The 143,301-nt window shown below is 48.5% G+C and overlaps 2 protein-coding genes, 1 long non-coding RNA gene and 1 pseudogene across 3 annotated transcripts; 3 read left to right on the forward strand and 1 right to left on the reverse strand.

The window, feature by feature from the left end:
• Positions 1–2,337: 2,337 nt before the first annotated feature.
• Positions 2,338–64,844, forward strand: LOC123388537. The gene is made up of 6 exons (XM_045068284.1): positions 2,338–2,422; positions 3,759–4,108; positions 11,835–11,843; positions 53,144–53,325; positions 55,592–55,703; positions 64,357–64,844. Exons 1-6 carry the CDS (start codon positions 2,338–2,340, stop codon positions 64,507–64,509), a joined length of 891 nt encoding a protein of 296 aa, XP_044924219.1. The 3' UTR covers positions 64,510–64,844.
• Positions 13,451–20,784, forward strand: LOC123388526 (annotated as a pseudogene).
• A 38,451-nt stretch (positions 64,845–103,295) lies between the features above and the next one.
• LOC101673674 (basic proline-rich protein-like) lies at positions 103,296–112,059 on the forward strand. Its single transcript, XM_045068285.1, has 4 exons — positions 103,296–103,556; positions 103,915–104,447; positions 104,860–105,613; positions 111,427–112,059. The coding sequence occupies exons 1-4, from the start codon at positions 103,296–103,298 to the stop codon at positions 112,057–112,059; spliced, it is 2,181 nt and encodes a 726-aa protein (XP_044924220.1).
• Positions 112,060–125,295: 13,236 nt separating this feature from the next.
• On the reverse strand, positions 125,296–135,218 carry LOC101673480. The gene is made up of 4 exons (XR_001177109.1): positions 135,132–135,218; positions 134,930–135,036; positions 127,028–127,132; positions 125,296–125,482 (listed from the first exon to the last, which is right to left on the reverse strand). It is a non-coding gene; the product is annotated as an uncharacterized LOC101673480 (long non-coding RNA).
• Between the last annotated feature and the right edge of the window lie 8,083 nt (positions 135,219–143,301).

The following is a 143,301-nucleotide window of genomic DNA, read 5'->3' on the forward strand; positions in this document are numbered from 1 at the left end:
CAGATGTGGGCTCCATCCCAGGATGCAGGGATCATGATCTGAACCGAAGGCAGATGCTTAAGGGCTGAGCCACCCAGGTGCCCCCGAGCTGGTACTTTTTTTGTCTCTTTCATGGCTGTATTTCAAGCACTAAGAACAGTGTCTGGCCCTTTAGTAGGTTCTCAGCAAAAAATGAAAGTCATCTTTGGCCTCATGTTCATGCCTTCCCCAGAGATGACCCTGTTAACTGTGTAGTGTGTATTTTATCAGGATTTTCACATCCACCAAACAGCTTCAACAACAGTCAACTTAAACAATACTCAACATTTCGCTGGGCTTGGGGGGTGCTTTTTTTTTTTTTTTGCTTCAGTATTTTAAAACATATTGCAGATATATGATTTCACACATAAATCTTAAGCTATACAAACCATACACTCTACTGTAACAAACACTGTAACAGATAAGATTTTTAAAAGACCCAAATATCATCATTGCAACTAAGGAATTATAATTACAGTCAACACTTGACCAAAGTAAGTTTGAGCTACATGGGTCCTCTTACAAACATATATTTTTTGAAATAGCACAGTATTGTAAACGTATTTTCTCTTTCTTATGACTTTCTTAATATAATTTTCTTTTCCCTAACTTACTTTATTGTAAGAATATAGTATATAATACATATGCAAAATATGTATTTATGTTACTGGTGAGGCTTTTGATGAACAGTAGGCTACTAGTTAAGTTTTGGGGGAGTCAAAAGTTATACTCGGATTTTTGATTGTATGAGGGGGTCAGCACCCCTACCTCTCCTCATTGTTCAAGGGTCAACTGTATTCCCTAATACCACATGAAAAATCCATGTCCAATATCCATGCTTGACCTAAATATGTCTCTCAAGTGTGATTTGTTCTTACTAGGATCCAAACAAGGATCAACCACATAATTGGCCAGATTATGATGTAATCTTCTTTTCATCTATAATGTCCTCTTAACCCTTTTTGTTTGCCATTTCTTTGATGAAAATACTGGACTATTTGTCCTGTAGAATTATGCATATTCTGGATTTTTCTGGAGGCATTCTTGTCCTGAACATATTCCATTATAATCAGAATATCTTGTAGTCAGATATATAGACTTGGCAAGAATGTTTTATACTTGATGCTTCGCACTCCGATTATATCATATCAGAACACACATGATATCTGTTTCACACACTGCTGATATAAAGATTGGTCAGGAGGTTCCTGGATGGCTCAGTCAGTTAAGCGTCTGCCTTCAGCTCAGGTCATGATCCTGGAGTTCTGGGATAGAGCCCCACAGCAGGCTTCCTGCTCAGCGGAGAGTCTGCTTCTCTCTGCCCCTCCCCCTGCTCACACTCTCTCTCACTCCATCTCTCTCTCAAATAAATAACAGAAAGAAAGAAAGAAAGAAAGAAAGAAAGAAAGAAAGAAGTATTGGTCAGTGGGTCATAGTATTCTTACCTTGATTCATCCACATTATAAAATGTCCCATAGTTCTTTTACTTAAATTTTATTAAATTTGCACGGGCTTACTTTATTATTATTAATATGTAATTCACCCTCTATATAATTTATAATTTTAAAGTATACAAGTCATTGTTATTTTTAAGTATGTTCACAAAACTGTGCACCCATCAACACAATTTTAGAATATTTTCATCATCCCAAAAAGAAAGTCCATACCCATTAGCAGTCAATCCCCATTCCCCCCAACCCTCAGCCCCTGACAATTTCAAATTTACTTTTTTTCTCTATGGATTTACCTCTTCTGGACATTTTTTGTGAATAGGATCATGCAATATGTATACTTTTGTGTCTGCCTTTTAAAAAGCACTATATTTTCAAGGTTAATCCATGTGGTATCATGTATCCATTCTTCATTCCATGTAATGACTAAATAAAAATCCACAGTAGGGATATAGCACACTTAGTTAAAATGTTCCTCAGTTGATGGACATTTGGGTCATTTCCCCCCTTTTAGTTTTATGAATAATGCTGCCATGAACATTCATGTACAAGTTTTTCTTTGAATATCTGTTTCCAGTTCTCCGTTATAGACAGAGGAGTGGAATTGCTGATCACTTGCTCATTCTATGTTTAACTTTTTGTGGAATTGCCAAATGGCTCTCCCAGGTATCCACACCATTTTACATTCCCACTAGCAGGGTATGTGAGATTCAGTTCTTGACATCCTCACCGCAAATTGCTGTTTTCCTTTTTATTTTTAATATAGCCATCTTGCTAAGCAGAAGTGGTATCTCCATGCGGTTTTAAGTTGTATTTCCCCAATGACTAATGATGTTGATCATCGTGTCTTGTGTTCCTTGGCATTAGCATGGAGGGACCGATAGATTTGCAGTATGAGAGCTCCACGTGTGGGAATCCATCCTGTGCAACCCTCGCTCACAATGGCAATCCGAGTAAGTCTCTTCCTATCTCAGTTCCCCACACAATGAATAGTTACCGAGTCTGTGTCTGTCCAGGGAAGGGGGACAGAAAAAAGGCTTTGGCTTGGATCTCTGTGTTGGGAAATGACCCCTACTCCCTAAAGCGAAGGACAGGAAACACAAGGAGGAATCCAGAGGGGTTAGCTGAGATCCAGAGCCCCGGGATCAGGTCAGGTAATTCCACAAGGGAAGGTAGGGGAAGCTCTTTCACTTTCCACCCTACCTGGTAGGAAAGTTGTGGCAGAGCATTAACCCCTCTCTCCACCCCCTGCGAGTGGAAGGCAGCAGGGTTTTGTGAGATTTCCTGTGTTGACCTGAAATGCAAAAAGGCAGCTGCCAGACCAGGACAAAGCCCCTCAGGGTGCTCTTTGTCTTCCTTACCATCGCTCAAACAACTAGGGAATAGGTGAGAAAAATGGGCTGTGAGTCAGAGCTTGAGCCAGGCTGGGAGCCCCCAGACAGCAGGTGGTCTTGAGGGATTACGCAGGTGTGGGCAGGGGTGAGTTCAGTTTTCCCTTGAAATATGTCTGTATTCCTCTATTTGTGAAGATGTTTTTTAATAGTAATCACGAAAGGACTGCATTTGTCAATAAAAATAAGAAGAGTCAACAAAAATATCTTCAGTCAACTGTTTAGTAACCAAATAGCTGGAGGACCCATGAACCTAGGGAGCTCCTTAGACTGCTTAAAAAGATCTTTTATTTGCATCCATTTCTCTCTGTCCTTAGATTACAACCTCCTGGGAGGATTCACGCACCAAAGTAACAGCCCTCATCTCTGAGGGGCAGCATCACCTGTTCGGTTCCTTTTCTGCTTGTCATCTACACGCGTCCCCATTATGGGAGCATTCTTTTGCAAGAGCCACATGTTCCTCCTTCAATAGGAAGGAATGAACCAAGACATCGGTCAGGCAGGAGAAACCTTCCAGTCACTGTGATTCCTTCAGACCCAGCACATCCCCATCCACCTAGGCCGTGTGGACACCACCTGCAGCAGCCCCTACCCACGTTAAGAAGTGCTGGCTCCCTAGCAGGTCCTTGGCAAAGGGCGGGAGGGAGATGACGCGGCGGAAGGAGTGCCAGCTTTTCGGATCCCGACTCTCACCAGGGAAGGGAGCAATTAGTTTTCATAACCTCAGGCAGATGAATGATGCAAACTTGTAACAATCGTTTGGAAGTGTATTTATTTAAATTTCTTTTCTCTCTAAGCAGTTTTGCGACTGCTGAACGGTAAATTTTCGGTTTGTTGCAGCACATTCATGGTCTTGCCGGCAGGGACCCTGCAAGGGAGGCAAACTGATTTTCCCAAGCAAACAGCAAAACAACAGCTTTCCGCTCTGACTTTCCCAGGTCCACCTCTCTCCGCCCCTTCTTGCACCTGGGACCTTCTGAGGATATCCCACCCCTCCCCTGGGCGGGGCCAACACCGAGGAACCCGGATTCTCAACCCTCCCTTCAAGACCCCGTATCTCCAGCCCCCGCGGGCTCTGGGGGAATAGGAGGAGACATCGACGCTGGGGGGAGGGGTTGCGGCTTACGCGAGGCCTCTAGGACGCTGCTTTACGGCAGAGATGGGAGAGGGGCTCAGTCAGACCGCCTGCCCCCGCGTGAGCGACCGGACTTCACCTTGTCGTTCCCGCCGGCCATCGGCCTCCGCCAGGTGGGTCCCTTGGCCTTTGTCTTCTTTCCTTTCCTTTCTCGGCCGGGAGGGAACCCGGGGGTGGGGGCCGGGTTTGGGTGGCCCTTCCGGGCCCGAGGACCTTCCTTGTCCCCCAGCGTGTAGGCAGCCCGTGCCCGTTGTGCGACCTGGGCCGGCGGTGGCAGGCAGCCCAGGCGGCTTGGAAGGGCAGGGGCGGGTGGCCGAGGCGGGCCGGGGTGCGGCTTTGGGGCGAGGCTGGTCGTGCGTGAGCGCCGGGATGGTACCGCCGCCTCAGTTCTGTGCCCGGGCGCAGGGAGGAGGGCGAGCGTCGTCGCAGCGCCGCTGGGGCCTCCGCGGCCGGCGGGTGGGCCCGGGAGCGTCTCCCTGTGGCTGCGGGTGGGCCCGCGGATTCCAGGGTTCCTCCTTCCCCTCTCTTTCCTGCCCTTCCTCCCCATCTGCGTGGCCGCAGGAGGTTCCGCTTGGTTGGTTTGGATGGAGGGCTCCTCCGAATGTATCCTGAGAGCACTAAAAACGTTTCGTGTGAAGAAACGTGCTGCTTCTAGGGACGGAGGGAAAAAATAGGTGTCCTTCTTGGCCGTGTTGGTCTTAATCCTCTATTCATTTCTGACAGACTTTTTTGAAAATATTGCAAGAAACCCAGTGCCTAGGAAATTATTCCGTCCTATAAATTGTTTATTTAAATCAGAGAGGGAGACAAGCCATAAGAGACTCTTAATCATAGGAAACAAACTGAGGATTGCTGGAAGGGAGGGGAGTGGGGGGATGGGGTAACTGGGTAATGGACATTGAGGAGGGCACGTGATGTAAATTATAAAATAAAAATAAATTATTTAAGTGAAATCATTGGATTCACATAATAGGTTGCAAGAGAATATGAGGAGATGTCATTCAGATTATTTTAAATGGACTGGTGGGACTTGGGAGAGCGGGGTGATTTTCACAAGTCCTTTGTGCTCGTCCTGATTTGTAACTTAGAGGTAAAGTGACGTGAGTCAAGAAATCCAGCTTTTTTTTTTTTTTAATTTAAATTCAGTTTCTTTGACATATAGTGTATTAGCTTCAGAGGTAGAGTTTAGTGATTCATCAGTTGCATGTAACACCCAGTGCTCATTCCATCAAGTGCCCTCCTTAATGCCCAACACCCAGTTATCCCATCCCCCCACCCACCCCCCCTCCAAGCAACCCTTAATTTGTTTCCTAGAGTTAAGAGTCTCTTATGATTTGCCTTCCTCTCAATTTCCATCATATTTTTCTTTCCCTTCCCGTGTTCATCTGTTTTGTTTCATAAATTCCACATATTAGTGAAATCCTATGCTATTTGTTCTTCTCTGACTGATTTATTTTGCTTAGCATAATACCCTCTAGTGCCATTCAGGTACCTTGCAGATGGCAAGGTTTCATTCTTTTTGATGGCTGAGTAATATTCGTGTGTGTGTGTACACACATACCATATCTTTATCCATTCATCTGTTGATGGACATCTGGGCTGTTTTAATAGTTTGGCTATTGTGGACATTGCTGTTATAAACATTGGAGTGAACATGCCCCTTGGAATCACTGTATCCTTTTGGTAAACACCTAGTAGTGCAATTTCTGGGTCCTAGGGTAGTTCTATTTTTAACTTTTTGAGGAACCTCTGTGCTGTTTTCTAGAGTGGCTGTACCAGTTTGCATTCCCACCAACAGTGTAAGAGGGTCCCTTTTTTTCTGCATCCTCACCAGCATTTGTTGTTTCCTGTTTTGTTAATTTTAGCCATTCTGACAGGTGTGAGGTGGTATCTCCTTGTAGTTTTGATTTGTATTTTCCTGATGCTGAGTGATGCTAAGCATCTTTTCATGTGTCTGTTAGCCATCTGGGTGTCTTCTTTAGAAAAATATCTATTCATGCTTTCTGTCCATTTCTTAACCAGATTGGTTTTTTGGTTATTGAGTTTGATAGGTCTTTATAGATTTTGGATACTATCCCTTTATTGTATGTCATTTGCAGATACCTTCTCCCATTCTGTGGGTTGCCTTTTAATTTTGCTGATTGTTTTTTTTACTGTGCAGAAGCTTTTTATCTTGATAAAGTCCCAGTAGTTCATTTTTGCTTTTGTTTCCCTTGTCTCTGGAGACGTGTCTAGCAAGATGTTGCTGGGGCGGAGGTCAGAGAGGTTGCTGCCTGTGTTCTCCTCTAGTATTTTGATGGATTCCTGTCTCATATTTAGGTCTTTCATCCATTCTGAGTTTGTTTTTGTGTATGGTGTAGGAAAGTGGTCCAGTTTCATTCTTCTTCATGTGGCTGTCCAATTTTCTTAACACCATTTGTTGAAGAGACTGTCTTTTTTCCATTAGATGTTCTTTCTTTCTTTGTAGCAGATTATTTGATCATAGAGTTGAGGGTCCATTCCTGGGTTCTCTGTTCCATTCCATGGATCTCTGTGTCTATTTTTGTGCCAATACCATACTGTTTTGATCACTACAGCTTTGTAATACATCTTGAAGTCTGGAATTGTGTTGCCTCCAGCTTTGGTTTTCTTTTTCAACATTCCTCTGGCTGTTTGGGGTCTTTTCCGGTTCCATATAAATTTTAGGATTGTTTGTTTCAGCTCTGCGAAAAATGTTCATGGTATTTTGATAGGGATTACATTGAATTGTAGATTGCTTTGGGTAGGTAAGACATTTTAACAATATTTGTTCTTCCAATCCATGAGCATGGAATGTTTTTCCATTTCTTTGTGTCTTCTTCAATTTCTTTCATAAGTGTTCTATAGTTTTCAGAGCACAAATCCTTTTGTGCTTTGGTTAGGTTTATTCCCAAGCATCTTATGATTTTTGGTACAATTGTAAATGGGACCAATTCCTTGATTTCTCTTTCTTCTGCCTCATTGATAGTGCAAAGAAATGCAACTGACTTCTGTGCATTGATTTTATATCCTGCAACTTTGCTAAATTCCTGTATCAGTTTTAGCAATTTTTTCAGGAAATCCATTTCTGTGTGTTTAAAACTTACAAGAGCTTGCCATTAGTTCTACGACCTTACTGTATTTCACTCATTAAATGGTTCCTACTCTGTAGCATCAGAACTCCCACAAATCCATTCTGTCCACGTTTGATTATTTATGACGTATGTCACACCTTGTTCAGTCCCTAGTGAAATCTGAAAAAAAAAAAAGTAGGTTATATAATTACATTTATAGAAATGAACAAAGGACAAAGTTTACCTTATACGCATGTGTTTGTGTGTCACATGCCTATCCAGATACATGTCTTTTTGGCTGTTCATGAACAAAAAAAATATAGGTAGAAGGACTGTGCTGTTGATTGTATTTACTATGAGGGAGTGTAATTTTGATGAAACTCTTTCAGACCATATTTTAACTACATCTCTGTTCTTTTTAAGGACAAAATAAGAATTTAAATTATGATTTTTAAACACAAGTTTTTGGAAAAGTTGATGGTTATCAAACAGCACAGATATTAATAATGAATTTTTGACCTAAAATAATTGTGTTTCCACCTATACATTTAACCAAGCCCCCAAATTTTCAGGGCCTTTCCCCAAGGGATGGGGTTACTGGTGGTTTACATTTTCATCTTTTTACAGTTCTCTGTGCAATAGAAAGATCTGAAAGAAACAAACTTTCTTTTTTTAAAGATTTTGTTTATTTGAAAGACAAAGATCACAAGTAGGCAGAGAAGCAGGCAGAGAGAGAGGAAGGGAAGCAGGCTCCCTGCTGAGCAGAGAGCGGTACATGGGTCTTGATCCCAGGACCCTGGTATCATGACCTAAGCTGAAGGCAGAGGCTTTAACCCACTGAGCCACCCAGGCACCCCAGTAACAGACTTTTTAAAGAAGTAGTTTTAGGTAATCAAAGATAGTGAAGGCTAGCGTCAGTACAGGTTTCCCCTGCTATCAGAAATTAAAGAACATTCCTCTGAAACCTATCCTAAGCTGAAATGGCATAAAGCCAAGAGTATCCCACATGTTCTGAAGATTTGAAAGTTTTTATGCCACATTGCTTTTAAGAAAGTCTGAGACTAGTACCTGTTTTTGCTAACTGAAGGAAATAAGAGGATTGTCGCTTTCTGGAAGAAAGCTGTTATCATACTAATGTTGGTCTTCCATAAAAGTGAAGCGGTGTTAACTCAGGTTTTTGGGAAGCAGGGGATACTTGAAATACAAAATTATGTATGAAGTGAATAATTAGATGTAGACAAAAATGTCCAGAGTAAAGGCAGACACATTTGTGCTGGGTATTTCTGGATGATGGTGTATACTTGTGTTTCTTGTTACTGATACTGTGGCAAATGTTTGATCTTATTTCCACAGATTAACAACTCATGTTAAGTTCTGCCAAGAAGATTGGATGGCATAAGATAGCAATTGAAACGTGAGGGTTAGGGATTTTCACTTGAGGGACAGTGCCCATTTTAAGTATTCAAAGAGATTGGCTCCACACTTTGTGTGAAACCATCAGCCTGTGAAATGGCCTTTTGCTCTCTGCATGTATAGGACAAATCCTTACAATAGTAAGCAATGACTTGAGACCACTTAAGATGAGCCAGATACAGAGTGCCTAGTTGGGGTCGTGCGTTAAGCATCCTATTGGTTTCAGTTCAGGTCATGATCTCTGGGTCCTGGGATGGAGCCCCACATCAGGCTCCATGTTTAGTGGGAAGTCTGCTTGAGATTCTCTCTCCCCCTCCTGCTTTCTCTCTCTAAAGTAAATAAATCTTTAAAAAATTTTTTTTAAAGGATTTTATCTATTTGACAGAGACAGCGAGAGCAGGAACACAAGCAGGAGTAATGGGAGAGGGAGAAGCAGGCCCCCGGCAGAGCAGGGACACCGCCACTCCCTGATGCGGGGCTTCATCCCAGGACCCTGGGATCACAACCTGAGCTGAAGGCAGACACTTCATGATTGAGCCACCCAGGTGCCCCCCGCTTTTTTTTTTTTTTAAAGATGAGCCAGATTCAACGTAGGTCAAAAAATAGTTAATAAAAAGTTAATACAATAAACTGGTGGGGTGCCTGGGTGGCTCAGTGGTTTAGGCCTCTGCCTTCAGCTCAGGTCATGATCTCAGGGTCCTGGGATCGAGCCCCACATCGGGCTCTCTGTTCAGCAGGGGAGCCTGTTTCTCCCTCTCTCTCTGCCTGCCTCTCTGCCTACTTGTGATCTCTCTCTGTCTATCAAATAAATAAATAAAAATCTTAAAAAAAAAAAAAGTTAATACAATAAACTGGTATTACAGGCCCCTCAGAGAGGCAGGTCATAAGTAGAAACCCTTGATGTGTAAGAAATTGTACATCAGTGCCATTTTTGTTTAGATTTTCCTTGAGTTGGTTGGGAACCTTTTTGTATATTTAGGATACTTTTGTATTTCTTTTCCTGTGAGCTGTTAACATCTTTTAGTATTGGGTGGTACCAAAATTATTTCTAAAGCATCCTCTATGTTTTATTAAGACTAGTGTGAATTGAAAATATTTTTTCCTCTTTATCATTGCTTTTCTGACTTTGATTATGAGGGGTTTTTTAATATGCTAAATTTTGTCTCTTCATATGTATCCGTGTTTTCCTTTGATGTTTTTTTTTAATTTATTTTTTATTTATTTGTAGCATAACAGTATTCATTATTTTTGCACCACACTCAGTGCTCCATGCAATCCGTGCCCTCTATAATACCCACCTGGTATTATACCTGGTACCTCAACCTCCCACCCCCTGCCCCTTCATAACCCTCAGGTTGTTCTTCAGAGTCCATAGTCTCTCATGATTCACATCCCCTTCCATTTTCCCCCAACTCCCTTCTTCTCTCTAACTCCCCGTGTCCTCCGTGCTATTTGTTACGCTCTACAAATAAGTGAAACCATATGATAATTGACTCTCTCTGCTTGACTTATTTCACTCAGCATGATCTCTTCCAGTCCCATCCATGTTGCTGCAAAAGTTGGGTATTGACCCTTTCTGATGGAGGCGTACTACTCCATCGTGTACATGGACTACATCTTCCTTATCCATTCGTCCGTTGAAGGGCATCTTGGTTCTTTCCACAGTTTGGCGACCGTGGCCATTGCTGCTATAAACATTGGGGTACAGATGGCCCTTCTTTTCACTCCATCTGTATCTTTGGGGGAAATACCCAGTAGTGCAATTGCAGGGTCATAGGGAAGCTCTATTTTTAATTTCTTGAGGAATCTCCACACTGTTCTCCAAAGTGGCTGCACCAACTTGCATTCCCACCAACAGTGTAAGAGGGTTCACCTTTCTCCACATCCTCTCCAACACATGTTGTTTCCTGTCTTGCTAATTTTGGCCATTCTAACTGGTGTAAGGTGATATCTCAATGTGGTTTTAATTTGAATCTCCCTGAGGGCTAGTGATGATGAACATTTTTTCATGTGTCTGATAGCCATTTGTATGTCTTCCTTTGATGGGTTTTGAATCAAAGATCGAAAGGCTTTCCCTCCTGCACAGTTACCATGGAATCAGCCCATGCTTTCTTTTAGTAGTTGAATAATTCTGTTCATTGCACATTTAGTTCTTGAATCCATGTAGAGCTTTTCCTGGCTTAGTGCATGAAGTGTAGAACCAAGAACCTTTTCCAAATGAATACCACTTTGTCCCAAATATGTCTTTACCTCCACTGATTTGGGAGGCTACATTTTGTATGCTGAATTGTTTGGTTTTAAATATTTTATTTATTGGGGCACCTGGGTGGTTCAGTGGGTTAAGCCTCTGCCTTCGGCTCAGGTCATGATCTCGGGGGTCCTGGGATCGAGCCCCGCGTCCAGCTCTCTGCTCAGTGTCCCCACCCCAGCCTGCCTCTCTACGTACTTGTGATCTCTATCTGTCAAATAAATAAATAAAATCTTTTAAAAAAAATACTTATTTATTCACTAGAGAGAGAGAGTGTGCACAAGCTGGCAGGGGCGGGGGGGGGGTGCTGGGCAGAGGGACAAGCCCCCTCCCTGCCCAGTGTAGAACCTGATGCAGGCTTGATCCCAGGACCCTGAGATTATGACCTGAGTAGAAGACAGATGCTTAACTGAACCACCCAGGCGCCCTGTATGCAAAATTTTAGTCTTTGGGTTTTTTTTTTAATTGAAGTGTCATTGACATACAGTATTTAGTTTTAGGTAGGGGTGCCTTGGCTCCGTCAGAAGAGCATGGAACTCTTGATCTTAGAGTTTTGAGTTTGAGCCCACATTGAATGTAGAAATTACTAAAAATAAATACACTTAAAAAATAGTTTTCGGGGCACCTGGGTGGCTAAGTTGGTTAAGCATCTGCCTTTGACTTGGGTCCTGATCCTGGGGTCCTGCAGTTGAGGCCTGCCTTGGCCTCTAGGCTCAGTGGGGAACCTGCTTCTCCCTCTCCCTCTGCCGGCTGCCCTGCCTACTTGTGCTCTCTCTCTCTCTCAAATAAATAAATAAATAAATAAATAAAATCTTTAAAAAAAAATAGTTTCAGGTGTATAACATAGTGATTCAGTTATTTACATTATGAAATTCTCACCACAATAAGTGTAGTTACCATCTGTCACATACAAAGTTACTACAGTTATTCTTGCCTATATACCCTATGCTATACTTTTCATTCCCATAACTTATTTTATAACTGGAAGTTTGTACTTGTTAATTCCCTTCACCTTTTCACCCATTACCCCATCCACCTCCCCTCTGGCAACCACCCATTTGTCATCTGTATTTCTGAGAATGCTTGTTTTTTGTTTTGTTTTTTTAGATTCCACATGTAAGTGAAATCATATGGTATTTGTCTTTCTCTGTCTGACTTCATTTGGTTAATACACTAAGTCCATCTGTGTTGTCGTGAATGGCAAGATTTCATTCTTTTTATGGTGAGTAATATTCCATTGTGTATATGTATACCACATTTTTATCTGTTGATCTATTAGTAGACACTTGGGTTGCTTCCATATCTTGGATATTTTAAGTAATCCTGCAGTAAACATAGGGTGCATATATTTTTCTGAATTAGTGCTTTTGTTCTCCTCAGGTAAATACTCAGTAGTAGAATTATTGGATTGTATGGTATTTCTATTTTTAATTTTTTGAGGAACCTCCATATTTTCCATAGTGGCTGCACCAATTTACATTCATTCCCTTCAGGAGTGCATGAGGGTTCTTCTTTTTCCACATCCTTACCAACATTTGTTATTTCTTGTCTTTTTGGTACTAGCCATTCTGACTGATTTGAGGTGATATCTCATTGTAGTTTTGATTTGCATTTCTTTGATGGTAGATGATGTTGAGCATCTTCTCATATGTCTGTTGGCCATCTGGATGTCTTTGAAAAAATATCTGTTTGGGTCCTCTGACCATTTTTTAATAAGATTGTTTTTTTTGTTATTGCATTATATGAGTTCTTTATATATTTTGGGTATTAACCCCTTATTGGATATATGATTAGCAAATATCTTCTCCCGTTCAGTAGGTTGCTTTTTCGTCTTTTGTGGTCTCCTTTGCTGTGCAAAAGCTTTTTAGTTTGCCATTGTCCCAATTGCTTATTTTTGCTTTTGTTGCCCTTGCATTGAGATATAGATCCAGAAAAATATTGTCCAGGCTGATGTCTTAAGAGTTTACTGCATGTGTGTGTATGTGTGTGTGTATGTGTTTGGAGTTTTATGGTTTCAATTCTTACATTTAGATCTTTCATCCATTTTGAGTTTATTTTTGTGTGTTGTGTAAGAAAGTGGCCCATTTTGGGGTCTATTCTTGGTCTTTGTGTTCCATGTATATGGTAGAGCTAATCATCCTACCACATGGCTGTTCCTTATCAGAACTCTCCTGATAATCCTGCCTGTTTATTTTGTTTTCCCTTATAAATAGTGGAAAACAACAAGACCTTTTAAAGCCTTTTGGATTTTTTGTGGGATTAGAATAGATTGAGTAATTAATTGATGATGAATTAACATATTCAAGAGGTTGAATCTTTATTCAAGAATATAATACCTCTTTACTGTGGTTTAAGTATGCTATTCTGTCTTTTGGGACACTTTAAAGTTTACCTCATGTAAGTTTTTCATGCTTTTGTTAGATTATTCCTAGGCATATAATCTTTAATTGTTGGTAATATAAATCACTTTATTCTGTTTAGTAATGGGATATTTGTCTATCTAATTGGGCTGAAAAAAATTTATCGATAGAGTCCTTGACTCTTAAGAATTTTGTTGGGGTGCCTGGGTGGCTCAATGGGTTAAAGCCTCTGCCTTCTGCTCTGGTCATGATCTCAAGGTCCTGGGATTGAGCCCCGCATGGGCTCTCTGCTCAGCGGGGAGCCTGCTTCCCTTCCTCTCCCTCTGCCTGCCTCTCTGCCTATTTGTGATCTGTCTGTCAAATAAATAAATAAATAAAATCTTTTTTTTTTAAAAAAGAAGAATGTTGTTAACCCTCTAGGTGTCAGTGAAGGATATTAAATATTAAATATTTTCCATATTGGTTCTTATCAACCCTAGGAAGGTGAAAAAATTTAAAGCACAGCCTCTGGATTTTTCATCACTGGGTGGGTAAAAGTTGGGTAAAATGTTACAAATCAATTTTTCTGAAATATTTGTTTTCTCTTACCTGTAGTGTTACAAACAATTCAAATGTTATCACTATATGTGTGTGTGTGTGTGTGTATATACACGTGTATATATATATGTGTGTGTGTGTGTATATATATGTGTGTGTATCATTGGAGGGTGCTGAATCCCTTGCATTTCTCCTTCTTTAGCACATTTGCTGAAATTGTAAAGATTTTGAAAGTTAATGTTATGTGGGAAAGATGCTGACTGAGACCTCATATGCTGAGCACAGGCCAACATCCTGACCCACATAATCTCATGTGGTCTCTACCTCAATGCTGTGAGCATGGTGGTCTCTGTACCCTTTCAACAAGGGTTCACACTGACATGACCATAAAGTGAACCTCCCACTTGAGGTCCCAGGTATCTTTCCAAATAAGAGGATTTTGGTAATCTGACTGGAAGCCAAGGAGACAGGCTTGCTTGGCCACTGCAGATAAGACGTGTGGGCAATGGACACTAATCCTGTGTTAATTTGAAAAGGGCATAGACACCCTAGTGTATCTAACGAGGTGGGCTAAGTTTAGAGTACTGTGGAGCGTGTAAACCAGAATTTAAGAGGATCAAAATAAAACTCTAAATATTTATTGCCTTTTCTTTTCAAGGCGTAGTTAAACATGATACACAGTGGCTCCCTTCAAACTATGGAATACTCAATACTAGTCATGTTCTTTAGAGTCTTTTTTACCTATTTGTGTTTTGATTGTACATAGGCACTTATTTGCTGATGAGAGCCAATAAACTCTTTGAAAATTGGAGAATCTAGTTCAAAGGATGGCATGAAAAGGGGCTTTCTAAACCTGATTAAAGTCCAAGCGTCCATGAAGCTTTAGACTGATTGGTTGGATTCTGTCTCATTGTAAACCTACTTTAGCCAAGGAAACATAAGGAGTGGAGACAGGCATTTGTATAATCATCAGTATATACCCCTTTTACCTTTCATATTGAGCTCAATGAAAAAGACTAGCCAGTTTTGCTAGAATTGGGACATCTAATACTGGGCAGGATACATTTAGGTAGGAGCCTCTTGGAAAAGCTTTTGGCAACATTGATTCAAAAATTGAAAGTTCATGAGAATTTTGGTTCATTCTGTTGCTTCTCTGAAAATGCAGTGGGGAATTATATTCACATATAAATGAGCAGAAGAGGGCATCCAAGAGAGTATCTTTCACTCAGGATTTGTAGAGTTGAGAGGTAGAAAGGGACCAGAAGGACCCTCTAGAGGTAAATAATGGGATGTCCTGTTATTCAGCTGTGGGAGGGAATATACATACCTGCCATAGAAAGAATGAGATGGTGGTCCTCATGGGTCTGAATCCCTGGGAGAAGTGTGTCCTCTTTTGAGGGGAAACAAGCAGAAAGTTTCCTGAAGGGCTGAAGTTTGATGACTCTCCTTCAATATGAAACCAGAAAGAAATATCTGGGTGGATACATGTACACCTCTGTGTTAGTACACATGTAGACTGAGGTAGAAACAGACATTTTACTGTCTACCTACACAGTTGTTTGCTGTCAAGCATGGGACAATCTTTTGAGGATGAAAAGGATAACATGAGATTGTTACTTGCTTTTCTTCGGAGGCCAGTAGAGGCTCTGTAGAATTTTGCTTGATTTTCTCAATTGATTTGAAAGATTTCTAATAGCTTTCAGTCACATGGGGCCTCTGGAGCAATACATCAATGTGTAGATCAAGAGGAAAAAAAACCGAAAAAGAAAAAAAAAACAAACGAAAACGTGATTTGTCTGGATTTGTCTGGATTTGTCTCAGCCAGAACAGTGTAGGGGCAGCTGGGGAATTGGGAGGTGGATGCACCAGCAGAATGCATTTCCTTCTGATTATATTGTCTTCAGACACTTTTACCTGGCCAGTGTGTTCCTTCAGTACACGATGGAGATTATCCCCCCCTTGCATCTGCCACAGTCATGAAAAGTGGATTCTAGAGGTGTACCTGGTATCAGGTGAAGTCTTCATCATATAGCATGTGTCCATTGCTCAGAAACAGGACCAAAGGCTTGTGCCTTCATATGAAATGCTTCATGCTGAAACGCACAAATTCTCACAAGCATACAGAAATCATATGTGTTTTTCATTAAAAACCTTCTTATGGGAAGCATTGGGAAAAAGAGTATAGGCCCAGATACAAGGATAGGTGTCTTTAGAATACCATGTAGTACCATTTCTGACCAATATATAATAATCCATATCTGAAAACTATGAACAGTCACATAACATAAACCACATTAACAGGATTATTGTATTGCGAACTAGAGATTTACCTTACTGGACCTCTCTTGGTGCCTGTGGACCAACTCTCTTTGTATCAGACAACATGAGACCTCATGGTCAGGATGTTTTTGGAGGAGATGGCAGATGTGGAGTGCTAAAGAAATAACAGATAATTTTCAGATCCACTACTAGGGTGCCTAGATGGGGAGTCATTGCTTTTGTGTCCAAAGGCAGTCTGAGAAGATAATACAGAGACCAGGCATTGCAGGATGGAGCGCCAGATTTCGAGACCTTTACCCCTTTACCCTAAAGTGGCCAAGATGGTGAGCCACCTTGTGTTAGCCAGACTGAGCACAAGTTGGAGTTTTTTCCTTGGGGAAGGGGGGAAGGAGAGGACGTGGGGTAGAGAGGCATATTGGCATTTCTGGTGCAGTACTGCCACCAAGAGGAAATACTTTGCAAATCCCACCAACCATGTACCATCACTTCCTGGGGGAGGAGTAACAAGGGTGAAGTAGGAAACAAGGAAGTGTGTCCCTAGGAGGTCAGGAGACCCACTAGGCAGGGGGGTAAGTATGACCCAAGACCAAATTAGGTTGGGGAAGCTCCAGAGACTGGCACTGTGATAAGGATCATGGTCTAGGAGACCGGTGGGTCTGGCACAGGAAACCAAGGCTTGGCACCCTATTGGTGAATATGTCTGGACAGAAGTAGAGGAAACCCTCAGGAGCCGCAACCAGAAGGCTATAGGCCTTTGGCAATGTGCCCCTTCCTTTTGGAGCAAGAGCAGGTTTGGCCTAGACAGACCAGGGCTCTGAAAGCCTCTGTTGGGCTGAGTAAAGCCCAGCCAAACACTACTGTGGGGACTGGAGGGCTGCTACTATTGGCAGTCCTAGAGACAGGGCAGTGACCTTCCTCTGTCCAGCTCAGAGATGAGATGTGGAGCCTGGCTACCTTGTGCTAAAGGGTGTGATGCCCAGTGAAATCAAGCAAGCAGAGTCTAGAAGGGACCAGCCCACACCAGGAAAAAGAAGCCAGGCTGAAGGAGCCCTTTGCCTGAGTTAAAGAATCTGATCAGCAACTGTGGTGTCATTTGCTAAGGTCTCTAGGATCCAGGACTCACAGACCCATCTTTTGGCTTAGCAGAGCATTGCAGATTCCCTAGCCAGTAATTTGCAGTCTTTGGCACTCTTGGCCACCTTCCCCAAGAATCCCTGAGACTCACTTCAGTGATGAGAAGGAATGGCTTTGGCTTCCATTCGCTCTTGGATCTCTAAGGTCTCAACCCCACTCTTGCCCCCAAAGCTGGGGAATCAAGAGGTCTGAAGATGGTGCTTAAAGTCACAGCTGTTGGGTTGAGAGACACCCGCCCTTCCCTCATATCCATCGTAGATCATCGTTCCTTGAGGAACAAGGCACATACTTTTAGCATACAGCAATTCATTTTAGGCTTCAGCTGTTCTGATAGCGACTTCTAGAAGAACCTCTGGGATAGCTCATGCTCTTTGCCTATCTTTTACCTTCTGAGGAGGGTGTTCTGGGAGCAAGTTTCCAGGCTCAGCTCTTCCCTCCACACATACTCCTTGATTTCACCCCTCCTGGAAGGGTGTTGGGAAATCCACTCTCTGCCTCTTCATTTTATACCTGTGGACTTACGTAGGCGTAGCCTTTTGGGGTTGAACTTTTTCCTGAGCTCCCAGGGCCAGGTCCTGACCACATGGTCTGATTGTTCCCCGGACCAAGGTGGTCTCGGTGTATCCCTCTGGCCACCTACAGAACATGGACCCTGTACAGGAAATCCCAGGAGAGTCCCCAAACAAGAGGACCCAGGCCATATACTCATACACTGAGAGGAAAGTTGAAGAATTGGGTGCTTCTGAGCTGTGACGTTCCCAAGCAGTAGTGCAGAAAACAGACCTGGGTTCTTTGGGGTCTGCCGCAGAAACAAGATGATGAAGGAGACGTCATTGTTTGGAAAGCATTGCAATAAGAGCTGCTGTGGCTCGAAGGCGTGCCACCTTCAGAAGTCCACCTGTGCCAAATGTAGCTATCCTGCCAAGCACAAGAGAAAGTATAACTGCAGTGCCAAGGCTAAAAGAAGAAACACCACTGGGACCGGTTGAATGAGGGACTTAAAAATTGTATACCGCAGATTAAGACATGGATTCCATGAAGGAGCAATACCTAAGCCCGAGAGGGTAGCTGTTGCAGCATCCAGTTCATCTTAAGGATTTCAGCAATTAGTTTCACAATAAGCATTCTGTTTTTCTTTTTGTTTTTAAAAACAACAACAACAAAAACAACAAAGAAACCAGATCTGGGTCCCTTCATTCTGGAGGAGGATGTCCATCTCAGTATATTGATCCCATCCTGTTTCATCCTCTATCTACACCCTCTGTTGGATGAAATAAGTAGGGCTTTCTGGGATACTTTGGGGCTTGAAACCCAGATTCTCTTTATAGAGGGAGCAAAGTAAACAAAACATATTTCTAACTCAAACCTGCAGTTTACCTGCATTACTCTTTGTCTGGGTCTAGTACCAAATAATCAGGAAAATTTCCATCCTGTCTGCAAGATGCTTGCCCCCACAAGGGGTGGCACCTGAGCTTGGGAGCCTCTGGTTCTGGGTTCCTCATGGCTCTGAGACCCCAGGGACCTTGCCAGCTGAGCGTGTCATGAACCAAGGGGAAGGATCTATAGGCCAGATGTCCTGGAATGGAGCTTTAGCTCCCGGTTCCGTAATATGGCCGCTGCTTAGGCCACGCCCCCATAGCAGCGGTGGGGGGGGGGGGCAGCATCCTGGCAGCCTAATGTTGCTTGATGGTCAAGTCTGTCTCTATCCACCCTGTGTTGTTTCCCCACTGAATCTGGGGGTGTTCTGGGTCAGACCCAGAATCTTGTGGATGTACCAATCCCACCCTTTGTCCCCTCACAGGCTTTCTTCCCCAGAAGACAGGAAGGTGCTGCAGGCTTTGCTCAAAAAGTGTCCACCTGATGGCACTGTTGCTCCAGAAATGCTATGCATGCCTGCTTATGCAGTTTCTCTCTCAGCCCTTAAGGGTCAAAAAAAAAAAAAAAAAAGGTTCCTGAAGACTCAGGAGCAACGAAGTCCCCAGATGGGGTTAACTGTACTGGGATGTTGGGGGAAGTGGTATCTTAAATCTGGTTTCTTGATGGCAGTGGGAATATACCTATAATAACATCCGAAGGAATATATACATCTGTGGATTCATCCCACATCTAAGAGTTTTAAATGTGGATATCCTGGGAACTGGGACGTTGTTTTCTCTGCACGCTTTTGTATGAGTACCCATTTGGTTCTTTTTGGGGCAGAATCCTCACTTTCTGAGGACGTTGATTCCATAGCAGTAACTGTCACCAGGACCTGGATTTCCTGTCTTCTCTGGGAGTTACTGCTTCTTGTCTGCATTTATCCAGCTACTTCATCCAGCTTAAGGGCTCAGGGGTAGGCCATTGTGGAGGAAGTGATGGGGACCCTGTTAGGTATGCTCACCTCCAGGAGCCTCAGTCACTCTGCCACTGAGCGCCCCAGGCGGGTTGTATGGGTTGGGGGTATAAGGGGTGGAGTCCAGGGTCTTCATCCACACAGTCAGATGACCTGGGAGAGGGCCACTGTTTAGCAGCCCCTCCTACGAAGTCGTCCTTGGAGTGTCTCTGTATTTTACCCTCAGAATACCCATTCATTCATTCAGGATTCTTTTTCCTTCATAATAGACACATAAATATGTTTATGTGTCCTGCGTGCGTGTATATGTATAAAATTTCCCCTCTGTATTTTTCCCTGTAACTGCCTTGCAGATGCCATGTTGGATAGAAATTTTGTCAAAGAAAAGCCTTTCACATTGCCTGGTGACTGCTCCCAAGTTTCCTCTCTGCCTTCCAACTCTACCTGCAGTGGGAAACCACATGTAGTTTTTCTTCCTGTATGCTACAGGGATTGCATGCAAAAGAAATCTAACAGACACAGAGGGCATGCACATTCTGTTCTCTGACCCCACATGTCCTACATAGTACTTTATATACTTTCACATTTGGCTGCTGTCCCAGCACTTAGGTATCCTGGCTTTGTCTCATTTGTGTCAAGTAAATGTCCTGGCCTGCTCGATCCTCCCCATTTCTTTTCTCATAGCTACCCAGTGTAGGGTACCCTCATTTCTGCCAGGGGGGTAGAGCATAGGTTATTTTACTTGTCCCTTCTCTTCGGACACTGGGTTTCTCTACTTCTTGTCTCCTTCTGTCTTCAACCAGCATACTGAGTCATGGTTACTGAAGTGTGGGTGTTTGTGACCAGGATACGTTCTCTTGCGTCAATGTCCACGTAGAGGAAAGAGGCTGGTAAATTGTAACTTGCCACATCCTTAAGGGAAAATGTCCACATTCCTGGAAAGTCAGTGTGGTGGATCTCAGTACAGCCAGAGAGGAGATACCTGGTACCCCTTTGAGTCAAATGAGTTGCTGCTCAGTAGAGGAGCTGTTACTCCACTCTGGAGGAGGATGCAGGCCTGCCAAGATACCCATCAATATCCCTTCATAGTCATTCAGGTCCAGAACTGAGGGGGAAAGCTATGAGTATAAATGCAAAGGTGATGGCTTTGGCTCAGAAAAGAGATTGTGGAGGATATCTTCAGTTTTCACCTAGTGCATTGTATATGAGCTGCTTTCTGACACCCCTGAATGACAATCCATACAATTTTTGAAGGATGAGTGAAATTGATGTATACACCCTGTTCAGAAGTTTTGGCTGACCCCAGAGGTGGTAGGAATAGTAACCAGAAACACTCGGTTGCTTGAGCTGGGTGTACACAGCATCCTGTTACCCCGAACCATGGTGGTCCCATACTGAATGAGCTGTCTCTGTTGTTGCAGTGGGGACAAAGTGAAAGGAAAGAAAGAAATGAAAACGAAGAAGCTAGTGCTGGTGTACTGGGTGGGTGAGTGGTCTTTGTTTTCTTCTTTCTCCTTTTTCAAGAGAGTTTATTTAACCATAGGAAAAACACCGTGATTGTGGTATTTCAGCAATGCTTAAGGACAGGCTCCCCAGGCAGGTTCCTGACGCCAAGACACTTGTGTACTATACATACCTGAGTTTCAGCCATGGTAAAAAAGGCTCTCAAGTCAGTTCCTGGTTGTGGAGCAGGAAAAAGGAAATGCATGCGTGAGTATCTAGATCATCTCTGTATATTACTTACGGCAATCCATAGGAGGAATTCAAGCTCAGTGTCCTGCAGGACCAGGGAGAGTGGAAAGGGATTGGGCCCCAGTTCCTGTGAAGCCAGCTACTAGAGAACAGAACGTTTGGCTCCCCACTCTACTCATAGGAAGGAGCAGTCCCAGTGCCATGTGGGGAGAGGTCACTGAAGACCTTTATAGGAGAGCCAGGCCTGTAATGCCTTTTGCCATCTTTGCTTTCAGTGGATTCTTCCATACCTGTCCTTCCCATCATTTCCTGATTGCTCTTGGGTCTAGCTTGCTGCACCATGTCTTCCTGCCAGGTCAGGGAATATTTGGGAACAGATGCTTGCTAGACTATTAAGAGAGTACATGTGTTAGGGGGTGTGGGGTTTGGGGAGCATATTAGGGCAGCCAAATATAGACTTCTCTATGAGCTCTAATTTTCTCTCTTGATGAACCAAGGAACTTGAAAGCGTGAAGTCTTAAAGAGGTGTACTTCCATTCCTCCAGGTGAAAATGTTGCGTGAAGGTATGGCTAGAAACCAGACACGTTTTCTTTCTTCTTACTCATGTGCCTTTAAAAATGCCATGAGGATGACACTTCTTACTGCAGCTCAAAATAATTGAAGGCTTCTACAGGTGGGCTAGGGAACTTGTAGCACCATGCTTAGGTAGGGTTAGACACTAGTCTAATCAATGTTCCTGCCTTACTTAGCAAAGGGCAGAGGTAGGGTCCAAGCAGCAAGGGGCAAGGTGCCAATTTTGAGTGAGCTCTGCTTTGAAAAGGAACTTGTTTGGCAATCCTATGATCCTTTTACAGTACATCCTGGACAGAGCTGTGTGTTCAAGTCAAGTTCTATCTTCTAGGAGGGAAGATGCCACCTGTAGTCTGTAAAAGGAGCATTGGGCCATGACACTCCCCACCTTCCCCAGTATGACTTTCTGTACAACAGCTAAGGAACCGTGAACGATTATGCTCCCTGATAACTGCCATACGGGAAAAAGAGGAAATGAGAACCTTGGGTGTGATTCTGTGTGCAACTCCTATCGTGTTGGAAGTGACAAAAATTAGGAGTCTCAAAAGTTGAGATTCAGGGAGGAGGGGGCGATGGGTGGTGGATCAGTCAGTTGGGTGTCCGATTCATTTTTTCTTTTTTCTTTTCTTTTTTTTTTTTTTAAGGTTTTAAGTATTTGACAGAGGGAGAGACAGCCAGAAAGGGAACACAAGCAGGGGAAGTGGGAGAAGGAGAAGCAAGGAGCCCAACTCAGGGCTCTCTCCCAGGACCCCAGGATCACGATCTGAGTCAAAGGCAGATGGTTAATGAGCAAGCCACCTAGGCACCCCTGAGTGTCCAATTCTTTATATCAGCTTGGGTCATGATCTCAGGCACTCGTGGGGAGTCTGCTTAAGATTGTCTTTCTCTCTCTAACCGCCCCTCCATGCTTGCATGCGTGCATGCATTCTCTCTCTCTCTCAAATAAATAAGTGATATCTTTAAAATAAAAAGTTGAGGTTCAAGGAGTACCATGGAACATAAAGCCATGCGGAAGTGCATAGAACTCTGTGCCTGTGCATACACAGGCTGGCATGGGAATAGACAAAATGCCCCTGTGATGTGGACACGCATTTCTCTTCGATCATGGGTCTTGAAGACCTCCACTTAGTCCTGGGGGTTCCTTAAATAATGCATTTTGCAACTTACTATAAATGAAACTGTTCCAAACACCCAGAGTATGACAATTTCAGAGAGAGAAACAGTTAAGTGCAAACTCAGAAAATAAGGAAAAAGAACAGAAGACAATGTCATTGTCATTTCTTTTCAACATGGAGCATGTGGTGAAGCGCAGTGCTCCTGGAGGCAGACATGTAGTGCTCTTCAAGTCCTCTGACTCTTGTTCGTATTCACATCATTAGGAGAGATGTCCGTCACACGGTGTGTAGCTCAGAAGCGGCTGCTCTCCCTACCTCTTTGCCTAACAGCAAATGAAACACTAAGGGACCAATTACTATCACTGACATAACTCCACACATATTTCCAGATCGACCACAGTGAAACAAAAGTCATTTCTAGGAGCTAACAGAAACAATTTAAGGTGTAAACTAGGGAAGTCCCTGATAGCCTACTCACACCCAGCTGTATACCAACACCAGATAGAATGACAAAGATTCACCCAGATCCTGGCATGAGGGAAATTGCAATCTCACAGGTGGCATATAACTACTATCCACACTAACTCCTATGTGCCGTGATTCACAATGAATCGCAAGTAACCCCAGCAGTGCAAAAACTCAAAACACTCATTCTCTACTGAAAGTACATATACCTCATAATTCACATGATAGCTAATGATTACTGACTGACGCAAAACATTGTGATTGTCAGACAGATTGTCGGCCAACGCCATATGGCCATCGTTAAGGACTTAATATAGAATGCCCAAATCATGATGTGCCCCCAAGGGAAACCTAAAAAGTGGGAGTGGTGGCAACTCAAGTGAAGAAATAGCTTGCCTACCCACGCTTCCAAACACCAGCATTGGTGCTGGGTTCCAGGACATTGCCCAGAGACTCTGAGCCTCTGTGATGCTCACTGGGCCATGAGAGCCTCCGTCCTCTGGCCCTGGGAGGTGGACCTCACTATGGACCCCACGGCCCGGTGACCGCGGGCCGACGCCGACCTTGGTGCCTGAGCTCTCGGAGGCCTCGGGGTCAGGCGGAACTCCTGACCCGCAAGAGAGGCGGTGGAGAAGGTCCGGGGCCCGGGACCCCTCCGTCCTCTGGCCGCGGGAGGTTGACCACTGTTGACCCCACGGCGGGTGCCCGCGGGCGGCCGCCGACCTTGGTGCCTGGGCTCTCGGAGGCCTCGGGGTCAGGCGGACCTCTCGGTGGCGGGGGGCGGGGGGACGTCGGGGGAAAGGGTCCTGACTGAGGACCGGGCACCGGCCGTCGGGGCGTGGCCGGGCCTCCGGGCCCAGGGCCAGAACCGCGTGTGTCCCCCCCCCCCGGGTGTCCCGCCGAGCGGCGCGGGCCAAGATGGAGCCCCGGCTGGGTCCGTGGCGGGGGTCGGGAGCCTCGGCGACCCACGCCGGACCCCGTGAGCCTCACGCTTGCCTTTGGGCAGGCTACGACGAGCCAGGGGAGACGAGGTGCCCCGGTCCTCCAAACCCGAGGTGCGGGAGGTCTCCCCCAGGACAGTGGCGGCGACCTGGGAGCCGCCATGTTGCAGCCAGGGTGGACAGGCCTTGGCCTTTTTTCTTCAGCGAAGGGCGGAGGGAGAGGCCCTGGGGGAAGGGCCACTTGGCTTTCGTGGTGCAATACTGCCATCAAGCGGAACTCTCCTGCCATCCCGGGAGCCCCCCCGCTGCGGCCGGCCTGGGCGGGGAAGTGGGCGTCCCAGGCGGGACAGAAGGGGCCCTGCGATCCCAGGGTGCCTGGCCCCTTGGGGAGGCGCCTCCACACCACCGGTCCTTTGATGACCAACCCCGGAGCAAGCGTGGCATTGGGGCGCGGAGGCAGGAGCCAGCCGGCCCCGTTCTCTTGTCGTTGCCCTGCCCGCTCCGGTGGGCTGTTGGCGATGGGGGCCCAGAACGGGAAGTGTGCAAACTCCGACTGGGAGGCCCAGGGCGGACCTGGGCGGGCGGCTCTGCCTGGACATGGTTGGGGGAGCCCCGGGGCCAGACCTCCGCGGGACGTCCTAGGCGGGGAAGCCGCGGGAGATGGCACTGCAGCTGCCCAGTGTATGTCAGGCAGCGGCTTCCTGGGCCCAGATCCGTTATCTGGGCCCGGGGGGCGGGGGGGTGGGGCAGGGGCAGGGGCAGGGGTAGGAGGGGAAGGAGGCTGCTGCTGCTGCTTCCACTTTGGCTCGTACCCTTGTGGGGGGGCCTGTCCCTCCCGGACTCTGCTCCGCTGGGTCGGCGCCGCCACCATCTTCCCCGCCGCCTCCCTCTCGGGACCAGCGTGTCCTCCAGGTGCTTTGACACCGGGTGGCCTGGGGATCACACCTGATCCCCAGAAGCCGGCAAGGGGACGTCAGGGTCCCCCGCCTCCGTCCCCACCAACAATGGCAGCAGCCCTCCAGCTTTCCTGTTGGCGGGGTTTGCAGGGCCCTGGGCCCACCGGACCCATCCTGCTCCAGCTCCTTGGGGATGGGTCCCCGCGTCCCCGGATCGCCCCCGCCCCTCAATCCAGAGGCCTGGCGCCCAGGGCCCGCTGGGTTCTCCTTCCCGCTCCGGGCTGCCTCCCAGCCCTCTGGTCCCGCCCTGACATGGCGGCCACCAGGGTGCGTGCTCAGCAATGGCTTCCCGTGTGCCGGAGCCACAGGGCCCCGGGCCTGGCGCTCTGTCGCGCTGCCCATCTCCGGAACCTCCAGGGTTGCCCAGGGCGGGTACGGGTTGGGGATGCCTGCACCTCGCGTCCGCTGCGTGGACAGGCGGACGGAGGGCCCGTCGCCCGTCCCGCCTGGGACTCCCACGTCACTCCTGGGCCTCCGGACTCGGGGAAGGCGCAGCAGCATGGTGCTCCCGGGTCCGCCAAGGAGTTCCGCTTGATGGCAGTATTGCACCACGTAGGCCAACCGCCCCTTCCCCCACAGCCTCTCCCTCCGCCCTTTGCCGAAGGAAAAAGGCCACGCAGCAATCGGGCAAGAAATAAAAACCAAAACACAAGAGAGAGGCCAGGCCAGTGTCCATCCTCCCTACGTCCAGCTTGGCGGCTCCCAGGCCTCGGCCCCACTCTGGGGGGTGGTGGGGAGAATTCCGCGTTCCGAGGCTCCTGCGATTTGACCCTGGTCCCTGGGCAGCGGGCCCAGCCACGCTGTCCCAGGTGGACCCACGGTCAGTGACCGGCGTGCCACGGGCACGAGGGAGGCTCACGGTCTGCATCACTGGGACCACGCTTAGCGGAGGCCCCGGCCGTCCCAGTAGCCCACGTGCGGAAGAGGGCCCGGGATGGGTCATGCCTGCCCCGCCTCCACACGAGTCCCCAAGCATCCGCACACGTCCACCACCGGCACCCCGAGCGCGTGCTTGGAGGGGGGCTCGTGCCTCTTGTCCTCACAGGTGTCAGCTCCCAGACAGGCCCTCGGCATTTGTGGGTGGTGGTTGGGGGCGGGTGTGGTTTGGGGTAGGAGAGAGCCAGTGGCTGTCCAGGCTCACCTCCTTGGTGGCCAGAGCCCCCGGGGCAGCGGGGTGTTGACAGCCTGGATCGCCTTGTCCCCCAGCCCTTGCCCGCGAGCCCGGGGGCATCCGCGCGGTTTGGGCCGCGGCGGCCCCCGCGGTTCGTTGGGTCCCTGGAACTGTAGGCCACCCTGCTTGGGTTGCCGTCCCCTGGGGGCCTCCGCAGAGCGGAGCGAGTGGGTCACCCTGGCCCCTAGGCCGGGGAGCCGGGTCTCGCTGGCCTTGTCGTGACTGCAAATGGGGAGGGTGGGTGTCGCGGCCGTGACACCGCGGGAGGAGGTCCTTGAGGGCCAGGGCCGTCTCCGGGCACGCACGTGTAGCCTGTGCGGCGGGTGCCGACAAGGGCTCCGCGGGGGACCGTGGGGGACCGTGGGGCCCCGTGGGGCCCGTGCCCGGACTGTACTTGGCGAGCCGACCGCCAACCCAACGCAGCTGTCCCCCGACCCCGCGCCACGTGACCCTCCCTTGGCGCCACGCGGACCATCCGACCCTGCGGGCGCTGCACTGCCCTTGGAGCCAGGCCCTTCCTTCGCGGGGCGGCGCATCCCCGTTGGGGGTCTTCCCGTGGCTCTGGCCCGCGCCTTCGAGGGTGCTCAGGCCTTCACGTTGTGGGCAGGAGGGGGACCCCTGTGACGGGTGCCAGACCCCGGAGAATGGAGACTGGCGGTTTCAGCCGGGGCACGACGGAGAGGGGGGTGCCGAAGGGCAACTGTCGGTCAGCCCGCTGGGAAGGGTGACCCCTGGGACCCGAGGGCGGCCCGGGCCAGGCGCCTGTCAGGGTAGTAGCGCGGGGCCGCGGGCAACCCCTGAGAGGGGCGCCGACCGCTCTTGCTCCGTTCACCTTGGCCCTGGGACGGGCAGGCCGGCAGGCAGGCAGGCGGGCGGGCGGACGGGCGGGCGTGCGGTGTGTGCCCCGACCGGTGCCACGGGGCCACGACCTACATCGCCCGGGCCCGACCGACCTTGGGAGGACGAGTCTCTTTGTGGGGCCGCTTGGCACCAGGTTGAGAGAGCGGAGGCCGACGGGTGCGTCATCTTTCTCCCGCTAGGCCCAGAGCGGGCCTCAGGCCTCGGGGCCTGAGTCTGTCAGGGGAGCGGTGGGTGACGGGGTGGGGGGGGGTTGGGAGGGGCGTCGGTCGGGGGTGGGGGGTGTGTGTCCCACAGGGTGTTTTTCATCCGGCGGCGTTCGTAGGACCGAAGCAAGGAAAGGGAGCGGAAGGAACCCCTAGAGGTGGAGGTGGACGTGGAGGTAGGTGGCCGGGGTGTGAGGGTCAGGGTGTTGCGAGTCAGGGCTTTTGCTTACCACGGGAGGGACGGAGCGTCTGCTCCCTGACCGGACACCACCCCCCCCCCCGCCGCCCCCGGCCCCCCCCCACCCCCCCCTCCCGCGAGAAGAAGCCTCTCCCGTTTGCCGGGCGGGAAGCAAAAATGTTCCCCAAGGTTTGAAGGCAGGCGAGGCGCGTGCCATTCTCGAGGAGGCAGAGGGCTCCGCGTGCCTGAAAGGAGCACATTGAAAGGGCCTTGGGCGCAGGGACTGGGATCGATTCGGACGTCTGTCCTTGAACGCTGTCGGCGCGTGCTGTGGGGCGCGAGGGCCACCAGCTGAGGTTTGGGAAAGGGTGACATCCGGCTGTGGTCTACCACGTTTTCCGGGGTCGGCGGCCTCTGTGAGCGGGTGCGTGCATGCGTGTGTTGGAGTGAATTGGCGCGAGCGTGGGTCTGTGTGAGCACCGGTGTGTTTGGAGGGCGTACGTAGCGTGGGTGTGCGTGTGGGCATCTCCGCGAGTGCGCGCGCGCCCGTCTTCCCTTCTCTTGTGCCCCAGGACCGAGGGGTCGGTCGTCAGGGTGCAGTGGATGCGACCGGGAGGTGTCCACCCCGGGATGCGGCTCGATGGACGGGACAGAGGAGCAGCAGCGTCGTGCGTTGGCCTGGTGTCCCGGTCGGCTGGGACCGGTCGGCCCCGGCCCGGAGGTGCAGGGGCGCCCCTGGGGGTTGCCCCTCCCTGGCCTTCCCCTCCGGCTGGAGCTGTCCAGAGGTGGAGCCTGACCCGCAGGAGAGGCGGTGGAGAAGGTCCCGGGGCCCGGGACCCCTCCGTCCTCTGGCCGCGGGAGGTTGACCACTGTTGACCCCACGGCGGGTGCCCGCGCGGGCGGCCGCCGACCTTGGTGCCTGGGCTCTCGGAGGCCTCGGGGTCAGGCGGACCTCTCGGGGGCGGGGGGCGGGGGGACGTCGGGGGAAAGGGTCCTGACTGAGGACCGGGCACCGGCCGTCGGGGCGTGGCCGGGCCTCCGGGCCCAGGGCCAGAACCGCGTGTGTCCCCCCCCCCCCCCGGGTGTCCCGCCGAGCGGCGCGGGCCAAGATGGAGCCCCGGCTGGGTCCGTGGCGGGGGTCGGGAGCCTCGGCGACCCACGCCGGACCCCGTGAGCCTCACGCTTGCCTTTGGGCAGGCCACGACGAGCCAGGGGAGACGAGGTGCCCCGGTCCTCCAAACCCGAGGTGCGGGAGGTCTCCCCCAGGACAGTGGCGGCGACCTGGGAGCCGCCATGTTGCAGCCAGGGTGGACAGGCCTTGGCCTTTTTTCTTCAGCGAAGGGCGGAGGGAGAGGCCCTGGGGGAAGGGCCACTTGGCTTTCGTGGTGCAATACTGCCATCAAGCGGAACTCTCCTGCCATCCCGGGAGCCCCCCCCCCCCCCCCCCCCCCCCCCCGCTTCGGCCGGCCTGGGCGGGGAAGTGGGCGTCCCAGGCGGGACAGAAGGGGCCCTGCGATCCCAGGGTGCCTGGCCCCTTGGGGAGGCGCCTCCACACCACCGGTCCTTTGATGACCAACCCCGGAGCAAGCGTGGCATTGGGGCGCGGAGGCAGGAGCCAGCCGGCCCCGTTCTCTTGTCGTTGCCCTGCCCGCTCCGGTGGGCTGTTGGCGATGGGGGCCCAGAACGGGAAGTGTGCAAACTCCGACTGGGAGGCCCAGGGCGGACCTGGGCGGGCGGCTCTGCCTGGACATGGTTGGGGGAGCCCCGGGGCCAGACCTCCGCGGGACGTCCTAGGCGGGGAAGCCGCGGGAGATGGCACTGCAGCTGCCCAGTGTATGTCAGGCAGCGGCTTCCTGGGCCCAGATCCGTTATCTGGGGCCCCGGGGGGGGGGGGGGGGCTGGGGCAGGGGTAGGAGGGGAAGGAGGCTGCTGCTGCTGCTTCCACTTTGGCTCGTACCCTTGTGGGGGGGGCCTGTCCCTCCCGGACTCTGCTCCGCTGGGTCGGCGCCGCCACCATCTTCCCCGCCGCCTCCCTCTCGGGACCAGCGTGTCCTCCAGGTGCTTTGACACCGGGTGGCCTGGGGATCACACCTGATCCCCAGAAGCCGGCAAGGGGACGTCAGGGTCCCCCGCCTCCGTCCCCACCAACAATGGCAGCAGCCCTCCAGCTTTCCTGTTGGCGGTTGGCGGGGTTTGCAGGGCCCTGGGCCCACCGGGACCCATCCTGCTCCAGCTCCTTGGGGATGGGTCCCCGCGTCCCCGGATCGCCCCCCGCCCCTCAATCCAGAGGCCTGGCGCCCAGGGCCCGCTGGGTTCTCCTTCCCGCTCCGGGCTGCCTCCCAGCCCTCTGGTCCCGCCCCGACATGGCGGCCACCAGGGTGCGTGCTCAGCAATGGCTTCCCGTGTGCCGGAGCCACAGGGCCCCGGGCCTGGCGCTCTGTCGCGCTGCCCATCTCCGGAACCTCCAGGGTTGCCCAGGGCGGGTACGGGTTGGGGATGCCTGCACCTCGCGTCCGCTGCGTGGACAGGCGGACGGAGGGCCCGTCGCCCGTCCCGCCTGGGACTCCCACGTCACTCCTGGGCCTCCGGACTCGGGGAAGGCGCGCAGCAGCATGGTGCTCCCGGGTCCGCCAAGGAGTTCCGCTTGATGGCAGTATTGCACCACGTAGGCCAACCGCCCCTTCCCCCACAGCCTCTCCCTCCGCCCTTTGCCGAAGGAAAAAGGCCACGCAGCAATCGGGCAAGAAATAAAAACCAAAACACAAGAGAGAGGCCAGGCCAGTGTCCATCCTCCCTACGTCCAGCTTGGCGGCTCCCAGGCCTCGGCCCCACTCTGGGGGGTGGTGGGGAGCATTCCGCGTTCCGAGGCTCCTGCGATTTGACCCTGGTCCCTGGGCAGCGGGCCCAGCCACGCTGTCCCAGGTGGACCCACGGTCAGTGACCGGCGTGCCACGGGCACGAGGGAGGCTCACGGTCTGCATCACTGGGACCACGCTTAGCGGAGGCCCCGGCCGTCCCAGTAGCCCACGTGCGGAAGAGGGCCCGGGATGGGTCATGCCTGCCGCGCCTCCACACGAGTCCCCAAGCATCCGCACACGTCCACCACCGGCACCCCGAGCGCGTGCTTGGAGGGGGGCTCGTGCCTCTTGTCCTCACAGGTGTCAGCTCCCAGACAGGCCCTCGGCATTTGTGGGTGGTGGTTGGGGGCGGGTGTGGTTTGGGGTAGGAGAGAGCCAGTGGCTGTCCAGGCTCACGTCCTTGGTGGCCAGAGCCCCCGGGGCAGCGGGGTGTTGACAGCCTGGATCGCCTTGTCCCCCAGCCCTTGCCCGCGAGCCCGGGGGCACCCGCGCGGTTTGGGCCGCGGCGGCCCCCGCGGTTCGTTGGGTCCCTGGAACCGTAGGCCACCCTGCTTGGGTTGCCGTCCCCTGGGGGCCTCCGCAGAGCGGAGCGAGTGGGTCACCCTGGCCCCTAGGCCGGGGAGCCGGGTCTCGCTGGCCTTGTCGTGACTGCAAATGGGGGAGGGTGGGTGTCGCGGCCGTGACACCGCGGGAGGAGGTCCTTGAGGGCCAGGGCCGTCTCCGGGCACGCACGTGTAGCCTGTGCGGCGGCGGGTGCCGACAAGGGCTCCGCGGGGGGGACCGTGGGGGACCGTGGGGCCCCGTGGGGCCCGTGCCCGGACTGTACTTGGCGAGCCGACCGCCAACCCAACGCAGCTGTCCCCCGACCCCGCGCCACGTGACCCTCCCTTGGCGCCACGCGGACCATCCGACCCTGCGGGCGCTGCACTGCCCTTGGAGCCAGGCCCTTCCTTCGCGGGGCGGCGCATCCCCGTTGGGGGTCTTCCCGTGGCTCTGGCCCGCGCCTTCGAGGGTGCTCAGGCCTTCACGTTGTGGGCAGGAGGGGGACCCCTGTGACGGGTGCCAGACCCCGGAGAATGGAGACTGGCGGTTTCAGCCGGGGCGCGACGGAGAGGGGGGGGTGCCGAAGGGCAACTGTCGGTCAGCCCGCTGGGAAGGGTGACCCCTGGGACCCGAGGGCGGCCCGGGCCAGGCGCCTGTCAGGGTAGTAGCGCGGGGCCGCGGGCAACCCCTGAGAGGGGCGCCGACCGCTCTTGCTCCGTTCACCTTGGCCCTGGGACGGGCAGGCCGGCAGGCAGGCAGGCGGGCGGGCGGACGGGCGGGCGTGCGGTGTGTGCCCCGACCGGTGCCACGGGGGCCACGACCTACATCGCCCGGGGCCCGACCGACCTTGGGAGGACGAGTCTCTTTGTGGGGCCGCTTGGCACCAGGTTGAGAGAGCGGAGGCCGACGGGGGCGTCATCTTTCTCCCGCTAGGCCCAGAGCGGGCCTCAGGCCTCGGGGCCTGAGTCTGTCAGGGGAGCGGTGGGTGACGGGGGTGCGGGGGTTGGGAGGGGCGTCGGGGGTGGGGGGTGTGTGTCCCACAGGGTGTTTTTCATCCGGCGGCGTTCGTAGGACCGAAGCAAGGAAAGGGAGCGGAAGGAACCCCTAGAGGTGGAGGTGGACGTGGAGGTAGGTGGCCGGGGTGTGAGGGTCAGGGTGTTGCGAGTCAGGGCTTTTGCTTACCACGGGAGGGACGGAGCGTCTGCTCCCTGACCGGACACCCCCCCCCCCCCCCCCCGCCGCCCCCGGCCCCCCCCCCACCCCCCCCTCCCGCGAGAAGAAGCCTCTCCCGTTTGCCGGGCGGGAAGCAAAAATGTTCCCCAAGGTTTGAAGGCAGGCGAGGCGCGTGCCATTCTCGAGGAGGCAGAGGGCTCCGCGTGCCTGAAAGGAGCACATTGAAAGGGCCTTGGGCGCAGGGACTGGGATCGATTCGGACGTCTGTCCTTGAACGCTGTCGGCGCGTGCTGTGGGGCGCGAGGGCCACCAGCTGAGGTTTGGGAAAGGGTGACATCCGGCTGTGGTCTACCACGTTTTCCGGGGTCGGCGGCCTCTGTGAGCGGGTGCGTGCATGCGTGTGTTGGAGTGAATTGGCGCGAGCGTGGGTCTGTGTGAGCACCGGTGTGTTTGGAGGGCGTACGTAGCGTGGGTGTGCGTGTGGGCATCTCCGCGAGTGCAGCGCGCGCGCGCGCCCGTCTTCCCTTCTCTTGTGCCCCAGGACCGAGGGGTCGGTCGTCAGGGTGCAGTGGATGCGACCGGGAGGTGTCCACCCCGGGATGCGGCTCGATGGACGGGACAGAGGAGCAGCAGCGTCGTGCGTTGGCCTGGTGTCCCGGTCGGCTGGGACCGGTCGGCCCCGGCCCGGAGGTGCAGGGGCGCCCCTGGGGGTTGCCCCTCCCTGGCCTTCCCCTCCGGCTGGAGCTGTCCAGAGGTGGAGCCTGACCCGCAGGAGAGGCGGTGGAGAAGGTCCCGGGGCCCGGGACCCCTCCGTCCTCTGGCCGCGGGAGGTTGACCACTGTTGACCCCACGGCGGGTGCCCGCGGGCGGCCGCCGACCTTGGTGCCTGGGCTCTCGGAGGCCTCGGGGTCAGGCGGACCTCTCGGTGGCGGGGGGCGGGGGGACGTCGGGGGAAAGGGTCCTGACTGAGGACCGGGCACCGGCCGTCGGGGCGTGGCCGGGCCTCCGGGCCCAGGGCCAGAACCGCGTGTGTCCCCCCCCCCCCGGGTGTCCCGCCGAGCGGCGCGGGCCAAGATGGAGCCCCGGCTGGGTCCGTGGCGGGGGTCGGGAGCCTCGGCGACCCACGCCGGACCCCGTGAGCCTCACGCTTGCCTTTGGGCAGGCCACGACGAGCCAGGGGAGACGAGGTGCCCCGGTCCTCCAAACCCGAGGTGCGGCGGGAGGTCTCCCCCAGGACAGTGGCGGCGACCTGGGAGCCGCCATGTTGCAGCCAGGGTGGACAGGCCTTGGCCTTTTTTCTTCAGCGAAGGGCGGAGGGAGAGGCCCTGGGGGAAGGGCCACTTGGCTTTCGTGGTGCAATACTGCCATCAAGCGGAACTCTCCTGCCATCCCGGGAGCCCCCCCCCCGCGGCGGCCGGCCTGGGCGGGGGGAAGTGGGCGTCCCAGGCGGGACAGAAGGGGCCCTGCGATCCCAGGGTGCCTGGCCCCTTGGGGAGGCGCCTCCACACCACCGGTCCTTTGATGACCAACCCCGGAGCAAGCGTGGCATTGGGGCGCGGAGGCAGGAGCCAGCCGGCCCCGTTCTCTTGTCGTTGCCCTGCCCGCTCCGGTGGGCTGTTGGCGATGGGGGGCCCAGAACGGGAAGTGTGCAAACTCCGACTGGGAGGCCCAGGGCGGACCTGGGCGGGGCGGGCTCTGCCTGGACATGGTTGGGGGAGCCCCGGGGCCAGACCTCCGCGGGGACGTCCTAGGCGGGGGGAAGCCGCGGGAGATGGCACTGCAGCTGCCCAGTGTATGTCAGGCAGCGGCTTCCTGGGCCCAGATCCGTTATCTGGGCCCGGGGCGGGGGGGGTGGGGCAGGGGCAGGGGTAGGAGGGGAAGGAGGGCTGCTGCTGCTGCTTCCACTTTGGCTCGTACCCTTGTGGGGGGGGCCTGTCCCTCCCGGACTCTGCTCCGCTGGGTCGGCGCCGCCACCATCTTCCCCGCCGCCTCCCTCTCGGGACCAGCGTGTCCTCCAGGTGCTTTGACACCGGGTGGCCTGGGGATCACACCTGATCCCCAGAAGCCGGCAAGGGGGACGTCAGGGTCCCCCCGCCTCCGTCCCCACCAACAATGGCAGCAGCCCTCCAGCTTTCCTGTTGGCGGTTGGGCGGGGTTTGCAGGGCCCTGGGCCCACCGGACCCATCCTGCTCCAGCTCCTTGGGGATGGGTCCCCGCGTCCCCGGATCGCCCCCCCGCCCCTCAATCCAGAGGCCTGGCGCCCAGGGCCCGCTGGGTTCTCCTTCCCGCTCCGGGCTGCCTCCCAGCCCTCTGGTCCCGCCCCGACATGGCGGCCACCAGGGTGCGTGCTCAGCAATGGCTTCCCGTGTGCCGGAGCCACAGGGCCCCGGGCCTGGCGCTCTGTCGCGCTGCCCATCTCCGGAACCTCCAGGGTTGCCCAGGGCGGGTACGGGTTGGGGATGCCTGCACCTCGCGTCCGCTGCGTGGACAGGCGGACGGAGGGCCCGTCGCCCGTCCCGCCTGGGACTCCCACGTCACTCCTGGGCCTCCGGACTCGGGGAAGGCGCGCAGCAGCATGGTGCTCCCGGGGTCCGCCAAGGAGTTCCGCTTGATGGCAGTATTGCACCACGTAGGCCAACCGCCCCTTCCCCCACAGCCTCTCCCTCCGCCCTTTGCCGAAGGAAAAAGGCCACGCAGCAATCGGGCAAGAAATAAAAACCAAAACACAAGAGAGAGGCCAGGCCAGTGTCCATCCTCCCTACGTCCAGCTTGGCGGCTCCCAGGCCTCGGCCCCACTCTGGGGGGTGGTGGGGCGAGCATTCCGCGTTTCCGAGGCTCCTGCGATTTGACCCTGGTCCCTGGGCAGCGGGCCCAGCCACGCTGTCCCAGGTGGACCCACGGTCAGTGACCGGCGTGCCACGGGCACGAGGGAGGCTCACGGTCTGCATCACTGGGACCACGCTTAGCGGAGGCCCCGGCCGTCCCAGTAGCCCACGTGCGGAAGAGGGGCCGGGGATGGGGTCATGCCTGCTCCGCCTCCACACGAGTCCCCCAGCATCCGCACAGGTCCACCACCGGCACCCCGAGCGCGTGCTTGGAGGGGGGCTCGTGCCTCTTGTCCTCACAGGTGTCAGCTCCCAGACAGGCCCTCGGCATTTGTGGGTGGTGGTTGGGGGCGGGTGTGGTTTGGGGTAGGGAGAGAGCCAGTGGCTGTCCAGGCTCACGTCCTTGGTGGCCAGAGCCCCCGGGGGGGCAGCGGGGTGTTGACAGCCTGGATCGCCTTGTCCCCCAGCCCTTGCCCGCGAGCCCGGGGGCATCCGCGCGGTTTGGGCCGCGGCGGCCCCCGCGGTTCGTTGGGTCCCTGGAACCGTAGGCCACCCTGCTTGGGTTGCCGTCCCCTGGGGGCCTCCGCAGAGCGGAGCGAGTGGGTCACCCTGGCCCCTAGGCCGGCCGGGGAGCCGGGTCTCGCTGGCCTTGTCGTGACTGCAAATGGGGAGGGTGGGTGTCGCGGCCGTGACACCGCGGGAGGAGGTCCTTGAGGGCCAGGGCCGTCTCCGGGCACGCACGTGTAGCCTGTGCGGCGGGTGCCGACAAGGGCTCCGCGGGGGACCGTGGGGGACCGTGGGGCCCCGTGGGGCCCGTGCCCGGACTGTACTTGGCGAGCCGACCGCCAACCCAACGCAGCTGTCCCCCGACCCCGCGCCACGTGACCCTCCCTTGGCGCCACGCGGACCATCCGACCCTGCGGGCGCTGCACTGCCCTTGGAGCCAGGCCCTTCCTTCGCGGGGGCGGCGCATCCCCGTTGGGGGGTCTTCCCGTGGCTCTGGCCCGCGCCTTCGAGGGTGCTCAGGCCTTCACGTTGTGGGCAGGAGGGGGACCCCTGTGACGGGTGCCAGACCCCGGAGAATGGAGACTGGCGGTTTCAGCCGGGGCGCGACGGAGAGGGGGGTGTGCGAAGGGCAACTGTCGGTCAGCCCGCTGGGAAGGGTGACCCCTGGGACCCCGAGGGCGGCCCGGGCCAGGCGCCTGTCAGGGTAGTAGCGCGGGGCCGCGGGCAACCCCTGAGAGGGGCGCCGACCGCTCTTTGCTCCGTTCACCTTGGCCCTGGGACGGGCAGGCCGGCAGGCAGGCAGGCGGGCGGGCGGACGGACGGGCGGGCGTGCGGTGTGTGCCCCGACCGGTGCCACGGGGCCACGACCTACATCGCCCGGGGCCCGACCGACCTTGGGAGGACGAGTCTCTTTGTGGGGCCGCTTGGCACCAGGTTGAGAGAGCGGAGGCCGACGGGGGGCGTCATCTTTCTCCCGCTAGGCCCAGAGCGGGCCTCAGGCCTCGGGGCCTGAGTCTGTCAGGGGAGCGGTGGGTGACGGGGGTGCGGGGGTTGGGAGGGGTGTCGGGGGTGGGGGGTGTGTGTCCCACAGGGTGTTTTTCATCCGGCGGCGTTCGTAGGACCGAAGCAAGGAAAGGGGAGCGGAAGGAACCCTAGAGGTGGAGGTGGACGTGGAGGTAGGTGGCCGGGGTGTGAGGGTCAGGGGTGTTGCGAGTCAGGGCTTTTGCTTACCACGGGAGGGACGGAGCGTCTGCTCCCTGACGGACACGACACCCCCCCCCCCCCCCCCCGCCGCCCCCGGCCCCCCCCCACCCCCCCCTCCCGTGAGAAGAAGCCTCTCCCGTTTGCCGGGCGGGAAGCAAAAATGTTCCCCAAGGTTTGAAGGCAGGCGAGGCGCGTGCCATTCTCGAGGAGGCAGAGGGCTCCGCGTGCCTGAAAGGAGCACATTGAAAGGGCCTTGGGCGCAGGGACTGGGATCGATTCGGACGTCTGTCCTTGAACGCTGTCGGCGCGTGCTGTGGGGCGCGAGGGCCACCAGCTGAGGTTTGGGAAAGGGTGACATCCGGCTGTGTGGTCTACCACGTTTTCCGGGGTCGGCGGCGCCTCTGTGAGCGGGTGCGTGCATGCGTGTGTGTTGGAGTGAATTGGCGCGAGCGTGGGTCTGTGTGAGCACCGGTTGTGTTTGGAGGGCGTACGTAGCGTGGGTGTGTGCGTGTGGGCATCTCCGCGAGTGCGCGCGCGCGCGCGCCCGTCTTCCCTTCTCTTGTGCCCCAGGACCGAGGGGGTCGGTCGTCAGGGTGCAGTGGATGCGACCGGGAGGTGTCCACCCCGGGATGCGGCTCGATGGACGGGACAGAGGAGCAGCAGCGTCGTGCGTTGGCCTGGTGTCCCGGTCGGCTGGGACCGGTCGGCCCCGGCCCGGAGGTGCAGGGGCGCCCCTGGGGGTTGCCCCTCCCTGGCCTTCCCCTCCGGCTGGAGCTGTCCAGAGGTGGAGCCTGACCCGCAGGAGAGGCGGTGGAGAAGGTCCCGGGGCCCGGGACCCCTCCGTCCTCTGGCCGCGGGAGGTTGACCACTGTTGACCCCACGGCGGGTGCCCGCGGGCGGCCGCCGACCTTGGTGCCTGGGCTCTCGGAGGCCTCGGGGTCAGGCGGACCTCTCGGTGGCGGGGGGCGGGGGGACGTCGGGGGAAAGGGTCCTGACTGAGGACCGGGCACCGGCCGTCGGGGCGTGGCCGGGCCTCCGGGCCCAGGGCCAGAACCGCGTGTGTCCCCCCCCCCCCCCGGGTGTCCCGCCGAGCGGCGCGGGCCAAGATGGAGCCCCGGCTGGGTCCGTGGCGGGGGTCGGGAGCCTCGGCGACCCACGCCGGACCCCGTGAGCCTCACGCTTGCCTTTGGGCAGGCCACGACGAGCCAGGGGAGACGAGGTGCCCCGGTCCTCCAAACCCGAGGTGCGGGAGGTCTCCCCCAGGACAGTGGCGGCGACCTGGGAGCCGCCATGTTGCAGCCAGGGTGGACAGGCCTTGGCCTTTTTTCTTCAGCGAAGGGCGGAGGGAGAGGCCCTGGGGGAAGGGCCACTTGGCTTTCGTGGTGGCAATACTGCCATCAAGCGGAACTCTCCTCCTTGCCATCCCGGGAGCCCCCCCGCTGCGGCCGGCCTGGGCGGGGAAGTGGGCGTCCCAGGCGGGACAGAAGGGGCCCTGCGATCCCAGGGTGCCTGGCCCCTTGGGGAGGCGCCTCCACACCACCGGTCCTTTGATGACCAACCCCGGAGCAAGCGTGGCATTGGGGCGCGGAGGCAGGAGCCAGCCGGCCCCCGTTCTCTTGTCGTTGCCCTGCCCGCTCCGGTGGGCTGTTGGCGATGGGGGGGCCCAGAACGGGAAGTGTGCAAACTCCGACTGGGAGGCCCAGGGCGGACCTGGGCGGGCGGCTCTGCCTGGACATGGTTGGGGGAGCCCCGGGGCCAGACCTCCGCGGGACGTCCTAGGCGGGGGGGAAGCCGCGGGAGATGGCACTGCAGCTGCCCAGTGTATGTCAGGCAGCGGCTTCCTGGGCCCAGATCCGTTATCTGGGCCCGGGGGGGGGGGGGGGTGGGGCAGGGGCAGGGGTAGGAGGGGAAGGAGGCTGCTGCTGCTGCTTCCACTTTGGCTCGTACCCTTGTGGGGGGGCCTGTCCCTCCCGGACTCTGCTCCGCTGGGTCGGCGCCGCCACCATCTTCCCCGCCGCCTCCCTCTCGGGACCAGCGTGTCCTCCAGGTGCTTTGACACCGGGTGGCCTGGGGATCACACCTGATCCCCAGAAGCCGGCAAGGGGACGTCAGGGTCCCCCGCCTCCGTCCCCACCAACAATGGCAGCAGCCCTCCAGCTTTCCTGTTGGCGGTTGGCGGGGTTTGCAGGGCCCTGGGCCCACCGGACCCATCCTGCTCCAGCTCCTTGGGGATGGGTCCCCGCGTCCCCGGATCGCCCCCGCCCCTCAATCCAGAGGCCTGGCGCCCAGGGCCCGCTGGGTTCTCCTTCCCGCTCCGGGCTGCCTCCCAGCCCTCTGGTCCCGCCCCGACATGGCGGCCACCAGGGTGCGTGCTCAGCAATGGCTTCCCGTGTGCCGGAGCCACAGGGCCCCGGGCCTGGCGCTCTGTCGCGCTGCCCATCTCCGGAACCTCCAGGGTTGCCCAGGGCGGGTACGGGTTGGGGATGCCTGCACCTCGCGTCCGCTGCGTGGACAGGCGGACGGAGGGCCCGTCGCCCGTCCCGCCTGGGACTCCCACGTCACTCCTGGGCCTCCGGACTCGGGGAAGGCGCGCAGCAGCATGGTGCTCCCGGGTCCGCCAAGGAGTTCCGCTTGATGGCAGTATTGCACCACGTAGGCCAACCGCCCCTTCCCCCACAGCCTCTCCCTCCGCCCTTTGCCGAAGGAAAAAAAGGCCACGCAGCAATCGGGCAAGAAATAAAAACCAAAACACAAGAGAGAGGCCAGGCCAGTGTCCATCCTCCCTACGTCCAGCTTGGCGGCTCCCAGGCCTCGGCCCCACTCTGGGGGGTGGTGGGGAGCATTCCGCGTTCCGAGGCTCCTGCGATTTGACCCTGGTCCCTGGGCAGCGGGCCCAGCCACGCTGTCCCAGGTGGACCCACGGTCAGTGACCGGCGTGCCACGGGCACGAGGGAGGCTCACGGTCTGCATCACTGGGACCACGCTTAGCGGAGGCCCCGGCCGTCCCAGTAGCCCACGTGCGGAAGAGGGCCCGGGATGGGTCATGCCTGCTCCGCCTCCACACGAGTCCCCCAGCATCCGCACAGGTCCACCACCGGCACCCCGAGCGCGTGCTTGGAGGGGGGCTCGTGCCTCTTGTCCTCACAGGTGTCAGCTCCCAGACAGGCCCTCGGCATTTGTGGGTGGTGGTTGGGGGCGGGGTGTGGTTTGGGGTAGGAGAGAGAGCCAGTGGCTGTCCAGGCTCACGTCCTTGGTGGCCAGAGCCCCCGGGGCAGCGGGGGGTGTTGACAGCCTGGATCGCCTTGTCCCCCAGCCCTTGCCCGCGAGCCCGGGGGCATCCGCGCGGTATGGGCCGCGGCGGCCCCCGCGGTTCGTTGGGTCCCTGGAACCGTAGGCCACCCTGCTTGGGTTGCCGTCCCCTGGGGGCCTCCGCAGAGCGGAGCGAGTGGGTCACCCTGGCCCCCTAGGCCGGGGAGCCGGGTCTCGCTGGCCTTGTCGTGACTGCAAATGGGGTGGGGTGGGTGTCGCGGCCGTGACACCGCGGGGGGAGGTCCTTGAGGGCCAGGGCCGTCTCCGGGCACGCACGTGTAGCCTGTGCGGCGGGTGCCGACAAGGGCTCCGCGGGGGACCGTGGGGGACCGTGGGGCCCCGTGGGGCCCGTGCCCGGACTGTACTTGGCGAGCCGACCGCCAACCCAACGCAGCTGTCCCCCGACCCCGCGCCACGTGACCCTCCCTTGGCGCCACGCGGACCATCCGACCCTGCGGGCGCTGCACTGCCCTTGGAGCCAGGCCCTTCCTTCGCGGGGGGCGGCGCATCCCCGTTGGGGGTCTTCCCGTGGCTCTGGCCCGCGCCTTCGAGGGTGCTCAGGCCTTCACGTTGTGGGCAGGAGGGGGACCCCTGTGACGGGTGCCAGACCCCGGAGAATGGAGACTGGCGGTTTCAGCCGGGGCGCGACGGAGAGGGGGGTGCCGAAGGGCAACTGTCGGTCAGCCCGCTGGGAAGGGTGACCCCTGGGACCCGAGGGCGGCCCGGGCCAGGCGCCTGTCAGGGTAGTAGCGCGGGGCCGCGGGCAACCCCTGAGAGGGGCGCCGACCGCTCTTGCTCCGTTCACCTTGGCCCTGGGACGGGCAGGCCGGCAGGCAGGCAGGCGGGCGGGCGGACGGGCGGGCGTGCGGTGTGTGCCCCGACCGGTGCCACGGGGCCACGACCTACATCGCCCGGGCCCGACCGACCTTGGGAGGACGAGTCTCTTTGTGGGGCCGCTTGGCACCAGGTTGAGAGAGCGGAGGCCGACGGGGGCGTCATCTTTCTCCCGCTAGGCCCAGAGCGGGCCTCAGGCCTCGGGGCCTGAGTCTGTCAGGGGAGCGGGGGGTGACGGGGGGGGTGCGGGGGATGGGAGGGGCGTCGGGGGGGGGGGGGTGTGTGTCCCACAGGGTGTTTTTCATCCGGCGGCGTTCGTAGGACCGAAGCAAGGAAAGGGAGCGGAAGGAACCCCTAGAGGTGGAGGTGGACGTGGAGGTAGGTGGCCGGGGTGTGAGGGTCAGGGTGTTGCGAGTCAGGGCTTTTGCTTACCACGGGAGGGACGGAGCGTCTGCTCCCTGACCGGACACACCCCCCCCCCCCCCCCCCCCCCCCCCCCCCCCCCCCCCCACCCCCCCCCCCCCCCCTCCCGCGAGAAGAAGCCTCTCCCGTTTGCCGGGCGGGAAGCAAAAATGTTCCCCAAGGTTTGAAGGCAGGCGAGGCGCGTGCCATTCTCGAGGAGGCAGAGGGCTCCGCGTGCCTGAAAGGAGCACATTGAAAGGGCCTTGGGCGCAGGGACTGGGATCGATTCGGACGTCTGTCCTTGAACGCTGTCGGCGCGTGCTGTGGGGCGCGAGGGCCACCAGCTGAGGTTTGGGAAAGGGTGACATCCGGCTGTGGTCTACCACGTTTTCCGGGGTCGGCGGCCTCTGTGAGCGGGTGCGTGCATGCGTGTGTTGGAGTGAATTGGCGCGAGCGTGGGTCTGTGTGAGCACCGGTGTGTTTGGAGGGCGTACGTAGCGTGGGTGTGCGTGTGGGCATCTCCGCGAGTGCGCGCGCGCGCCCGTCTTCCCTTCTCTTGTGCCCCAGGACCGAGGGGTCGGTCGTCAGGGTGCAGTGGATGCGACCGGGAGGTGTCCACCCCGGGATGCGGCTCGATGGACGGGACAGAGGAGCAGCAGCGTCGTGCGTTGGCCTGGTGTCCCGGTCGGCTGGGACCGGTCGGCCCCGGCCCGGAGGTGCAGGGGCGCCCCTGGGGGTTGCCCCTCCCTGGCCTTCCCCTCCGGCTGGAGCTGTCCAGAGGTGGAGCCTGACCCGCAGGAGAGGCGGTGGAGAAGGTCCCGGGGCCCGGGACCCCTCCGTCCTCTGGCCGCGGGAGGTTGACCACTGTTGACCCCACGGCGGGTGCCCGCGGGCGGCCGCCGACCTTGGTGCCTGGGCTCTCGGAGGCCTCGGGGTCAGGCGGACCTCTCGGTGGCGGGGGGCGGGGGGACGTCGGGGGAAAGGGTCCTGACTGAGGACCGGGCACCGGCCGTCGGGGCGTGGCCGGGCCTCCGGGCCCAGGGCCAGAACCGCGTGTGTCCCCCCCCCCCCCCCGGGTGTCCCGCCGAGCGGCGCGGGCCAAGATGGAGCCCCGGCTGGGTCTGTGGCGGGGGTCGGGAGCCTCGGCGACCCACGCCGGACCCCGTGAGCCTCACGCTTGCCTTTGGGCAGGCCACGACGAGCCAGGGGAGACGAGGTGCCCCGGTCCTCCAAACCCGAGGTGCGGGAGGTCTCCCCCAGGACAGTGGCGGCGACCTGGGAGCCGCCATGTTGCAGCCAGGGTGGACAGGCCTTGGCCTTTTTTCTTCAGCGAAGGGCGGAGGGAGAGGCCCTGGGGGAAGGGCCACTTGGCTTTCGTGGTGCAATGCTGCCATCAAGCGGAACTCTCCTGCCATCCCGGGAGCCCCCCCGCTGCGGCCGGCCTGGGCGGGGAAGTGGGCGTCCCAGGCGGGACAGAAGGGGCCCTGCGATCCCAGGGTGCCTGGCCCCTTGGGGAGGCGCCTCCACACCACCGGTCCTTTGATGACCAACCCCGGAGCAAGCGTGGCATTGGGGCGCGGAGGCAGGAGCCAGCCGGCCCCGTTCTCTTGTCGTTGCCCTGCCCGCTCCGGTGGGCTGTTGGCGATGGGGGCCCAGAACGGGAAGTGTGCAAACTCCGACTGGGAGGCCCAGGGCGGACCTGGGCGGGCGGCTCTGCCTGGACATGGTTGGGGGAGCCCCGGGGCCAGACCTCCGCGGGACGTCCTAGGCGGGGAAGCCGCGGGAGATGGCACTGCAGCTGCCCAGTGTATGTCAGGCAGCGGCTTCCTGGGCCCAGATCCGTTATCTGGGCCCGGGGGGGGGGGGGGGGGGGCGGGGGCAGGGGTAGGAGGGGAAGGAGGCTGCTGCTGCTGCTTCCACTTTGGCTCGTACCCTTGTGGGGGGGGCCTGTCCCTCCCGGACTCTGCTCCGCTGGGTCGGCGCCGCCACCATCTTCCCCGCCGCCTCCCTCTCGGGACCAGCGTGTCCTCCAGGTGCTTTGACACCGGGTGGCCTGGGGATCACACCTGATCCCCAGAAGCCGGCAAGGGGACGTCAGGGTCCCCCGCCTCCGTCCCCACCAACAATGGCAGCAGCCCTCCAGCTTTCCTGTTGGCGGTTGGCGGGGTTTGCAGGGCCCTGGGCCCACCGGACCCATCCTGCTCCAGCTCCTTGGGGATGGGTCCCCGCGTCCCCGGATCGCCCCCGCCCCTCAATCCAGAGGCCTGGCGCCCAGGGCCCGCTGGGTTCTCCTTCCCGCTCCGGGCTGCCTCCCAGCCCTCTGGTCCCGCCCCGACATGGCGGCCACCAGGGTGCGTGCTCAGCAATGGCTTCCCGTGTGCCGGAGCCACAGGGCCCCGGGCCTGGCGCTCTGTCGCGCTGCCCATCTCCGGAACCTCCAGGGTTGCCCAGGGCGGGTACGGGTTGGGGATGCCTGCACCTCGCGTCCGCTGCGTGGACAGGCGGACGGAGGGCCCGTCGCCCGTCCCGCCTGGGACTCCCACGTCACTCCTGGGCCTCCGGACTCGGGGAAGGCGCGCAGCAGCATGGTGCTCCCAGGTCCGCCAAGGAGTTCCGCTTGATGGCAGTATTGCACCACGTAGGCCAACCGCCCCTTCCCCCACAGCCTCTCCCTCCGCCCTTTGCCGAAGGAAAAAGGCCACGCAGCAATCGGGCAAGAAATAAAAAAAACCAAAACACAAGAGAGAGGCCAGGCCAGTGTCCATCCTCCCTACGTCCAGCTTGGCGGCTCCCAGGCCTCGGCCCCACTCTGGGGGGTGGTGGGGAGCATTCCGCGTTCCGAGGCTCCTGCGATTTGACCCTGGTCCCTGGGCAGCGGGCCCAGCCACGCTGTCCCAGGTGGACCCACGGTCAGTGACCGGCGTGCCACGGGCACGAGGGAGGCTCACGGTCTGCATCACTGGGACCACGCTTAGCGGAGGCCCCGGCCGTCCCAGTAGCCCACGTGCGGAAGAGGGCCCGGGATGGGTCATGCCTGCTCCGCCTCCACACGAGTCCCCCAGCATCCGCACAGGTCCACCACCGGCACCCCGAGCGCGTGCTTGGAGGGGGGCTCGTGCCTCTTGTCCTCACAGGTGTCAGCTCCCAGACAGGCCCTCGGCATTTGTGGGTGGTGGTTGGGGGCGGGTGTGGTTTGGGGTAGGAGAGAGCCAGTGGCTGTCCAGGCTCACGTCCTTGGTGGCCAGAGCCCCCGGGGCAGCGGGGTGTTGACAGCCTGGATCGCCTTGTCCCCCAGCCCTTGCCCGCGAGCCCGGGGGCATCCGCGCGGTATGGGCCGCGGCGGCCCCCGCGGTTCGTTGGGTCCCTGGAACCGTAGGCCACCCTGCTTGGGTTGCCGTCCCCTGGGGGCCTCCGCAGAGCGGAGCGAGTGGGTCACCCTGGCCCCTAGGCCGGGGAGCCGGGTCTCGCTGGCCTTGTCGTGACTGCAAATGGGGAGGGTGGGTGTCGCGGCCGTGACACCGCGGGAGGAGGTCCTTGAGGGCCAGGGCCGTCTCCGGGCACGCACGTGTAGCCTGTGCGGCGGGTGCCGACAAGGGCTCCGCGGGGGACCGTGGGGGACCGTGGGGCCCCGTGGGGCCCGTGCCCGGACTGTACTTGGCGAGCCGACCGCCAACCCAACGCAGCTGTCCCCCGACCCCGCGCCACGTGACCCTCCCTTGGCGCCACGCGGACCATCCGACCCTGCGGGCGCTGCACTGCCCTTGGAGCCAGGCCCTTCCTTCGCGGGGCGGCGCATCCCCGTTGGGGGTCTTCCCGTGGCTCTGGCCCGCGCCTTCGAGGGTGCTCAGGCCTTCACGTTGTGGGCAGGAGGGGGACCCCTGTGACGGGTGCCAGACCCCGGAGAATGGAGACTGGCGGTTTCAGCCGGGGCGCGACGGAGAGGGGGGTGCCGAAGGGCAACTGTCGGTCAGCCCGCTGGGAAGGGTGACCCCTGGGACCCGAGGGCGGCCCGGGCCAGGCGCCTGTCAGGGTAGTAGCGCGGGGGCCGCGGGCAACCCCTGAGAGGGGCGCCGACCGCTCTTGCTCCGTTCACCTTGGCCCTGGGACGGGCAGGCCGCAGGCAGGCAGGCAGGCGGGCGGGGCGGACGGGCGGGCGTGCGGTGTGTGCCCCGACCGGTGCCACGGGGCCACGACCTACATCGCCCGGGCCCGACCGACCTTGGGAGGACGAGTCTCTTTGTGGGGCCGCTTGGCACCAGGTTGAGAGAGCGGAGGCCGACGGGGGCGTCATCTTTCTCCCGCTAGGCCCAGAGCGGGCCTCAGGCCTCGGGGCCTGAGTCTGTCAGGGGAGCGGTGGGTGACGGGGGTGCGGGGGATGGGAGGGGCGTCGGGGGTGGGGGGGGTGTGTGTCCCACAGGGTGTTTTTCATCCGGCGGCGTTCGTAGGACCGAAGCAAGGAAAGGGAGCGGAAGGAACCCCTAGAGGTGGAGGTGGACGTGGAGGTAGGTGGCCGGGGTGTGAGGGTCAGGGTGTTGCGAGTCAGGGCTTTTGCTTACCACGGGAGGGACGGAGCGTCTGCTCCCTGACCGGACACCACCCCCCCCCCCCCGCCGCCCCCGGCCCCCCCCCACCCCCCCCCTCCCGCGAGAAGAAGCCTCTCCCGTTTGCCGGGCGGGAAGCAAAAATGTTCCCCAAGGTTTGAAGGCAGGCGAGGCGCGTGCCATTCTCGAGGAGGCAGAGGGCTCCGCGTGCCTGAAAGGAGCACATTGAAAGGGCCTTGGGCGCAGGGACTGGGATCGATTCGGACGTCTGTCCTTGAACGCTGTCGGCGCGTGCTGTGGGGCGCGAGGGCCACCAGCTGAGGTTTGGGAAAGGGTGACATCCGGCTGTGGTCTACCACGTTTTCCGGGGTCGGCGGCCTCTGTGAGCGGGTGCGTGCATGCGTGTGTTGGAGTGAATTGGCGCGAGCGTGGGTCTGTGTGAGCACCGGTGTGTTTGGAGGGCGTACGTAGCGTGGGTGTGCGTGTGGGCATCTCCGCGAGTGCGCGCGCGCGCCCGTCTTCCCTTCTCTTGTGCCCCAGGACCGAGGGGTCGGTCGTCAGGGTGCAGTGGATGCGACCGGGAGGTGTCCACCCCGGGATGCGGCTCGATGGACGGGACAGAGGAGCAGCAGCGTCGTGCGTTGGCCTGGTGTCCCGGTCGGCTGGGACGGTCGGGCCCCGGCCCGGAGGTGCAGGGGCGCCCCTGGGGGTTGCCCCTCCCTGGCCTTCCCCTCCGGCTGGAGCTGTCCAGAGGTGGAGCCTGACCCGCAGGAGAGGCGGTGGAGAAGGTCCCGGGGCCCGGGACCCCTCCGTCCTCTGGCCGCGGGAGGTTGACCACTGTTGACCCCACGGCGGGTGCCCGCGGGCGGCCGCCGACCTTGGTGCCTGGGCTCTCGGAGGCCTCGGGGTCAGGCGGACCTCTCGGTGGCGGGGGGCGGGGGGGACGTCGGGGGGGAAAGGGTCCTGACTGAGGACCGGGCACCCGGCCGTCGGGGCGTGGCCGGGCCTCCGGGCCCAGGGCCAGAACCGCGTGTGTCCCCCCCCCCCCCCGGGTGTCCCGCCGAGCGGCGCGGGCCAAGATGGAGCCCCGGCTGGGTCCGTGGCGGGGGTCGGGAGCCTCGGCGACCCACGCCGGACCCCGTGAGCCTCACGCTTGCCTTTGGGCAGGCCACGACGAGCCAGGGGAGACGAGGTGCCCCGGTCCTCCAAACCCGAGGTGCGGGAGGTCTCCCCCAGGACAGTGGCGGCGACCTGGGAGCCGCCATGTTGCAGCCAGGGTGGACAGGCCTTGGCCTTTTTTCTTCAGCGAAGGGCGGAGGGAGAGGCCCTGGGGGAAGGGCCACTTGGCTTTCGTGGTGCAATACTGCCATCAAGCGGAACTCTCCTGCCATCCCGGGAGCCCCCCCCGCTGCGGCCGGCCTGGGCGGGGAAGTGGGCGTCCCAGGCGGGACAGAAGGGGCCCTGCGATCCCAGGGTGCCTGGCCCCTTGGGGAGGCGCCTCCACACCACCGGTCCTTTGATGACCAACCCCGGAGCAAGCGTGGCATTGGGGCGCGGAGGCAGGAGCCAGCCGGCCCCGTTCTCTTGTCGTTGCCCTGCCCGCTCCGGTGGGCTGTTGGCGATGGGGGCCCAGAACGGGAAGTGTGCAAACTCCGACTGGGAGGCCCAGGGCGGACCTGGGCGGGCGGCTCTGCCTGGACATGGTTGGGGGAGCCCCGGGGCCAGACCTCCGCGGGACGTCCTAGGCGGGGAAGCCGCGGGAGATGGCACTGCAGCTGCCCAGTGTATGTCAGGCAGCGGCTTCCTGGGCCCAGATCCGTTATCTGGGCCCGGGGCGGGGGGGTGGGGCAGGGGCAGGGGTAGGAGGGGAAGGAGGCTGCTGCTGCTGCTTCCACTTTGGCTCGTACCCTTGTGGGGGGGGCCTGTCCCTCCCGGACTCTGCTCCGCTGGGTCGGCGCCGCCACCATCTTCCCCGCCGCCTCCCTCTCGGGACCAGCGTGTCCTCCAGGTGCTTTGACACCGGGTGGCCTGGGGATCACACCTGATCCCCAGAAGCCGGCAAGGGGACGTCAGGGTCCCCCGCCTCCGTCCCCACCAACAATGGCAGCAGCCCTCCAGCTTTCCTGTTGGCGGTTGGCGGGGTTTGCAGGGCCCTGGGCCCACCGGACCCATCCTGCTCCAGCTCCTTGGGGATGGGTCCCCGCGTCCCCGGATCGCCCCCGCCCCTCAATCCAGAGGCCTGGCGCCCAGGGCCCGCTGGGTTCTCCTTCCCGCTCCGGGCTGCCTCCCAGCCCTCTGGTCCCGCCCCGACATGGCGGCCACCAGGGTGCGTGCTCAGCAATGGCTTCCCGTGTGCCGGAGCCACAGGGCCCCGGGCCTGGCGCTCTGTCGCGCTGCCCATCTCCGGAACCTCCAGGGTTGCCCAGGGCGGGTACGGGTTGGGGATGCCTGCACCCTCGCGTCCGCTGCGTGGACAGGCGGACGGAGGGCCCGTCGCCCGTCCCGCCTGGGACTCCCACGTCACTCCTGGGCCTCCGGACTCGGGGGAAGGCGCGCAGCAGCATGGTGCTCCCAGGTCCGCCAAGGAGTTCCGCTTGATGGCAGTATTGCACCACGTAGGCCAACCGCCCCTTCCCCCACAGCCTCTCCCTCCGCCCTTTGCCGAAGGAAAAAGGCCACGCAGCAATCGGGCAAGAAATAAAAACCAAAACACAAGAGAGAGGCCAGGCCAGTGTCCATCCTCCCTACGTCCAGCTTGGCGGCTCCCAGGCCTCGGCCCCACTCTGGGGGGTGGTGGGGAGCATTCCGCGTTCCGAGGCTCCTGCGATTTGACCCTGGTCCCTGGGCAGCGGGCCCAGCCACGCTGTCCCAGGTGGACCCACGGTCAGTGACCGGCGTGCCACGGGCACGAGGGAGGCTCACGGTCTGCATCACTGGGACCACGCTTAGCGGAGGCCCCGGCCGTCCCAGTAGCCCACGTGCGGAAGAGGGCCCGGGATGGGTCATGCCTGCTCCGCCTCCACACGAGTCCCCCAGCATCCGCACAGGTCCACCACCGGCACCCCGAGCGCGTGCTTGGAGGGGGGCTCGTGCCTCTTGTCCTCACAGGTGTCAGCTCCCAGACAGGCCCTCGGCATTTGTGGGTGGTGGTTGGGGGCGGGTGTGGTTTGGGGTAGGAGAGAGCCAGTGGCTGTCCAGGCTCACCTCCTTGTTTGCAAGAGTTCCTGGGGCAGTGTTCAAACTCTGACTTGGAGCCCCAAGGCAGCCCTGTACCTCCTGTTTTGTCTTGACTTGTTTGGGGAGCCCTGGCTCTAGTGAATCCCCAATGCTTGTAAGGTCTTGCATATTCCTCATAGGCTTAAAGAAAATCACATAGTATGATTCTTGGTGGTTCCCCATAGGTGCCCAAGCATCTGGACCTTAAGGGCCGTTTTATCTTTGCTGGCCTAGTGGAATTTCTCTCTGAAGTCGTTTTTTGAGTCTTTGAGCACATTTACCTTTCCTCAGTTGGAAAGTATATTTGACGTTTTTACTCACAGTGCTTTTGATGTTTTTTTTTTTTTTTTTTTGCACCTGAACGCCAAGGTAAGGACTACCTTGTGGGGTAGAGTGGGACTTCTTCTTCTTCTTTTTTTTTTTTTTAAGATTTTATTTATTTGACACAGAGAGAGAGATCACAAGTAGGCGGAGAGGGAGGGGGAAACAGGCTTCTTGTTGAGCAGATAGCCTGATGCGGGGCTCTATCCCAGGATCCTGAGATCATGACCTGAGCTGAAACCGGAGGCTTAATCCACTGAGCCACCCAGGCACCCCTAGAATGGGACTTCTGTTGCTGTTACAGAAAGCAGCTAAGTCATAAACCTCAGTTGTACTCACGATTAGATATGGAACCTATCTACCCAGTGACAAAGGGTTCTGACCCAGAATGAGACCCATCAGAGTCCATAAGGGAACTACCCTCAGGACAAAGGAGTCAGGTTGAAGGAGACCTTCTCCTCTGCCTTCAGTAGATTTAGTAGTTGAGATGCCATCTCCTGGGGTTTCCAAGGTTTCTGGCTCAGTCCTTTCTCCAGAACTCCTGGAGCCTGTAATTAGATGGCAGGAGAGGAGCAAATAATTGAGGACACCATGACCAGTCATTTGCATTCTTAACCTTTTTTAGCCACCGTCTCCCAGGAATTCCTGAGACTTCCATCTGGAGAAAGCATGGCCCTGGATTCCATTTACCCCTTGTTCTCCAGGCCTCAACCCCAAGCTTGCCCCCACCGCTGGGGAATCACCAAGAGGTCTGAAGACACTGGCTAAAACTCTGAGCTGTTGGGTTGAGTCGGGCCACAGATGAAGACTTTCTGTCAATGACAGAATTCAGGTGCATCCTCCCAGGCACACAGCCTTTTTTTCTAGACCCTTACAGTCCTTATTGTCCACTTCTGGAAAATCCTCTGGGGTGGCTCGTGCTCTTTGTCTAGCTCTTACCTGTTGTGTTTTAGTAGGGGAGCAAGTCTCTAGGCTCAGTTTTTCCTTTCACACACACCCCTTGTTTTCAATCCTCCTTGTAAGGTGTTGAAACCTGCTCCCTGCTCCTTCATTTCATACTTGTGAATCACTTAAATATGTGTATAGGTGTTCTTATATGGGCTTGTGCTTTGGGGGATCAACCTTCTTTGCCAAGCCTTGGATCCAGGTCCCAACATATGCCGACTGGTCCCAGTTCAATGTGTCCTTGGGGAACCTGGGTAGGTCAGTCAGTGGAACATGTGAGTTTGGATTTCAGGGTTGTGAGTTTAAGCCCCACATTTGGTGGAGAGCTTTAAAAATATGGTCTTAGTGTGCTATTCTGCACAGGGCGATAGCTGCACCCACGGAACATGGACCATGCGTCATATACCTGTGTCATATACCCTGTGTCATATACCCTCACACTGGGAGGGAGGCCAAGAAGTAGGGTGTTTCTGGGCTACAACATTTCTGACAGCTAGAGCACAAAAGAGTCCTAGATCCACCCAGTCCCGAATATGATGTAGTGAAATTTGTCCCATTTTCTGTTCCATCCCATCATATCCTGAGTGGGTATCTACACCTTGTGTCACATGTGACAAGTTAGGCCTTCTCAGATACTGTTGAGCATGGCACCCAGGCTTTTCTAAGTGGGAGACAACATACAGAATATAAAAAATACAATTCTAGCACTAACCTGCAATCTGAATTGTTCTTCCTTGTATGGGTCTAGTACCAAATAATCAAATTCTTCATTTTTCCTGCGAAGTGCTGTCCCAGAAAGGGTAACCACCTCCTACCCTTCCCCAGTTTATGTGGTTTTTTAGTTTGAGCCTGGATCTTCCAGGCTTGGGTTTCCCATGGCCCTGAGACCCCACACTGTCCATGCTTCCTCTTCTTTGTCAGAGGTAGGTTTCCACAGGCCAGATGTCCTGGGAGTAGGAGCCTCAGCTCTTTGTTCCCTCAACATGGTGGCTGCTGAGGTCATACCCATGCAGTGTGGGGAGGCTGGAGGCCTGTGGTAGGCAACTTGGTACACTGGTCTCCTTGTTGGGTGAGCTCAGCTCCATCCACCCTGTGTCACTTCCCTCACCAATTCTGGAGGCATGCCCATTTGCTGTGTCCAGACCAGAATCTTGTGGGTGCCCCAGACCCACCCTTTCTCCATCACAGGCCTTTCTGGGTGGCCGCAGGGACAGATCCTGCAAGCTTTGCTCAAAAAGGGTCCATTTGATGGCACCGTTGCTCCAGAAATGACATTCTTGGTTGCTGTGGGGCCTGCCCTCCTCCCTTTCGAGTAGGAAAAAGGGCTCATGTAGGCCCCAAAGCCATCTAATCCCAAATAGTTTGCTGTATTGGGGTGTTGTGAGGTAGTGGCTTTTCCTGTTGGGCTTTCTACTGGCAGTAGGAATGTACCTGTAATGACATCCAAAGGAATCTACGCAGGTGTGGATCCAGTTCGACGTTTCTCTAAGAGTTTTTTAAGTGCATGTTTCCTAGTGACAGGGACCCTGTGGTTTTTGTTGTTGTTTTGGTATACTTGTGAATAGACCTTCATGTGGCAGTGTTTGGACAGAATCTTTGCCCCCTTTTTTTTTTTATTTTTTTAAGATTTTATTTATTTGATAGAGATCACAAGTAGATGGAGAGGCAGGCAGAGAGAGAGAGGGGAAGCAGGCTCCCCTCCGAGCAGAAAGTCTAATGCAGGGCTCGATCCCAGGACCCTGGGATCGTGACCCGAGCCGAAGGCAGAGGCTCTAACCCACTGAGCCACACAGGTGCCCCCCGAATCTTTGCTTTTTGAGCACATGGGTTCAAGGCAATAGGTGGCAGAAGTTCTTGATGTCCCCTTTTCTCCTTGAGGTATTGCCTGTCTTCTTTCATGCTCCTCCAGCATCTTCATCCAGTTTAAGGGCTCAGGAACAGGCTCAAGAGGGTGTAGGCCATTTTGGCAGCAGGAATAAATGACAGGGCCCAGTTCTGGTTAGAAGAAGGGAGGTGGGTTGCACAGGCTCACCTCCTGGAGCCTCAGGCAGTCAAAGGAGAAATCTTTACCTTTGTGTGATGGCCACTCCTAAGTTGTCTTCCTCTTTGATCCTCTGCCCCACAGTGGGACAGTGAGGACCACGTAATTTTTGTCATGAAATTTTTTGTGTTCAACAATAATGAAGTGCATGGATACAGAGGACATTCTCCATTTCCATTGCTCTGATCCCCTAAAGCTCCTGTAGTAATAATACTTTTTGCATTTGACTGCTCTCATAGCCTGGAAGTCCCCTGGTCTTGGCACATCTGTACAAAGCCAATGCCCTGTTGTCGTTTATATTTCCAGGGCATTGGATTCTTCCTTGGGGCCAAGGCATAGGCTATTTCAGTTGTTCTTTCTCTTTGGACACTAGATTCTCCTTTCTTTCTTGCTACTCTTCTCTCTTCAACCTGGGGCTTTGGCATCTGTGGTACAATGTAAGGCTGCCCTCTCATCCGGCCTGCGTGTGTCACCGTCTACTACAGAACCCGGGGGCCATCACTGAAGAATAACTGGGTCCTCAGGCCCTGTCCATTGCCTCTTGCTATGGGGTGGTTCATCTTCCTTTTGACTCCACTGTCAGTGACAGTGGGCTGTTGCACACCTACATGTCTGGCTGCTAGATGTCTCTCATTTAGACTTCTCTCTGTGTGTGCCTGAGCAGCTGAATTGGTTAAGGGTCCATCTCTTGATTTTTGGTTCGAGTCATGATCTCAGGTCGTGGGATTGAGTCCCATGTTAGTCTCTCCTGCGTGTAAAGCCTGCTTAATAAGATTCTCTCCCTCTTCTTTACCCCCCGCCCCAACCCGTTCTGCTCTCTCTCATGCTCTTTCTGGAAAAAGAATGATAATAAATAAAAGATAATAGACAAATAAAGTGGTTTCTGTTTGCCCCTGCTGCAGGCCAATGGCTGCACTAGACCCGACGTGGGAAACCCCAGGAGTCTCCACAAAGAGGATCCAGTTCATATACCTATATGTTGGGAGGTTGCCATGCAATATGATGTTCTGGGCTGCAGAGTTCCTGAACTGTGTGAGGAGAATACCTGGATTCTCTCATTATGGGACATGATGTCCACCTCAAGGTACTAATGCTGATCACATTTGCTCCTGTTCCCTCCCCTTCTTCGTGCATAGCCACACCCTTTGTCATATGGGGCAGGTAGGGCTATCTGGGATGCCATGGGGCCTGGGACTCAGATTCTTTTTAGTGGGAACCAAAGTATACAAAAAAACTCTAGCTCTAACTTGTGGTGCACCAGCATTACTCTTCCTTGTCTGCATCTAGTACCAAAATCATCAGGAAATTCTTTATTCTGTCTGTAGAATGCTGCCCTGACAATGTGCCTGTAGCCTCCCTTGTTCCTGTGGTGTCTTGGCCTGGACACACCAGTCCTAGGTTCCCTGTTGCCCTGGACTGAAAGTGGGGATCCACAGGCCAGTTGACCTGGAGTATGAGCTTCAGTGCCTGGGTTCCTAACATGGCGGCTGCTGAGGCCACGCCCCCACGGCCTCCCGAGCCCTGCATTCTTTGCAGCTGGAGCTGGGCTCTCTCTATCCTGTGTTGTTTCTCTCTGATATTGGAGGTTGCCAGGTTGCTGTGTCTGATCCAGAATGTTCTGTGTGTCCTGGTCCCACCCTTCTTCCTATCATAAGATTTCCTCAAGGGAGCCACAGACAGCATCTCCAAGCTTCGCTCAAAAAGTGTCCACTTGATGGCAGTGTTGCTCCAGAAATGCCAACACAAGCTACCAAGTGTGGCCTCTCAGCCTTTCAAGAATCAGAAAAAGGGTGGGTGTGGGGTGTGTTAAAAGCCATCCTTGCTCTTCAAATGGGGTTGACTCTATTGAGCTGTTAAGGTGGTCCAGGTTTTTTCCTTTGGGTTTCTTGCTGGCAGTAGGAGTATACATAGAGACACTCAAGGAATACATATATCATCACATCTCAGAGTTTTAAGCTTGCATTTCCTGGCAAAAGGGACTCTGTTTTCTCTGTATTCTTATTGAGTGGAGATCCATGTGAATGTTCTGGGGCAGAATCTTTGTTTTCCAAGGACGCTGATTTATAGCAATAGATGTCCTGATGACCCGGATGATCCCGTTCTTGAGGTATTGCCTCTCTTCTGTGCTCAGCCAGGTACTGTATCTGGCTTAAGGGCTCAGGAACAGGCCCTAGAATGTGTAGGCCATTGTGGCAGCAGGAAGAAATGACAGGGTCCAGGTCTGGTTATTTTTTTATTTTTTTTTTAAATATTTTATTTATTTATTTGACAGAGAGAGAGATCACAAGTAGGCAGAGAGGCAGGCAGAGAGAGAGGGGGGAAGCAGGCTCCCTGCTGAGCAGAGAGTCCGATGCGGGGCTCCATCCCAGGACCCTGAGATCATGACCTGAGCTGAAGGCAGAGGCTTAACCCACTGAGCCACCCAGGTGCCCCCCAGGTCTGGTTATTAAAGGGGAGATGGGTTGCCCAGGCTCACCTCCAGGAGCCTCAGGCAGTCATTCAGCCATTGTGTGCCCCCAGGATGGTTGTGGGTGGGTAGGGGTCCATGGGACAGTGGCCCTGTGGCTCCACAGTTACGACCTTAGTAAGGATCATTTGTTCTTGAGAGAATGTACTCTACCATCAAACCCCTAGTCATTTATTTGTACATATATGTGGAAATATGTACATATATATGGAAATATGTATTTCCAAACTCTTTTATTTTCCATGACTGCCTTAGAGAGGCTACCATGGGTAGAAATTTTTCCCAGTCAAAGCAAAAACTCTTAACATGGCTTGGTGACCATTCCCTATTTGTCCATCTGTGTTCTAATTCCCTTTCTGCATCAGGAATGTCTTGTCATTTTTCATCATGTATGTTTTAGCATTGAATGCCATGGATAACAATGAGACACAGAGGGCCATCTACGTTTCACCATTTTTTGTTCCCACAGTGCTCACAGAATAATAACATTCTTTTGTTTTTGGCTGCCGTTCTAGCATATAGTGAGTCTTGGCACATCTGTGACAGAGTAAATGCCCTATTCTGCTTGAACCTGTCCTTTTCTTTTTAAAGAGAGCCAGAGTGAGCACATGCTGGAGAAGCAGCAGGGGAAGAGAGAGAAGCAGATTCCCTGCTGAACAGGGAGTCCGACCTGGGGCTGATCGCAGGACCTTGGGACCATGACCGTAACCAAAGGCAGACACTTCACCGACTGAGCCACCCAGACACCCCGTTTCTTTCTTAGTTTCTAAGAAAAGAAAGAAACTACCTGGGTAGGATGCCTGTGGCAGATGGGAACAAAGTTATTTCATGTGTCTCTTCTCTTTGGACATTAGATTTCTCTTTTCTTCCTCTTCTATGACAGGAGTGGCTCTGAGGCTGCGTACAGGTGTCTGTTTACCAGAGTTCGAATGTGTGTGACCGGAATACATTTTCCAATGTCAGTGTCCACCCAGAAGAAATCAGTTTGTCAAACCGTAAGTCAGCCACATCCTAGAATAAATGCCTTTATCACCAGAAAGTCAATGTGGTGCGTCTGTTTGGGCCAGAGAGGAGAAAGTTGGTGCCCATTTCCCCACATGTCACATGAACTGCTGGTCAGTTGAGGATCGATTTGTAGAGGAGGATCCTAAGGATACAGGACTGAATTCTTTGGGTAAGGATATGCCATTGATAGGGGACTAGGGGTGCAGGTCTTATTTTAAAGCTTATTAGGTAAGTTAGGCAGAGAGAGTGGTACCTAGAAGAAAATACGCCTTCGGCTAATAGAGCTTGCAAGGAAGTTCCAAAGAAAAATGGCCTTCATTATTGTGAGCCAGTGTTTAGGGCTTGAAATGTCCATGTCATTTGGTGATAAAATTGGGCTGGTGGGAAATGGGGAAACCTGGTAATGAGTCTGGGACGGAGGGGTTCTTTCCATCGTGATGAAAATTTATAAAATTGATTTTGCTGATGTGTATACAACTCTGAATATGCTAAAGACCATTGAATTGTTCACTTGAAAGAAGTGAATTGTATGAACATGTATTTTTTAAAAAGAGGGGATCTTAAATCAACAACCTGCTGACTTCTAATCTTAAAAATCAGAAGATCAGCAAACTAACACAAAGCAAAAGCAGAAATAAGGTAGGGATAAAGGAAATACAGAATAGGAGAAGGAAACTAAGCATCAGTTTTTTGAAAAGATTGATTAAATTGATAGATCTTTAGACTGAATGGAGAAAGTAGAAATAACTGAAGTTAAAAATGTAAGGCAGGGGGAAATTATGGTCGGTCTATGCCAGAGAAATCAGATGGGTGATTGGATTGTATTATGAACAACTGTACCTAACAATTAAATAATAAGGTGAAATTAGTAGAAACATATAGGTTACCCAAAACTGACTCAAGAAGGTATAGATGATCTTAATAGACCTGTAGCAGTTCCGTATTTTGATTAAGTAGTTAAAAATCTCTTATCACATACCATTCCAGGACAAGATGTCATTACTGGGAAACTTTACCACTTAAAGAGGAATTGGCACTAATCCTCAAATCTTCTAATAAATCAGGAACACATCTGTATTAGGGTCCTTCAGAGAAATGGAGCCAGATAGAGAGGCAGAGAGATTTATTTTATGAGATTGGCTCATGTGGTAGTTGAGGCTGAGAAGTACAAAATCTGCATGGTAGGCTGGCATGCTTGAGATCCATGAGATAGGAGTGTTACAGCAGAGAGGAGGTAGAATTCTGTCTTCCTTGTGGGACTTCTGTCATTTTCCTTGTACGACCTTCAACTGATTGGATAAAGCCCACCTGTCTTGTAGATAGTAATCTGATTTGATGACTGAAATATCAATCTCATCTAAAAATACCTTCACTTCACAATTTAGACTGGTGCTGGACAAAATATCTAGGTGCCATGCTTAGCCACATTAACACATAAGATTAATTGTCTTAATATCCTATGTTGTTCTTTGAGACCAGCATTACCCTGGTACCAAAGCCAGGCAGAAATAACACAAGAGAACTACAGACCAATGTCTTGTCTGACTATACACAAAAATCTTCAGCAAAATGCTAGCAAACATAGTCCAGGCATATTTAAAGATTATATCCCAGAAACAAGTGAGTTTTACCCAGGAATGCAAGGGTGGATAGCATGAGGAAATTAATCAGTGTAATATACACATAAATAGAACGGAGGTGAAAATCCACATGATCATTTTTTAAAATTTTTTTTAAAAGATTTTATTTATTTATTTGACAGAGATAACAAGTAGAGAGGCTGGCAGAGGGAAGCAGTCTCCCTGCTGAGCAGAGAGCCCAATGCGGGGCTTGATCCCAGGACCCTGAGATCATGACCTGAGCCGAAGGCACGGACCTAACCCACTGAGCCACCCAGGCGCCCCTGATCATTTCTATTGATGCAGAATAACTCCTTGACAAAATACCCTTTTACGAGAACAACAAAAATAGGAACTTCTGCAGCACAATAAAGGGCATATGTGAAAACCCCATAGCCAATGTCATTCTCAATGGTGAAAGACTAAAATCTTTCCAATGAGGAAAAGAAGGATGCCCATGATTGCCCCTTCCAAATTCTAGCCATAGCAAAATTAGGTGAGAAAAATAAAAGCCATCCAAATTGGATGTCTTTTTGCAGATAACATGAAGTATCCCAAGAGTACATACACACACTAAATGTATTTGGCAAAGGTGCTTATGGCAGAGGACAGTGTACACATAGACATGAGGAAGAGGAGGCACTGTGAAAACAGAACAGAGATATGTGGCCATGAACCAAGGGATACCAAAAGTTCTGGAAGGTAGAAAAGGGAAGAAAAAAATGGTCTCCTGTAGCCTCTGTGGAGTACAGCTCTACCAACATTTCAATTGTGGGCTTTGGCCCCCCAAAACTGTGAGAGAGAGATTTTTGTTGTTACAAACCACTCAGTTTGTGGTAATTTGTTATGGCAGCCCTAAGAAGCTAATACAATTATCCTTATACCACTTCAATTCCCTTTGATCTTCACATGAATTTCATATTCCCTGTGGTGTTTTCCAGTTATTTAGATAAATAAGGTGGTGAGTTCACAAAGGAAAGGGAAAGAGTCAGCAGTCATATTCTTTTAACATTATACCATACTTGTGCACACCTATGCAGTTAATGTGCAAATAATGACAACCAGTGCCTAGAAGGTGCCCTTAGGTCATTTGACTCTGTGGGAAAACTTCTAGTCAGGGTTTTTGCCTTTGATTATTTGACTCTCCGGAGAATCTACTGCTGCTGTTTCAAGAATCAGTACATGGAGTTCAGGTTTATATATTTATTTCTGCTTCATTTCATAATTTAGAGCAGACAGTATGACTGTGGAGCAGGACATCCCTGAACAAAGGTGATGGTGGTGGGTATAATATTACAAGTTAGTAGAGGTAAAAGAGTTGGAAGAGGAGGAGCAATTCCTATGGGCAGAAGTAGTGCTAGGAGAGCTGGTGGTGGGAGGGCCCTCTATCTGCCTATGGGTGTAGTGGAGAGGTCCTGGAATTTATGAGCAACCTCCAAATCCAAGTCCATGTTCCTATATTATAAATAATTCAGTGTTTAAATACTTTTAATAGAATATGCAGCCCAGAGTGCATAGCAGTAGACAGTTGTGACTTTTTATAGATTATATATTGCATATTAATTTATCAGCATTCAGTGACATCACAGTACTTGCAAAGGAGTTGTATAGATATTCGATGAGCACTTCAAACACTACACAATGACTAGTTCTGCTAGCACTCTGATACTAAGAGAATTGACCTCCTTATCAAAGGCCTTGTGAAATAGTAATGCAAAATAATGAAAACCTAGATTTCATGATAAACCTATGCAAAGGAGAATCCTTGGACTGTTAGACTAGTTGGTTCACATATAGATAAAACAAGGTCATGGGCTGATCCTAAGGGAGTGGAGCACCAAGAATCTGTCTTATAGCAGTGGGGACTGAGCTGTTTTCTAATACCAATAACATTATAATAATAAGTAACATTACAACTTATCAAAAATTTTTCTGCATTTTTGATCCTCATTGGAACTCCATAATGTAGTTAGGAAAAGTAGTTTGATCTCAGAACTCTACTTACAGAAGAGTTATCAAACTCTAGAAATTTAAATGACTGATGAAATGTCTTGGATTTAATCAGTTTGAAAGCTTAGATCTCTTAATAAAGATTTTTTAAGTGTAATGGGATATTTTGGCATAGATAACTTTACATACCAACCTACCTTTTCTTTTTGCCAGGAAATACCATGGACCCAATTTTTCAAATCATCAAAACAATTTCCTCTCAACAGTTTTGCTTCTATAACATATTCTGTCACAATATCGAGGGCAACTTAATGAGCTTTTTCCCCACCTGAAAAAGATAAGTTGTTTTTAAAAACCCTTATTTATAGAGTCACTGAAACTAAAATGTATAATTGCCAGTAAGTCTGCTTGTGGTCACATTTTCCTTCTGACAAGATCATTTTCTTTTTAAAAAAAAGATTTATTTATTTTGAGACAGAGAGTGTGGACGAGGGTGGGGGGAGGTGCAGCGGGCAGGAACTAAGAGAGAAGAACCACCAGCGGTCTCCCCACTGAGTGCAGAGCTACCACCCTGAGATTACGACCTGAGCCAAAACCACGAGTCGGACACTTAAATGATTGAGCTACCCCAGGCACCTCTAGATTATTTTCTACCATTGAACTCAATGTGACAAGACAAAAAGTCTATGTAGCTTTAGTACTTTGGTCTGATGTTGCTGGAATTCTGTTCCAAGGCCTTTGAATTTTTTTCCTTGCAGCTCATCTTGAACTCGGGGTCAGGTTCTGAATTCTTCACTTCTCTGCATTAATCACCACTATGAATGTACACATAGTTTCAGGAAGGCTTTAAATAATATTCCATGTTAAATAAATGGAGGATTTTTTGCTCACTGAAGTCTCAGACACTCAGAAGTTCAGGGTTCTTGATTATTTTCATGACAGTTCTGTGCAGAGGCAGGGCTGGTGGCCATCATGGTAGCAAGATGAACTGTGCTCCTAACTTCAGGTAAAAAACCACTTCTCACTTCTGGAAAATAAAAACGAAAAAATGAGAGGACAGAGTAGTTTTTCTTTATATAGCATGAACACATTTATTGTTCTGCTGTTGAAAATTGATTGTACTTAACTTCTAAGACTTAATTAGAAAGCAAATCCTCATAATAAGCCCTTAACACCAAATGCTGGTGAGGCTGTGGCACAGCAGGAACTCTCGTTCATTGCCAGTGGCAATGCTCAGTGCCACTTTAGAAGACAGTTCTCATGCAAAACCTTTTACAAAGGTTTTATTTTTTTATTTGAGAGAGCATGAGTTCGGGGAGGGCAGAGGGAGAAGCAGACTTCCCCCTCAGCAGAGCCCCATGTGGGGCTCGATCCCAGGACCCTGGGATCATGATCTGAGCCGAAGGCAGACACTTAACTGACTGAGCCACTCAGGCATCCAAAAGTAACCATCCTCTTACCATAAGATCCAGCGATTGTGATTGTATTTACCCTAGGGAGTTGAAAACCTGTCTGCACAGAAGCCTGTACACAAATGTTTACAGCAGCTTTATTCCTAATTGCCAAAACCTGGAAGCAACCAAGATGTCCTTTAGTAGGTGAATGGATAAATGAATGGTGGTACCTCCAGACAATGGAATATAAATGGAATAAAAGAAATGAACAATCAAGCTACAAAAAGATACAGAGATGGGGGCACCTGGGTGGCTCAGTCAGTTCAGTGTCTGACTTCAGCTTAAGTTTTTGATCCCAGAGTCCTGGGATTGAGTCCCACATAAGCCTCCCTGCTCAGCAGGGAGTCTGCTTCTCCCTCTCCACTCATGGAGTCTCTCTCAAATAAGTATTTTTAAAAGACCAGTAGTTATGAGGGATTCCACAGGGTGGGGGGGATGAGATGAATTGGTGGAAACAGGAATATTTTTTTAGGGCAGTAGAACTCTGCTATATGATAATGTAATGGTGGATACATATCCTTATGTATTTGTGAAAATCCAAAGAAATACACCGCAAATGTTGAACTGCACTGTAAACTGTGGCCTTCATTACCCGTAACAAATGGACCACAGTAAGGCAAACTGTTAGTAATAGAGGAAACTAGAAAGAGGGAGTAGGTGAGGGATTATCTGTGAACACTGCACTTTCTAGTCATTTCTTGATAAACCTAAAACTACTCAGAAAAATATACTATTAATTTTTTAAAGAACTATCAAGCAGTTAAATTTCTTTACTGTATAACCTTGAAAAGAGATTGTACTGATAGAATGCTCAAATGAATGGGCATTAATGCAAATTCGAATCTTTCTACTTCAACCTTCATTGTCTGGCATCCAAAAAGAGGTGCTACTGTGTATAAAATAGTTATGTCCTCTGAGATGGCTGAGGCAAACCACTTGTATGAAATGTTATAAGAATAAAGGTGGGAGGTTAAAATACAGTACTAGGCCAGAGAGAGCATCTGATGGGGGTGACAGGTTCCAGAACAGATTCCAGAATATACCACCCCAAAGTATGTCTCTTTGGAACAGGGACTGTTCTAAGCTAAAGGCCGTTGAGAACCAGCCAACATAGGAAGGGTTCCAAAAATGACACAAGCTTTCTTTCATAAAGGACATTTCTATTGGTAAAGAGTTTCTCTCCCCCTCACCAGGGAGAGGAAGGCTATTACTATTTAATTTTTTCCCCAGATTTACTGAGATATAATTGACATGTAACGTGGTCTGAGTTTAAGGTATACCATGTGATTTGATATACGTACATCAGAGGTAAATGTACATCTAAGGATATGATTACCACAGTAGAGTTAGATAACATGCATCACCACTATGCAGTTACCTTTGTGTGTGTGTGGTGAGAACTTTTAAAGATCTCTTGGCAACTTTACAATCACCATGCTGTTCATTAGACCCCCAGAATAAATAATTTTATTATTATTTTGTAAATATTTTATTTGTCAGAGCGGGCACAAACAGGGGGAGTGGCAGAGAGAGAAGCAGGCTCTCTGCTGAGAAAGGAGCCCAATGTGGTACTCAATTCCAGGACCCTGGAAAATATCTCACTGTGGCTTATCCCAATCTTTTGAAATTTCAGACACTCCCCAAAGTCTTCATGGTCAGTGACCTTGATTCCAGCTTCACTGAGAAGATATGAGCTTGGTCAGCAGCTTCACTGCTATCCAAGTTAAGATTTTTCTGAATCCAGGGCACCTGGGTGGCTCAGTGGGTTAAGTATCTGCCTTCAGCTTGGGTAGTGATCCCAGGGTCCTGGGATCAAGTCCTGCATTGGGCTCATTGCTCAGCTGGGAGCCTGCTTCTCTTTCTGACAAATGAATAAACAAAATCTTAAAAAAAAAAAATATTTCTCTGAATCCATATTCTCATTTCCCCTCCTAAAATTAGCTCCTTGTGTGTGGTTTTTTTTTTTTTTTTTTTAAGATTTTATTTGACACAGAGAGAGATCATAAGTAGGCAGAGAGGCAGGCAGAGACAGAGGAGGAAGCAGGCTCCCTGCTGAGCAGAAAGCCCAGGACCCTGAGATCATGGCCTGATCCGAAGGCAGAGGCTTAACCCACTGAGCCACCCAGGCGCCCCTCCTGTGTGCTTTTTGAGCATAGTGCTCAAACAAACACACTGTCCACAATTTCCTTCTGTAATGGCTTATTGCTACATTTGTGGAGAGGAACATAATCTACTTATAATTTAAAAATTAACCATACAAGTCCTATGTGAATGGAAAGAGGTCTTTTATAAGTCCACTAATCCTATCCTCTCTCCTTAGTGATGCAGCTAAGATCCAAGAAATATAAATGACTTAAAACCACAACCAACTGGTGGCAAAGCTGAACTCAGATTTTATAATGAATTCATATTATTTTATTACTACTTTATATCGCCTCTTAAAAGGACTCAGAATAAGAGAAGGAATACAGATAGTCACTGGAAGAATGGAGGTTCTTCCATTTGATTACAGAATAAAATGGAGTAAACATTGCTAAGAGGGTTATTTAAAATGGAGCCAGAAGGACACTGAAAAAGTGGGACATATATTTTCTGTCTCAGACTCCCAGAACTGTCACTGACTTCAGCTAAAAGCCAAGGCGTCTGCTGCGTGTTCAAATTGAACATATATGGGGGCATGCGGGTGGTTCCTTTGGTTAAGTGTCTGGCTCCTGATTTTGGCTCAGGTCATGATCTCAGCGTCATGAGATCAAACCCTGCATTGGGGACATGGAGACTGCTTAAGATTCTCTCTCCCGGGGCGCCTGGGTGGAGCCTGCTTCCTCCTCTCTCTCTCTCTGCCTGTCTCTCTGCTACTTGTGATCTCTGTCCGTCAAATAAATAAATAAAAATCTTTAAAAAAAAAATAATAAGATTCTCTCTCCCTCTGACCCTCCCACACCCTGCTCACATGTGGGCACATGCTCTCTCTAAAATAAATAAATATAGGGGCGCCTGGGTGGCTCAGTGGGTTAAGCCTCTGCCTTCGGCTCAGGTCATGATCTCAGGGTCCTGGGATCGAGTCCCGCATCGGGCTCTCTGCTCAGCAGGAAGCCTGCTTCCTCCTCCTCTCTCTCTCTCTGCCTGTCTCTCTGCCTACTTGTGATCTCTCTCTGTCAAATAAATAAATAAAATCTTAAAAATAAATAAATAAATAAATATAATCTTTAAAAAACACTTGAACATAAATGGACTTTCTTCCTGGCATTACTCTTAACAACCAGTCCAGTCACATTTCATTCAAGACAACTTATGTAAATTCCCTCTTTCCTCCTTAAAAACCTTTAGCTTTGTCTCTCCAGAACACACATTAAAAAAAAAAAAATCTTATGTTTCCTTTCTCTCTCTGTTAAATAAATAAGTAGGAGGAGTGGGAGAAGAAGAAGCAGACTTCCCACCAAGCAGGCCCCCGATGCAGGGCTTGATCCCAGGACCCTGGGATCATGACCTGAGCCGAAGGCAGACCTTAACGACTGAGCCACCCAGGTGCCCTGGAGCACAATTTTGATTTCAGTTAACTCTGTGTCTCCCAGATTGCAAACCCTAAGACCCCCAGTAAACATACCAATTTTATTTTGCAGATTGCAGTTCTGCCTTTCAGTTATTACATGGCGTCAGGAGTGACCAGTTACCATCTCCAGCATCATTGTGGATTTGAGTGGGTACCTACAAGTCTATTTCACTTGTCTCTTCAGTGGCTTTGGGTCATGGTGGTTAAGTCCTCTCCGTCCTAAACCTCCCTCTGGTTCAGGCCTTTAGCTGGGTGTTCTGTCTTGCTGGCTTCCATCCTCACTCATATTTGAGGAGAGGATTCTGTCCTCATGTTTCCTAGTGGAAGATTTCTGTTTAGTGGTCTTCTGAGTACTAATTCATGGGAAATCCTGCTTCTAAGAAAGGCTTTTATGACCAACCCTCTATAGGACTCCTGCAGGTTTTATGTTTAAAGAATATTGTCCTTCCTACTGTAAATTATTGTCCTGTTGGATTCTTATTACCTTGGGTGATTTTTAAAATTACGCTGGCAGGGTGCCTGCTGGCTTAGATGGTTAAGGGTCTGCCTTCAGCTCGGGCCATCATCTCCAGGTCCTGGAATAGAGTCCCATGTCAGGTTTCCAGCTGGGCAGGGAGTCTGCTTCTCCCTCTCCCTCTGCCTCTCCACCTGCTTGTGCTCTGCCTCCCTCTCTCTCAAATAAAACCTTTAAAAAAAAAACTCCACTGGCTAAAGATGGAGTAAAAATTAGCTCACTTGCATGCACAATTGGAAAAAGGCTATAAAGCCAAAACAAAGCCAGTAGAAAACTTCTTTTAATTGGTATCCAGAGGCCTTAAAATGAAAAACAGAAGTTTGCTTCCCTCACAGGCAGTTAGCTTCCAATTCACATCTTTCCAAGAGGCTTTCAAAATTAGAAGAATAGGCCAAATCCGTATAAACTCCTTCCTTCACACTCATGCACTATACCATCTCCTTTTCCTCTATATCCATCCTTAGCTCAACTCCCCTTCTATGCTGGAGACCCTCCTCACCCCTCTTCAGATCCTACGGGACCTAAAGCTCCCCTTTACCCCCTCTCTTGCTGCCCCATTTAAGGTTAAGCCTGGGGAAGCAGGAGTTGCCTAGACTTCCTTCCCTCACTGGTCAAAAGCTGAATTAAGGACCATGGCTAAAGAATTCCCCAAAGCCACTGAAGATCTTCATAAATTTGCTGAGGAATTTGCCATTGTGATCCAATATGAACCTGTTTTTTTTCCTGATTTATATCAACTATTCATAATGCTAGTTGATGGAGGACAGGCTAGGAACTGCATGCATCTTGCCCATTGGGGTAACACTAGACGACTTCTCCAAATGGAGGGCCACTGACAGAACAGAAGCCCTTAAACTGAGAAAGACTCTGAAACTATTCCTAAGGCTTTCCCAGAATCCATAGATCAGGGGGAAAAAAAAATTCAGCAGTGTATTCAAAAACCTGAAGAATCTGTTCTCAATTATTGTAACCAACTAGAGAGGATCTTTGCCAACAACTCTGGCCTTTCTGCTACTGATCAAACCAGTTACACCATTTTTAATCCCATCTTTGTTGATGGCTTAGTTGAAGAACTATTACCATTCCTCATAAAGAAAACTCATTTAAGTTGGCAGACTATGCAAACTTCTAATCTCATTAATCTGCAAATCCACTATTGAACTTATTCAAAGACTAATAAAAAGAAAGCCACCTAGACTATGAGCCTTCAATTCCAACAGTTAAGAGCTAACTAAAGTAAACCCCCACTTCAGGGTTGTGGCACTATTCCAAAAGGTACTTGTCATTACTATAAAAAGCTGGGACATTTAAAAACAGATTGCCTAAAACTGAGAAGACCGACTCAAGGCAAGGTTAGTCAGCTTTCCCCGTCTCCCTTTCAAGTACTCCTTTCACCAGTCTCAACAGTAGAGCTGCTCTGAGGACTTACAGAAGCAGCTTTATTCCTATCCCCCTCACCACAGTTATGTCAGTTTCCCCCAAAGTATTGGTTTGGAGGAGAGGAAAAATCCCCTGTCTCTATTAGGGCTTTACTTACCAGTTTTAGCTCCAACCATCTTTTGCCATCCCATTCTCTCTAGCTGGGACCTATTAAAAAAAGTATTCATTTCTCCCAACACCTTTGGCTCCCATTTACTCACTAGATCAGGATTATCTTGAAGCCCATCAGGCACACATCTCCTTTTCACAAAAGGGGGAACTATTTTTAAATATGGAACCCGGAAATCCAAATTTTCAGGAAAATCCCAAAACCTTAATATCTGTCCCCATTCTTGCTCAAAAACCCCTGCCCCAGAACCTCACCTAGCTCTGTCCCTGAGATATGACCAGTATCAGGTCCATTCATTCTGCACTGCCCATCAAAATGTAAATTGATGAAAAGTACGCACTAAGGCCATCCAAGGAATTAGAAACCTACCATTGAGGACTGTTTATAGAAAGGATTAGTTGTTCCTAGTCCTGTAACACCCTCACCCTCCTTGTCCGTAAACTACATGTAAGAGGATAGAATTTTATACAGGACCTCAGGGCAAGCAATAATAATGTTATTCCTCAGCCCTCGCACCTTGCTCACAACCATTCCTCCTAACAGCAAAACCTTTCCCAGGTTAGACCCTTGCAATGCCTTCAGCATACCTGGTGATCCTGAAAGCCCGTTCTTATTTGCCTTCATCTGGGAAGGGCAGTATGCGTAAACATTTATGCCACAGGGCTACACCACTTACTTTTCCAAATGCTGAAAGCTGACTTTGTGGTTTTTTTTTTTTTTTTTTTTTTTTTTTTTTTTTAGATTTCTATTTATTTGACAGAGTGGTGCACACGCAGGAGGAGCTTCAGGGGGAGAGAGAGAAGCAGGCTCTCTGCCAAATAGGGAGCCCGACATGGGGCTTAATCTCAGGACCCCCAGGATTGTGGCCTGAGTCAAAGGCAGATGTTTAACCAACTGAGCCACCCAGGTGCCCCGAGAGTAGACATTTTAGATCTAGAATTCTCTGAAGGCTCTTCCCTGTTATAATATGTGGATGACCTGTTCCTTTGTTCTCCTTCTCAAGAGGCTTGTACCAGAGATAGCCTTCATCTTCTAAAGGCCCTGGCTAAAAATGGGTAAAGGTGTCTAAAGAAAAGCTGCGATTTTGTTTGCCCCAGGTTAAATACTTGGGACACCTTATTTCAAATCAGGGATTACTCCTTGATCCAGACAGAGCCCAGGGACTGTTGTCCTGCCTACCGCCAAATACCAGCTGTGCAGACTTTGAGGCTTAGCTAGATACTGCAGAAATTGGATACCTAATGTTCCAGCCCTGGCCCAACTGCTTTTCTCTCTCCTCAAATCTGACCAACCTGACCCCCCCTTACTTGGGACCAAGAAAGTCAAGAAGCTCTCATAAAAATAAAGCATGGCTTCTTGACTCCTCTAGCCCTGGGACACCCAAACCCTGACCTACCATTCTTTCTCTTCACGCATGAAAGAGAAGGGAATGCCCGTGGCATTCTAAGGCAGTGAGATGGGGACCAGTACAGGCCTCTCGGCTCCTGTTGCCAACAGTTGGATTCCACAACTGTGGACTGCCACCCTTCATGAGAGCTTACAACTGCCACTGCTGAATTAGTTGAGAACACTGAAGAAATGGTCATGGGTTCCATACTGACTATATATGTTCCCCTTTAGCACTAATCCTCCAGAGATGAACCTCTCACCCCCAAATACTCCTGCATGCTGTCATTCCTTAAATCCTACTGTCCTGGGACGCCTGGATGGTGCAGTCGGTTAGGCGTCCAACTCTTGATTTTGGCTTAAGTTGTGATGGTCATGGGATCGAGCCCTGTGTTGGGCTCCACACTCAGCGGGAAGTCTGCTTAAGATTCTCACCCCCCTCTGCCCACCTCACACTCATGCTCACTCTCTCTGAAATAAGTAAATCTTCTTTTTAAGGTATTGATTTATCTGACAGAGAGAAGGAGAAAGAGTACACAAGCAGAGGGAGCAGGAGAGGGAGAAGCAGGCTTCCCGCTGAGCCGGGAGCCTGACACAGGGCTCGATTCCAGGACCCTGAATTATTAGGCTGAATTATTTGCCTCAACCCTTCCCCTGCTGCCACCCTGACATTGGCAGGACAGATCACTAACATTTATGTTAACAGCTACTGTGCTTTTGGTATTAAATGTCATTTTGATATGCTTAGGAAACAAAGAGCATTTTTAACCTCTGTGACAACAGATTAAAAATAGTTACGTCTTCGAACTCTTGGCTCAGATTCTATACAAAACCGTAAGCCTTTAGCCATTATCAAAATTCCTGATCACTCAGTGGCAACCATGGAGGAAGCAAAAGGGAATGTTGCCACCCAACAGGTGGCCACTTTTACCGGCTGACTTTACTAAAAGCTTGAAGAAACACATAGAGAGGCCCAAGAAATTGACTCAGGAAAGGATTAAAAATGGTCTCGTCAAGGCTGTTGATTTTATCTTCAGTGGAATCTTTGGTATGGGTCAAAGAGCAGACCAGTCCTCCCTGATTGCCTCCGAGAACAAATTCTTAATTATATTAATGAACTTACCCATTCAAATATTGGCAAGATGATCTTTTGGGGAAACAATATTTTTGGAAACCATCTCTAAAAATAGCCTCTCAAGGGGCACCTGGATGGCTTAGTCAGTTGAGCATCAGACTCTTGATTTCAGCTCAGATCATTATCTCAGGGTCATGAGATTGAGTCCTGTGTTGAACTCCATGCTCAGTGGGGAGTCTGCTGGAGATTCTCTCTCCCTCTCTCCCTAATCCACTGCTTACACTTTCTCTCAAAAAAATTTTAAAAATAGCTACTCAGGGGGCACCTGGGTGGCTCAGTGGGTTAAAGCCTCTGCCTTCAGCTCAGGTCATGATCCCAGGGTCCTGGGATCAAGCCCCTCATCAGGCTCTCTGATCAGTAGGGAGCCTGGTTCCCCCTCACTCTCTCTGCCTACTTGTGATCTCTGTCAAATAAATAAAATCTTTAAAAAAATATGAGAAATGTCAGATTTGCCCTAAAGATAACCCTGGAAACCCCTTCATAGTTCTAGAGGTCATTTTTCCTTACCCTCTGGACCCTTTGTGAGATGTGGTAATTGGATTTCATCTAGCTGTCACCATTGAAAAGATAGAAATATGTTTTAGTAATGGTTTGTACCTTTTCTCACTGGGTAGAAGCTTTCCCTTATCACAGATCTACACTATCGCCAATAGGAAAAATCCTATTAGAAAAGATTGTTCCCTCCTGGAGAATACCCTTGGAACTTCATAGCGAGCAAGGGACCCATTTCACTGGATAAATAATGCAGGCCATTTGCCACATTTAGCCAATTATGCAACATTTCTATATTGCCTCTCCATCCTCAATTCTCCAACATTTTAGAATGAGCTGGTGGCATTATAAAAACCCAACTAGGATTTTTCCCACTTGAATGGCCAAAAGCTCTTCCCTTTGTACGACTGAATCTTAGATCCACTAACCCTTTGAATAACTGGAAGACCAGTGAGGTTAGCTCATGGTGCATAAGAACCCAGCTTTTACTTAAAGGTAAGATGATGGCTTCTTGTAAGGTATTGATACAAACTCTTCAAGGAAATGAGAGAGTGGTAGAACAGTCTTTTCACAGTGCACTCCTAGAAGATAAAGACCTCAAACATCAACAGGTTGAAGGCTGGAGACATTGTTTATTAGAAAAGACCACCATAAAGATTCCCTCCAGTCTGGCTACAGGAGACCCCAGCAGGTATTATTGGCCAGTCATTGTGCTGCTGAAGTAGAAGGCATGTACTTGTCGGTTCATGTTTCTTATTTTTAAAAGGCTTCAACATCTAACTGGACCTCAGACTAATCCCTTCTTGGAAAAGGAAGCAGATGACATCTGTGTAGACTGCCCTCACAAGATGCGGGGTTAGGCCAGTATTATGTTCATAAGATAGGTTGCACCAATTCTTATGAGGCCTATTTCTCTTCCCTTTCATTTCAGTGTCTGATTGGGAAAACAATGTTATAATTCACATGTCCCAATTCCTTGGAACTTCTGGAGACCTTTGTGTTAGATTTGTCACCATGCTCCCACTGGGTCCTTTATTGATAATAATGATCCCATAATGTTACCTATGTACAGTTTTTCCATGGTCCCAAATATTTCCATTAGTTACAGCAAACCACCTCCCTCTATCACTTTTTATGTCAAGATATTCTTGCCTTAAGAAAATCCTCCATGCTTTATGCTCCCTCCCCCTACATTTTTTAAAAGATTTTATTTATTTATTTGAGAGAGCCAGCTAGAGAGAGCCCACTCACAGAGGGAGAGGGAGAGAGAGAAGTAGACTCCCTACTGAAAAGGGAGCCCCAAGTGGGGCTCAATCCCAGGCCCCTGTCATAATGACCTGAGCTGAAGGCAGACACTTAACCAACTGGGCCACCTAGGTGGCCTTCACTCCCCCTAAATTAAAGAGCACCTCCTGGGTCAATAGAACTTTGATTACCCCCCCCCCAAAAAAAGGGTAGAAACCCACTCCTTCCCTTCCTATGATTTCTACTATAAAAATTGTGTATCTTCCACTTGTTATAACAGAAACCTTTTCAGCTGTTCATCACCATTATGTCAAGTCTTTTGGATATTCCTACTTGAATGTACCAACCCATTATGCACCAAACCTCACGCTATCTTTTAGCAGCTCAGTGGTACTCTTTTATAAGAAATATGTTCTTTTAACCAAACCATTGGACCTTCAAAGTTCTCTGATCCCTGGCTAGATGCTCTCCCCCTTCTCCTTTACAAAAATGAGACCTTGGCATTCCATGCACCCCCCACAGTATACATCTTTGTCCATATGCCAACACTCCTGCGTCATTTGATCATTTAAATAACTGGAGAATTATTGGCCAAGGCCTTTTGGTCCTTCTTATTTTTCCCCCCTCACAATTCTCAGATCCCATCGGATCTCCCATCAAATGAAGAAAAGAGACTTATCCGTAACAGATTATCTGATGAAGATCCTTCTGATTATGAAAATAATAGCTGTGATTCCCTGTAGGCTTATCCATCAATTATCAGTGACTGTTGTCTCCTTTGAGGTTTCTTTTTCTGGCTGGAGGTTGGTACCTTCTAACATGAGATCACATTGTAGAATTTAACTAGAATAGGTCTACAAATTGTATTGTTGCTGTTTTAATTTGTACCCAACTTATTATTGCCAAATTATGTTACGCCTTTCCCATTGTCGTTCTACTCAAAATGTCAAAATAACGCTTGCTCAAAGATCTGAAAATATTCATCAGACCCACTCACGAACAATGACAACTGAAACTTCAGTTGACATAGCCTAAGATCCACTTCCTTAAACCTCCTTCTTGCTCAGACGGAGCCTTAATACTCACACAGCAGGCTTGACAAATATCTACCAACCATGAGACTCCCTCCACCTCCTCCTCCACCCCCACCCCCGAGATTTGATGGACCTGGAGTAGGCTTTTGGCCAGTCAGGCATCACAGTGGGACTACAAAGCCAAGGTTGATCACTGATGCTTTCTTACATAAAGAAAGATCCTAATCAGAAGAGGGAAATGATAATGGAGAGAATAAATTGGGAGTTGCTAAGAGGGGTATTTAAAAATGGAACCAGGAGGACATTGAGGAAGTAGGACTTAAGTCTCCTGTCTCAGATTCTCAGAATTGTTGCTGACCTTAGCTAAAAGTCAACGCATCTATAGCATTGGTAGAATGGTCCAAAAGGACTTTCTGCCTAGCACTAGTTATAACAACCAATCATGTACAGATTAGTCCCAACTGTAGCTATACCAGCACCAGTCACATTTCATTTAAAATGGCTTCAAAACTTTTGCTTTAAAAACCCTAACCTTGGGGCGCTGGGTGGCTCAGTAGGTTAAGTGTCTGCCTTCTGCTCAGGTCATGATGCCAGGGTTATGGGATTAAGCCCCACGTCAGGCTCTCTGCTCAGCGAGAGTCTGCTTCTCCCTCTCCTCCACTCCCGCCGCCCCCATGCTAGCTTTCTCTCAAATAAATAAAATCTTTAAAAACAATCCTAACCACCCCCCCCAAGGAAACACACACATTTTATTTTGCCCTTCACTGATCAACACATTCTAAATGTTGGTGAGGAGAGTACTGAAATCTCTTGATTATTTTTAGTGCTGCTTTTGCCAAAATATACGTTTACAAGAAGCTTTAGTAGATAGATACGTACAAGTAGGTCACATTGTGATTATCTAGTGAAAATGTCAGCCCCAAATTAAGTGGATTCTGAATTATCAAATGAAATTTTGAATGTGCTCCTACTTAAAACAAGAATATTATAACATTAGACACATACTTTATCACCAATGAAACTGACAGCTTCCCACAAACATTTTATGCTCAAGCTCTCAGAATCTGTTCTAGTAAAACTGGAAGAGTGAAGACATTTCTTTAGAAGCCCTTAAGTAATTTCTGTGATGCTCTGTAATGTAAGGAATGAGTAGGAAAGGTGATTATTTCATCTCCATGAAAAATCCATTTTGAAGAGTATTTTAACTTCCTGTATGTAAGTATGTAAGTACTTGATCTTCCTTCCTATCAGAAGTCTGAAAACTAGTTTTGATTTGTGCTTCAATCCTTCATCCTTCCCACCAACAGGAAAGAAAGAACTATACCAAAGTTGTAAGGATTCTACAATGCAAAAGAATGGAACTCTGGCTAGCACCTTATGTAATTGCAGCTTATATGAAACAAGTGACACTCTAAATGTAAATAATATTATACTCAAAAAGCTGGCATTTCTTCAAAGACATTCATCTGAGACATTAACATGGTGTGAAAAGGCACCCTCATATTTCACCAAGCCTCTATCATTTTTAAAAAGTGAAGTAGAAAATTCAAAGAAGGGGTGTTTGGGTGGTTCAGTGGGTTAAGCCCCTGCCTTCTGCTCAGGTCATGATCTCAGGGTCCTGGGATTGAGCCCCTCATTGGGCTCTCTGCTCATCAGGGAGCCTGCTTCCCCCTTCCTTCCCTACTTGTGATCTGTTAAATCAATAAATAAAATCATTAAAATAAAAAACTTTAAAAAATCCATAGAAGCGGGGCGCCTGGGTGGCTCAGTGGGTCAAGCTGCTGCCTTCGGCTCAGGTCATGATCTCAGGGTCCTGGGATTGAGCCCCACATGGGGCTCTCTGCTCAGCAGGGAGCCTGCTCCCCTCTCTCTCTCTTTCTCTGCCTGCCTCTCTGCCTACTTGTGATCTCTGTCAAATAAATAAATAAAATCTTAAAAAAAAATCCATAGAAGCTAATTGAGCTCACTTTAAGCAGAGAACAGGTGTAATTGCTGTTTGGGTTTTGTTGGTATCAGGAAGACCAACTTTAGAGTCCATGAAGTAGGGGCGCCTGGGTGGCTCAGTGGGTTAGGCCTCTGCCTTCGGCTCAGGTCATGATCTCAGTGTCCTGGGACTGAGCCCCTCATCAGGTTCTCTGCTCAGCGGGGAGCCTGCTTTCTCCTTCCCTGCTGCCTACCTCTCTGCCTACTTGTGATCTCTCTCTGTCAAATAAATAAAATCTTTAAAAAAAATAGTCTATGAAGTATAGAACTAGGTGGCCACTCCACCGTTCTCCACCAAACTCCTGTTATCAGGAAGTGAAGACTGAAGGAAGGCAGTGGGGATTTTCTGAAGTTCATTGCTTCTAACCAGATCCTTCCTGCAACCAAATAATTTCTTTAGTGAGGCTGGTGTTTTTCTCCCATATATAGTAGAGGTGATGAAGAAGCAACGGTAGTTTATAGTTAGCTTATTAGGAAAAACATCAGTATTCGGAGTTGTGTTTGGGGTCCAGAAATAAAGTACTCTGTAATGGAAACATTATTTCAAAGGTTTTGCAAAAGAGAAAGGAGAGGATGTGGGATTCAAGCTATTTTATCTAACATTTAATGAGCCTTGTCACTCCTGAAATTCCAACTGCTGTTTTTGCTTGCTTACTTTACCTATTGCTTAGTCCGCACAAGAACTGATTTAAAGTAAACAGAGTGATTACTAATGATCCCATCAGATCTCATGCATTAGGTAGCTTCCATACCTGTAATTCTGCTATGCAGGGTATTGTTTTATTGCAGCACAGTATACTGATGGGCCTTAAAACATGCCACCCCAAAATATGGAACCATGGCATATTGAATATTTGAAGAGGAAGAAGTTTGAGAAAATGGCAGAAACAGGTTGGGTCTCTGATCTCGGCCACATCCCTTGCCTTACTTTCCGGAAGCTCAAGAAGCATCATTATCTCTAAGTAAGAAGGGCTGCCAAGAATTACCCCCCCACACACACTTATTTCAATTACCTCATGCGCCCTGACCTATCAGACCCAGCATAAAAATATGCAACTCTACAATTCCTTACAGAATTCCTGTATCCTATAAAACTTAAATAAATCTGCAAAAATGCTGTGTTAACATGTCTTTGTCAGTTTAATTTTCAGACCCAGCCAGGGACCCCAAGAAGGTTGAGGAAAGCTTTTTCCTTTCGTAAATACATAACATGAAATTTATAATTTTATAGGTCATCTCATTTCTATGTCTATGGCTATTAAAGAGAAATTGAACTATACCACACACGAAGCATAAGTTAACAATACTCTTTAATTAGCTGGCTTCCTGAATACAACACTAGGCTTGTCGAGGACCATAACTATGCATCCACAGTATATATTTTGATCACATTCTTAACCACTTAAAAGGATTCCAAATGCTTAAACTTCTACAATTTTATAATTCTATAAAATTTCTTCTGTGATTTTTTTTATGGGTGCAAATGTGCCAAAGACATGATTAAGACTCAAAATACCCTTAATATTTGATCTGGAGCAGAAAGCACTAAACCTGTACATGCAAATACAACAGGTGCATGTTTTAAAAATACATATGAAATCGCCTTAATAAATTGCTAGTTAGGATGAAACAAATAACTAGAGATTCACTTTGGAGTAACAGTGTAGTTTTCATTACTATGTATATTATACTGAGGGAACTTTCAGATGTGATGGATGTGTTCCTTACTTTGATGGTGGTGATCTTTTTTCAGGTGCAATGTCAATATTTATTGATTGTACATTTAAAATAAAGCAGTTTGTGTTAAGAAAAAAGCCCCAAACCTGTATATCTGTGGCAAAGCAGCCAAGGAGGAAGGTGGTTAAGTGATCAGGGTGAAGACAAAAACAACTGTGGCTTACTTTCTGTGTCCCAGCACTACAGGGACTAGTGTGAGTTTGTGGCCTATGGGCTCACTGAGGTTGCAGGCTCCCTGTCAACCAGATCTTGTTTGTTGCTGACCACGCTTGGGAGTTACTGTGATTCTAATTTTAATGGGACATTATTGCAGAGTTTCAAGTAGGGGTCTATATGATTTGAGTGATGAAAGACAAAGTCAAAGGGAGCCAAAACCCTGATGAGACTAACCACAAATGGGAGGGACACCAAGCACAGAAGAGAGGATGGGACCTGCTCTGGGCACCCCAGACCTGACGGACCCATGCTGGGAAGACAAGTCCTTAGAACATTTGGCTTTGAAAATCAGGAGGGGCTTAACTTGTCTTAATTTGTGTGTTTTAATTATTGGGCTTAGCTCAGGGAGAGCCAAAAGACAAGAGGAAACAGAATCCCCACCCTCAAAGAGCCACCTTTAACAAATAACAGGGCCAAGACATAGCACAAAAGCAGGAGTGTGAGAAGCATCTGAGTATACGTGATGGATATTTATTTACTCATCTCAAAGCATGTGCTGGAGGGACAGGGAGCTTTACGAGATGTCTTCAGGAACAAAACCGTTGGCAGGCACCTTTCTCTGCCCTTACCCTATCCTAGGTAGTGGGATGCTTGCAGACCAGCCCAAATATTCCACCTGTCTTGCTAGGACCATGAACCCGGTCCCTGTGCTCCCTTGCAGACCTACCCTGTAAGAGCAACCCAACTTCTCAGGCATCTTCCGAAATAGGCTGCTATCCTGACACACCCCAAAGGGAGCCCCAGGTGGTGAGGACTGATGCCACCCAAAGTGACTCCTGCCCTGGGTTGGGTGGGGGCAGAGATAAGCCCACAAGCTAGCATGCTTAAGTTCCAGCAGCCAAGTCCTTTAGCTGGCAGCACAGGGAGAGTTGCCCTGCTGTCAGGTGCAGCTGCGGGCCCCAGCAGAAAGACTGGGGGCCACACCCACCAATGAAAGCCTCTCGGGGGCAGGGCAGCTCGGGGAGCACATTGCAGTTTGGTGTGCATGCAACTGTATCACATGGACTTTAAGTGTGGAGAGCGAGCTTGAATGTTGACGCTGCCAAATCACCAGCTGGTGGTGGCCTCAGGCCCCTCGACAGCACAGGACAACGCTGCGAGGTGCACGCATAGCATTCAAACCTGCAAATGCAAAGCATGCAAATAGCCAGTGTGGCTCAGACACAACAATAGGGCACAGGCAACCCACATAGGAGACGCCACTGCAGCGCCTGGTTCTGGTGACCATGGGGCATTGTGCTACGGAGCACCACAGGCCCTCTTCTCCATAGGGGGGCACTACTTTCAAGCTCAGAAGACATAGCTGACCTTTTTTTTTTTTTTTTAATTTCATTTATTTATTTGACAGACAGAGATCACAAGTAGGCAGAGAGGCAGGTGGTGGGGGCGGGAAGCAGACTCCCTGCTGAGCAGAGAGCCCGATCTGGGTCTCAATCCCAGGACCCTGGGATCATGACCTGAGCCGAAGGCAGAGGCTTAACCCACTGAGCCACCGAGGCACCCCAAGTGACCTTCTTAATACATAGAAACAAGTACATACAGGGCGCCTGGGTGGCTCAGTAGGTTAAGCCGCTGTCTTCGGCTCAGGTCATGATCTCAGGGTCCTGGGATCGAGGCCCGCATCGGGCTCTCTGCTCAGTGGGTAGCCTGCTTCCCTCTCTGTCTCTCTGCTTGCCTCTCTGTCTACTTGTGATCTCTGTCAAATAAATAAAATCTTTAAAAAAAAAAAAGAAACAAGTACATACAAAATAAGGAGACCAAAAAATAGGTCTGAAATGAAAGAAGATGACAGAACCCTGGCAGAAGAACTAAATTCTGAAATGGAGATAAGCGATATATCTGATAAATAATTCCAAATAATGGTCATAAACATACTCACTGGACTTGAGTGGGGATCTCAGGGAGACCTTAAACAAAGAGACATAAAACACACTCTACCCTTCTCCCTTAAAAACCCAGATGGGAACAGGACCCAGATGCCATAATGCGCAAGTCTGGTACAGTAATTTTGTGACATCAGCAAGCCCAGGGTCACAAGCTCTCACCAGTCCCAGTCATGCTGGTACACACACAAAAAGCCACAGTTTAAAAGGCCTGGAGGGAGGAGACTGGGTGGTTTAGCTGGTTAAGTGAATGCCTTTAGCTCTGGTCATGATCCCAAGGTTCTGGGATCGAGCCCCGCAGCAGTCTCCAGGGAACCCTCCTCCCCCTGCTTGTGCTCTGTCAAATAAATAAGTAAAATCTTAAAAAATATAAATAAAAGTCCTGAAGAGCTTGCAGGGATACTTTCTTCCCCTTCACCTTAAACTCTCAGACCAGAACAGGATCTGGCTGACAGGGAGCTTGCAACCTTAGCAAGTCCGTAGTTCACAAGCCCACACCAGCCCCTGTAATGCTGGGGCACAGAAAGTAAGCCATAGTTGTTTTAAACCTGTCTTGTTTTTATTTTTCTTCTTCTGTTGTTATTCTTTTTTTCCTTTTTTCTCAAATTGTATTATTTTTCATTTTTGTTATTATTTTTACCTTCTGTAAGAAGCTGTGGTTTAAAGGAACAACTAGCATATACCGCCACAACTCCAGTCAGCCAGCAAAAGTCACCAGGCACACAGTCTACATTTGGGACAGCAGACACAAGGCCATTCCCTTCAAGTTTAGGAGAAGTACCTGTTCCACCTAATCCATACAAACAAACAAAAAAAACAAAATGGGGAGTCATAGGAATATTCTCTAAAAGAACTAAATGAAGCAGAGATAAGGAATATGCCTGATAAAAGAAGTTAAAGTAGTGATTATAAAGACACTGAGCTGGAGAAAAGTGGAAGAATGAAATGAGAATTTCAAAATGGGTAGAAAATACAAAAATGCACCCATCAGAGTTAAAGTATACAATAACAAACACTAGAAGAAATCAGCAACAGAGTAGCTGCTGTAGAAGAATGTATCAGCCATCTGCAAGGTAGGCAGTGGAAAGCACATAGTTGAACAGCAAAAAGGAAAACAAATTTTTAAATGAGGATAGGTTAAGAGATCTCTTAGACAGCATAAAACAAACGTTTGCATTACAGGTGTCCCACGAGAAGAGAGGAAGGTGTTAAAAACTTACTTGAAGAAATAACTGAAAACCTCTTTAACCTAGGGAAGGAATTAGACATCCAAATCCAAGAATCACAGTCCCAAACAAGATGAGCCTAAGGAGGTCTACATCGTGACACATGATTAAATTGACAAAAACTAATGGTAAAGGGAGAATTTTAAAGCAGCAAGAAAAATAAGTTACATATAGGAGAAACCCCAGAATGCTGTCAGCTGATTTTTCACCAGAAACTGCAGACCAGCAGGCAATGGCAGGATATATTCAAAGTACAAAAAGGAAAAAACCTATAACCGGGAATATTCTACATTGCAAGGTAATCATTCAGATTTAAAGGAGAGTTTCCCAGACAAAGATAAGCACCACTAACAAGAAATGTTAAAGGGACTTTTAAAAAAATGTTTCTTTCAATTCAATTTAATTAACACATAGCATATTAATAGTATCTAAGGTAGAATTTAGCGATTCATCAATTGCATATAATGCTCCTTACATCAAGTGCCCTCCTTAATGCCCATTACCCAGTTATCTCATCCCCCAACTCACTCCCTCCAGCAACCCTGTTTGTTTCCTATAGTTTAGAGTCTCTTATGGTTTGTCTCCCTATCTATTTTCACCGAAATTATTTTTCTAAATGGACTTAAGAGGAAAAGAAATGGCCATCATTAGACATAAGAAAAAGATGAATAAAAATACAAAATATAACATATAATGGAAGAGAACAGAAGGGGGAAAATAAAAGACTCTTTGGTTTTTTTTTTTTTAAGAATGTGTTTGAACTTAAATGACCATCAAATTAATACAGACTGCAATGTACTTACAATGTTATATAGGAGCCACATGGTAACAAGAAACCAAATTCTATGATAGATACTCAAAAAATAAAACGAAGGCCAAGCATAACACTATAGAACCCATCAATCACAGAACAAGGGAAGAAGGAACAAATAACCACAAAAACAACCCCCAAAAAGGTAACACAATGGCAATAAGTATATAACTACCTTTAAATGAAATTACCTAAATACTCCAATGAAAACACATGGGGTGGTGGAATGGAAGAAAAAAAAAACAGACCCATCTATGTACAGCCTACAAGAGACTCTCCTCAGACCTAAAGATGCATACAGACTGAAAGTCAGGGGATGGAAAAATACTCCTCAGGAAACAAAAAAGCTGGGTAGCAATACTTGTGTCAGACAAAAGACTACAATAAGAGACAAAGAAAGGCATTACATAATGATAAAGGGGTCAACCCAACATGAGGATATAAGTTAAAAATGTCTATACACCCAACAGTGGAACATTGAACTGCATAAAGAAAATAATAACTAATGGACATAAAGAGAAATTGATGGTAATACAAAAATAGTAGTTGCCTTTAACTCCACTTACATCAATGGATAGATCATTCAGGCAAAAAAAAAATCAACAATGACTATTAATGACACCTTAGACCAAATGAACCTAACAGACACAGACAGAACATTCCATCTAAAAACAATAGAATACACATTCTTTTCAAGTGCACATGGAACACACTCCAGAATAGATAGTGTCAGGCCACAGAACAGTCCTCAGTAAACTTAAGAAGATTGAAACCGTACCATGCATTTATTTTCTGATCACAGCGGTACTGAAACTAGAAATAAATCAAAAGACAAAGACTGCAAGAAACAAACATTTGGAGACTAAACAACATGATACTGAGCAACCAGTGGGTCAGTGAGGCAATCAAACAAATAAACATGGAGACAGATTAAAATGAAAAAAAAAAAAAAAACGGTCCAAAATCTTTGGGACGAAGTATAAATGTTGTTAAGAAGTATGTAACAATACAGGCCTAACTCAAGAAACTGGAACAACCTCAAATAATCTATCTCTACAGCTAAAGGAACTAGAAAAAACAATGAACAAAGCCCCAGGTAAGTGGAAGAAAGTAAATAATAAAGATCACAACAGAAATAAATTACATTGAGACTAAAAAATCAATAGGAAATAGCAATGAAACCAGGAGCTGTTTCTGTGAAACAGTAAACAAAATTGACAAACCCTTATCCAGATTCATCAGGAAAGAGAAAGGACCCAAATAAGTAAAATCACAAAAAAGAAAAGTACAGGCGAATATCTCTGATGAACATAGATGCAAAAATCCTCAACAAAATATTAGCAAATCACATACAATGTATTCAAAGGATCATCCACCATGATCAATTGGAATTTAATTCAGGCATGCACAGATGGTTCAGTATTCACAAGTCAATCAGCATGATACGAATGAAGGCTGAAAATCCTATGATCATCTCAGTAGATGCAGGAAAAGCATCTGACAAAATTCATCATTCTTTCATGAAAAATCAACAAAGTAGGGTTAGAGGGATCATACTTTAATATTGATAAAGAACATATAGGAAAAAACCACAGCTAACAACATACTGAATGGAGAAAACCTGAGAGCTTTTTCACTAATATCAGGAACAAAATGAGGATGTCCACCCTTGCCACTTTTATTCAATATAGTACTGGAAGTCCTAGCTGCAGCAACTGGGCAAGAAAAAGAAGTAGGCATCCATACTGGTAAGACAGAAAGTTAAAGTACCACGTTAACGTTGCACCATGTTGCAGACAACAATATACATAGAAAATCATGAAGACTCCTCCAAAAAACTGCTGGAAGTATTAAATTGCCCAGATATAAGCCCATGCTTATGTGACCACATATGATAAAGGAGGCAAAATGGTGAAAACATAGTTTCTTCAAATTAAAGTTCCTCAGACAAGGAAAATAAACAAAAATAAACTCTTGGGATTACAAATAAGACAAACTTTTGCATGACCAGGGAAACCATCAACAAAATGACAAGACAACCTATTGAATGGGAGAAGGTATTTGAAAATGATCTGATAAGGGGTTAGTATCTAAAATATATAAGGAAATTAAACTACACCAAAAAAAAAAAAAAAAAAGCCCTCTCAAGTAATCCAATTAAAGAGTGGGCAGAGGCTCTGAAAAGACATTTTTTTCCAAAGAAGACATACAAATAGCCAACAGACACATGAAAAGATACTGAACATCACTCATCATCAGAGAAATACAAATAAAAATCACAGTGAAATATCACCCTACAGCTGTCAGAATGCCTGTGATCAAAAACATAGGAAATAAGTATTGTCAAGGATATGGAGAAAAAGGACCCTGTTGCAGTGTTGATGGAATGCAAAATGGTGTACCTGCTATGGAAAACAGTATGGAGTATTCTCAAAATTAAAAAATACAAATACCATGTGATCCAATACTACCACTAGGACATCTACCCAGAGAAAGCAAAAATGTTAATTCGAAAAGATAGATGCACTATGCTTATTGCAGCCTTATTTACCACAGCCCCAATAAGGATGCAAATCAAGTGTCCATCCATAGATAAAAGAATAAAGATGTGGTGTATGAGTTTATATGTGTTTGTTATATAATAAATTACTACCCAGCCATTAAAAAGTGGGATCTTTCCATTGGCAGCAACACTGATGGACCTGGAGGACATTATGCTGAGATAAGAAAATCAGAGAAAGACGGGGTGCCTGGGTGGCTCAGTCGTTAAGCATCTCACTTCAGCTCAGGTCATGATCCCGGGGTCCTGGGATAGAGTCCTGTGTTGGACTCCCTTCTCAGTGGGAAGCCACCTTCTCTGTCTCCCACTCCCCCTGCTTGTGTTCCTCTCTCCTCATAAAATAAATAAAATCTTTCTTAAAAATTATTTTAAAAATCTGAGGAAGACAAATACCACATGATTTTAGTCATATGTATAATTTTTTAAAAAATGAACAAAGAAAAACAGATTTTTATTTTATTTTTTGACAGAGACCGTGAGAGCAGAAGCACAAGCAGAGGGAGTGGGAGAGGACTTCCCCCTCTCTTTCCCCACTCTCAGAGGTTTCCTGCTGAGCAGGGAGCCTGACACGGGGCTCAATCCCAGGACTCTGGGACCACGATCTGAGCCAAAGGCACATGCTCAATGAGCCACCCAGGCGCCCCAGAAAACTGGACTTTTAAGTAAAGAGAACAAACTGGTGGTTGCCTTAAGGGAGTTGGGTGGGGGGTGGGAGAAACAGATAAAGGGGAAATAAGTCACGGAAATGAAAGTATAGCATAGGGAATGTAGTCACTAAGAGTTAAATAATGTTTGGTAACACATGGTAAACTGTACTTCATCATGCTGAGCACAGAGTAATGTATAAAATTGTTGAATCATTATATTGTGCACCTGAAGTTAATACAACACTACATTTTAATTATACAATAAAAATATTTCTAAAAGAAATCCAGAGTTTTCTTTATACTTCCTGTGGTATCTGCTAAGTTCTGCACATATCCACTTTTAAAAATTAATTTCCACAATATACATCAGTGTCCTGGAAAGGTCCATGACCACGCATTTTTAAGAATTCTTCATTTAACTGCCCCACATATTAGTTGAAGATTAAAACCTGAAGAAGAGATTTGTTCAAAATCAGAGCTGGCAGGTTGAGGAGCTCACGGGGGGGGTGGGAGTTGGGTCCTGTCTCCCCCACTCCCCACATGCTCTCCTCTGTCCCTGCTCCAGCTGCAGGTTCACAGAGCTTAGGAACTGACACACGGTACATGAAGCCGGTGTCTGTGGAACCCTAACCGCTCACCATGTCAGCAGGAGAGACTGCCCAGGGTATGGTCCGTAGGAGGTGACAAACCTGTACCACCATTAGAAAACAGTCTCTTAGGACTCCTTCATCAGACTTGTAGAACGAGGGGGACCTGGGCGACTCAGCTGATTAAGCGTCTGCCTTTGGCTGGGGTTGTGATCCCGGGGTCCTGGGATGGAGCCCTGCATCGGGCTCCCTGCTCAGCGGGGAGTCTGCTTCTCCCCCTGCCCCTTCCCCCTCCTTGTGCTCTCTTGCTGACTCGCTCTCTCAAACAAATTAATCTTTTAAAAACTTGTATAACATTCTAAATCACCTACATGTGTGTTACTGTTAAAATCACAGAATATATCATCATCATAAGCTACTCCTCTCTCGCTATTACTGTGAGCCTGCCCTGTGTCACAGACCAAAAGAAGAACATAGAATTGGCATTCACAAGGGTAGCTTTCGTCTTAGAAAGAAATGACAAGCGAGTTCATTCTCCAGCAGACTACATTTCACAGGGAAAGTTTCAACTTCATCCTTTTGATCCCATAGATGATGACAGAAGCTCTTTTCCTCAGCAGTCCAGGGAGACAAACAGTGTTAGGTCTGTTATTAAACAAAACGAGACTGAGACAAAGTGAAAGTTATTTAAAGCTTTATTTTATGCCAAGTATTAGAAGTCAGACTGATTGGCCAGGGGAACGAGACTGGAACAAAGTTAAAGTTATGCAAAGCTTTATTCTATGCCAAGCATTAGAAGTCAGACTGATCGGCCAGGGCCGTCTCTGAAGAGAGCGACCCCTCCCAGCCGCACAGACTAACTTTTATAGAGCAAAAGCCTGGCCACACATAGGTGGCCAATGAGATTATAACATTGCATAGTCATGTTAGGCCACATGCAGGTGGCCAGTTGAATTACAATTTACCCTATAGTAGCTGTTTGAACTAACCTATCACTCTGGTCAGAATTGGTGCTCAAGTTTGGCGCCCCAAAGGTGGGGTTTACATTCTTTTGGTGGTTAGGGAGATAGTATGTGTGCTTTTTACTGATTGGATGTCTCCACCTGGCCTGACTCGTCCTTGTCTTCTGGGCTCTGTTATTAGGAACTCACTCACCTGGCCTTGTATTCTGGGCTCTGTTTTTAGGAACTGGCTGACCATATTTTACTGGTTTCCCAGACTTGCTTCTAAGTAAGTTTCAGGGGCGGGGGGGCAGGGTCAGTTTAAGTTGTACTGCACAAACAACAAAATGGCTTTTTAACCAAGATGGAGTTGCGCTGGCTAAAAAGGTCCTTACAACAGGATCACCTCAAATCTTTCCTACTTCTAGGGTTAATGCAAGTATGATCAGACTACTCTGACACCTTTAGAAGGCCTCAAGTTACTGAAAGAACACTGCCTCTCTTTACCCAACCTTGGGCACTAAAAACCAAGCTATATTAACTGAAGTCTGATGCACACCTGATTCCTCCAAGACGTCCATGGCATCAGGATAAACTGGATTAAAGCATTTTTCAGAAAGTCATGCTTGTAAATATCAAGGGAATAAAACACAAGGTACAATTTACGTTCCACGCCTATCAGGTGCATGAAATCAGCTCTGGTCGAATCACGGCCTCTTCTGGGCTGAGTTTGGAATTTACCAGATGGGTTAATAGTTCCATTCTCCCAGGCTCTTGATCTTTCAAGATCATCATAACGAACCATTAGAGAGACTGAACGTACATGGACATGGTGCTAACCAGATATGAACAAAGGAAGGTCAGTGAAAGGCCGACTTTGACAAAGGAGCATGTGTGCAGAAGGACAGCACAGCATTGAAGTACAACTGAGCCAACTTACTTAGCTATCAGAAGTGTGAGGGCAGCGTCTGCTCCTGGTCTAACCTTGAACTCTGGGGTCCACAGCTCGCACTGTAGATCACACTCTTTGGTTTTCTTCTAAAACTGTGACCTGAAAAGGAAAGAAAGGATTTTTGATTTTCCTTGCTGCGGATGCAAATCAACTTCTCCAAGTAAAGATTCTGCATGAAAAAGAGGAAAATAACACCAGTCTTTTACTAGTCCTGTAACAAAAACCCTTCCAGCCACCACACACCCGTGGGAGAAATAAGCCTGGACCTAGAGATGGTCTGGGCTTTATACCCTGCAAGCCCTTTGTGCTGTCATGCACTGTGACCATTTCATGACTTCACACTGTAGTTTGCTTGGATTCAGTGGCCAAAGATACTGATCAGCCCCTCTGCTTATCCCTGAGGTTAATGAAATAAATATCCTGTTAGCCCCATATCCATGGATACAGAAATGTTCCCCACTCTCTATTTAATGATTCCAGTGAAGGATGAATATCCTGGCACTAGGAGGGGACAGTTTGGATTTTGTACAGCACTGTCACACTAGTAGCTGTGAACAGTCTATATAAAACTGGACTGAGGGACACCTGGGTGGCATCTCCCTTGGCTCAGGTCATGATCCCAGGGTCCTGAGATCGAGTCCCACGTCAGGCTCCCTGCTCAGTGGGGAGCCTGCTTCTCCCTCTGCCTCCCGCTCCCCCTGCTTGTGCGCTTTCTCTCTGACAAAGAAATAAAAGCTTAAAAAAAATAAGATAAACTGAATTGAGTCACATGAGATGCTAAGCAAGGAACAATTTATACGCATTTTCAAGAAAGACCCAATTTATAGAAGCATATATGCTTAGTACGCAGGGCTAGAGCTTCAGTTTATTCAAAGTGGCAAAGGTCTTGAACCATATCTTGATTACATAAACCATCCAGGTAATCCTGGCCCTAAACCTGTCCACTTGCGTGCTGCCAAAATACAACACAGCCCCTGCTGCATCGAAACTGGAGGGAACACGATGATTGGTCAGGGGCGAAAAGATCTAACAGAGTAAGAGCTACAGGATATTCCCTCCTGTTGCAGCTCTCATCCCCAGCTCTCCCCAGGGCTCTCCCCCTACCCCCTTCACCTCTTATGTCACCTTCTCAATGAGGCCTTTGCTGTCCCATCTACATGAAGGTGCAAATTCCCATGGCCTCCCCAAGTCTTAACACCCCCGCCTCAGCTTGGTGCATAGGCTGGATCACTATTCATCATATAGACACGAGTCTCAGTGATCTTATCTTTTCATGCTCCCCCACTAGAACGTGAGACCCATGTGAGCAGAGACAGTTTTTTTTTTCCCTCTTTCATGCCTGCGTTTCCCTTCTTAAAAATAGCATCTGGCACACATTAGATCAGCAACTGATTCAGCTTTTGGCCATTAGCCATAAAGTTCCTGCCATTGCAGATTTGACCCTCTTAATTGCGTAGTGGGCACCTTTCAGGATCTCCTACCACATAATTGCATTCTCCAATAAAAGCCCATTCAAAATAGATTCCATTCACTTCAATTAAGATTTTGAATATTTCCTCAGTGTGTTAAACAAATATCACCTGTCTCCAGTCAGAATTAAAGAGAAGCAATTACAGCCTTTATAAACTTAACCGTCACCAACTCTTGGTTTTTGTATTTTCTCTCATAGTCCTCAAATAAGTAGTCAAACCATGATTCTTTATCCATTTTGGTTGGGAATCTTGAGCAAGATGTCAGCGTAAGGGACGCCTGGATGGCTCAGTTGGTGGGATGACTGCCTTCCACTCGGGTCATGATCCTGGAGTCCCGGGATGGAGTCCCGCCTCGGGCTCCCGGCTCCATGGGGAGTCTGCTTCTCCCTCTGACCTTCTCCTTGCTCATGCTCTCTCTCACTGCCTCTCTCTCAGATAAATAAATAAAATCTTAAAAAAAAAAAAAAGATGTCAGCGTAAGACGATCCAGCACTTGCCTCTTCCCATGGACACATAAGGCTACAACTACATACAGAGCATGTCCCTCAGAGAACCATCTGAGCAGGAGCAGAACTAATCACAGCTAAAGATACAAAGAAGCAGCCACGTCAGGAAGGGTGGGAGGGGCACTGAGAGGGAAATCCCTCGCACACATGTCCTCCCTGAAGAGCAAGGGTTTCAAGGTCCACATCAGGCACTGCCCCACACACACACCCTGGGGACCTGATACAAAAAGATGAGGCCCCATAATACTTGTCCTTGAAATCAACTGTGCTTAACTCCAGGGGTGGGACTTCACTCTGGGTGCGCCACGGGGCGGTGGGAAGATGTGACTGCTTTTTAAAAGTGAGGCCCATGCACAAACTCACTTGCTCTGAGACCCAGCAGGGAGACAGCACTTTGAAAAGTGCCTGGGCTACATGTGAAGGAGATTTACTGACAAATTTGAGGGTATTTGTGGAAGGGACAGGGATCTGAAGGTACTTTCACCAAGAATGGGAGCATTGGTGGGTGCCATTGTTTTTGCCTCCCTGCCTAGCTGGCCCGAATTGGGTGGGCACCACTCTCCATCTCCCTTGTTGGAACTGCACACCCTGCCCCATCAAACTCATCAGTAACCATGGCTGGGAGAGCCCCCTCCACGCAGCTGCCACTCTGACGCATCTGGTGGGCAGCCTTGGCTGGGACTGACAGCCTTCCAAAACACCTCCGATCCCGGGACCGTGGGGGGCAGCACTCACCACCAGTGTGTCCATGACTGGCATAGATGGGCCTCATGGCCCAGGACACGCCTAGCAGTTATGGCCACAGCAAATAGGTGCATTCAGCCCACGTGGGACACTGCTGGGACATCTGGTTCTGGTGCACAGGGAAGATTGTGCTTTTGGCCCCCACAGGATGCTTTCTACATAAGACCATTCCTTGAAGCCAGGAGACATAGTCAATCTGCCTAATACACAAAAACAAACAGGAGAGGGGCCCCTGGCTGGCTCAGTCAGTGGAACATGTGACTTGATCTCAGGGTTGTGAATTTGAGCCCCACACTGGAGGTAGAGATTACTTAAACAAAAAACAAACACAAGAGAGAGTCAGGCAAAAAAGGGCTCAGAGGAACATGTTCTAAATGAAAGAACAAGACAAAACCTCAGAAAAAGAACTAAACAAAGTGGAGATAAGCAATCTATCTGATAATGACTTCAAAATAATGATCATAAAGATGCTGGAAGTGAGAGAAGAATGGAGGAACTCAGTGAGAACTTCAACAGAGAAGATTAACAGCAGATTAGAGGATGCAGAACAACTCAGGAATCTGGAAGCTACTGTAGTGGAAATTACCGAAGTTGAACAGTAAATTTGTTTTTTATTTTTTATTTTGAATTTTTTAAAAGATTTTATTTATTTATTTATTTGACAGACAGAGATCACAAGTAGGCAGAGAGGCAGGAGGAAGCAGGCTCCCTGCAGAGCAGAGAGCCGGATGCGGGGCTCGATCCCAGGACCCTGAGATCATGACCTGAGCTGAAGGCAGAGGCTTTAACCCACTGAGCCACCCAGGTGCCCCTAAATTTCTTTTCTAAAGTAAGGATAGTTTATTTTTTCTTTTTAAAGAGACCTCTGGACATCATGTATATTAACATTCACATTTATTGGTAGGGGTTCCAGAAAAAAAAAGAGAAAAGAGCATGAAATGTATTTGAAGAAATAATAGCTTAAAACTTCCTTAACCTGGGACAGAAACAGGTGCAGGAAGCACAGAGGCCCCTATTATGATGAATCCAAAGTGGTACTCAACACGATATAATAATTAAAATGTGAAAATTTAAAGATAAAGAACCTTAAAAGCAGCAAGAGAATACAACTAGCTACAGGCCAAGGAACTTCCATAAAGCTATCATCTAATCTTTCAGCAGAAATTTTGCAGGTCAGCAGATACTGGCTTGATTTTATCAGTTTGTGTTGGCATAGTTGTTCTTGTAATTATTGTTTACTCATTAATATGGATATTTAAAGCAAACAGTACATAACAAAAATTCCCTTTACCCACTGTAAAAACACTTTCTTCTACCCTTGTATTTTCTGTGGCTGGCTTAAAACTCAAATTGGATTAAGAATAAGAAGAGTAGGGGCGCCTGGGTGGCTCAGTGGGTTAAAGCCTCTGCCTTCGGCTCAGGTCATGATCCCAGGGTCCTGGGATCGAGTCCCGCATCGGGCTCTCTGCTCAGCAGGGAGCCTGCTTCCTCCCCCCTCTCTCTCTGCCTGCCTCTCTGCCTACTTGTGATCTCTCTCTCTCTGTCAAATAAATAAAAATATCTTAAAAAAAAATTAAAAAAAAAAAAAGAATAAGAAGAGTAGGGCGCCTGGGTGGCTCAGTGGGTTAAAGCCTCTGCCTTCAGCTCGGGTCATGATCCCAGGGTCCTGGGATCGAGGCCCGCATCAGACTCTCTGCTCAGCAGGGAGCCTGCTTCTCTCTCTCTCTCTCTCTCTCTCTGCCTACTTGTGATCTCTGTCAAATAAATAAAATCTTAAAAAAAAAAAAGAATAAGAAGAGTAGAACAATTTTAATTATGTACAGAGAGGAAGGGGAGTTTCAGAATTCTCTAGGAGCAATGCTCTTAGCACAGATATTTTTATTAATGGAAATTCCCTTTTAAAATGTAAATTTCTTTTAGAAGAGGTAGAGTTTCTCTTGTGCCTTATAGTTTCTGATTGTTCTTAGCTCAAAATAATCTATATGCTGAACAGGCATATTTTGGGGTGCATATTCTGAATATCTTCACCAAGAAAGCAGCTTCAAAAATAATCCTCATTTTCCTGTTTTTGGTGGTTTTTACTGTATTATTTCAAAGCATATTGATATCACCCATAGGTGCTAAATTATATATACTCCATATAATATAATGTATCAAACATTCTAACACAAAACGCTTTAAAAAATACCATGTTTGGGGGCACCTGGATGGCTCAGTCATTAAGCATCTACCTTTGGCTCAGGTCATGATCCCAGGGTCCTGGGATCGAGCCCCGGTCAGGCTCGCTGCTCAGTGGGAAGCCTGCTTCTCCCTCTCCCACTTACCCTGCTTGTGTTCTCTCTCTTGCTGTCTCTCTCTCCATCAAATAAACAAAATATTAAAAAAAAAAATACCATCACTGCATCTTACAAATATTAGTTTTTCCCTAATGTCACGTGAAAACATGTCTATTTAATTTTATTATAGGCATCCTAGTAGAAATGAAGTAGTATCTCCATGTACTTTTAACTTCTATTTCCCTAATGACTAAAAATATTGAGCATCTTTTCTTATATTTATTGGTGTTTATAAACTTAAATTTATTAGTGTTTCAAGACACACTACCCTTGGTATACTGAATTTCTTTTTTTTTTTATAAAGATTTTATTTATTTGACAGACAGATCACAAGTAGGCATAGAGGCAGGCAGAGAGAGAGGAGGAAGCAGGCTCCCTGCTGAGCGGGGAGCTTGATCCCTGGACCCTGGGATCATGACCTGAGCCGAAGGCAGAGGCTTTAACCCACTGAGCCATCCAGGTGCCCCCTGAATTTCTTAAGCTGAAGGAATTTGCATATGCACAAAGGACTTTCTGACCTTTTGCTGAAACCCTTATATGAGAGGTGCCCTCCATAGGAGGAAAGGAGCAAAGGAGGAAAGGAGCATCCTTCTCTCTGAATTAGAAGGGACACAGAAAGGAACATGAATATGAACAGGAATTGCTGTTTCCCCCATTTTACTACACTTAATTATACTGTGTCCTATGATAACTTTCTGTGACTTTCTGCTTTTCATCAGACATAGCATAAAAACACTGTGCTTCAATCACTCTTAAGGTTTTCATTTTCTCATGACAACACCCAAGTCATTTAAATTATTAAATAAATCGGATTTCTTTTCTCTTGTTCATCTGTCTTTTGTTACTAGAGTCCCAGTGGAGAATTAAGGATACAGTAAAAAGGTATTCATCCTCCCCTAAAGAGTAATGGATATGCAGCCCAGGAGCCCTGTGTGTGAGTCCATCCTTGTGGCACCCTGGTTCACCTTGACAAAGCCACTTAATCTCCATGGACCTCCATTACTTCACACAATGAATACTCACTAAGTGTGTCTGGCCATGGAATAGGGAAAGGGGAAACAAACATGAACTTGGAGCTCTGCACGAGTGAAATAGCCATGATTAGCTAAAGTGAAGGACAAGGGAAACAACAATTATATACGTTATGAAATGCTCACCAGGTTAAGTGTAGTTATCATCTGTCACCATACAAACTTACTACAACTTTATGTACTATATATTCCCTATGCAGCACATGTCATCCTTGTGACTTATTTCATAACTGGAAGTTAGTATCTCTTATTTCCCCATCACTATTTGGCCTGTGCCCTGCAAGCTCTCCCTTCTGAGAACCACTAGTTTGTTCACTATGAGTCTATTTACATTTTTTAGTTCAAGATTCTACATGGAAATGAAGTGATAAAGTTTTTGTCTTTGTCGGACTTATTCACTTTGCATACCCATCCATGTTGTTGTGTATGGTAACATTTCATTTTTTTTTTTAAATAGTAATAGCCCACATCTTATTTACTCCCTCCTCTATCAGTGCATGCTGAGATTGCTTCCAGATGTTGACTGTTGTAAATAATGTGGCACTGAACATCTTTTTGAAGTAGTGTTTTCATTTTCTGTGGGTAAATACCCAGAAGTGGAATGGTTGAGTCATGTGGGTGTTTGTGTTTTTAATGTTTTGAAGACCCACCATACTGTTTTCCATAGTGGCTGCATGACATCGCGTTTCCACCAACAGTACACAAGGGTGCCCTTTTCTCTACATCCTCACCAACACTGGTTATTTCTTGTCTTTTTGATACTCGCCATTCTGGCTGGTGAGAAGTAATATCTTACTGTGGTTTTGATTTACATTTCCCTGATGATGAGTGATGTTGTGAGGACACTCAGTGACATTAGAGGTGGACAACAGGCCAGTTGTGCTGCCCTGGGGTTCACACAGTGTGTGCATTCCTTTTTCTTTTAAACTGAAGTGGGTGCCTGGGTGGCTCAGTGGGTTAATCTGCTGAGCCTCAGGGTCCTGGGATCGAGTCCCGCATCGGACTGTCTGCTCAGCAGGGAGCCTGCTTCCTCCTCTCTCTCGCTCTCTCTGCCTGCCTCTCTGTCTACTTGTGATGTCTCTCTGTCAAATAAATAAATATATTTTTTTAAAAAAAGAAATATTCCTTTAAAAAAAGAAATATTCATTTTTACTTCTTTAGTATTTCCTACATTTATACTGTCACATTTGGTCTCCTTTCCACTCAGAGTCCTCTTTACTGTTTCTTGCAGGACTAGTTTAGTGATCATGAACTCCTTTAATTTTTGTTGCGTCTGGGAAACTCCTTATCTGTCCTTTTATTCTCAGTGATAACCTTGCTGATGTAGTATTCTTAGCTGCAGATTTTTCCCATTCAGCACTTTGAATACATCATGGCACTGCTTGTTGGCTTGCAAAGTTTGTTTGAAAAATCTCCTAGCTTCATGGATTTTCCCTTGTAAGTTACTGACTTATTTTGCCTTCCTACTTTTAAGATTTTTTTCTTTATTAAAAAAAGATTTTGGGCACCTGGGTGGCTCAGTGAGTTAAGCCGCTGCCTTCGGCTCAGGTCATGATCTCAGGGTCCTGGGATTGAGTCCCGCATTGGGCTCTCTGCTCAGCAGGGAGCCTGTTTCCTCCTCTCTCTCTCTCTGCCTGCCTCTCTGCCTACTTGCGATCTTTCTCTGTCAAATAAATAAATAAATAAATAATCTTAAAAAAAAAAAAGATTTTGGGGGGCTCAGTGGGTTAAAGTGGGTTAAAGCCTCTGCCTTCAGCTCAGGTAATGATCCCAGGCTCCTGGGATCGAGCCCTGCTTTGGGCTCTCTGCTCAGCAGGGAGCCTGCCTCCCTGTCTCTCTCTCTGCCTGCCTCTCTGCCTGCTTGTGATCTCTGTCAAATAAATAAATAAAATCTTAAAAAAAAATGTTTTCTTCCTTTATCATTATATTTTGTGAATTTAATTACAGTATGTCTTACTGTGGGCCTTCTTTTGTTGATTTTGTTGGGAGTTCTCTGTGCCTCCTGGATCTGGATGTCTGTTTCCTTCCCCAGGTTAGGGATGTTTTCAGCTATTATTTCTTCAAATTTTCTGCCTTCTTTTCTCTCTCTTCTAGGACTCCTACAATACAACTGTTTTTATGTTTGATGGAATCACTGAGTTCCCTAAGTCTAGTCTTATTTTGCATAATGCTTTTCCCCGCTTTTGTTCAGCTTCACTGCTTTCCATTAGGTTGTCTTCTGGGTCATTAATTTGTTCCTCTGCTTCTTCCAGCCTGCTGTTCATTGCATCAAGCCTGTTTCTAATCTCATTGATTGAACTCATCTGTAATTGATTGATTCTTAACTCTTTGGTCTCTATGGTAATGGTCTCAATGATGTCTTCCATTCTTTTCTCAAGTTCAGTGAGCATCCTTATGATCATTGCTTTAAATTCTCCATCAGGCATGTTACTTCTGTTTTGCTCAGATCTCTGCCTGTGTGGCCTTATCTTGTTCTTTCATTTGGGATAAATTCCTCTTTTTTTTTTCCTTTTTTTTCTCTCCCTAAGTCTCTGCATCCTTCTTTGTGTTAGAAAAGCCAGTCATGTGTAAGAAGAAGAGGTCATGTCTTTCCCAGGTCCTGGTGCTCCAGGTAATAATGTTTCCAGTGTGTTCTGCATGTGTTCTGCTGTTGTGTTCTTGCTGCTCTGTTCTTCAGGCCAGTCATCTACAGATGCTTTCCTTGCCTGCTGGTGGCAGCGTCTGGTCCCTGTCCTAAATGTGTCAAGTTTTAACTAGCTGTGCTCTGGTCTGCTTGTGAAATGAGGCCAGCCACCACCCCCACCAGAACTGAACCCCTATAGAACTCTTTGGTCAGGAGACATAGTGTGGGCAGGGGCCTGTGCTGATCTTCCCACCAACAGAGCAGCAGGGTTCCTTTTTCTCCATATCCTTGACAGCACTTGTCATTTATTGTGTTTTCGATTGTAGCCATTCTTGCAGGTGAATGGTGATATTCCACTGTAGCTTTGATTTGCATTTCCCTGCTGATGAGTGATGTTCAACTTTTCATTTGTCTGTTGGCAATTTGTATGTCTTTGGACAAATGTCTATTCAGGTCTTGTGCCCATTGCTAATCAGATTATTTGGGTTTTTGGTGTTGTATAAGTTCTTTATATATTTTAGATATCAGCCCTTTATCAGATATATCACTTGAAAATATCTTCTTCCATTCAGCATGTTGCCTTGTTGTTTTGTTAGTTTCCTTTATTGCACAAAAGCTTAAGATCTTTTTTTTTTTTTTTTTTTAAGTAAACTTTACCCCAACAGTGGGCTCAAACTCATGACACCAAGGTCAAGTGCACGAGGTAATGTGATTTAAGAAGTGCCTGTTTGGTTTTTTGAAGATTTTTTTTTTCAATTTTATTTGAAAAAGCACATGCATGAGTGGGAGGAGGGGCAGGCAGAGGGAGAGGGAGAAGCAGGGAACCTGATACAGGGCTCGATTCCAGGACCCTAAGATCATGACCTGAGATGAAGGCAGACGTTAACCAACTGAGCCACCCAGGGGCCCCAAGAAGTGACTGTTCTTGGAAACATGGTTCTCTCCTCTGGGAAGGGAGAAACTAAGGCCATCATAACATCAGGCTTATGAATGATAGAAACTTATGCTGTTTTTTGACACTACTTGCTTAAACTTCTTTCAGTTGTAAATAGTTTTGTAAATTGTCAGTATTAATTTTCCCACTTTATTTTTCCATGACAGACATTATTTGCCCACTATAAGGAAGCAAAAATAATTTTCTTTTTACAAGTCTAAGTTCTTGTTGAGGCCACTATAACAAAAGACAGATGAACAAGAGTAAACAAACAGGTTTATTAACCTTTGTATCCTCCCTATGACACCCTGGAGTCCCCAGAGGTGAGCAACACAAAGGCTTGGTTACAACTTGAGTTTACATAGTATTTTAGCAGAGGAACAAACTTTTAGAGTAATTACATGATAACAGAAAAAGACCTTGAGTCTCCAGGGCAATAAATTATGAGAAGGCAAATATATCAGAAACTAATGGTAGATAAGGGTTAGCTGGTAAAATCCATTATGTAGATTTCTCTAGTGCCCTCTCTAGGCTAAGGGATTAATGTTTTCTCCAGGGAATAACTTTCTCCTCCCCTGTAGAGAGAGAGGAGAGGACATCTTTTAAAAATTTATGCCCTACTTTTAGGCAAATGGGGAGACGGCTGGGAGCTTTGCTTGTATAGGCTTCTGCTTAATTGCCTTCAACTCAATAGTCTTTATACCAAAGTAGCACATTTGGAGGTTCCATATTCTGCCTCCCTTCAGTATAAATCCATGCTGTATTTATTGGTTATGTATGAGAAAGTTCATGTTTGTTTCAAGCCCTGAGCAAATCTGAAGAAAGTGTAGGTTATGTCATTACATTTATACAAATAAAGGACAAAAGTCTACTCTATGCACATATATTTCTTTCTTGCATGTATATTCAGATATCTATGTCCTCTTAGTCATTTACACATGGTTAAAAAAAAGGTTAAATGATCGGACTATGCATTATGTTTACTACTGGACAATAGGATTTCGAGGAAGTTCTTTCAGGCAGATCTCCATATTGGGATATTTTTTTGGTACACAAACAGGGAATTTTAATTATGACTTTTAAATGTAGTATTGTATTAAAAAAGTGGTTGCCTAAGAGAACATAACACAGAAATGAATTTTTGAACAAAAATAATTATAGCTTCTTTCCCATGTGTAGCAACAATACATGAAAATCCTAGAATTCTCTGGGTCCTTCTGCAAGTGATAACAATAATAGTGGTTTATGTTTTCATCTTTTTACAGATCTGTGAAATAGGAGGATCTGAAATGAGGATGCCCTTTATCAACTAATGAAACAAAGAAGCTTGCTAAAGAAATTAAATTTTAAGCTAAAGGAAGACTCTATAAAGGAAACTATGAAGAGATTTCTATTTATAATACCATAAAAATGAATAAACCTAACCAAAGAGGTAAAAAAGTTGAATACTTAAAACTACAAAATACTGATGAAAAACAGTAAAGAATACACAAATGTATGGAAAGACATACTGTGAGATAAGATGTCAGCAGTACCCAAGGCTATCTTCAGATTCAGTGCAATCCCCATTAAAATACCATGATGTGTTTTTGCAGAAATAGAAATCATCCTAAAATTCATAAAGGAATTTCAAAGGACCACCGAAGACTCAAAACAATCTTGAAAAAGAACAAAGATGGAGGATTCACAGACCCTGATTTCAAAATTTGCTAGAAAATTGTTACACAATAATCAAAACACCATGGAACTGCCATGAAGACAGATATATATAGAACAATGAAGAAAACCAGAGCCAGACGCACAACATGATGTATATGAGCGAATAATTTTCAACAACAATACGAATACCTCCCAAGGGTGAAACACAGTCTCTTCAACAAGTAGTGTTTGGCCAACTGTATATCCACATATAAAAGAAAAAAGTTGGACAGTTATACTACACTGGATATAAAAATTAATGGAAATTATGTTAAAGCCCTAAATATAAAAAGCAAAATTATAAAACAGCTAGAAGAAAACGTAATTAATATTTTATTGACATTTGGATTTGGCAGTGATTTCTTGGATATGACATAAAAACGACAGGCAAAAAAGCAAAAATAGACAAATGAGACTACAAACTAAAACCTGTTTTAAGTCGAGGAACTCAAGAGTGAAAAGACAACACATGGAATGGCAGAAAATACATGCAAAACAAATACTTGATAAGGTATTAATACCCAAAATATATAAAGAACTCCTACATCAAAGAAGCAAAAAACAACCTGATGAACTAATGTCTAAAATTTTCAAGGGACATTTCTCTCAAGATGACATACAAATCACAAACTAGAATATAAAAGATGCTTAACATCACTAAACTTCAGAGAAGAATAAATCAAAACCAAAATGAGATACTTACTACCTAATACACATGATCAATGCTGTTCTTGAAAAAAAAAAAAAATCTTGGTGATTCCACATACATGTGGCAAAATAATGTGGCTAACTTCATGGAAAAACAAAGCAGAATGACAGGTGGCTATGGTTGAAGGGAGAGAAAACAGGATTGTGTTGTATGAAGGATATAGACTTAACTTGTGCAACATGGACAGATTCTTAATATCTATACTGGAACATTAAGAACATATTGAAAACTAGTAGTACAATAAAAACTGGTTATATACTAAGTTTTATATTATGAAAATAAAATTCTCAATGTAGACTACAAAATTATAAAAAATGGTGGAAATAATAAAAAAAATTCTTCAAGGTGAACTAAAAAGACTTCTGAAAAGAAAGTCCAGAAAGGAGAAAAACGCAATAATGATACTTATTTCTAGATGACAAGATTACAGTACTTTAATCCGTTTCTGTCTTTATTCACAGATAATGAGAATATTGATACTTCACCTAAAATTTACAATAAAAATACCATTTTCTATAGTAAAGCTTTAATAGCATGTTTACACAGTCAAGATATGAGCCTCATGAATTTTCAGGAAACAAACAGTATAATAGAAACCACTGTAGGATGCCCAAGCAGCCTGGACTTGGGGCAATAAGCAAGAACAGAGATTGAGGACTTAGTCTGGAGGCCATGAAAGCGGAAGATGGGTGAGCTATGAAACTGTGACAAGTACTAGTCTGTGTTATTGAAGAATGGATGTGACTCTGGGGAGAGATCCTGGACATGGTTCACCAGAATATCCTGATGCTTGCTGGTAGACTGTGCCCTGAACTGAGCTGCATTGCTTTAGTTTATATACAAAACAGAAGAGTGTGATGGGTGAAGTGGACACCCCAACTTGAGTTCCAGGAAACTTACATTGCTTTCTGACCTCAAGGTTCAGCTCTTGCACAAACTCAGGTGCAAACAGCTTATGACGTGAAGTAGTTTTGAAGATGATTAAGAATCCAGAGTAAGATCATGTACCATTTGAATGTATGACATTGACACATCTTTTTCCATCCAAGTGATGTGTGAGAGTTGGTGCTCAGAAATGATTCTATTATTTTTGGGATGGGAGCACACTGCCAAGTCGATGTGGATTATTCACTGAAGATGGTGTCCATCAACAACTAATAACCTATCTGCTGCCACCAAGTGTGAAAAGTGAACACAATATAGTAAAGCATACTTAGCAATTTAAAGGGAAAACCTTCTTCTGAAACAGACACACTATAAACATGGCATAATTTAAAGCGATTGTTAACTCACTGGTGGAAAAAAACCATTCTTCAAAAACACAATGCAGTTTTGGAAAAGCTAGACTACATTTACCCAATTTGATTATCCAAAAATACAATTTTTTAGCTTGTAAAACGAAGAAATAATGAACTCGGTTTCTCTGCAAATGCACATGTGTATTCTATAATATCTGCAGTGTCTTCATAAAACATGCAACGTAAGAATGAAAATCAATCCACCCTCAATGAAAATGGCCTAAATGAAAAAAATATATATAAATATACTTTAATATTTTTATATACCTAGTACAATATACAAATACTTTTGAATGTTGTTTATGATCAGAGCTTGTAGTACATAAAACTACTACAAAACTACATTGGAGGATGGTTATGAAAATGGACTGAAACAGAAAATTGATGGCAAGACAAATACCATACACAGTTAAGTGCTTCTTATAAAAAAGAAATAGCAAGCTAAAAAATGGCCAATTTCCATCAACCACACTAAACATGAAATATTTAATGACTGAAGAAAAAATGTCATTTACCAATTTGCAGAAACCATCCTTCCCCAAAACAGAACATAATGAGAACGCTTCCTTTGAGCCCCTAGCATTCAAGAGGATGACGGGGTGGCACACAAGAGATATAAACCTCAAGAAAACTGAGGGTAAGAAAAAACACCTACCTCTAAAACGAACTGGAACGACCAGAAAATCCTCCCACATTTCAGTGCTATCCACTTAAGAAAGCAACAGGAATGTACACCAGATCTCCAATGAATTCCACAAACAGGGCGGCCGCCAAGGGTCGAGCCTTGGCATCCCCGTGCCCGACCCGCAGGGCATCCGGACCCCGCGCTCGGCCCCGCCAGCCGTCCCTGGAGTCTCCCAGGTTGCCGCGGCGGTGGGGGCGGGGCACTACGCATGCGTGGGCCTTTGTCGGGGGGGGGGGGCGCAGGAGACAGACCCCCGCACCCCCGCTCCCATCCCGCCTGCGCCTCGCGGGGACGCCGCTTTGCGGGCTCACGGGATCCCCAACGAGTTCCGCTTGATGGCAGTAGAGCACCACGTATGCCAAGCGGCCCTTCCTCCTGGGCCTCTCCCTCCGCCCTTTGCCAAAGAAAAAAGGCCAAGCCCTGTCCACCCTGGCTCCAACATGGCGGCCCCCATGTTTCTCCTCCTCTGGCTCTCGTGGGCGGAGCTCGTGAGGTTACGGGGAGCGGGGAGCGCCTCGCTCCTCTCTAGCTCCCCTTGACCGGCCTGGCATGCCAAACCCAAGGGCGAGGCTCAGCGAGCCCCAGCCAGGGTCTCCGAGGCTCCCGGCAGTGGCCTCGAACCCATCCGGGGCTCCATCTTGGCCCGCGCGGGAGACACGCTCTTCTGGTGCCGGGCCCAGAACCCCAGCCACGCCCCGCCGGTCCCTGCCCCAGCCTCAGTCAGGACTCCCCGAGAGGCCAGCCTCACCCCGAGGCCTCCGAGCGCCCAGGAACAAAGGACAGCGGCGGCGGCGCGGCCCGCGGGCACCCGCCGAGGGGTCAACAGTGAGGTCCACCTCCCGCGCCCGGGGGACGGAGGGGTCCCGGGCACCGGGCCCTTCACCGCGGCCTCCTCCGACTCTGGACAGCTCCCGCGGGAGGGGCGCTCCAGGACCCGGGTCATTCCCAGGCCACGGGTACTCCAGGCCAACGCAAACACTGCAGCTCCTCCTTTCCCGTCAATCGGCCCAGAGGCCACGGTGCACACCTCACGGTCACATCCACGGCACCCTGACCACCAGGCTCTCCCGTGCCTGGGGCACGGGAGAAGCCAGAAGTACCGCAAACACGCACGCACGCGCGCGCGCGCGCACACACACTCACATCTCCTCTCTCACACACACCACAAAGATGCGCGGAAACACCCTTGGGGTCTCGCAAAACGCACGCTCGCACTCCTTCCCATGATCTCACGGGCGCGCGCGTACACACACACTCACACTCACACGCACACTCGGCGTCCCCCGGAAAGAAGAGAGATCCCGGCTGGATGTCACCCTTTCGGTCCTCGGGACGTGGACTACACGCTCCACTCACCTGTGCAGGTGAATGAAGGACGTCTGTCTCTACTGCCCTCTGATTGCCCAAGGGCAGAAGGGTGCACCTGTCATCCAGGCGGACCTCTCTCCCTGCTCTCAGTGCAGCTTCAAGCCTTAGGGACCATTTCGGCTCTCTGCCCTGCAAACCGCAGGGGCTGCCTCTCCCCAGGAGTCTGGCCTGAGAAGCTCACCACCTCATTCTTGCCAGGACAGCAGTGGATATTCCGTCCCACCCGGGGAAAGCAACACCCCGGCCCCCTCGCAACAAATGCCTCCCCCCTTCAACACACACCACCACCATCACCACCACCACCACCGGGCTCCAGGCCTCGAGGGTCCTTCCGGTCCTTTCCCACCTGTCACTCCTACCAATCCTTTCTGAAGGACACAAACCCTGCTCACGTGGGAGACTCACGCCCAAGGGCTAAGGGCTGGGCCGCGCCTACACATAAGGGGAGAAAGGACCGGCACCCGAGGGGCCCCGTTCTTTGATCTCGGAGCCCAGCGTTCGGGAAAGGGATGTCATCTCTGCAAGACATCCCCGCACGGGCCCAGAAGGACGTGCTCCGATGCCACGGGTCCAGGCCCTCAGCTTCGGGCCACCCCGGGCGCCCACTCGAAGGAACTAGGGCGGCCGGTGGGTGCGGGAAGGCGCCGAGCGGCCGCCGCTCCACTCGGGTGGGCCCGCGGGCCCGCGCTCCACTCCTCTGACGGGAGCCTCACCCGGATCCGCCTCCAGTCCAGAGGGTCTTCCCGGACACTCTCCCCTGCCCGGCCCCGCAAGCCGGCTGCTGGCAGACAGTTCGGCCCCCCCAACCCCGCGCTACCCCCGCGGCCGCCAACCCCGCCACTCCGCCGTCCAGTCCTGCCCTGCCACGCGAAACCCCAGTCTCCACTCTCCGAGGTCGGCCACCCACTCTAGGGATTCCCTCCTGGCCACAAAGTAAAGGCCTGAGCACCCTCAGAGCCGCAGGTGGGAGCCACGGAAGACCGCCAAGGCGGGATGCGCCGCCTCGCCAAGGAAGGGCCTGGCTCCCAAGTTGCGACGGCCGGGGTGGCGCCGAGGGAGGGTAACGCGGGGGCCCCCGATCTCAGGGGCCCTGGGCCTGGGTTGGCGGTCCGTTGCCCAACCAGTGTCTGTGCACGGGCCCCACCGTATCCCGACAGCGCCCACGCTGGGAATGGCGACAGTGGCGATGGATACCCCTGGCCGGGGGCCCGCTCAGCCCTCAAGGACCTCCTGCCGCCCCGTCACGCCCACCTGGCCCACCTAGAGTCAGGAGTAGGCCAGCCGAAGCCCGGCTCCCCGGCCTCGGGCCGGGGTGACCCACTCGCTCCCCTCCGGGTAGGCACCCCACACGGCAAGCAGGCCAGTCGACCCTTGACGAATGCCATGCTCTGCGGAGGTGGCAGTTGGCGCCGGGCTCTCGCCCAAGACTCCGGGGTGGATACCGAGGTGGTGCAGGGGGTGGGGGCTTTGGTGGTTAAAGGGGGTGGGGTTGGGGGGGTGGCATCGGCCAGCAAGGAGGTGAGCGAGTAGCGACGGAGGCCTCTAGCGCCACTACCAACGCCCCAGCCCACCCGAACCACCCCACCCCGCCAAACACGGAGCGCACACACCTTTCCGGACCCTGACTTGGTGTGAGCCAACTGGCTGCCTTGGGAAGTTGCTGGGGGAATAGGGGGTAGCGGGGGTCTGTGGGCATGGTGCGGCGGGGCGGGGGAGGGGGGGGATGGTGGGCGGGGGGGGGGTGGGTGGAGGTCCTGGGAGGGGAGAGAGGGGAGGGTCGGGGGGTGATGGGTGAGGGGGGAGGGCTGAAGCTGAGGGACCAGGGACAGGCGGTGGGGTGGGGGCGGGGAACGTGTGAGGACCCCCAGGAGCAGGCAAGGCTCACCGGGCCCCGGACCTTCTTTCACAGGTACTTGGGCTATGGGGAGAGCCTGGGTCTCCGCTACGGGTGGCCCTGGTGTTCAAGAGCCTGAGCCTCCTTTCGGGCACCGTCCCGGCGGGCACCTGACTGTGGGTGCACCGGGGCAAAGGGGGCTGGGCCCGCTGCCCGGCCCTTTCTGCAGACTCTGCATGCCGGTCCCTTGATGCCCGGCTGCGAAGCACGTGTGGCAGTGGGAGGCGGAGCCGGGGACCTGCGTCGTCGTCATTGCCCTGAAGACTCTGGAGCCATGTTGCAGAAGGTGGCCCAGAAAGCGAGCTGCGCCGATGCAGAGGCTACCCCTTGAGTCGGGGAGCGCTGGGGTAGGCCTTTCTGGCCAGACTAGGGGAAGCCCCGGGAGACGGCACTGCCGCTGCCCTGTGTGTGTCACCGCAACCGCTTGTTGGGCCCCAGCCTGGCTCTGGTGGTACTGGGGGTGGGGCGGACGAGGGGGCGGGGCGGAGGAGGCCGTTGCTGCCGTTGCTGCCGTTGCTGCCGCTGCTGCTTCCACTTGGGCTGGCCCCAGGACCGGCCTGTCCCTTCTGGACTGGGCTCCCGGCCGGACAGCACCACCCTCGCGACCCACGCCCCCGCCCCTCCTCCGGAGACCACCTCCAGACCCCATGACACCGGGTGACCAAGCAGCACACCTGATCCCCGAACGGTTTCACAGGGACATCGGGGTCCCGCCTCCACGCCCACCGCCAATGGCGGCGGCCTCCCAGTGCCCCTGCCCGTGGCCCGGCCGCTCTTGGCGGGGCTTGCAGGGCCCTGGGTCCGGACAAGCCCATGCTGCCCTTGCTCCTAGGGGAAGGGCCAGGCCGCCACAGGCCCAGTGCCCCCGGCCCGCAGCCCTCCCCCCCGCCCCCGCACGGGATTTCCTTGCCCTGCGGGGTAGGCTTCTCCCGCTCCACTCCGCCCAAACATGGCGGCCGCCTTGGCATCCCCGTGCCCGACCCGCAGGGCATCCGGACCCCGCGCTCGGCCCCGCCAGCCGTCCCTGGAGTCTCCCAGGTTGCCGCGGCGGTGGGGGCGGGGCACTACGCATGCGTGGGCCTTTGTCGGGGGGGGGGGGGGCGCAGGAGACAGACCCCCGCACCCCCGCTCCCATCCCGCCTGCGCCTCGCCTCACGGGGACGCCGCTTTGCGGGCTCACGGGATCCCCAACGAGTTCCGCTTGATGGCAGTAGAGCACCACGTATGCCAAGCGGCCCTTCCTCCTGGGCCTCTCCCTCCGCCCTTTGCCAAAGAAAAAAGGCCAAGCCCTGTCCACCCTGGCTCCAACATGGCGGCCCCCATGTTTCTCCTCCTCTGGCTCTCGTGGGCGGAGCTCGTGAGGTTACGGGGAGCGGGGAGCGCCTCGCTCCTCTCTAGCTCCCCTTGACCGGCCTGGCATGCCAAACCCAAGGGCGAGGCTCAGCGAGCCCCAGCCAGGGTCTCCGAGGCTCCCGGCAGTGGCCTCGAACCCATCCGGGGCTCCATCTTGGCCCGCGCGGGAGACACGCTCTTCTGGTGCCGGGCCCAGAACCCCAGCCACGCCCCGCCGGTCCCTGCCCCAGCCTCAGTCAGGACTCCCCGAGAGGCCAGCCTCACCCCGAGGCCTCCGAGCGCCCAGGAACAAAGGACAGCGGCGGCGGCGCGGCCCGCGGGCACCCGCCGAGGGGTCAACAGTGAGGTCCACCTCCCGCGCCCGGGGGACGGAGGGGTCCCGGGCACCGGGCCCTTCACCGCGGCCTCCTCCGACTCTGGACAGCTCCCGCGGGAGGGGCGCTCCAGGACCCGGGTCATTCCCAGGCCACGGGTACTCCAGGCCAACGCAAACACTGCAGCTCCTCCTTTCCCGTCAATCGGCCCAGAGGCCACGGTGCACACCTCACGGTCACATCCACGGCACCCTGACCACCAGGCTCTCCCGTGCCTGGGGCACGGGAGAAGCCAGAAGTACCGCAAACACGCACGCACGCGCGCGCGCGCACACACACTCACATCTCCTCTCTCACACACACCACAAAGATGCGCGGAAACACCCTTGGGGTCTCGCAAAACGCACGCTCGCACTCCTTCCCATGATCTCACGGGCGCGCGCGTACACACACACTCACACTCACACGCACACTCGGCGTCCCCCGGAAAGAAGAGAGATCCCGGCTGGATGTCACCCTTTCGGTCCTCGGGACGTGGACTACACGCTCCACTCACCTGTGCAGGTGAATGAAGGACGTCTGTCTCTACTGCCCTCTGATTGCCCAAGGGCAGAAGGGTGCACCTGTCATCCAGGCGGACCTCTCTCCCTGCTCTCAGTGCAGCTTCAAGCCTTAGGGACCATTTCGGCTCTCTGCCCTGCAAACCGCAGGGGCTGCCTCTCCCCAGGAGTCTGGCCTGAGAAGCTCACCACCTCATTCTTGCCAGGACAGCAGTGGATATTCCGTCCCACCCGGGGAAAGCAACACCCCGGCCCCCTCGCAACAAATGCCTCCCCCCTTCAACACACACCACCACCATCACCACCACCACCACCGGGCTCCAGGCCTCGAGGGTCCTTCCGGTCCTTTCCCACCTGTCACTCCTACCAATCCTTTCTGAAGGACACAAACCCTGCTCACGTGGGAGACTCACGCCCAAGGGCTAAGGGCTGGGGGCCGCGCCTACACATAAGGGGAGAAAGGACCGGCACCCGAGGGGCCCCGTTCTTTGATCTCGGAGCCCAGCGTTCGGGAAAGGGATGTCATCTCTGCAAGACATCCCCGCACGGGCCCAGAAGGACGTGCTCCGATGCCACGGGTCCAGGCCCTCAGCATCGGGCCACCCCGGGCGCCCACTCGAAGGAACTAGGGCGGCCGGTGGGTGCGGGAAGGCGCCGAGCGGCCGCCGCTCCACTCGGGTGGGCCCGCGGGCCCGCGCTCCACTCCTCTGACGGGAGCCTCACCCGGATCCGCCTCCAGTCCAGAGGGTCTTCCCGGACACTCTCCCCTGCCCGGCCCCGCAAGCCGGCTGCTGGCAGACAGTTCGGCCCCCCCAACCCCGCGCTACCCCCGCGGCCGCCAACCCCGCCACTCCGCCGTCCAGTCCTGCCCTGCCACGCGAAACCCCAGTCTCCACTCTCCGAGGTCGGCCACCCACTCTAGGGATTCCCTCCTGGCCTCAAAGTCAAGCCGTGAACACCATTCTAAGCATAGTAACTGAGCACCCTGGAGCTCCATAAGGTAAACCAGATCAATGTTCCTGGCTGCGGCCACAAACTTATGAGAGGCTACATATTTTCGAAGCGTCTTCTGCAGAAATCACCTTGCAGGTTAAGTTGATGGCACCCACCCTCTTTTTGGTTTTGGTAGTGAATCATCTTTTCAGGGCTTTGGAAGGCTCCCTGATAGTAATCTTGAAGTCTTTAGGGAGAGTTTTGTCAGGAATTATCTAGTATATATCATAGTCATATTGGGATTTATTAGTGGTTAGGGTCATTTTCATTTCCTTATTTTACTCAAGGTCTGAATTTAGTATATTTTCCTCTTTTTCACTTTTAAAAGCCTACTTTTTAGCCAATAGTAAATGTGCATGTCCCCTTTAAATGTTGTATGTGGTAGCCTTGGCGACTTAGTCAGTGAAGTTTCTCCTTTCAGCTCAGGTCATGATCCAAGGGTCCTGGGATCCAGTGTGCATCAGACTTCCTTCTCAGCAGCTCGTCTGTTTTTCTGACATTCCCCCTGCTTGCATGTGCTCTCTCTCCCTCTGCCAAATAAATAAAATCTTAAAAGAAAATATGTGTGTGTTTATATACGTTTGTAAAAATTTTATCAATTAGTTTTAATACTATTTAACTGTTTAAAATCATAGAGCCAATAGTACCATTTGAAAACTTTGAAGTAGCGCATTTATCAGTGATTACTTTTAAATATATATATATATACATATATATCTTAAAGATTTTATTTATTTACTTAGAGAGAGAGTGAGAGAGCATGAGAGGCGAGAAGTTCTGAGGGAGAAGGTGACTCCCCGTGTAGCTGGGATCCTGATGAAGCAGAACTAGATCCCAGATTCTGGTATCATAACCTGAGCTGAAGGCTGTTGCTTAACCAACTGAGCCACCCACAGTACCCCTAGGACTTTATTTATTTGACAGAGAGAGAGCCCAAGCAGGGGGAGAGGCAAAGGGAGACGAAGATCCCCATGGAGCATGGAACCTAGAGGCTGATGCAGAGCTGGATCCCAGGACGCTGGGATCATGACCCCAACCAAAGTAGATACTTCACCGACTGAGCATCCAGCCTCCCATGTTACCTTCTATTTAGCAGCGAATATATCTCTTTCACTAGTCCACAAAATACAAGCACAATAGAAGTGTATTAAGGTTTGGGGATTTTTTTTAATCCCCTTTAATGTCTAGGTCATAGGTTCCGGTTAAAATCCCTCTTGTTATGTATTAATAAGGGGATCTGCATTTTTTCAGTATGAACCAATATATTCAACTCCTACAGTCAAATCAAATTCTGTTGACCACATTACTTTTCCTTCATAATCTATTTGGTCCCCTTTTCTGTCATTCTAGTCTATTCTAAATTCCTCCTGTTTAAGAATTTACCTGGGACCTCTAGCATGTGGTCTACATTGTCTTTCTTCATCATATCCTGTTGTTAATTTTGGTGAAAATGACATACTGAGAACATCTTGCTCAGAACTGGTAGGGACCATGAGTTCATTTCCAACAGGAACTTGTTGCTAATTTAATAAATAAGTTCATAGCACTTGTCCCTACTTTATATTAACTTTCAAAATTTTTAGTCCTCAAAGTGTATAAAAAGAGATTTAGTTTTCAGTCCACCTCCAATGAAGTGTTAAAAATGTAGTGACATTTTAACTGTGCAAGAATGAATATTATAATCTTCCAAACCAAAAGCCAACTGACAGATTGGGAGAAGCTATTTGTAAATGATACATCAGATAAAGGGCTAGTATCCAAAAATCTATAAAGAACCTATCAAATTCAACATCCAAAGAACAAATAATCCAATCAAGAAAGGTATAGAAGACATGAACAGATATTTCTCCAAAGAAGACATCCAAATGGCCAACAGACACATGCAAAAAAGCTCAACATCACTTGGTCTCATGGAAACACAAATCAAAACCACAATGAGATACCACCTCACACCATTCAGAATGGCTAAAATTAACAGATCAGGAAATGACAGATGCTGGCAAGGATGCGGAGAAAGGGGAACCCTCCTACACTGTTGGTGGAAATGCAAGCTGGTGCAACCACTCTGGTATGGAGGTACCTCAAAAAGTTGAAAATAGAGCTACCCTATAGCCCAGCAGTCACACTACTAGTTATTTACCCCAAAGATACAAATGTAGTGAGTGATCCAAAGGGGCACTTGCACACCGATGTTTATAGGAGCAATGTCCAAGAACAGCCAAACTATGGAAAGAGCCTAGATGTCCATCGACAGATGGAGGGATATACAATGCAATATTACACAGCCATAAAAAAAAAAAAATCTTGCCATCTGCATGACATAGATGGAACTAGAGGGTACTATGCTAAGCGAAATAATCAGAAAAATGTCATTATCATATGATCTCACTGATACGTGGAATTTAAGAAACAAGGCAGAGGATCTTAGGGGAAGAGAGAAACAACATGAAGTCCGACAGGGAGGCAAACCAGAAGAGACTTTTAATTACAGGAAACAAACTAAGGGTTGCTGGGTGGGAGGGGGGTAGAGGGATGGGGTAACTGGGCTATGGACATTGGGGAAGGTATATGTAATAATGAGCACTGGTATTTTATAAGACTGATGAATCACAGCCCTGTACGCCTAAAACAAATAAATACAAGTAATACATTTTATATTTTAGTTGAAATTAAATAAAATTTTAAAAATAGAATATTATATAAGCCCAAACATTTGAAAGACATTAATATATAACTTTTTAAAAATTTTTTGTTTATTTATTTGACAGAGATCACAAGTAGGCAGAGAGGCGGGGGATGGGGGGACAGGCTCCCTGCTGAACAGAAAGCCCATTGCGGGGCTGGATCCCAGGACCCTGAGATCTGACCTAAGCCGAAGAGAGATGCTTAATCCACTGAGCCATCCAGGTGCCCTAATTTATAACTGCCCCCCCACAACCTTACCCAACCAGTGCTAAGAAATCTGATCCTCAGAGGGGTATGCTTCAAAAGTTTTAACCTTTTGAAGGGTTAATTATATTATGGAGAATATACCATTCCCTGATATTGAGAAAGTTAACAACTATCTTGGTTACCAAAGGTTTACTGATTTGTAAAAGCCAATTCCATGAATAAATGGCTAGTTAAAAATAAAGTAGAAAGGACTTTAACATACCAATAATCAAAGATTACATGCTTAGGCATAAACTAAAAGTTACATGAAAATCTACTCAAGGGTAACCTTAAAATTCCTGAATGATGGAATTTCTTACTCTTCTTTTTAAGAAGAGTAAAGTTGTACCATATTTTTGAATAAGGAGACTTTACCTGATGAACATTTCAATTTTTCATCAATTTTTCATCAGTAAACTCATCAATCTATTCTTCTTTTAAAAGAGATTATTTATTTATTTGACTGAGAGAGAGAGAGAAAACTAGCAGGGGAAGAGGCAGAGGGAGAGGGAGAAGCAGGCTCCCTGCTTGAGCCTGATGCTGGGTTCATCCCAGGACCCTGGGATCAGGACCTTAGCCAAAGGCTTAATGGACTGAGTTACCCAGGCACCAGTCATCAATCTATTCTAATGCTAAGAAAAATACAAAAGACTTTTTAATGTTTCGTTGTTTGTTTTCATTGTTTATAAGGGAAAATACAACAGGCAAGAATATTTTGGAGAGTTATGACAATTGACAGTCATGTCAATTTTGAGAACTGGTCTTGCCACATGTGAGACTATATAGTAGAACACAAAATCCACGAAGAGACCTGAAGTCACACAAAAATTTAGAATAGAAGGCAGGGGGCGCCTGGGTGGCTCAGTGAGTTAAGCCACTGCCTTCATGCTCAGGTCATGATCCCAGTGTCCTGGGATGGAGTTCCACATTGGGCTCCTTACTCATCCGGGAGCCTGCTTCTCTCTCTGCCTCTCCCTACCACTTCACCTGCTTGTGCACTCTCTCTCTCTCTCTCTGACAAAAAAATAAATAAAATCTTAAAAAAAAAAAAAAGATATTTAGAATAGAAGGCAGCCTCCCAAATCAGTAAGAGTGGTGTGCCTTGGGATAAAAGGGTAGCCATCTACAACAGGCTGTTGGTTTCACAAGGCTCACGATAAACCAGGATAAACTCTACATGGAACTCCAGAAGTCCTAGAGGAAATAATGTGCACCTTCCCTTATAACCCTGGAGCAGGAAAAGACTTTGGTACCTTTGACTTAGAAGTCCATTGAAAGGGGCACCTTGGTGGCTCAGTGGGTTAAACCTCTGCCTTCAGCTCAGATCATGATCTCAGGGTCCTGGGACCGAGCTCCACATGGGCTCTCTGCTCAGTGGGGAGACTGCTTCCCCCTCTCTCTCTGCTTGCCTCTCTGCCTACTTGTGATCTCTCTGTTAAATAAATAAATAAATAAATAATTTTTTTTAAAAAGTTCATTGAAAAAAATGGGTAAATGTGAATACACAATGTTAAAGAAAAACCACAATCAAAATTAGAAAAGCAAGGGCGCCTGAGTGGCTCAGTCGTTAAGCATCTGCCTTTGGTTCCGGTCATGATTCCAGACTCCTGGGATGGAGCCCCACATGGGGATCCCTGCTTAGTGGGAAGCCTTCTTCTCCCTCTCCTACTCCCCCTGCTTGTGTTCTCTCTCTCTCTCTCTCTCTTGCTGTCTCTCTGTCAAATAAATAAAATCTTAAAAAATTAGAAAAGCTGTGCGAGTAGTCTTTTTTTTTTTTTTTAAATATTTATTTGTTTATTTGACAGCTAGAGAGAGAGCACAAGTAAGCAGAGTGGCAGGGAGAGGGGCAGAGAGAGAAGCAGGCTCTCTGCTGAGAGCCTGACGCGGGGCTCCATCCCAGGACCCCAGAATCATGACCCGAGCTGAAGGCAGCCTCTTAACCAACTGAGCCACGCGGGCGCCCCAGTAGTCTTCTTAATATACAGCATGAACTTCTATCATTTAAGAGGTAGATTAACAACTAGCAAACAGGAAATGACATTAACAGTTCTCAAAAACAAACAAGACTCTTAAATTTACAAAATAATTCTTCAGGCACTCCTATAAGGGCAACAGAAACAGAAACTACACTTCTGTATAATTTCTTCCATATTATTAGTTCCCAACTAAGACCTGCCCATCTGAGGGGACTAGTATTTAATTACCTGCCATTTCCAGATCTCCCCTGGGTCTGCATTGTTTCAAAGGGCCCAAAGTCCCCTTTACCCATGAAATGGTCAGAGTGCCCCTTGTAGACAAAATGCTGCCCTTTGTATGAAAATCCCTGATTTATCTCAATTGCCTTCCCTTGTCATCCCAATTTCTCTGCAGAAGTAATTCGAATTTTTCAATTTTGGAAATAAGGCCAATCCTCAGCCGCACTATCAGCAACAAGCAAACAGTGTGTGCCCACCAACCCCTGCCCCAGCCTTATCGGTGGGGTCTAAAAGTAACTACGTGAATTGTTTTCCTTTTGGCCTTTTAAAATCCACCTGTGACTTGTTTACCTCACTCATAGTTTCTATTACCATTACCTTTTATTATCTTTACTAACCTGACACTATTTCTTTCATTAATAGACGGCATCTTCCTTTCGGATAACCCCCATTTCACAAAACTGTAACTCGATTAAAACAGTAAACTACCAGCGTTTCCATCACTTGGGGAGAGTCCCTGCAGATTTGGGGGCGTTTTTCTTCCACGTGGCTAAATGCACACGTGGAAATGGAGCTATAGTTTTGTTTGTTGTTTTAGGTCAAAAATTCATTCAAGGAAATACTACTTCTCTCGGGGTACATTCGGAGGAGCCCTCCATCCAAACCAACCAAGCGGAACCTCCTGCGGCCACGCAGATGGGGAGGAAGGGCAGGGGAGAGAGGGGAAGGAGGAACCCTGGAATCCGCGGGCCCACCCGCAGCCACAGGGAGACGCTCCCGGGCCCACCCGCCGGCCGCGGAGGCCCCAGCGGCGCTGCGACGACGCTCGCCCTCCTCCCTGCGCCCGGGCACAGAACTGAGGCGGCGGTACCATCCCGGCGCTCACGCACGACCAGCCTCGCCCCAAAGCCGCACCCCGGCCCGCCTCGGCCACCCGCCCCTGCCCTTTCAAGCCGCCTGGGCTGCCTGCCACCGCCGGCCCAGGTCGCACAACGGGCACGGGCTGCCTACACGCTGGGGGACAAGGAAGGTCCTCGGGCCCGGAAGGGCCACCCAAACCCGGCCCCCAGCCCCCAGCCCCGGGTCCCCTCCCGGCCGAGAAAGGAAAGAAGACAAAGGCCAAGGGGCCCACCTGGCGGAGGCAGCACGCCGTCAGCAAAGACCCAGTTGTACCCCGTACGGCAGTCTTGGGGTACCTCGGGGCCACCGTCGCATCTCTAGTCCCGAATAGGAAGCCACTACTTGCACTCAAACTTGAGCGTCGCTTCATTGTTCCTGGGAGCAGGTGAGAGTTGAGATACTCGGGCAGCGCCGGGAGCCAGAGAAATCCAGCGTCCACCCTGCCAGCCCCGCCCAGCGGCGAGGTGGGGCGTCTTCCGCAGGTGCCGCGCACTAGAGGGGGCGGGCAGAGGCGCGCGTGAGAAAGTCGGAGGGGAGACCCGCCTAATGCCATTTGCAAAGGAGATCCGATTTTGACCCCTTGCAGGGTCCCTGCCAGCTAGAAAGTAAGTAAATGAGGAATGTGCTAGTACAAAGAACGAGGAATTTACCGTTCAGCAGTCGCAAAACTGCTTAGAGGGAAAAGAAATTTAAATAAATACACTTCCAGACGATGTTACAAGTTTGCATCATTCATCTCCTTAGGTGAGAGTCGGGATCCGAAAAGCTGGCACTCCTTCCGCCTCGTCATCTCCCTCCCGCCCTTTGCCAAGGACCTGCTAGGGAGCCAGCACTTCTTACGTGGGTAGGGGCTGCTGCAGGTGGTGTCCACACGGCCTAGGTGGATGGGGATGTGCTGGGTCTGAAGGAATCACAGCGACTGGCAGGTTTCTTCTGCCTGACCGGTGCCTTGGTTCATTCCTTCGTAAGTATTGAAGGGGAAACAGGTGACTCTTGCAAAAGAATGCTCCCTTAATGGGGACGCGTGTTGATGACTAGCAGAAAAGGAACCTAACAGGTGATGCTGCCCCTCAGAGATGAGGGCTGTTACTTTGGTGTGTGAATCCTCCAGCAGGCAGTTCCCTAAGGACAGAGGGAGGCCAGGATGCGAGAGAGGAGATGCATATAAAAAATCTTTTAAAACAGTCATGTAAGGAGCTCCCTATGCCCATGGGTAAGCTCAGCTATTGGGGTAATAAACAACGGACTGTGAAAACATGTGTTGGCTCTTTTTTTCATTGACAAATGCAATCCTTGCTCCATTACTTTTTTTTTTTTTTTTAAGATAACATCTTCATGACTACACTTTTGTTTCAAGGGAGATCTGAAGTCACCCATGCTCACACCTGCATTGCCCCCTCAAGACCACCTGCTGTCTGGCTGCTCCCAGCCTGGCTCAAGCTCACTCACAGCCCATTTTTCTCACCCATTCCCTAGTTGTTTGAGCGGGGTGGGGGGGGGGAGGAATACAAAGAGGACCCTGAGGGGTTTCGTCCTGGTCTGGCAGCTGCCTTTTTGCATTTCAGGTCAACACAGGAAATCTCACAGAACCCTGCTGCTTTCCACTCCCAGGGGGTGGAGAGAGGGGTTAATGCTCTGCCACAACTTTCCCACCAGGTAGGGTGAAAGAGCTTCCCCCTCCTCCCTCTCCCCGTCACCCCACCCCCCTACCCCCCAACATGCCCACCCGGCCTCCCCAGGCGAATCCCTAGGCTCTGGATCTCACCTGCCCCTCTGGATTCCTCCCTGGGTTTCCTGTCCTTCACTTTAGGGAGTAGGAGTCATTTCCTCAGGCAGACATGCAAATCAAAGCCTTTCCTTCTGTCTCCATTTCCTGGACAGACACAAATTCAGTAACTACTTACCACTCATTGTACCAGGAGACGGAGATCTAGATGGCTTTGCCTTCCTGAACCCGGGTTGTGCAGGACGGGTTCATACCCACAGGGCTCTCATGCTGCAAATCCATTGCAAATGGTCCTCGCAAATGACCAAAAAGCACAGGAAAAAGATTCTCAACATCATTAGAGAAATCAAAATCACAAGAGAGACCACTTCATACCCAGCAGGACAGATATAATGAAAAAAATGGAAAATACCATGTGTGATAAGGATGTGGAGAAACTGGAACCCTCATACACTGCTGGTAAGAATTTAAAATTGTATAGAGACTGGAAAGCGCTTCCAACAAAAGTTACACTTAGAGTGAACACATGATCAGCAATTCCACTCCTGGGTATATTTAACAGAGAACTAAAAACAAATATTCAAACAAAAACTTGTACATGACTGTTTATGGCAGCATTTTTCATAAAACCAAAAGGGGGAAACAGCCCAAATGTCCATCAACTGATGAATGTTTAAACAAAATGTGCTATACCCATACCATGGATTTTTTTAAAGATTTTTTTATTAACTTATTTTGGGAGGTAGAGAGAGGAGCAGAGGGAAAGGGAGAAGCAGGGTCCCTGATGAGGGGCTCGTTCCCAGGACCCTGAGATCATGACCTGAGCCGAAGGCAGATGCTCAACCTACTGAGCCACCCAGGCACCCCCATACCATAGATTTTTATTTAGCCATAACATGAAATGAAGTACTGATACTAGATAAAACAGGGATGAACCTTGAAAACATTATGATGAAGGACCCCAGGTCAGAACTATAGTATAGCCTATAAGTTTTAACATTCTTTTTATAACCAGCTTATGCTAACTAAGAAACTGTGGCCAGCTGACCATAGATAAGGGAGGCAGCAAGCAGCATAACAGGATAACGAATAGCAAAAATCTGTGTTTAACCCAGCTGTGTCTGGCTTCTGTATAATCATGCTTCTAATAATTTGCTAAGAAATGAAAAATTGCTTAAACCCTCGTTCGCTGTGTAATCAAATAAAGTTATACCCTTCCCCTGTTAAGAATTTCCCCTACTACTAAGTAAAATTGATAAGGGTTGCCTCCCGTACCAAGGCCGGAGACGTACGGTTCAGCACGTACGCTAGCTGGAGACGTGCGGTTCAGCACATATACAGATAAAGGTTAGAAACGTGCAATTCAACACGTACCCTCTACTGTACACTACCTGAACGGTGACTGGCCAGAATGTATGGTTGGTTTTAAAGGATTGGCTACCTGTGTGTAGGCCTTACTGTAATGCTTTGAAATTACTGGCTAGAAAAGTGAGGGCTCTGATGTAATGGACTGTAAAATTCTATATTAAGGGACTCCCGAAACAGATCGGGGCTCTCAGACACTGACCCATCCCTCGCGGATTTCATGGTCAAATGTCCCTGGGAGTCCGAGCATGCCCGAATAAAATCCTCTTGCTTATTGCATCCAGTGGTCTGTGAGTGCGTCCTTGGGTGCGGGTCCTCTAGGGTCTTTCAATGATACATGAAAAAAAACACCAAAGAACCCACATTATAAGATCTCATTCATTAGAACAGGCAAATCTATAGAGATAGAAAGTCATCACTGCCAAGGGCTAACGGGAAGGAGATGTTGGGAGAAAAACTTTTCCTCTACCATTTTAGTTCAGTGACTGCGGCCTGCAAATTAATTACCAGTAAATTAACAAAAGAAGAGTTTACTATGCTGGAGCTTTTAAATGAAGAGGTTCCCTAAAGAGCTTGAGATAGGGGTTTATATACCAACTTCACAAGAGTGCACTTCAAAGGATAGAACGTTCTTATGAGGTTTGCTTATGCAATCTTTCAAAATATTCTAAGTCTCAAGATCAGGCCTCCCTGCTTAGAGACTCCATCCGCTGAATGGGGGTGGGTACGTTGTGGCAGCCCTCTCTTATAAAACTCTGCTGGAGCACCTGGATACCTCAGTTGGTTGAGTACCTGCCTTTGGCTCAGATCATGATCTCGGGGTCCTAGTGATGAAGTTCTAGAACCTAGGTGAGGTTTGGTGGGCTGAGGTCCGGAGCCGATGACCAAGAAAGAATTCTTGAGACATCTTTGGTGCAAAATGGTGGTTTATTAAAGCACGGGGACAGGACCCGTGGGCAGGAAGAGCTGCTGCTGCCCCGGGTTGTGAGGGGTGGTTGGTTATATACACAGGAGTTGGGTAGGTGAGGACAAAGGGGTGTTCAGAAGGGCTATTGGGGCAAAGAATACTATCAGGATATTGAAGGCTTAGTTGCTATCAAGTAAAGACAATTGAGAGTCTCCTGGTGGAATGTTACATTCCTGCTAGGATTGAGCCCCACATCAGGCTCTCTGCTCAGCAGGAAGTCTGCTTCTCCCTCTCCCTCTGTGCTCTCTCCCTCTCTCTCTCAAATATATGAATATAAAACTAAAAAACCAAAAACACTGTTTTAGCCAGATATAAGGAATTCAGACAAAGCTTCTGTCACACTTGTTATCTCAGGTGTTTTTACTTTGAAGCTATCTTCACAATAATAATACACAATTCAGGTGGGTTATCAGTCCCATCAAGAGAATGGGGAATGACTAATAATAAGTATGGACTTTCTTTTTGGGGTGATGAAAATGTCCTAAAATTTATTATGATGATTGCTGCACAATTTTCTTTGTATTCTAAAAATACAGTGACTGGTGTACTTTAATGTGTTGAGTTACATGTTACTCGAATGGCGTTATCAATAAAAAAAAATGTAAACCAGCACATCAATTCAATAAAATTTAGGTAAAACATTTTTAGAAAATTGTACAGTATGAGTGAATCAAGGTAAGAATACCGCAATCCACTGATCGTTGTTTACATCACCAAAAACGTGAGCAACAGATGTCAGGTACGTTCTGATATAATATAATCAGAGTACAAAGTGTCGACAATAAAATGTTCTGGCTAAAGTAATTGAGCCTAAGTGTAACCAAGTTCATAGATGTCACTTCAGGAAATTCTGTTTCTCATGGCACATGGCCAGCACGAGGATACATACAGAGAAATCTAGAATGTCAGTAATTCTACAGGACAAATAATTCAGTCTTTTCATCAAAGTTGTGGCAAGAAAAAAAATGGGGTGAGCATGATTATCAATGAAAAGAAGATTATGTCATATTTCAGCCAATGCTATCTATGATCCTCATCCTCGTTTGCATCCCAGTAAGAATAAATCAAATTTAAAAGACACATTCAAGGGGCGCCTGGGTGGCTCAGTGGGTTAAAGCCTCTGCCTTAGGATCCAGTCATGATCCCAGGGTCCTGGGACAGAGCCCCGCATTGCATTGCATTGCATTGCTCATCAGGCTCTCTGCTCAGCAGGGAGCCTGCTTCCTCCTCTCTCTCTGCCTGCTTCTCTGTCTACTTGTGATCTCTGTCAAATAAATAAATAAAATCCTAAAAAAAAAAAAAAGACACATTCAAGTCCAATAGGTTCATTACTCATAGATGTTTTCATGTGGTATCAGGGAATAATTGTAATTTTTGTTAGATGTAATGATCATATTTTGATTATTTTTTAAAGCCCTATTTGTTAGAGTTTATGGTACAGTAGAGTACATGGAGGAAATAACTTCCTTGAATTTATGCATTAGGATATATGATATCTCAATATGCTTTGAAATATGCAAGCAAAAAATTAAATAAATGAAACATAATTGGCAAAATATTGGTCCTTGTTGAAGCTCGTTGGTACATAGAATATTTGTTATATTTTTATATCTGCTTTGTTTAAATGATCTATTTTTTAAAAGATTTTTTTTATTTATTTGAGAGAGGACACTTGCAAGGGCAGGGGAGGGGGCAAGGAGAGAGGGAGAAGCAGGCTTCCCGCCAAGCAGGGAGCCCCACATCAGGCTCTCGGGATCATGACCCAAGCTGAAGGCAGATAGTTAAACGACTGAGCCACCCAGATGCCCCAAATGTTCCATGTTAAAGAACTAAAAAGCTATACAAAAACAATTATGCCAACCAAGACTGATAAAATAGTCATATTTTGAGTATGTTATTGAGGTATATGGATAAAATACCAAACTGAAAGGGTTGATCATGGATATTTATATTTACAGAACTGTGATTGGTTGCGTTTCCATTTAGGACTGAAGACAGGTGATTTTTAAAAACATGTTTTCAGGGTGCCTGGGTGGCTCAGTTGGTTGAGCGACTGCCTTCAGCTCAGGTCATGATCCTGGAGTCCTGGGATCGAGTGCCGCATTGGGTTCCCTGCTTGGTGGGTTCTCCCTCTGACCCTCCCTCTTCTCATGCTCTCTCTTTCTCAAATAAATAAATAAATAAAATCTTTTTTTTTAATGTGTTTTTAGATGTTAAATAAAAGCCACACCACACATGGGGCTTGAACTCAAAACTCCAAGATCAAGAGTCGAATGGCCCACTAACTGAGCCAACCAGGTGCCCCCAAGTGAGTTTAAGCACAGTAGCTCCCCCTTATCAACAGTTTCTTTTTGTCCAGTTGGTTACCCATAGACAGTGGTAGTTCAGAAGCAGATGCCCCATGTGACATAGTGTCAGAAGGTCAATAGCAACCTAACGCTACATTGCCATGCCTATTGTCATTGCTGTCACTTCATTCTGACACATAAGTATTTTATCATCCTCACTGGAAGAGGAAGAATGAGTACAGTACAATAAGATATTTTGAGAGAGAGAGAGACCACATTCACAACTTTTATAACAGTATATTGTTATAATGTTTCCATTTAATTATTAGTTATGGTTAAGCTCTTACTGTAACTAATTTATAAAGTAAACTTTCTCATAGATATGCCAGGAAAAAACATGCATGTATAGGATTTGGTACTATCCATGGTTTCAGTCATCCAGTGGGGGTCTCAGATCCTGTCTCCCACAGATAAGGGGAGCTACTGTATTGTAGGCATATTTGAGAGCTTAATTGTGGGGCATGGTATCTAATGGGCCCTTTTATTAAAATGCAAACATGTGGAAGGAAATTCTGAAAGACATACATTACATGGTTAACAGGTTCACCACTAGGAATGGCATTAAAATGAGGGCAGAAGGCCAAGGTGATTCATTTTTGCTGAGCACATACTATGTGCCAGACGCCATTCTTTTTTTTTTTTTTTTAAGATTTTATTTGTTCATTTGACAGACAGAGATCACATGTAGGCAGAGAGGCAGGCAGAGAGAGAAAGGGAAGCAGGCTCCCTGCTGAGCAGAGAGCCTGATCCCCGGGCTTATTCTAAAACCCTGATATCATGACCTGAGCCAAAGGCGGAGGCTTTAACCCACTGAGCCACCCAGGCACCCCCAGACACCATTCTTAATGCTAGAAACACACTGTGAAAGCGGGGGGGGGGGTCCCTGGTCGCATGGGGCTCACATTCTAGTGGGAGAAAAGGAAAAAATAAGATCACTGAGACTCATGTCTATATCATGATGGATAGTGATCCAGCCTATGCACCAAGCCGAGGCAGGGGGTGTTAGGTCTTGGGGAGGCCGTGGATTGACAATAGCAAGGCCTCGGGTTTCCTGTGAGTTTTCTTCAGCATATGAAAGATATGTCTCCAAAGGCAAAGGAAACAAAAGCTAAAATGAACTTTTGGGACCTCATCAAGATCAAAAGCTTCTGCACAGCAAAGGAAACAGTCAACAAAACAGAGAGGCAACACAGGGAATGGGAGAAGATATTCACAAATGACACTACAGACAAAGGGCTGATATCCAAGATCTATAAAGAACTCCTCAAACTCAACACACACAAAACAGATAATCATGTCAAAAAATGGGCAGAAGACATGAACAGACACTTCTCCAAAGAAGACATACAAATGGCTAACAGACACATAAAAAAATGTTCATCATCACTAGCCATCAGGGAGATTCAAATCAAAACCACATTGAAGGGGCACCAGTGTGGCTCAATCAGTTAAGCATCCAACTCTTGGTATCAGCTCAGGTCATGATCTCAGGGTTGTGGGATTGAACCCCTTGTGGGACAGCACACTGGGCACATGAGATTCTCTGACTCTCTTTGATTCTCCCTCTGCACCCCCACCAGCCCCTCTCTCTCTCTCAAATAAATAAAGAAATACATACATAAAAATCAATCTTTAGGAGCACCTGGGTAACTCAGTGGGTTAAGCCTCTGCTCAGCAGGGAGCCTACTTCGCCCTCTCTCTCTGCCTCTCTGCCTACTTGTGGTCTCTGTCTGTCAAATAAATAAATAAAATCTTTTTAAAAGGAGGGGGGGCACCTGGGTGGCTCAGCGGGTTGAAGCCTCTGCCTTCGGTTCAAGTCATGATCTTAGGGTCCTGGGATCGAGCCCCAAGTCGGGCTGTCTGCTCAGCAGGGAGCCTGCCTCCCTTCCTCTCTCTTTGCCTGCCTCTCTGCCTACTTGTGATCTCTGTCTGTCAAATGAATAAATACAATCTTTAAACACACACACATTGAAATTCCACCTTACACCAGTTACTATGGCCAAAATCAACAAGACAGTAAACAACAAATGTTGGAGAGGATGTGGAGAAAGGGGAACCCTCTTACACTGTTGGTGGGAATGCAAGTTGGTGCAGCCTCTTTGGAGAACAGTGTGGAGATCCCTTAAGAACTTAAAAATAGAGCTACCCTATGATCCTGAAATTGCACTACTGGGTATTTATCCCAAAGATACAGATGTAGTGAAAAGAAGGGCCATCTGTACCCCAATGTTCATAGCAGCAATGGCCACAGTCGCCAAACTGTGGAAAGAGCCAAGATGCCCTTCAATGGACGAATGGATAAGGAAGATGTGGTCCATATACACTATGGAGTATTATGCCTCCATCAGAAAGGATGAATACCCAACTTTTGTATCAACATGGACTAGACTGGAAGAGATTATGCTGAGTGAAATAAGTCAAGCAGAGAGAGTTAATTATCATATGGTTTTGCTTATTTGTGGAACATAAGGAATAACACAGAGGACATGTGGAGATGGAGAGGAGAAGTGAGCTGGGGGCAATCGGAGAGGGAGAGGAACCATGAGAGACTGTGGACTCTGAGAAACAAACTGAGGTTTTTGGAGGAGAGGGGAGTGGGAGATTGGGTGAGCCTGGTGGTGGGTATTAAGGAGGCATGTGTTGCATGGAGCACTGGGTGTGGTGCATAAACAATGAATTCTAGAACACTGAAAAGAAATAAAATAAAATAAATAAAAATTTTTTTAAAAAGCAATAGAGAATGGCTTCAGTTAAGAAAAAAAAAAAAAAGACAGAAAAAAGTCCTTTGGAAACTTTCTTGAATCTTTACTTCCCCCAACCCCAAACTCTATGATCAGTTGCTCCTTAGGATCCTGGGGCAGCAGCTCTTTCTGTCTCTGGGTCCTATCCCCATGTTTTCACTTAAAACCACGTTTTTGTTCTGAAGACATCTCAAGAATTCTTTCTTATTCACCAAGATTCCAAAACTACATCACTGCCAGACATTTAAAGAAGACTTAATACCTATTCTTCTCAAACTATTCTGAAAATAGAAGAGGAAGGAAAGCTTACACATTCATTCTAGGAGGCCGGCATGACCCAGATACCAAAACCCAAATAAAGACAGTACAAAAAAAAAAAAAAGAAAGAAAAAAAAAAGAAAAAGAAAATTACATGCCAGTATCGCTGGTGAACACAGATGCATAAATCCTCAACAAAATATTGACAGACTGAATCCAACAAATCCATTAAAAAAAATCAGTCTCTGAAATCAAGTGGGATTTATTTCTGGGATGCAAGTGTGGTTCGATATTCACAAACCAATCAACATGACACATGACATTAAAAAGGGAAATTATGGCGGCGCGTGGGTGGCTCAGTCAGTTAGGTATCCAGCTCCTCATTTTGACTGAGGTCATGATCACAGGGTCCTAAGATCAAGCCCAGCATCTGCACTGGGTGTGGAACCTGATAGAGATTTTCTTTCTCCCTCTGCCCCTCCCCACTTGCACATATTCTCTCTCAAAAATAAATAAATAAATAGAAAGGAAAAAACCATATTATTTCAATTGATGCAGAAAAAGCACTTGACAGAGTACAACACCCATTTATGATAAAAATCTTCAGCAGAGTAGGCTGAGATGGAACACACCTCAACATAATAAAGGCCATCTATGAAATAGCCCCAGCTAATATATTCACTGGTGAAAAAGTGGGAACTTTTCCCCTAAGGTAAGGAACAAGGCAAGGATGTCCACTCTCACCATTTTTATTCAACATAGCACTGGAAATGTCAGATACATTACTGCCTGTGCTCCCTTCTACAGTTTTTATGGTTTCAGGTCTCACACTTATGCCTTTAATCTATTTTGAATTTATTTTTGTGTCTGGTATAAAAAAAGTGGTCCAGTTTCATTCTTTTGCATGTAGCTGTCCAGTTTTCCCAAAACCATTTATTGAAGAGACCATCTTTTTCCCATTGTGTATGCTTATCTCCTTTGGCATAGATTAACTGATCATATAATCATGGGTTTATTTCTGGGCTCTCTATTTTGTTCCATTGATCTATGTGTCTATTTTGTGGGAGTACCATACTGTGTTGATTACTTCAGCTTTGGAGTATGTTTTGAAATTGGTATTGTGATGCCTCCTGCTTCTTTCCATTTTTTCAAGACTGCTTTGGGCATTTGGGGTTTCTTGTGGTCCCACAGAAATTTTAGGGTTATTTGTTCTAGTTCTATGAAAAATGCTATTGATAATTTGATGGAGATTGCATTAAATATGCAGATTGCTTCAAGTAGTGTGGACATTCTAACGATACTTGTTTTTCCAACTTATATGAGCATGGGCTATCTTTCCATTTTGTGTTCATTTTCCATATTATGTGTTTGTGTCATCTTCCATTTCTCTCATCAGTGTTTTGTAGTTTTCAGAGTACAGGTCTTTCGTCTCCTTGGTCAAGTTTATTCCTAAATATTTTATTCTTTTTTGTGCAATTGTAAGTGGCATTGTTTTCTTAATTTCACTTTTGTTACTTCATTATTAGTGTGTGGAAATGCAGTGGATTTCTGTATATTGATTTTGTATCCTGAGACCTTACTGATTTATCAGTTCTAGTAGTTTTTCTGTGGAGTCTTAGGGTTTTCCATATCTAGTATCATGTCATCTGCAAATAGTGGAAGTTTTACTTTTCCCTTACCGATTTGGATGCTTGTGTGTGTGTGTGTGTGTGTGTGTCTGATTGCTGTGGCTAATACTGGAAATCCTAGAAGAGAACACAGGCAGTAATGTATCTGACATCGGCTGTAGCAACATTTTTCTAGATATATCTCCTGGGACAAGGGAAACAAAAGCAAAAACAAGCTGTTGGGACTACATCAAAATAAAAAAGCTTCTGCACAGCAAAGGAAACAATCAATAAAACTAAAAGGCAACCTACAGACTGTGAGAAGATATTTGCAAATGTCATGTCCATTAAAGGGTAAGTATCCAAAATATATAAAGAACTTGTGCAACTCAACACTCCCTCAAAAGTTATTCCATTAAAAATGGGCAGAAGACATGAACAGACATTTCTCCAAAGACGACAACCAGATGGCCAATAAAAACATGAAAAGATGTTCAACATGTCTCATCATCAGGGAAATGCAAATCAAAACTACAATGAGATGTCACCTCACACCTGTCAGAATGGCTTTATAAAGTCAAAAACAGAAGAGACAACAGGTGTTGGAGAATGGAATGTTCTGAATATATCTGGTAAATCCACCTGGCCCAATGTGTCATTCAAAGCCATTGTTTCCTGCCAATTTTTTGTAAAACTCAAGCTTTAAGCCCCACCAGTTGCTGGAAGTCATAAAATTTGGTCCCACTCACTTTCTAAGCTAATTGCTAGGGAGATTCAATCTCCCCATGTGCCCCTGTGTGTTAGTCTCTCTCATCCTTCTCTGTGAACATGGCTCCCTCCTCACCATAGTGGCCATTGTCCATTTCTCTCCCAAACTATGTCTCTGCACTTCCTACCTTCTTCTGTTTGGCTTCTTCTCAAGACCTTTAGTTGGAGGAGTTCATTTTCAGTCTTCAGGTCAATTTCTGGGGTATTGAGGCAAATGGCAAGTGTCATACAGTGCCGGGGAGATTGTACATTGTGACCAAATATTTAAAGTACATTTTAGCAAACACATGTTGTTTGTTTTTACTATGTTCAATTAACCAACATATAGTGCATCGTTAGTTTCTGATGTAGTGTCCAATGATTCATTAGTTGCATATAACATGTGCTTATCACAACATGGTGCCCTCCTTAATACCCATCACCCGGTTACCCCATCCTCCCACCCCCCTCCCTTCTGTAACCCTCAGTTTGTTTCCCGGAGTCCAGAGTCTCTCACTCTGATTTGTCTCCCTCTCTGATTTCTTCCCATTCAGGGGAGGTGGGTGGGATGATGAATGAAATAGGTGACAGGGATCAAGAGAACACTCATTTTGTAATATACAATATAGTGGCAAATCACTATACTGTGTACCTGAAACTAATATAATACTGTATGTTAACCATACTGGAATTAAAATAAAAATAAGGAGCACCTGGGTGGCTCAGTGGGTTAAAGCCTCTGCCTTCAGCTCAGGTCATGATCCCAGGGTCCTGGGATTGAGCCCCTCATCGGGCTTTCTGCTCAGTGGGAAGCCTGCTTCCCCCTGTCTCTCTGCCTGACTCTCTGCCTACTTGTGATCTCTGTCTGTCAAATAAATAAAATCTTTTTTAAAAAATTACATTAAATTAAATTAAAATTAAAAAGCATAGTGTCTTATCATGGATTATCCAAGTGGGCTCAAAATTCAACCACATATATCTTCATAAGAGAGGGAGGAGGAGTTTACAAACAGACACAAAGGGGATGGCCATGTGAACATGGAGCAGAGAGAGATGCAGCCACAAGCCAAGGAACGCTAATAGGCTCCAGAAACTGGAAGAGGCAAGGAGGAGATTGTCTCCCAGAGCCTCCAGATGGTGTGTGGCCCAGCCAACACCTTGATTTTGGACTCTTGGCCCTTAGAATTGACAGAAAAGATGGTGTTTTTAGAAGCCATCCAATTTGTAAGCATTTATCATGGCAACCTTAGGAAACAACTACGTTTATCCTTATACGACTTTATGGATTCTTTCTTTGCTATATGAATTTTATATCTCTTTGGAGTTGACTCTATGGAGTTTCCCATTAAGATACTGTCTGACAGGGGCACCTGGGTGGTTCAGTTGGTTAAGCCTCTGCCTTTGGCTCAGGTCATGATCCCAGGGTCTTGGGATCAAGCCCTGCATCAGGCTCTCTGCTCCATGGGGAGCCTGCTTCCTCCTCTCTCTCTCTGCCTGCTTGTGATCTGTCTGTCAAATAAATAAATAAATAAAATCTTTAAAAAAAAAAAAGATACTGTCTGATAGAGAAACATAAGATGATGAACCCATGAAGGAAATCAAGAGTTAGCAGTGTTATTTTCTAGCATTATATAATACTTACCCACAGGTATGCGGTTTTCCTGCATTAATGACCACTGATGGCCAGAAGATGCTCGAGAACATTCTGAGAACATTCTACAGTCAAAAGTTTTCCCTTTGAGTTGATTCTTACAAAGGAGAATCAAGTCATGCACCCCGAGAATAAATGCACAGGACTCAGGTTGGTCATTTATTTCTGCTTTATTCCATAAGACACAGCCAATGGTGATTTTGGAGGAGGTCTTCCATCATAGGTGATCGTGGCGATGATGGTTTACCACTTATTCTAGGTATAGAAGCTGGAGAAGGAGGAACAACTCCTCAGGGTAGAGATGGCGTGGGTAGAGATGGTGGTGGGCATGGCCCTCTATCTGCCTGTAAATGTGGTGGAAAAGCTCCTGAAATTTAAGGGCAACCTGAAGGACCATGCTTCTATAACATAAAGAATCCAATGTCTAAGTGCTGGCAATCAAATATATAGCAAATAATTCATAACAGTAGACATTTGTTTTCTTACACATTCAAGGTGATAAAAGCATTTTATCATGCTTTTTGATACTTATTACCATTCAAGGACATAAGGCAAAAGACTTCTATGGACATTTGACCAGCATTTTAAGCTCTACACAATGACTGCATCTGCTAACACTAATGCTAGAAGAGTTGGCACCCCCATCAAAAGCTCTGTGAAACAGTACCCCCAAATGATGCAAAATTAGGTTTCATGATGAGCAAATACAAAGAGGAATCAATCTCCACAGCTTGAGTCTGTTAGACTAGTTGGTTCGAATATGGATAATTAATATAAGGTCTCAAAATAGGGATGATCCCTATAAGGTCTTGGTTTGTTCCCCTTGGGAGCCATTAGCTTTAAACAGTCTGTCCCACAGCTGTCTTCTAACAATGTCAGTTATAGCCATTTGCATAGTAATAAGCTTATCAGAGTTTTTACACCTATTATCTCTTTTGATCCTCATTATAACTTTGTACCATGTGTAGGGGAAGTTTCATTTCACTTCTTGTGGATGCAGAAACTGAGACTGTCAAGATTTAAGGGACTGAACAATGTTCGTGCCATTAGTGCAAAACATGATTAGGACTTGACTGCAGTTCCTCACACACCTAATTCAGCTCCCTTCTTTCCTTCCTCCCTTCCTTTCTTTTTTTCCTTTGTTTTTAAAGATTTATTTATTTATTTGAGGAACAGCAGAGGGAGAGAATCTCAAGCAGAGTCCCCACCAAGCGTGGAGCCCCATGCGGGACTTGATCTCGCAACCCATGAGATCACAACCTGAGCTGAAAACCAAGAGCTGGACGCTTAACTGACTGTGCCCCCCAGGAGCCCCCCAGCTCCCTTTCCATGAGGCTACCTCCTCATGAATGCATGTCATCTGTCATGAGCTGAGGATAAATCCTCAGGGGTGAAAAAAGAGAGAGTAACTGACTTCTCAGAGATGTGAAAAGGGAAAGAGGATCAGAAAAATAAATATTGTGGAAAATTATAAAATATTACAATGAAACAGAATGAATCTGGGAAAAGGCTGCTAGATTGGGCCATTTGGAGTTCAGTGGCAACTTTCAACGTAAGTTTTTAGTAGAATGGCAAAAAGACAAATTTAAAAAACAATCAGCTAGTGAGCATTTCCTCTGTTAAGATGCAATCTTCAGGTTCTGGATATTCCCTCCAAACGTAAGATGACCTGGAGGAGTTCAGTGCAGTTTAAGACACTGGTGCCCGAGTCTCTTCTACATATGAATATGTTTCACTGTCTTAGGAAATCAAACCTGAAGAGTTATGTAGATGAAAATATTAATTCGCTAGGAAGTCTGCTTCTGGTCCCATATTCCTTCCATCTAACAAAATAATTTCCTGCCATAGAACTCGCCATGACATGACACAGTATGGTCAAGTTTTGTTACCTGGGTTCCCTGTTGCCAGCATTCTGTTCCAGGTTGATTGATCTTTTTTTTCTTATTTTGCATCTTGGTTTAAACTTCTTTCCGGGCTCTGAATTCTTCATTTACCTGCAATGATCACCAGCATAAATGTACACTTAATCATATAGTGTCAAACACTATTATGTATGAAATACATTACAGCATTACATTTCAGATCCACAGTCATGATTATTTTCACGACAATTAAGGACTCATGTGGGGGTGTGGCTAGTATTGCTGGTGGTAGTGGGTGTAGTGGAAGGAATGAAGAAAAAGGTCTCCAACCAAAAGCAAACTAGCTCATTTTCACTTGTGGAAAAGAGAAGTTCTGCATGATTTATCACGGACATCTTTACTGTTTTAATTGTTTTAGCCATCCTTATTTGAGTCCTGGAAAATGTCCCATAAGGTCTGATCCAAAACTTTTCCAGTCCATTTAAATTTCAAACCAACCTAAGAGCCTTCATGGGCAGATGACAACCTTCCCAGAAGATCGGAGGACCTCCAGTGTGAGATCGTTTAACTTGGCTATTATCCATGTTAAGATTTCTCTGAATCCACACTCTCATCTCCCCTCCTTGAAGCTATCTTCTCCAAGTGGTTTTTTTCCCCCCTCCCATGCTTGGTGCCTATATAAGCACACTGTACACAATTTCCTTTTTTATGTAAATGGTTCATTTGTATATTTTCAGAAAGGCGCTCAATCGTTCTGCTTGTAATTTAAATTGGTTTAACAGTGTGTAACCACACATAAAGTCAGAGTCACAGGGATGCCCTGTGGCTCAGCCTGTTGGGCATCTGCCTCTGGCCTGGGTCATGATCCCAGCCAGGGTCCGGGGATCGAGTACCACACTGGGCTTCTTGCTTGGCAGAGAGCCCACTTATCCCTCTGCCTGTTGCTCCCCCTTCTTGTGCTCTTTCTCTGACAAATAAATAAAATCTGACAAATTTCTCTAAAAAAATAAATAAAATTAAAAAATAAAAGTAAAATAAATTTTATTTATTTATTTGAGAGAGAGAGAGTGAGAACACGAGCAGAGGGAGTGGGAGAGGGAGAAGCAGGCAGGGAGCCTGATGCAGGGCTTGATCCCAGGACCCTTGAATCATGACCTGAGCCAAAGGCAGAAGCTTAACTGACTAAGCCACCTAGGTTCCCCTAAATAAAATCTTAAAAAAAAAAAATAGAATCACACAAATCTGAAACATGTAAACTGGGAGGGGCCTTATTAATTCACTAATCTTATTCTCTCCTGTTAATGAAGGAGAAATGAAAATCTGAGGAGAGTAAGTGACTTACTTGAAGCCACAGCCTTTAATAACAAAGCTGAGACTTCTTAGGACTTCCTGTAATTACTTTATCTTGCCACTTTAAATGACTCAGAACAAGAGAAGCCATGCAGGGAGCCACTGGAAGAACATACATACTTTCATTTTAATTTTAAACATTGGTGATGAGAATAAATCACCAAGCACTGAAATTTAGTTTTCTTAAAATTATTTTTCAGTGCTGTTTTTAACACATGTGTTTTTAAAAGCTGTGACGGGGGTGCCTGGGTGGTTCAATGGGTTAAACTTTTGCCTTCAGCTCAGGTCATGATCTCACAGTCCTGGGATTAAGGCCTGCATGGCCCCGCCTGCTCAGCGGGGAGCCTGCTTCCCCGCCCCCCCCCAACTTGTGATCTCTCTTTCTGTGTCAAATAAATAAATAAAATCTTAAAAAAAAAAAAAAAAAAAAAAGCTGTGATGGGAAGCCTGGGTGGCTCAGTGGGTTAACCTTCTGACTTTGGCTCAGGTCATGATCTCAGGGTCCTGGGATCGAGCTTTCCATTGGACTCTGCTCAACCAGAAGCCTGCTTCCCACTCTTTCTCTCTCTTTTTCTCTCTGCTGCTCTGCCTACTTGTGATCTCTTTCTCTGTCAAAAAAATAAATAAAATATTTTAAAGAATAAAAAGTGAAATAAAAAATAAGAGCTGTGACAGATAGGGGTGTCTGGCTGAGTCAGTAGACCATGTGACTCTTGGTCTCAGGGTTGTGAGTTTGTGCCCCACTTTGGGTATAGAGATTCCTGAAAAAAATCTTACAGAAAAGCTGTGAGAGTTCATCATCATTTACTTCTTTCTTAAGGTACCCGGTGACAATGCCAGCCCCAAATTAAGCTGATTCTAAGGCTCTCTTTTTATTTATTTATTTATTTTTAAAGATTTTTTTAAAAAATTTTTTTGTTTGACAGACAATGATCACAAGTAGACAGAGAGGCAGGCAGAGAGACAGGCAATGTCGAGTATATATTTTTAAAAATTAAAAAAAATTTTTTTTTTTAAAGAACCTAACTGTAGTTATGCTTTCATAACTAGATTTAGGAATCTAGATTTAAATAACATTAACATAGTAATCAACCTGGCATTTGTTCAGCAACAATTATATAAGTCATTCACATGGGAAGAAAAGGCAAATTCAAATTACAGCAAGTCTACATGAAATAGCACTATCACAATTTTTTAAAGATTTTATTTATTTATGTATTTATTCATTTAGAATGCAAGCAGGGGGAGAGATGGAGGGAGAGAGAATCTTAGGCATGGAGCTGGACGCAGGACTTGATCTCAAGACCCCAAGAGCATGACCTGAGCCAAAATCAAGAGTCAGTTGCTTAACTGACTGAACCACCGGCACGTCCTAAAATTTTTAAATTAAATACTTCAAGGAAACCAAGTTAGGTCACTCCAAGCAGGGAAAGGAGGAGAGATATACCATTTTGTTGTTATCCAGAAGAGTGACCTTAGAGACCATGGCAGAGAGAATGAGGTTTCTAGCTTGCAATTCTACAAAGAACCCCCTATTGAAAGGAAGTGAAACCTGAAGGAATGCAGTGCAGCTTCGCCACAAAACAGGGCACATACCACACACACAGCCGACATCCCGGGAGCGCCTGGTTCTGGTGAGTGGAGGACACTGCACTCTAGGGCACTGCAGGACCTGTACTTGGCAAGGCTATTACCTTCTAGATCAGGAAATGTCGCGGATTTTCCTGATACATAGAAACGGACAAACTGAAGACACAGTATGTCCCAAATGAAAGAACAGGACAAAATCACGGCAAAAATGCTACATGAAATGGAATGAGAAATTCAGATACATAAAAGCTGAAGGGAGTTCATTACCATTAAGTATGTCCTGCAAGAAGTGCATGATGAACTCCTTTAGGTTGAAATAAAAGGGTTCTAGACGGGAACTCGAACCCACATGAAGATCTAAAGTTCTCCCATAAGGCTTTTCAGAAACCCCAAATCCTGGAAACAATTCGAATGTCTAGCAACAGGTGAATAGTAGGTAAATAAAATATATCCATACGAAGAAATACTCAATAATAAAAATGAATGAACCATTGATGAGGATACACAATGGATAAATCTTGAAAGTACTGTGCTATGTAGAAGGAGCCAGAAACAAAAGGACTATTGATCTACTATTCCATGTATATGACTTAAAAAAAAAAGACAGAGCTGTATGGACAGAAATTAGATCAGCGGTTGCCAAGGTCAGGAAATAGAATGAGATCACAGACTACAAAGGAACCTGAGAAGACTTTCTGGAGTCACAGTAATATTCTACATGACTGAATACTTTTGTCAAAACTTGTATAATTCTGTACACGTTGAAAAGTGAATTTTACAATAGGTAAATTACACCTCAAAAGAAATGAAGGTATACGAAATGAAAGTTCATGCCAAGACCCACACACATAGCTTTATTTATAATGGCCCAAAGCTAGAAATACTCCCACTGTCTATGAACATGTCTATACAATGGAACACCACTCACAATAACTATTCTGAGTTTCAAAGGCCAAGAAAAACAAGAGTGCACACTCTACGATTTCATTTATATAAAACTCCAGAAAATTTAAAATTTTGTATCATGGTATACAGATCAACGGCTTTTAGGCGATAGTAGGGACAGGGCTGTGTAAGGGGAGGATGACAGAGGGTAATTTCAGGGGACAGTGAATATGTTCCTTATGTTGATTTGGTGATGTTATTACATGAACATATATACCAAAATTTATTCAAATTTTTATTTAATTTATTATTTATAATTTCTAATCATAAAGCTTTGTATTAAAGCTTCGTATTTCATGGTTGGTAAGATTGTATCATATATTTCTTTTTTTTTTTTTTAAGATTTCATTTATTGGGGCACCTGGGTGGCTCAGTGGGCTAATGCCTCTGCCTTCTGCTCACGTCATGATCCCAGAGTCCTGGGATGGAGCCTGGATGGGATTAGGCTCCCTGCTTCCTCCTCTCTCTCTGCCTGCCTCTGCCTGCTTGTGATCTCTGTCTGTCAAATAAATAAAGATCTTATTTATTTATTTGACAAAGAGAGAGATCACAAGTAGGCAGAGAGTAAGGCAGAGGGGGAGGGGGAAGCAGGCTCTCCACTAAGCAAAGAACCTGATGCTGGGCTCCATCCCAGGACTGAGCCACCCAGGTGCCCCTGTATCATGTATTTCTTTAAGCACTTGCCATTTAACAAATGTTTTACTTGTTTACAGTTTCCCTACCATGCTACAAAAAGAAAAAAAAAAAAAAACAACCCAAAGGTTTCTTTAAAGTTCCTGAAATAACTGCAAATTTGTCTATGTATGTGTACATGTGTATTTCAATTTTTTTATTGAAGTATAATTGACATATGATGTTATATTAGTCTCAGGTGTACAACATATTCATTATACAACCCTATACATTACTCAGTGCTTACCATAAGTATAGTCACTGTCACTATACAACATTAATATAATATTATTAACTACATTTTCTATGCTGTACCTTTTTTTAAAGATTTTATTTTATTTTTTTGGAAAGATTTTATTTGACAGGGAGAGAGACAGTAAGAGAGGAAACACAAGCAGGGGGAGTGGGAGAGGCAGGCTTCCTGCTGAGCAAGGAGCCTGATGCAAGGCTCCATCCCAGGACCCCAGGATCATGACCTGAGCCAAAGGCAGACACATAATGACTGAGCCACCCAGGGGCCCCTAAAGATTTTCTTTATTTGACAGCAGAGTGAGAGAGAGAACACACTAGTGGGGGGAGGGGCGAAGGAAGAGGGAGAAGCAGGCAGGTAGCCTAACATGGGGCTTGGTTACAGGACCCTGGGACCATGATCATGACCTGAGCAGAAGGCGACACTTAACCGATGGAGCCACCCAAGTGGTCCTATGCTGTACTTTTCATCTCTATGACCCATTTAGAAACTGGAAGCCTGTGTCTTTTTATCCCCTTTTTTTCTATTTTGCCTATCCCATCATCCACCTCCCCTCTGGCAACTGCCTGTTTGTTCTCTGTATTTAAGAGTCTATTTTTTTGGGCGCCTGGGTGGCTCAGTTGGTTAAGCAACTGCCTTCAGCTCAGGTCATGATCCTGGAGTCCTGGGATCGAGTCCTGCATCAGGCTCCCAGCTCCACAGGGAGTCTGCTTCTCCCTCTGACCTTCTTCTCGCTCATACTCTCCCCTCACTGTCTCTCTCTCTCAAATAAATAAAATATTTTTTTTAAAAAGAGTCTATTTTTTAATTATTTGTGGGTTTTTTGGTTCCACATAGAAGTGAAATCATATGATATTTGTCTTTCCCTGACTTATTTCACTTAGCATAATACCTTCTAGGTCCATCCAAGTTATTGCAAACAGCAAGCTTTCATTCTTTTTTTATGGCTGAGTAATATTCCAGTGGTGTGTGTGTGTGTGTGTGTGTGTGTGCGCACGCACACACAGATACCACATATTCCTTATCTATTAATCTACTGAGGGACACTTAGGTTGCTTCCATATTTTGGCTACTCTAAATAAAGCTGCAACAAACATAGGGGTGCATATATCCTTTGGAATTAGGGTTTTCATTCTCCTTGGGTAAATATCCAGTAGTTGAATGGTAGTGGAATGACTAGATCATATGGTATTTCTATGTTTAATTTTTTGAGGAACCTCTACACTATTTTCCATAGTGGTTGTACCAACATACATTCCCTCCAACAATGTACAAGGGTTTCTTTCCCCTTTTCTCTACATCCTTGCTAACACTTACGATTTGTTGTCTTTTTGATTTTAGCTACTCAGACAGGCATGAGATATCTCCTGGTGGTTTTGATTTGCATTTCCCTCATGATTAGTGACTGCTTCACCAAAATAAAAAGCTTCTACACAGAAAAGGAAGCCATTAACAAAACCAAGACGCAACCTACTGAATGGGAGAAGATATTTACAAATAATATAGCCAATAAGGGGTTAATATCCAAAATGTATTAAAAAAAACTTACATAACTCAACACAGGAAAAAGAAAATGAACAATCTACTTAAACAAATAGACTATTGACCTCAATAGACATTTTTCCAAAGGAAATATACAGATGACCAAAAGTCCCATTAAAGATGCCCAACATGCATGTACTTTAAAATTAATTTCCACAGTTTACATCAGTGTCCTGGAAAGGTCCATGACCACGCATTTTTAAGAATTCTTCATTTAACTGCCCCACATATTAGTTGAAGATTAAAACCTGAAGAAGTAAAGAGATTTGTTCAAAATCAGAGCTGGCAGGTTGAGGAGCTCACGGGGGGTGGGGGTGGGGGGATTTGGGTCCTGCCTCCCCCCCCTCCCCACATGCTCTCCTCTGTCCCTGCTCCAGCTGCGGGTTCACAGAGCTTAGGAACTGACACACGGTACATGAAGCCAGTGTCTGTGGAACCCTGACCGCTCAGCATGTCAGCAGGAGAGACTGCCCAGGGTATGGTCCGTAGGAGGTGACAAACCTGAACCACCATTAGAAAACAGTCTCTTAGGACTCCTTGATCAGACTTGTAGAACGAGGGGGACCTGGGTGACTCAGCGGATTAAGCGTCTGCCTTTGGCTGAGGTTGTGATCCTGGGGTCCTGGGATGGAGCCCTGCATAGGGCTCCCTGCTCAGCGGGGAGTCTGCTTCTCCCCCTGCCCCTTCCCCCTCCTTGTGCTCTCTTGCTGACTCACTCTCTCAAACAAATCAATCTTTTAAAAACTTGTATAACATTCTAAATCACCTACATGTGTGTTACTGTTAAAATCACAGAATATATCATCATCATAAGCTACTCCTCTCTCGCTATTACTGTGAGCCTGCCCTGTGTCACAGACTAAAAGAAGAACATAGAATTGACATTCACAAGGGTAGCTTTCGTCTTAGAAAGAAATGACAAGCGAGTTCATGCTCCAGCAGACTACATTTCACAGGGGAAGTCAGCTTCATCCTTTTGATCCCATAGAAGATGACAGAAGCTCTTTTCCTCAGCAGTCCAGGGAAACAAACAGGATCACCTCAAATCTTCCCTACTTCTCAGGTTAAGGCAAGTATGATCAGGCTACTCTGACACCTTTAGAAGGCCTCAAGTTACTGAAAGAACACTGCCTTTCTTTGTCCAACCTTGGGCACTAAAAACCGAGCTATAATATTAACTAAAGTCTGATGTACACCTGATTTCTCCAAGACGTCCATGGCATCAGGTTAAACTGGATTAAAACATTTTTTCCAGAAAGTCACGCTTGTAAATATCAAGGGAATAAAACACAAGGTACAATTTACGTTCCATGCCTATCAGGTGCATGAAATCAGCTCTGGTCGAATCACGGCCTCTTCTGGGCTGAGTTTGGAACTTACCAGATGGGTTAATAGTTCCATTCTCCCAGGCTCTTGATCTCTCACGATCATCATAACGAACCATTAGAGAGACTGAAGGTACATGGACATGGTGCTAACCAGATATGAACAGAGGAATTTCAGTGAGAGGCCGACTTTGACAAAGGAGCATATGTGCAGGACAGCACAGCATCGGAATACAACTGAGCGAACTTACTTACCTATCAGAAGTGTGGGGGCAGCGTCTGTTCCTGGTCTAACCTTGAACTCCGGGGTCCACAGCACGCACTGTAGATCACACTCTTTGGTTTTCTTCTAAAACTGTGACCTGAAAAGGAAAGAAAGGATTTTTGATTACCCTTGCCATGGATACAAATCAACTTCTCTAAGTAAAGATTCTGCATGAAAAAGAGGAAAATATACCAGTCTTTTACTAGCCCTATAACAGAAACCCTTCCAGTCACCACACACCCGTGGGAGAAATAAGTCCGGACCTAGAGATGCTCTGGGCTTTATACCCTGCAAGCCCTTTGTGATGTCATCCACTGTGACCATTTCATGACTTCACACTGTAGTTTGCTTGGATTCAGTGGCCAAAGATACTGATCAGCCCCTCTGCTTATCCCTGAGGTTAATGAAATAAATATCCTGTTAGCCCCATATCCACAGATACAGAAATGTTTCCCACTCACTATTTAATGATTCCAGTGAGGGATGAATATCCTGGCAATAGGAGGGGACAGTTTGGATTTTGTACAGCACTGTCACACTAGTAGCTGTGAACAGTCTATATAAAACTGGACTGAGGGACGCCTGGGTGGCTTAGTCGGTTAAGCATCTGCCTTTGGCTCAGGTCATGATCCCAGTGTCCTGGGATCAAGTCCCGCATCAGGCTCCCTGCTCCGTGGGGAGTCTGCTTCTCCCTCTGCCTGCCACTCTGCCTGCCTGTGCTCTCTCTCTCTCTCTCTCTCTCACTCTAACAAATAAATAAAATAAAATGTTTATTAAAAAAAAAACAACCCAAACATTTGTCTAAGGAGCTCCCGAGGCCCATGAGTAAGCTCAGCTATTTGGTTAGTAAACAATGGACTGTGAAAATACATTGGCTGATGTTTTTTTCATTGACTAATGCAATCCTTGCTCCATTACTTTTGAAAAGAAAACATCTTCATGACTACGGATGTGTTTCGAGGGAGAACTGAAGTCACCCCTGCCCACACCTGCATTGTCCCCTCAAGACCACCTGCTGTCTGGCTGCTCCCAGCCTTGCCCAGGCTCTGATGTCGCCTTAGGGTGGGGACCAGCTTGACTTGCAAACCTCCAAACACTGTTGTGTCTTGACATTAAGAAAGGGAAGGTCTATATACTCCAGTTCCTTTCTCAGCCCCAAGTCAGGACCATTCAGAGCTGGGGCTGATTTGCTCCCGTTTTGCCTCTGCTCAGGTCATTAAGAATTAGCTCACTTCAGCACCCTAGCTCCTGGCCTCTGGTATAGCCACTTCCAGCCACGAGAACTTGGTACAGAGCTGCCTGAAACCAGTGCCTGATTGATTTAAATCCCAACCAGGGATGTTTCCTGGGGAAGTTGGCTATAAAGACTACATGTGTTGGAATATGGCTTAGACCATGATGGATTTCCATCTTTACTATTCTTTTCAATATTTTTCAATTTTTAAGAAGATTTTATTTATTTGAGAAAGAGAGGGGGAGAACAAAATGTGGGGGTGGGGGAGGCAGAGGAAGAGAGAGAAGTCAGCCAGGTGCCCCTACATCTTTACTATTCTTGGTCAATGTCCCCTACTGACTACTTAAATTGTAAATTAGGTATTTCCCCCCCACAAATTCTTAGGATCTTCGTGAGTGAAAACAGTAGGCACTCTTGATCCATCTACTGGCACTATTATGTCCCAGGAAAAACAACAGGGAAGCGAAGGGACATCCACACCCCTTCAGTAGGACAGTTCCGTGATCATAACTACTTTTTGAGGGACACTTCTGGTCACTTTGAATGCTAGGAACCCTTGACATTACCCTGAGCAGGACACTGTGCGGGAGAGGGGGTCAGAAGGGCTTGGATTATGGTAATGGGTTTTTCTTCTTCATGCCCCAAGAATTCCCCCTTGGAGTGTCTCTTAACCCACTGGAGCCAATTTGGATTGTAAGATTGATTGACTGATTTTTTAAGATTTTAATTATCTACTTGACAGAGAGAGACAGCAAGAGAGGGAACACAAGCAGGGGGAGTGGGAGAGGGAGAAGCAGGCTTCACACTGAGCAGGGAGCCCGATGTAGGGCTTGATCCCAAGACCCTGGGATCATGACCCGAGCTGAAGGCAGACGCTTAACAACTGAGCCACTCAGGGGCCCAGGATTGCAAGATTTAAAGAAGAGAGGACATCTTCTGCAATAACGCATGGCCTCAGTACTCCTTAGTAGATGAGGCAAAAATGGTCCATGAATGTGTCCTTAACCTTCAGTTCTATTTCTGTCGAGAGATCCTGTACAGGCCTCCCTCTTTCTCCTGAGTTACTCCTCTCCTCTTTGTTTGCTTCTTTTATGTGTCAGATCTGGAATACCTCTTGAAAGGATTGAATGAATGGAGTCTGACGCTTGTTGAGTCGGGGAGGTTTTCTCCCTCATTCATTTCCCGGGTTAATGGCTATGACCACTGGAGCCGATGGTCTGGCTAGTCCAGCTCAGGATGGGACTTAACCCAAGCAGCTGCTGAAACTCTTTTTCATCTAGGGGAGGTTCTCTGTCTTCTCTGGGCTGGCCTGGACTGCCTAGTCTCCATTTTTGTTGGTGGAAATAAAACCCATCTGCTCCTCTGTCTGAGCTGACCAGCTTTAGGACTGGGAGTCCTCTTTCTTCTGTCCGGGGTTGTGGCTGCTGGAGGCACCTCAGCTCTTCTGCAAAGCCTCCCCCACACCCCCTACCAGCCCCTACCGGCCCCGCTGCCCCCCGCCCCCCCCCACCCCCGCAGTTTCAGCACCAAGGTCAGTGGAGCTTGTGAAACCCTCGGTCATCATTGGTACCTGCTAACAAAGACCGTAGAGCACCAATCCCTGGACTTGAACCGTCCTCTTCAGATTTCCCCACAGGTAAAAAGTGACAGTGGGGCACAAATGGCTTGACTTTTAGTTGCCCCAGGTGCAACATATTCAGTATTTAAGCCAATTTAAGTTTGTTAGTTTAATTAAGGTAAGTGCGTCTTTAGAGTTACCAGCATTAAACAGAAAACTTTTATTCTAACAAGGTTTAGTGATGGTCAAATAAGCTCATGTCATCGCGGTTCAAATTTGCCAGCAAAGGGACGCCTGGGTGGCTCAGTCAGTTAAGCATCTGCCTTTGGTTCAGGTCATAATCCTGGGGTCCTGCGATCATGTCCTGTGTGGGACTCCTTGCTTGGGGAGCCTGCTTCTCCCTCTCCCCCCATCCCCACTTGTGCGTGCTCTCTCTCTCTCTCTCTCAAATAAATAGATGAAGTTTTTAAAAATGATGGCTAATTTTGTCTGTCTCAAAGTTTTCATGGCTATATGTTAAAAAAAGAGCAAAAACCAAGTAGATTGAATAAATAAAACAGTTGAAATGAATGGATTTTTAAAGTACACTGGTATAAAATTCAAATTCTGCATTCCTCTCTGTTAAAAAGTCCAAGTTGTCTTGGATGGTTGGTCTGCTATCCATAAGAAAATGTAAATAAAGTTTTTTTTGTCTCTTTTCTTTATCTGTGCAGAAAACCAGGGTGTCTATATTTTGTCTTTATTTGGTTTTTCATTATTTGAGAAAGTTAAAACTGCTCAAGGTTAAAGGAGTTAAGTTTTGCTAACAAGTTTAGCTTCCTGTAGAAGCTCTTATTGCCACCTTGGTTAAATGTAAATATTAACTTTATAATAATCTGTAATCCTACTTAGCATATGCTTTAAAACTTTGAGGGGTTTTAACAAACTTCCCTGAGACACGAATTGTAAACGAAGTCTTTTTGATTCCTCAGGCTTGTTTATTTGGTCTGTGAAGTTACTCCGGAAATGGAAGTGCGGCAAACAAATAATAAGCTGTGGTTGTATTTTTTGGATGACTGCCATAACTGTTATAGATGTGGTCTGAAATTTCCAAAGTTTTTATTTTATTTTATTTTTATTTTTAAAGATTTTATTCATTTATTTGACAGAGAGAAAGAGACATCACAAGTAGGCAGAGAGGCAGGCAGAGTGAGCGAGGGGGAACCAGATTCCCTACTGAGCAGAGAGCCCAATGCGGGGCTTCTATCCCAGGACCCTGAGACCATGACCTGAGCCAAGGCAGAGGCTTTAACCCACTGAGCCACCCAGGTGCCCCTAAGATTTTATTTTTAAGTGATCTCTATATCCAATGTGGGGCTCAAACTCACAACCCTGAGATTATGAGACACACTCCACCCACTGAGCCATCTAGGCGTCCTGAAATTCCTAAAGTTTTTTTTTTTTTTTTTTAATGTTCTGGTATAAGTCTGTTCTAATTACTGAAGTGTTATGTGTCACAAAAATAACTGGGTTTCCTTGTCAGCCATATTATAATGAACTTTCGTATCATATATTTAACTGTGACCATTTTTTAAAAAGATTTTATCTACTTATTTAAGAGAGAGAGAGAGAGAATATGCGGGGCTCAATCCTAGGACCCCAAGATTATGACCTGAGCTGAAGGCGGACACTTAACCGACTGGCCACCCAGGTGCCCCAACTGTGACTGTTTTTAAAAAATCTTTTGTCATTTATCGTTATTGTTCTGATGTCCTTGCAAAATGTGTTTTGTCCTCAAGGAGAGTCATGAAGAGGGCTTTTGACAAAGCCAAGTTTATGTCTTTTTTTTTTTAAGATTTTATTTATTTGACAGAGAGAGAGAGATCACATGTAGGCAGAGAGGCAGGCAGAGAGAGAGGAGGAAGCCGGCTCCCTGGGGAGCAGAGAGCCCAATGCGGGGCTCGATCCCAGGACCCTGGAATCATGAACTGAGCTGAAGGCAGAGGCTTTAACCCACTGAGCCACCCAGGTGCCCCTCTTTCTTTCTTTCTTTCTTTCTTTTTTTTTTTTTTTTTAGGATTCTTGAATGAATTGTATACTATGTGAATTATATCTTCACATATCTGTTTTGTTTTATTTTCTTAAGATGTAGAAGGACTTTGGTAATAAAGACTTCATAGGGCAAATGGACATCTAAAAATAACTCAGTTTTTCTGATTTCCTAAAGGAATATTATCACATACATTTTTAGAAAAAAAATATTTATTTATTTGACAGACAGAAATCACAAGTAGGCAGAGAGGCAGGCAGAGAGAGGAGGAAGCCGGACTGAATGGGTTGAGGAAGATGAGTTTTTATGATTTACTTGAAACACTGTCGGTTTTCTAATGTTCGCTCTGCCAGATTAAGGCAACTTTCTCTTAAGCTATCCACGGTATGCAGAAATACGATAAAATATTCCTTTATAGACAAATTGAAGCATTTCGCTTTTCTCCCTACCTGAACCCTCTGAAATTCAGAAACTCTCAGTGAGGAATCTTCCTTTCCTGGCAATCACATCTGCATAAGTGCAATGAGAAGCTGTTCTCTCTGTAACAGGACACCACTGGAAAGACTGGCTATATTTACTAGGGCTTTGCCTGGAATGTCTCATTTGAGACACATGCCTAGACTCAGAGATGAGCAGACAGCTTTAGGGAATTAAGGTTGACTTTATGGAGATAGTAAAGCTCCTTGGAACTGCCGGCCTGGTCCCTTGCTTACAGGCATCCCAGTAGCTTCACTGGGTGAGTAAAGAATCTAATTTCCTGGCAGGTGCAGGGACCTCGGGATATTTTGGGGAACCTGAGAAAAGGAATTTGTCCAAATCTATGAGTATTGCAGCCATGTCTGATCACAAGTATTTGGCTTGGCTTCTGGCCTCGAGAGGCTATTAAAAGGTCAATCTCGAGATTCCTTATAAAAAATTCCAGCAAAGCCAATTTTAAAAGATCTGTCTGGCCCATCACTATTCTTGTTGAGTTTCTGTAAATAATCAGGCCAAGCGTGTTAAAGGCATACACTTAACCAACTGAGCCACCCAGGCGCCCCAACTGTGACAGTTCTTAAAAAATCTTTTGTCATTTATTGTTATTATTCTGATGTCCTTGCAAAATGTATTTCTTCTTCAAGGAGAGGGACTTGTTTTTACATACAAATGATTCGTGATTTGGCTGTCTTGGATAAAAATAAGTGTGGTTATAGAGAGAAAATATGTTTCAGTAACACATCTTTGTAGATATTGGATTTTAATACTATTTATTATAAACTAGACTAGATCCTGAATTCTTCTGGTTTCCTCAAATAGCTGGCTACGGCTCTCCAAATTCAGGTTTCCAGTCTTCTTCCATTCTCTTGAGTTAAAGTCATTAAAAACTAAAACTGCCCTTTTCCCGAAAACCCTGAGAACTGATGCCAGACGGCCTGAAGTCAGCTTCAGAGAAATTGTCACAAAATGCATGTATAAGAGTGCCTGGATGGCAGCACCTGGGTGGCTCAGTGGGTTAAAGCCTCTGCCTTCGGCTTGGGTCATGATCCCAGGGTCCTGGGATCGAGTCCCGCATCGGGCTCACTGCTCATTGGAGAGCCTGCTTCCTCCTCTCTCTGTGCCTGCCTCTCTGCCTACTTGTGATCTCTGTCTGTCAAATAAATAAAAAAAATCTTAATAAAGTTAAAAAAAAAAAAAAGAGTGCCTGGATGGCTCAGTGGGTTAAGCATCTGCCTTTGGGTCGGGTCATAATCTCAGAGTCCTTTGGCTTGGGTCATGGTCCTGGGGTCCTGGAATCGAGCTCCACATCAGGCTCCTAGCTCTGCCTGCTTCTCCCTCTCCCACTCCCCCGGCTTCTGTTCCCTCTCTCGCTGTGTCTCTCTCTGTCAAGTAAATAAATAAAATCTTTTTAAAAAATGTGACACGGTTGCTAAAAGGTATGAAAGCTCAAATTGGTGCTTTTAATGATTGGTTAAGCTTCACTGGATCGGAGGAGGATTTTTGTCAGCTGTCAAGGATCTTTTTATTGGGCTTTTTCTCATAATAATATTAATCTTATTTTGTTTCCTCCGCCAACTTTCTGCCTGCTGCTGAGACTCCTTCACTGCCATAACTTCAGGCCAACTGCTGATCATTTGGCTGCCTCTGCCTTTCATAACTCCTACACCCCCGCTGACTGATGCCAACACACATGTAGGGACAGCTCTACACCCCTATTCAGCAGAAAGAAGTTACAGAAGATAAGTCCTTCCACCCTCGGCAACCTTAAAGATTTAAGGGTCCAAATTGCTCAGGTGGGGAAATGAGGAGAACAAAAGCAAGAGAAATGTAGCTTAAATTAATTCTTACAACTTGCAGCCCCCTGATAAATACCTGAGACATTCAGAGAATGACCTTTTTTAAGGAACTCATGGCTGCCTTAATGTGGATTTTTTTTTTAATGTTAAAGAAGTTTTTATTTATTTATTTTAGAGAGGGAGCGAGCATGAGTACAAGTAGGGGGAGGACTCTATACTGAGCACGGATCTCGATGCAAGACTGGATCCCCCAACCCTGAGATCATGACCTTAGCAGAAATTAAGAGTAGGATTAACCAACTGTGCCATCCAGGCGCCCCATGTTGGTGTTTTATTAGAAACTAAATACAACCGTATCTTGACCATAGCCAGACCTCCAAGGTCTTGTAAATGTCAATTTCAACATAGAGAAATTCCTTAGAAACTGATGTTATCTCTACCCCCCCCACACACACTTAGAAGTTTATAATCAGTCACTCCTCACAATCACAGTGCAGCTCTTTCTGCTCAGGAGTCCTATCCCTATGTTATAATAAAAATACTTTTTGTACCATAAAACATCTCAAGAATTTTTCCTGACCATTGGACTTGGTGACCCTGCATCCTGTAGACAAATTTTAATTTTCAAATTCAATACTCAGTGCATCAAAGTCACTCTTCCCTGCATCTCCTTTTTTTTTTTTTTAAAGATTCTATTTATTTATTTGACAGAGATCACAAGCAGGCAGCGAGAGAGGAGAAAGCAGGCTCCCCTCAGAGCAGAGAGCCTGATTTGGGGCTCGATCCCAGGACTCTGGGATCATGACCTAGCTGAAAGCAGAGGCTTTAACCCACTGAGCCACCCAGGTGCCCTCCCTGCATCTCCTTTAATTCCATAATTCTCTCTGGCCTTCTGGGACACAAATCCTGGCCCCCTCCAGCTTAGCTGCACCCTTGTGGGTGGGGGGGTTGGTTAAAGAGGCTAGTCTGGAAGACTGTGCCTGAAACCTGCATGCCCACCTATTGTGCTTTCAGAATGCTGCTGTCTGAATGTATCCCACTGTGATTTCAGGACAAATATGAACACATGTACTCATACATGGTGGTGGTCAAAGGAATCTGCTTCAATGTCAAATCCAAGTTTTTCTCAGATGAAGACTTTTGTTTTCCCATCAAAGGCAGACTATTCCTGGGGTACCTGGGTGGCTTAGTGGGTTAAAGCCTCTGCCTATGACTCAGGTCATGATCCCGGGATCCTGGGATCAAGCTCCACTTTGGGCTTTCTGCTC

Source organism: Mustela putorius, unplaced genomic scaffold, assembly GCF_011764305.1.
Source record: "Mustela putorius furo isolate JIRA1106 unplaced genomic scaffold, ASM1176430v1.1 tig00003901_pilon_pilon_pilon, whole genome shotgun sequence".
NCBI lineage: Eukaryota > Metazoa > Chordata > Mammalia > Carnivora > Mustelidae > Mustela > Mustela putorius.

Excerpts from the sequence above, each read along its gene's own strand:
- LOC123388537 (XM_045068284.1), top strand. The coding sequence starts at position 2,338 with ATGGAGGGACCGATAGATTTGCAGTATGAGAGCTCCACGTGTGGGAAT. Across the intron at positions 2,423-3,758 it reads CGCTCACAATGGCAATCCGA|CAAACAGCAAAACAACAGCT; the intron begins GTAAGTCTCTTC and ends GATTTTCCCAAG. Across the intron at positions 55,704-64,356 it reads AGAAATCAGTTTGTCAAACC|ATTGCAGTTCTGCCTTTCAG; the intron begins GTAAGTCAGCCA and ends TTTATTTTGCAG.
- LOC101673674 (XM_045068285.1), top strand. The coding sequence starts at position 103,296 with ATGCTGCCCTTGCTCCTAGGGGAAGGGCCAGGCCGCCACAGGCCCAGT. Across the intron at positions 104,448-104,859 it reads GGGCACGGGAGAAGCCAGAA|GGGCTGCCTCTCCCCAGGAG; the intron begins GTACCGCAAACA and ends TGCAAACCGCAG. Across the intron at positions 105,614-111,426 it reads CCCAGTCTCCACTCTCCGAG|GTCAAAAATTCATTCAAGGA; the intron begins GTCGGCCACCCA and ends TTGTTGTTTTAG.